Source organism: Chelmon rostratus, chromosome 18, assembly GCF_017976325.1.
Source record: "Chelmon rostratus isolate fCheRos1 chromosome 18, fCheRos1.pri, whole genome shotgun sequence".
NCBI lineage: Eukaryota > Metazoa > Chordata > Actinopteri > Chaetodontiformes > Chaetodontidae > Chelmon > Chelmon rostratus.
The window spans coordinates 5,556,670-5,698,945 of NC_055675.1; the positions used below are offsets into that span (position 1 = coordinate 5,556,670).

At 42.7% G+C, this 142,276-nt stretch overlaps 9 protein-coding genes, 1 non-coding gene and 1 pseudogene across 14 annotated transcripts; 8 read left to right on the forward strand and 3 right to left on the reverse strand.

Moving 5' to 3' along the window:
• The first annotated feature begins 21,910 nt into the window (after window positions 1–21,910).
• vsnl1a (visinin-like 1a) lies at window positions 21,911–50,041 on the forward strand. The gene is made up of 4 exons (XM_041958357.1): window positions 21,911–22,049; window positions 29,362–29,528; window positions 46,581–46,796; window positions 47,873–50,041. The coding sequence occupies exons 2-4, from the start codon at window positions 29,367–29,369 to the stop codon at window positions 48,068–48,070; spliced, it is 576 nt and encodes a 191-aa protein (XP_041814291.1). The 5' UTR covers window positions 21,911–22,049; window positions 29,362–29,366; the 3' UTR covers window positions 48,071–50,041.
• Window positions 50,042–51,461: 1,420 nt separating this feature from the next.
• sf3b6 (splicing factor 3b, subunit 6) lies at window positions 51,462–54,019 on the reverse strand. Its single transcript, XM_041958994.1, has 4 exons — window positions 53,891–54,019; window positions 53,043–53,161; window positions 52,446–52,584; window positions 51,462–52,102 (listed from the first exon to the last, which is right to left on the reverse strand). Exons 1-4 carry the CDS (start codon window positions 53,918–53,920, stop codon window positions 52,013–52,015), a joined length of 378 nt encoding a protein of 125 aa, XP_041814928.1. The 5' UTR covers window positions 53,921–54,019; the 3' UTR covers window positions 51,462–52,012.
• Window positions 54,020–59,682: 5,663 nt separating this feature from the next.
• On the forward strand, window positions 59,683–70,338 carry tdrd6 (tudor domain containing 6). Its single transcript, XM_041959236.1, has 16 exons — window positions 59,683–65,030; window positions 65,088–65,392; window positions 65,674–65,741; window positions 65,847–65,924; window positions 66,171–66,210; window positions 67,259–67,326; window positions 67,531–67,571; window positions 67,725–67,809; window positions 67,899–67,962; window positions 68,060–68,139; window positions 68,705–68,759; window positions 69,027–69,079; window positions 69,157–69,220; window positions 69,353–69,420; window positions 69,938–69,995; window positions 70,247–70,338. The coding sequence occupies exons 1-16, from the start codon at window positions 59,710–59,712 to the stop codon at window positions 70,336–70,338; spliced, it is 6,540 nt and encodes a 2,179-aa protein (XP_041815170.1). The 5' UTR covers window positions 59,683–59,709.
• Window positions 70,339–71,118: 780 nt separating this feature from the next.
• pla2g7 (phospholipase A2, group VII (platelet-activating factor acetylhydrolase, plasma)) lies at window positions 71,119–77,615 on the reverse strand. Of its 4 annotated transcripts, none has more exons than XM_041958477.1 (11): window positions 77,496–77,615; window positions 76,717–76,844; window positions 76,404–76,554; window positions 75,789–75,882; window positions 75,627–75,695; window positions 74,272–74,443; window positions 73,737–73,850; window positions 72,753–72,844; window positions 72,332–72,502; window positions 72,080–72,228; window positions 71,119–71,986 (listed from the first exon to the last, which is right to left on the reverse strand). In XM_041958477.1, the coding sequence occupies exons 2-11, from the start codon at window positions 76,810–76,812 to the stop codon at window positions 71,886–71,888; spliced, it is 1,209 nt and encodes a 402-aa protein (XP_041814411.1). In that variant the 5' UTR covers window positions 76,813–76,844; window positions 77,496–77,615; the 3' UTR covers window positions 71,119–71,885. The 4 variants fall into 4 exon arrangements, with proteins under 4 accessions (XP_041814411.1, XP_041814409.1, XP_041814412.1 ...); XM_041958475.1 differs by lacking the exon at window positions 77,496–77,615 and adding an exon at window positions 77,264–77,485; XM_041958478.1 differs by lacking the exon at window positions 77,496–77,615 and adding an exon at window positions 77,337–77,450.
• A 489-nt stretch (window positions 77,616–78,104) lies between these two features.
• Window positions 78,105–88,670, forward strand: ints9 (integrator complex subunit 9). Its single transcript, XM_041959210.1, has 17 exons — window positions 78,105–78,209; window positions 78,653–78,780; window positions 78,908–78,968; window positions 79,143–79,205; window positions 79,414–79,553; window positions 79,706–79,792; window positions 80,094–80,214; window positions 80,374–80,508; window positions 81,531–81,642; window positions 81,872–82,052; window positions 82,605–82,665; window positions 84,554–84,725; window positions 84,821–84,945; window positions 86,669–86,836; window positions 87,112–87,210; window positions 87,333–87,470; window positions 87,911–88,670. Exons 1-17 carry the CDS (start codon window positions 78,201–78,203, stop codon window positions 88,085–88,087), a joined length of 1,977 nt encoding a protein of 658 aa, XP_041815144.1. The 5' UTR covers window positions 78,105–78,200; the 3' UTR covers window positions 88,088–88,670.
• A 472-nt stretch (window positions 88,671–89,142) lies between these two features.
• On the reverse strand, window positions 89,143–93,073 carry glrx5 (glutaredoxin 5 homolog (S. cerevisiae)). The gene is made up of 2 exons (XM_041959211.1): window positions 92,675–93,073; window positions 89,143–91,121 (listed from the first exon to the last, which is right to left on the reverse strand). The coding sequence occupies exons 1-2, from the start codon at window positions 92,970–92,972 to the stop codon at window positions 90,949–90,951; spliced, it is 471 nt and encodes a 156-aa protein (XP_041815145.1). The 5' UTR covers window positions 92,973–93,073; the 3' UTR covers window positions 89,143–90,948.
• A 324-nt stretch (window positions 93,074–93,397) lies between these two features.
• prkrip1 (PRKR interacting protein 1) lies at window positions 93,398–95,783 on the forward strand. The gene has a single exon (XM_041959018.1). It carries the CDS (start codon window positions 93,409–93,411, stop codon window positions 93,976–93,978), a length of 570 nt encoding a protein of 189 aa, XP_041814952.1. The 5' UTR covers window positions 93,398–93,408; the 3' UTR covers window positions 93,979–95,783.
• On the forward strand, window positions 94,618–94,893 carry LOC121622545. Its single transcript, XR_006007733.1, has one exon.
• A 1,043-nt stretch (window positions 95,784–96,826) lies between the features above and the next one.
• clmnb (calmin b) lies at window positions 96,827–103,722 on the forward strand. Of its 2 annotated transcripts, none has more exons than XM_041958667.1 (10): window positions 96,827–97,015; window positions 97,472–97,533; window positions 97,634–97,729; window positions 98,077–98,160; window positions 98,254–98,346; window positions 98,466–98,692; window positions 98,853–99,046; window positions 99,429–99,511; window positions 99,991–101,555; window positions 102,923–103,722. In XM_041958667.1, exons 1-10 carry the CDS (start codon window positions 96,940–96,942, stop codon window positions 103,050–103,052), a joined length of 2,610 nt encoding a protein of 869 aa, XP_041814601.1. In that variant the 5' UTR covers window positions 96,827–96,939; the 3' UTR covers window positions 103,053–103,722. The 2 variants fall into 2 exon arrangements, with proteins under 2 accessions (XP_041814601.1, XP_041814602.1); XM_041958668.1 differs by having other exon boundaries at window positions 102,926–103,722.
• A 4,439-nt stretch (window positions 103,723–108,161) lies between these two features.
• On the forward strand, window positions 108,162–113,974 carry LOC121622004 (alpha-1-antitrypsin homolog). Its single transcript, XM_041958770.1, has 5 exons — window positions 108,162–108,181; window positions 112,313–112,955; window positions 113,094–113,364; window positions 113,493–113,640; window positions 113,783–113,974. Exons 2-5 carry the CDS (start codon window positions 112,322–112,324, stop codon window positions 113,972–113,974), a joined length of 1,245 nt encoding a protein of 414 aa, XP_041814704.1. The 5' UTR covers window positions 108,162–108,181; window positions 112,313–112,321.
• A 1,884-nt stretch (window positions 113,975–115,858) lies between these two features.
• Window positions 115,859–118,839, forward strand: LOC121622395 (annotated as a pseudogene).
• Window positions 118,840–142,276: the final 23,437 nt, after the last annotated feature.

Genomic DNA, 142,276 nt, shown 5'->3' on the forward strand with positions numbered 1-142,276 from the left:
TCTCAGAAGTTGGTGGAGACCAAAATAGAGCTAGAAGCATTGAATATTGGGCGTCAATTTGTCCAGACACATGACTCAAAATAAAAGTTAGTGTGGTAACACTTTATTCGAAGGGATGTGCAAAGGACTGGCATGACACCTGTCATGAACATGAAAGAGTCCTGAATGTTTTTGACACTGTCATTAAGTTTAATTTGGGCAACTGTGTCATTTTTAATGCAAAGTAGCCTTTGTTTGAGACAACAACTTGACATTAACCGAGAAAACATAACTTGTCACGTTATTTTTACTTTGTTTTGGAGTTCTGCCCGTAAGTGTCCAAAAAACAACAACAAAAAAAAGAAATGAATGCAGCTTTAAGACTGTGCTTCCTCCAAGGCATGCTGCTGTTTTAGGGCTGTACTTACATTGACTTAAGTCAGGGAACCTAAATCTCCTCTGAGCACAGACTACAATAAATATTGTAAAATTATTGGCTGTGGAAGACAGACACTGACACAGGCACAGTATAGCTATTTTACAGTAAGTATGGAGGAAATCTCCCTGGTCAGAGGTGGGTAAACCCTGTATACATCTGGGTGCTTCCCACCGCTGATTTCCTTCACCTTGTGGACTCCTGCCATAGCAAGCACTTAGCAGGAGAGAGATACTGACTATCTCTGTGCAGCACATGTAGGCGCAGCAGCCTCAGCTGACTGACGCTAAGGAAAGAGCAACTGATTTTTACATTAAGCCTAATTTTCTCTGCTGGAGATTTCAACCCAGCTCGGGAGGAGTAAGTTGTTTGGAGTCGTTAGCAAGCCAAAATGTGTACAGATTGAGGTCTGAGGGGCAGAGCGAGGTTTTGACTATCTCATAGTCAACGTGTTTGTAGATTATATTATTTTATAAAACGGACATACAGTAGAATAGCGTAGGCGGAAAGTAAGGCACTGAGGGAGGTATGCTTTCTACTCAGTGATCATCATGAGACAAACCACAGATAGCACAAGTAAAAGTCTGCTAGTTATTCAGTAAAGAACATCATTTCCACATCTAAATCCGCTTTATGCTTCTTATCATGACATAACTTATGGTAAGAGGTTTGTCATGAGCATTTTAGTTTGGCCTGTGGATAAAGGAAACTACTCTGCTCTTTATTTTCTTCAGCTTCTCTTTCCTGTAGGTCAGAGCTTTCTTTGACTGAGCAACGTATGAAAGAGTATTTTAGTTTCTTGTGAAAGCAAAGGAGAACATAGATCTATACTACAGTTGAGGCTGTCTGAGCTGTCCAGGTTTATTTTTCACTAAAGGCCTTTTAAAGTTGATTTTCTATGAAGTATTAAATTAATTACAATCTACAGGTCCCTCATCCTCAAAACACACATTATTTAGCGTGAATGTTCGTTTTTTTTAAAAGCCTGACCACAGAGAGCCAACCGGAGAGGGAGCAATTTGAAAATGAGAAACAAGGGAGAGGCTCACGTCCACAAACACTTAATAGAGTCTTGCGATTTGTTTTGCTGCATTGCAGCAGTGGCTCCCTCATGGCCGTCTCTCTGGAAAGGAGGGAGAATTTAAAAAAAAAAAGAAAAGAAAACATGGCAGTCTAAATATCAGCTCAACTCCTAGCATTAAAACATTCAACTCAAGCACTGTGGACTCAAAGATGGACTGATCTGTCGTGCTCTTTCCGAAGAAACACAAATGCTGAGAATATTCAAGTTATTTTTCTATTATTTCTCAGAAAACAGGCTTTTTCTGCTCATCTATCAGCTCTCATCCATCTTTTTTTTTCTCCCATATTCCGAATCCATAATATTTTCATTTATATAATCCCCCCAATTCACCATATTATTTGATCAGTAGTGCTAATACCCCTATCTTCCCTGGCATTTCATTTCTCTGACCAGATCAAAGCAATTTATTAGCCTCTGTGCCAACACAGACATCAATTCCAAAAACATCAATATCATTCTGTGGAAGGTGTTGCCTGGTCCTTGATGATTTAGACAGATTTGCCAGTCCTCTATTTGTTTCTGTGACAAATCAGCTAATCCCTGCAGGGATGTGTGAGACGGGTGATTGAGGAGGCGTGATCCTGGGTCAGAGTATCGACAAAACCTCCTGCAGAGGTCAAAGCTTTTCACACTTGTGCAGTCCTTATGACAGGACGCCCTGCAGGGGACCACGGGGACAGAAACTAATAGAGAAAAACTAAGGAGAAAAGGTTTACTCTTTTTTTCCTGCACCTATGGAACAAAATTAGAGCCTGTATTAATAACAGCAGCACTTGTTCTTCAGTGTGTGCACATGTAGGCAGATTAGTTGCAATAGCCAAGATTGAAATACTCTTACATAGTTCCATAGTTTTATGCTATATAAACACTAATGTTTGTACAGTATTATTAAACAGCAACAGTTTGATGTTTTGGGAAATGTGCTGATTTGCTTTCTTGCCAGGAGTTAAATGATAAGATGATACAACTATCATGTATGTGCATATGTACAGAGCTAGAGCAGTTCACCTAGCTTAGCATAGAGACTGAGAAATAGGGGAAAACAGCTAACTTAGCTCTGTTCAAAGTTCAAACCTACGCCTAATAGCTTTTTTGAAGTTAGCTAATCCATACGTTTCAACGCGTAAAATCACAAATGTAGCACAAATGTAAAAACAACACTTTAGGGGGAGTTAATATCTTTTGACAAGCAACTCCTTATCAATCCCTCTGCCCACTGCTTCTGAGCAGCGTCTCACTAGATGTCTGCCAACCTTACAGTGATGACAAGATTCAGGGAAGGCAGTGTGCCCAGCAGCTGTTCGCCAAGTAGTAGTTACAGCATTAAACAGACTAGACACACGAGCTTTGGGGGTGTTGGCAGAAGGATGTCTGAACTTTGGGTAGAACCAGATCAGCTGTTTTCCCCTGTCGGCGGTCTTTATGGTAAGCTAGACTAACTGCCTCCTGACTCCAGCTTCACACTTAGCTGAGAGCAAATTGTTGTTTTTATGGTTTATTTTTGATATAAAGTGTTTGGAGGATTTGAGAACTTTGGGCAGAGCCAGGCTAACTGTTTCTCACTTCTGTCAGTCATAATGCTAAGCTAAGCTCAGCGACGAGTGGTATTGATCTTCTCATCCAACTCTCAACAGAGTGAATGAGTAAGTGCGAAACTTATGACTGTGACATTATGGACAAACGTGACGTTCCATCTCATCCAACTTTTTACTTTTCTGCATATTGCTTCCTTTATGGTCATTAATATGTACCATTAAATACTGCACAGAGGTCAATATAGATCAAACAGCACATTCACTCGATCCAGTTGCAGAAATAATGATCCAAACTGAACAGTGAAGCTGACAGCCTCAGTCTGGGAATGACGGGTCCAGACGTCTTGATGCTGGTTCACATACGCTGTGATTGGAATTTGATCGGCTCTGCCCGACCACATCTGGAGGCAGCCTGGCTCACATTGTGTTCAGATCTTAAGTAGGTGTAAAGACAATCCATACAACCTGCTGACATCCATACACAACAGAAACAGAATATTTGTTTTTAGCAAGCAGAAAACATAAAATACAGGACTCTAATTACTGATTATGTTTATCCTGTGCCATGAAAGAGTCAAAAGATGTGTTGTTCAACAGAACCGCCTGTAAATGAAACCAGTATGTGAAATGAATGTTATAGAGTAAGAAATAGCTGTGCGTGTGACGGTGTACGCAGCAGATCAGCTACACTTATCTGTGCAGCTGATCTGCTGTTAACACAGCATGTCATCTAGCCCCTAACTTGAAAACCCAAAACAATTTTAATAATTCTAAGGGAGCCTGGGGCTGATTTGCCACCACCTCAAATTAGTCACACAGGTTTTGCTCTGGAGGACAGAGATCTGATCTCAGTGAGGACAATGACAACCCATTAAAAATACCAGGTGTACGTCGGATCGCTTATTATCTGGATAACGGACTCGGATACAGATCCCGTCTTAACACCAGGTGTAAATAGGGTGTAAGAGGCAAGAGTCAGACTGGCCATTCAGAACGTCAGAAATGTGTTTACCTACAAACACCCAGTGCTGCCTACAAATTAAAGGCTACAGTACAACAGTCTCTGCAGCAGCCAGAGATCACAGCTCAGTTACAGTATAAATTCTGAAGTACAAATGTTAAATTATCCACTCAGGGTGTAGATTTATTCTTGGTGTCCAGTGAAAAGATCTCAGCAGCAATAGATTACCCAGACTGATGCAATAACACAGCAGCAATGTTCCTATTCTTGCATGCAATCAGTCATTTCCACCTCTCCACTCTATCTCATCTGTCTCCGCTTGCCACCACCAATCACCTGGCAGCTTACAGGAAGCACTTCAATATATATCCATCATTTCTGTGTGCTATCATCGCATGTATAAAAAAGAAGCCAGCAGCAAGCAGCAACTGCAGCGGTGTCCGGAGCCGTTTTGTGAACAGCCCCCTGGAGACCAACGATGGAACCAGCGTCACGTGGGGAATCAGGGGAGGTTCGTGTGGAATGAGAATTAGTCTGGAGGATCAATGCACTATAAACAATTTCACTGACAACTCCCCTCGCCCCCTCTCTCACACTGCTAAAATAAATACACCTAATTAAGCACCGGAGGGAATGCTGACTCCAAGACCAGTCGCACTGAAGCAGAGCAACAGATACTGCATAGAGTAGCTCTGAACAAATCAAACATCATCGATCAGGATCAACACTGCTGCGCTGCCTCGCACCTCAGCGCTGGCGTTACAGAAAATCAGAGAAGGTAACTTTTCTTTGATGTGACTCATGCAGAGACGCTGAAGGCAGTCAGGAATCTATTCGGCTTCTACTGTTAGGCACAAGCAGCATGTCCTGTCAGCCTATCAGCAGAGGCCTCATCTAGAACTATTATGAAACACTTTTATAGTCAATCACCCATCCAAAACCTATTAAATGTCAGGCCCTTGAGGTTTAGATTTCCTATTTATACACTTGATGTTGTCATATATACATCATAACTCTGAATACAGAACTTTCTAGCTTGTATATTGACAGAAACATCCTGTTTCTACCTGCGATTGGCTGGATATAGGCCTATTTCACAGCCTTTTGTCTTGTCGTAGGAGGAAAAGCACAGGTGTTGCTATTAACATTAACGATGTCTCTTTTGTATTCAAGCGTCATGACAGTGTGAGCCACCATGCACAATGCCAGCACCCTGAAACTGAAGCAACTCAATACAATTCAGTCATCATTAATGTTGTTATTCACACTTTTTTTTTTCCTTTTTAAGGAATATGAAAATGCCTATTGTGTGGATTTTGGATTTGCATTAAACCACCAAAGCAAGCTGTTTGATCATACAATAGTCGTCATTTAATCTACCATTCAGTCCACACTCCTGCCTCATATTCCCATCAAATCAATGTAAGATGCATATTTCTAAACAAAAAAGAGCCCACAGCCATGCTACTGGCTCTATGTGGAGGTTGGACAGGGCAAAGGCAGAGTGGTACGTTGAGCTCAAAATGATAAATGGGATTGATGGTAGAGTTGGAAAGATTCCCATGTAAACGACCTGTATGGCTTGGTCATGTGAGGATGAAAGACAGACCTTTGCATTGACCATATTCATCACATTTGGGTTCAGTTACATTGAGCGACAGTCTTCGGCTGATGTGAGACACTCAGACTTGTTTGGTTTTCAGTCACGTCCTCTTTAGTGGAAGCTGACATGAAGTCAACATCTTGTAAATATGATAAGGCCGCTTTGACTTGAATACATTACGTGCTGAGGTATTGCCGACCATGTTCACACCGTCTCAGTGTAGAGCATTGGCACTGCAGCTGAGGCTGATGGGAATATCATTACTCTTTGATGTGATGATGCCGCTAAGTTAAGGAATCAGTTATCACAATTTATCGATGAGGAACCAAAAATTTCACTCCTATTGTGGCACTCGATGAAGTGAGAGGATGAACAAAATCATTAGGATTCATTCTCTGGGAACCATAAATATTTGTACAAACTTTCATGGCAATATATCCAAAAATTGTGAAGATAGTTGACTCTGGCACCCGACCACAAGCAGGGCTAAAGATCACACAACAGATTTTCTTGCTTTATCTATTTTTTACATTTTGAGAACTTCTGTATGTATTATTGTTACCACGTGTTGCTGCAATGACCTAATGTCCCCAAAAAGAGTTTGAATTCAGACCAAATACTGTAATTTCCTCCACCACAGAGGCTACAGCACGCAGAGTTAAGTGCTGCTGGGGTCACAAACAAAGACTCCCAGCAGCATTCACCAGAAATGAGGAGCGTGCCTGACATATTTAGGAGGACAGCGCCGCGCCATTTCAAAGGGCGTCTGCTCGGACAAATAATGCTTCACAGTGTCTGAGGAGATAAATCAGAAATCTGATTAAATGCTGAAAGAGAATAACACATCTTCTGTCTTTGCTTCTGCTTTGCACCATTTCTTCACTGGTGAACCAAGTCAGAGAACCACAACAAACAGATTAAGAGTCATTTGACTGGTGCAGTGGAATGACACGTGATAATGCTGTGCAGGAAATGTTTATAGCTCCAGCGCATGAGGTTCAGAAAGCTGGCATATCTGCTTAGAAAAAGCACCAATTCTCTGTTCGGTGCAGTTATGCTGAACGTTCAAGGTTTGCCAAGCAGTTTCTCCAGAAGAAGAAAAGCTCATTCCATTTAAAACATTATCAATTTTCTCTGGCTGTCGGCCCAAACAGGCTGTTCGAAACCGGATTGACTCTCCAGGATGTGCCCCTTATTTATTGTAGGTGACTTCCTTCTTTAATATCATATAATATTAGCAGCTCATTAAAGTAGCTGCTATTTTTAAATAGGTTAACATCACAAAGTGCAGTTATCTGAGGGATGAAGGAACAAATTCCCCGGCTAGTCCTCTGCAGATTAATGCCCTCTCCCATCATGCCTGTGGGGTTAGCTGAGAGGCAGACAGCGATTAGTCACTGGGTGCGGTGAATTTATGACAGCCCCTCATTTTCATGTCAGCTCAGTGACTGTGCTTCAGCACTAACACACACTTTGAATATCTTCTTGTTTAATCAGCCCAGTGTGAACGTGTTATACAATCTGTATTGCATTTACAGACCTTATATGCCAGTCAAAGTCATGAATTCCTTCTGCAATCCTCACAAATTCTAATGTATAACAGCATGATTATTTTTACATTTTACATATCTGAGTAGCAATGTACAGTATTTAGCTTCAAACCTGAACTCTGGAGACAGCTGGGATACAAAAGGCCAGTGTTCAGAGTGTGGGTGGATTAAAATGGTAGTGCAGTATGTACGTAATGAAGTACCATAATGGAATTATAAGAGACTTTGGCACTTGTTAATTCAGGCCATTACTAAATGGCCCCACCTACGTTCTTTTAGCTGATAGGCCCTGGCCGTGACCAGGCTCCACACACTCATCTGGACTTCGCCTCACTAAAATAACTATCCGCCTCATCGCTCTGCAGCAGATTTACTGATGCCCACAACAGCATTTGATGTTAAGGACCCTAATGATGATTTATTGTATGGCAGAAGTACTCTCACCTACATAGCTAAAAGACAGTATCTGTGAGATATAATTTAACTTGATCCTTCCATGACTCTATGCTTTGTGACTTGATAGCAGTTAAAACTTTAATTTTAGCTGTACAGGAGGAAATTTTAACATGACCGTGGACATTTAAACCACTTAAGCAGTTAGTTGCCAGAGAGAGCACTATACTGTAGGTGCTGCACAAAAGGAGTTTTGGCAGATGTGTCGAGGTTTTTCAGGACTATTGCATTGCGCTCAGATGCAGCCTCTGGTAAAACTAGCTGAACTGTTCTCCTCTGCAACTGCTCATATGATCTCCAGAGAAATACAATGCCATGCTTCTACTTTTCATGAGCAAAAAGCAGATTTATCTAATTTAATTTAAAGGAAAAATAATACATGTGAAGAAAAATAATGAATGGAGATGCTTCTATACACAGAGAGAGAGAGCTCCCTGAATGGTTTGATGAGTATCAAAGTGACATGAATTACACGTGGCCTTAAATTCACCTCAAAGCAGAGCTAGTATTATTTCCAGTTTCCAACTTGTTAATAGCGTTTGGGTCAAAATCCAATTTGTAATCGATTAATCACTATGGAATCTTTTCTCAAAGCTCCATATATGCATCTTGAAGTTTAGTTTTAATGCATGTAGGGGATTTTGGAGCAATGTGCAGCATGTGAGGAACTTTTAGGATTGTTGCCCAGTCTAAAATAATGTGTGTTTTCACCCATATGTTTCGGTAAAAATACACTATTTGTTCTTCATGTTTCAGACAGAATACTAGCCTTGGCTCCCATGTTCTTTTTTGTGATACACTATAGTGATATACTATATAGTGCCCTCAAAAATCCACCACAATGGAATGAGTATGCCTTCTGCTAACAATCCCGCTATGCAATGCATCCCATTTTAGAATTGAGCAGATTTCCGTTGCGGGTCTTAACAGCTGTGCGTTTCACCATAGAGTGAAGTATTCCATGGCTTTTCCATAGGGGACTCATGTACAGGGAGATCTGCCACAGTACACTAAGAGTTACAGTAATCTCTTAAATCTTCAGCCACCATATGTTGAGAAGTGTAAGAAATGATCTGCACTGGCATGTCACGCTTTATCAAACACACTTGTACAGCAGTGTTGTTGATCATTCTGTGTGCAGAGCTTTAATAATCCCCCCCACACCCCCCACCCGTGACTCTTTACTTGATCTTGCCTTGAGTCAGTGAGGATCCTGTGTATTCAACCAACGCCGCTGTTTGTTGCACTCAGACAGGTCTCCTGTCCAGTCTGCGCCAATTTAATTAAAGCTTTTCAGGAGCAGGCAAAACAATAATGCAAAGTTGTGTCATAACACTCGACTGTGAAATCCTCTTATTGTCCTTTCTCTGGGCCCGCTTCCTGTCACTCTGCCCTGTACCAAAGTAGAGATTACTGTGCGGGCCGACCTGAGTGAAACAGCAGCGGGATATATTTCGAGTGCTCGCAAATGGTCCTCTCTTGACACTATTTAGATGTTGGACAGGATAAATCAAGTGTGATTCAACAACTTTAAATTTCTGAAAGCTCCACTAAACACTATTTTTGTCCTGGTCCACTAGGAGGCTCTCTGCCAAAGCTGCTTTTCAGTGACATCCCATCTGATTAAAAATGAAGTGCATCATGCACTCATTATAAAAGAATCCCTCAGAAGTTTCATTCTGGTCACTTTCATGGCATCACTGTTGAGCAGTAATGACTCAGTAGTGTACAAAGGCGATACATATTCCAGTGTATTTTTAGTGTCCAAGTCGATCATCTGGCTCTGCTAGTGTGGCCTGGTGATTGCTATTGATCTGAAAAAGCCAGCAAATACATGCAGGCTTAGTTTGTGTGTGTGTGTGTGTGTGAGCGAGTATGCATACAGTGCTGTAAACTGTGTGAAAGGCAGACTCTTAGCATAAGCCCTGCTTGTTTGCTTTGGAAAGATGCCGTAGTGTGCTGCAGACAGTTTGACACCACAGCCTCTCCTTTGATAATAACGCAAAGATGCATCAGTTACTGTACTGAAACACTGTAAACAACCTTTTGATACACATACCTTAAGGCCCCAGTGTGTATTCACAGTGGAAAGAAGGAGATAAAACTGCTGTGTTTTCCTGGCACAGGAGAAACAAGACGTTGTTTTCATATTTGATACATTTTTTTGCTTAATAATCTTTGCTTTGCTAATGTTGTCTCTTTATGCACAACCTGCAAAACCCCTGGGTCAAAGAAGAAGTAGCAATTCAAAGCCATATAATACCACTGTTGAAATACTGAAGGCATATTGGCTGATGCCCATTAATTATCCTCTAGCTTTCCAGTAACAAGCTTTCTAAGTATAGACCTCTGTGGTTCTTCCTACACAGAAGAACCATGCAAATGATTCAAGGGGCATAAAAGGAGGAGGAAGTGTGCGTATTCTGCATCTTCAAGGTCTCTCCACGAGCATAATAACATTACTTGGACTCTCATGCTGGGATAATGCCCATCTTCCATTCCGCCTAATGAAAATAAACAAATGTGTGCATGCCTAATCCCTTTAATTTTGGTGGTGGGGAGGAAATTAAAAACACGGGAATGCAAATCACTGCCAGGTTTAATTTCTGGTATTTTTTTACACGTTGGTTCCCCGGGTTATGCTAGGAGATCATAATTTGTGGTAAGTGAATTATACAGTGAAGCTTTTGTTAGAGGAGGGAGGAGTGATTTTGTAAGAACTTAAAAGATAAAAGAGAACTTCTAGCTCGACGGGAGCCTTTGAAGCCTCCCCGCTGTTCCTAAAGCTTTCATGGTACATAGAGAGGCTGCAGATACAAGTTTAAGGAATCCTAATATCACATCTTAACATAAAGGCAAAAAGAAAATTAACCCTCTCTACGTCTTCTTGATGGCAGACAGATGTGACAAGAGCCACACTGATGAAATTTATGAAATAAAATTAATTTTATGTATTGCATACACCACAATCATTGTGTTTCTTTTCCCTAATTTCCAGACAGTTGACTTCATGAACAAAAACAGTGGGTGGTGGGTTTTGACTTGCATGTGTTTTACTCTGTGACACTGAATGTAGTATACTGGAGGCCGCGCCACTCCACTGTTTCGAATTGTTTCCATCATTGCCAGTGAGTATTAGCATTCCTGTATTTGTTATGATAGCAATGTCGGTCTGTTGGATGGATGGCCTGTAGGTCCACCACTTTGGTCCAGTATCAACAATTATTGGATTGAATATCATGAACATATCACAATACATATACATATATGTTATGAATTGTATTACAGACAAACATTTAATCTGCTAGCTGCTGCAGTTGGTGTATTTCCAAATTAAAAGTCTACTTTCAAACGTACCTACAGTATGTAGGCCAAATACACTTTTAGAATAGAACAGACCTCCTAATAATCAAAACAGCCTAGTTTATTAACTGTAAAACTGTCTGGAAATAATTCCCCACCCTCATTACAATGCAGGTGACAATGCCTCATCATGCTTTAATCTTGAAATGTGCCAATTAGGTTAGAACAGTGCAGATGTAACACACCCCACTGCTCTTCAAGCGAAGTGCAACTAAAACGAGAAGATTAGTGGCCTGTGTGTAGTCAATAAGGAACAACAATAGATGAAATACTGTTCAAGCAACTGCAGATGGAAATGTGATCTCATTAAAGACAGTGAATGGAACATTGAGTTATTGGACTAATAGAAATTGATATATTAACAATGTATTAAGAAGTTTGTAGAAATAGCAACTGAGTAGAGATGTTCAGCTAAAGGAAGAAAAAAAAAAATCCATATCCATGTGAGGAATAAACCCTGCAACAAATCAGCACACAAACTTGGCAAATGTGGTTCAGAGTGACTACCACTGACAGAGTCATTATCAATCGAAAAAAAATCTAATTCAACTTCCCCAGCCTTCACAGACTGTGCCTGATTAAAAAGGCAGATTGAATGTGTAGCGTCTGAATCCAATTATTTTTGGAAAGCCATACCGTGGCATTGTTTCTTTTTGATTTGCACTTGCCTGTCTGCCAGCTGAGGCACCTTGCTCACTGAAACAAAATGCTCCCCCAAAAACTCTAACATTTACTGAAAAAAAATCCTACTATTTTGATTCAGAGATGTGATCAAGACATGAAAAAAAATATTATTCCAAAGTGCTGAAAAACATCAGTAAATACAGCATTGGTCAAATTGCTTTGATAAAATACACTGAGGGGACTCCTGCTAACACCAAAGGAATGATTGGAGCTGGAGAAAAATCCTATTACACTTTATAAAACAAAATGTGCCATGTCATTTTTCACATAACTTTTCCATTCTGCTCCTCCACAAAGAGAACTTAAGGCAATCAAAGTATCAAGCTAAGTGTCAGATTTCAAATAAATGCCAGGTTTAGCAAGCATGCCACTCCCAGGCTCCTTAATTCTGTTATAACTTCTGTTTTGGAATTTGCTGCATTGAATAGTACAAAGTGAAGAAAAGTCTGGCAATATGGCTATTGCATTAATGTTAAATGGTGAAGCTGTTATTGTTTCCCTCACCTCTGCCCTCTTGATCTGTCTCCAACATGCACTCCATGTTCGAGAAAACACAGCTGACTTAAGAAAAAAAACAAACCTATTGACTTCAAATTTAGGGAGCTGTGGATGGCAGGGAAACAAACCCAAACAACACTCTTGATACCGTCGTTATAACTTGAGCTGTGGTGTTTCTTCCACTGCCTACAGCCACTACAGGAAGTGCTGAGTCCATGTTAAAATCAATTCAGTATGTCTCTGCCGGTTGTATCTGGAAATCTCTTAAGCATTTAATGAGGTAAACTGCATTTCTATGACACAAGCAGCTTTTCAGCAACCACTCTGATATAGCCACAATCTTATCAGAGAGTTAAGATATGGAGGAATGAATTTGTTATCAGCTCATTACTATTTATTGTTATGTTGTGCTCCCGTAGTAGCAGGATGTTAGTAAAATTGTAATTGTATGCTAGAAAACAGTACATTCAGATGATCACGATGCTGAAAAAGAGTGCATGTGATTATGGGATAAAAGTATATCTTTATTAATTAAGTTTTGCTGAGGAAATCATCAGGCCACAGCTGACAAAGAGCTTAGACAAAGACCACCACTAGCACCAGTTTTTCTTCAGTGATGGTGAGCTATGTGTCACATAGATACTGCACATGAAAAACACCTTCTATATGCAATCATATGATTTAATTCAATGGTGAACAGGTCATTTTGAAATTCAGCTCCAGCTAACCTCCCACAGAACTGCTCAAGGATATGTTGCATACAGTACACGTGAACACATTTCATGGTAAAAGCAGAACACAACAGTAAGAGAAGATACTCAGCTCATTTACTCTAACTGAATACACCCACACATAACAGGAACAAGTTGAGCATGCTGTATCAACACACCTACGATCGAACATTTAAGAGCCAATTATATGTAACAAACCTGACTGAAAAGTGAATGTATTTAAGACAATGCACTACTTTAGTTATATTACTATGTAGTTATATTACTATGTAGTTATATTTATATATTACTGTATGACTAGTTTGCATAAACATTAACTTCTAAGTTGTAAAACCAACCAGGATGTGTGTGTCTCTGTGTGTATATATATATGTATATTCAAAACAATAATCAGGGTTGGAAAGAAAGAAAGAAAGAAAGAAGGCTTAGAGAAAGTATTTTTAAAAACAGATTATTTTTCCCGCAGGGCAAATGTGGCGACGGAGCAGGTTTTCTTTTATCAACAATATCAGGGTGTCCTTGGGCAAGGCACTTACTACCCAGCTGCTGCAGCAGCAGACTGTGATTATACGTAAACCTCCCGTGAGAGGATGGAAGTAAATGTGTATATGTGACATTTTGTGGATTCAAACTTCCCTGGAGGCAGGTAAAATGTACAGGGACCAGGAGGAGGAAAAGAAAGAGTAAAAGGAAAAAACAACCATGAACAAAAGACTGTAAGTCAGAAAATAAAGCTTCATTAACACTCACGCACATCACCTGGATTGTGTTTCTGATGTTCATTTGTAAGGATGGGGATGATGTAGGTGTTTGGTCTTGGCTCTCTTTGAAAGTCCAACCCTGATTGGCCGTGTGCACGTTCTCAGAGGCTCCAGTCTCCTGGGCTGCTCTGGTCCTGCACACAAAAACACAAACATATAACAACACAGTATGCATCGGTCCTGCATGCCTGGCAGCCGGGAAGCCTTCACTCCACATTGCACATTGGGTGTGAATTTGTTTCAGACCGAAGCCCCACGGATCATTCTGCTGTCTGTTTTCTGTTAATGGTTACACAGAAGCCACAGTGAGCAAAATAATGGACATACTGCCTTTCTTAATGCTTTCTGAGTCATTACAAAAGCTGACAAGATAAACATATTGATTGTCAGTGTGCCAAGAGAGTAGCAATGTTGTTAGGCTGATTTTTTCCCCTCAAACTGACAAGGTGAACACATCGCGCCTCCACTTAGGTTGTTAGACTGACTCTCCTCTTAAATATTCAGAGGCCAGCCCACTTAACTCCCAGCAGACACGCTTGGGTTTATAATGCAGTGGAAACTAGCATCTGTACCATACTGCACCAGGCATGACAGTATGTAAAGACATTAAAACCTTTCAAATGATTCAAATGGACAACTGAGTGCCTTTTCTTGCTCTCATCTTGAAACAAGCATGACTCTTACCCAAAAAGAACCCAGCATTTTATCAATAAAAGCTCTGGAGCTTTTCAGTCTTTTGTTTGCCATTACAATACAAAACTCACTGTGGCTCAGTTGTTCAAAGAATGGTCGACACATGAAGGACGGAGACCACGTTTTCCTTGTCTGCTCCATCTCCTGGGGCTCTGAAAGGGACATATCAACAGTCAGTCAGCCAGGAGGTACTGGCTAATTCTGTCTTTTTTGCTCCTCTGTTTAGCCTTCAACAATATTTTGCATTTATGGTGGTGTTATTGTTTCCCTGTAGCTTCATGAAGGAGGGAAATGAATATTTGAACATTCATGAGAGGAAGCTCTGTCAATTGGAAAAGACAGATCAATAAAAGTTATTGTATTTTTTCACTGAATTAACCAAGCTGACCTTTTAAAGCCACCAACACTCCGAAAAAACAGCGTTAACCATGCAACACTGCAAACAACAGAATAAAAGAACATTTAGTTCTAATTAAACTATTTCCAGGTGATGTTTTTCATTTGACTTGTCAGACTTTTGAGAGGTTTTCTGGTTGAGCGAATCATTATTTTACTCTAAATTTAGTTTCACCGTTATCAGCACTGATTCCTGGGCCACTTCGTTGATATTTAGTTGTTTTGTTTCTGAAGATAAAATTAGCTTTTTTAAAATAAATACTACCACTAAAACCACAAACCTCTGTGTTTGTCTGCAGTGCACATGGATGTTTCCTGGAACAGGCGGCTGCCGAGGGGCACCTCCTGCTCGCCATCACCGCTGACGGAGGTACAAGAAACCATTCGATGGTCTTCACACACATCCAGGCTGCGGTCTTCATCAGCATCACCTAAACAATAGACATGCAACACACACACAGAGCAGTGTTGGGTCCTTCTGATTTTTCTGCCATCATTGCTGGAACATCAACAATGATAACGATGACTAAAAAATGAATTTCTTAAGCCTCATGGTTAGTTTTAATGTGAATTTATTCCATATTATACAAGGCTGAGTCAAGCGGATCTAACTTTAGCTTATCAGTGCTTTGACAATGACACATTGAATCTAACTGCCAGGCTTCGCTTTTCATTTCACTAGGGAAAACTGAAGAAAAATCCTATACTGAATTTATAGTGCATTTCTTTTCTCAGCAGCATGCTGTACAGATACAGTAGTTTACAGAGGTCAGATGGTGTGAAGAATAGTTTGACATTTTGGGAAATACCCTTATCCACTTTATTGCCAAGAGTTAGCTGAGAAGATCAATACATTATGTGGTTGCTAAATGTGAGGCTATAGCCAGCAGCAGATTAATAGCACTGACCCTGGAAGCAGGGAGAAACAGCTAGCCTGGGTTTGCCCACAGTGGAAAAAAAATCAGCATGCAAAGACCTCTAAAGCTCACTAACTACTGTATTGTAGATTGTTTCATTTGAACAAAACCGAAGTGTGAAAACAAAAACGTGTGGTTTTATGGGTGTTATTTGCTGGAAAATTTCTAGGCCAGGGGCAGTCCTTTCCTGGAATCACGTCGTGACCGTGAGGTTGCCGAGCAACCAGAGGAGACAAGAAAGTGCTTTTGCCTATATGATGAATGTTTCCATTCTGACATACATTCAGTTGAAAACAGACAACAACAAAAACAATATATTAATGTTGATTTTTGCTTATTCTGAATTTGAATCAGCTACACGTTTAAAACAAATTGGCACAGGAGCCACAAAAGACTGGGAAAGTTGTGGAACGCTCCAAAAACACCTGTTTGGATCATTCCACAGGTAAACAGCTTCATTGGTATCAGGTGATTGTATCATGATTGGGTATGAAAGGGGCATCCTGGAAAGGGTCACTCACTCATGGGCAAGGATGGAGTTAGATTCACTGCTATGTGAAACACGATTGTATGAAGGAGATTACTACACAGGCTTAGGAACACTTCATTCAACTGTTGTCTGTAAACATAGTTCATTTGCAAATGCATTTTGTTTGTATTTATAATTTACACAGTAACTGTACCCAGCGTTTTTCGAATCAGGGTTGTAATTAAGTTTTCATTATGCATTGCACTGTGAAATTGGACAAGCACACAAAGATACATATAAACACCTCACCCCAAGTGATTATTGTTTGGATGGCAATACAAGAGAGGAATCCTTTTAAATGCTCTCCATACTGTACAGAAAGGTTTTTGTAGTGTAAATACTCTGCCTAATAATAACATATAAAGTACATAATAATTCTAACACTAACTTTCTAATGGTGCTGAGTCTATACCTCATGGCTTCTGTCTATACAACTGAAACCACTCTTTTACCAACAGCACTGCACAGTAAAAACGGAGTTGTATTGTTTGTAGTTACCTGATGGTGTATCTCTATTGCATCCTAGTTCTGGGCTGCTGAGCCGTTTGCAGTTTGAAGTGTCATCCTTCAAGGCTTCAGCTCCATTACTACACAGCTCAGGAGACGATGCTCTACTGTCGCACGTGAAATCATTCATACTGATATCAAAATACAAGTTCAGCTCTTTCATGACCATGTCAAATTGTTTTTTCATCTCAAACTTAGTGCTGTCGGTCACGGCCCAGGCTGGACTGTTGCTCTCAGAGGAAACAGCGGAGGACATTGACTGTGGGTTTAAGTCATCCTGGACACACTCAGAGGAATTACAACCTGATTCACTGTTAGGCTGTTGCTCCAGCCACCCGAGAGCAGTAACATCTGCTGCTGAGAGAAAGTTTGGGAGTTTATTACAACCGTAATCACTACTTAAAAATCCATTTGCCATGTTCTCAGAGTGGCACTCGAATCTTTCCACTTCCTCCTCAAACTCACCCTCCCCCTCCTCTTCTGGTACCTCCTCATGCTTATTGCTCTCTGCCTCCGGTATGGAGTGGAAAAGTTGTAGATGAGGTGTTTTCAACAGCTGCCCTGGCAGGCTGGTGAGGAGAGGGCTATTGCTCAGGCCAGCATCATCATCATCATCATCTAGTGAGAGCTGGATCTTTTCGAAAGTGTCACCCCCCGCCAGCACATGGTCACAGACAGTGAAGGCAGATGGCACTGGGGAAAATCTGTCACTACATTTCAAGGCAGTGGGGCTGTTGTCAGCATTTTGTGTACAGATTAATTCATGAGGACCTGGCACAACTGCATCACTTGTTGCAGGAAGAGTAAAAGCCAAAAGGTCATCTTTATTTTCAACCATAAATGTCTCAGCTTTGAGTTGGTAATCAGAGAAACAATTAAGATTGTTTCCTTGATCATGTTGACCAACTAGGCTTAATTTGTTGCCACATTTACTCATGTTGCCCTCTGTCCATTCACTAATACAGTCACCAGATGCCTCAGTCATGTCTCCCTTGTGTTGATGTTGCTGCTGATGACCATCCTCTGATGTCACTAATATCTCTGAGTTACCCTGCACAACACTTGCCTCTTCTTTTCTTTCATTTTCCTCTGTCTTCCCTTCCATTATTGGAATTACAGCACTGTAACAGTGATCAGACAAGCATTCAAAGTTATTTTCCAATTCTTCTTCAATGTGTGTTAATTCGTTGTCATATGTACTTATTGCGCCCTCTGATCTGCCATTGTTGCAATCACCAGTTGATATTTCAGTTATGTCACCCTTGTGTTTTTCATTTTGCTGTAGACGTCTTTCCTCTAAGTCCACTGAGTTTTCTGATTTCCCATGTTCATCAGCTTTTCTTTGTACTTCAAAACCTGTTGTTTCTTGTCTTTCTTTTATCTCAGTTGCCCCACTCATTCTGGCAGTTTTAGTCTGTAAATATTCAACCTCCGGTGTCTTCACGTGGTCAGGGCTGAGAGGAAAACGGCTGGACTGATGCTGCTCTTTTAACTGATGTCCCACAGTATTGTGGCTTTCTTGTCTTCTATCCCCAGCTGGAGGAAGCTTTGGACTGCTGCTGGGACTGGATTTCCTATGACAGCTGCGTTCATTGTCAGTCTTGTTGTGTGTTTCGTTTATGGTGATGGAACAAGCCTGTGGGTCTGTGTATGACTGACACAAGTCCTCTTTTTCATCTTTGCACTGCTGTGTTCTGCTTTGGTAATTAAACAGCCTGGTCTGGTTGTTAGCTGAAACCTCCTGCAACGGCCCGACATCAGAACAGAGTGGAAGAGACATTTCCATCTTGCTGACTTTTACTGATGGAGATAATTCTGCACCTGCAGTGCTCTCTGAGTTACAGCGCGTCTCTTCAGCCTCCCTGTCAGTTTCGCTCCAGATTGCAGGGTCAATTACACTGAAAGGGCCTGTATCATTATCTCCTTCAGCAGGCCCTTGACTGATTCTTGCCGGCATTGGCGTCTCTGTTGTGTGATCAACCGTTTCAGTCCGAGCTTTGGCTATCATCTTTCCAGCAGCATGCTCTTCTTTGGCCCCACAGAAGTCATCAGCTTCAAGACTCACATTCTCAGTTGCAATATTTCTGGCTAATACCACATCGTAAGAAACAATTGATCCCTCAGCACATTCAGCAGCAGAGGGGATGGAGTTTTTGCTTGAGCCATTCTCATCAACTTGGCCTTTTGTTCCCCCATCACAGGCAGCAACATTTTCATTTTCAAAAATCTGCAATTCTAATAATTTTTCCACATTTTTTTCACCTTCTGCCAAGTTCCCAGAGGGGTCCTCTTCTGGGTTTGAGTAGAATGACTTCATGTCTGCATAATCACTGGACCATATGGGACTGATACCCCCTTTCCTTTCCTTGCTGAAAAGTATGTTCTCACAAAATCCATGCTCGTCTCTCCTCTGATTAGTCTCCTTGACTTCACTAGCTTTGCTCCATGTGTTACAGAAAACTGTGTCATGCAGCATAGTGCAATCAGACCAACATCTAACCACTGCATTACTTGAATTATGCGTGAATGCATGGATGTGACTGACACCATTTAGCACCTGTCTCCCATCTTCATCATTTCCAGTGGGAAGACTGTAACCACCAGGGGGCTCGTCTTCAAGTGATTCCCCCATATGTTTGCAATCAGGATGACTGGACGTGTCGGCGGCAGCACTGGCATCTTCTGAAGTGTGAGATTCAGCTAATACCCCGCCTGCATCATATACGGGGTATGAGCTGAACTTGTCACTTTCAGTAACCGTGGACTGCTCATTTTCCACCAGAAGTAGGAAGCGTCTCTCATCAGTGAAAAAACAGGCTTTAGAGGATCCTATGTGAGCATCATCAGTGTGTGAAGAAGTTAATTCAGTAATAGGGTTGAGAATTAATTCGGTCTGTTGCTCATGAGGTTTTTCATCTTCAGTATCTTCTGCTGTGCACACTAGGACCACATTCTTCTGAAACGTACTTGTTGATGATGGAAAGTCAGTGGTTTTCTGAAATGTCAAAAGCTCTGGACAGTCAAACTTGCTTTTCCCACTGTGGTCGATTATCATGGTACAATCCATCCTTGGTCGTTTGGGGGAGAGTGGCAAAGTAAGCTCTCGCTCTTCTTGTGTAAATTTATCCATTTTCTTCTATCTAAACCTAAAATAGAAACAGCTTGAGTGTGAACACTGCATCGCAAAGCCACACTGCTCAGATCAATAAATGTCACTCTATCAAAAAATGCAATCATGTGAAGAATGTTTCTAATGCATAGTGTATTTTGGTAGATAACATGTCTAGAAAAACCTATTCCCATTAAAGAAAGACTATTCAGACTGGAATACAGACTCGTGTGATTCAAAACAATTTGGTAAATAGTAATATTGTAAACCTCAACCTGTACTATAGTCCGCATTTCAATCAGTATTACCGTAATAGTCCATATGCTCTGTTGTCTAATTGCTCCAGCAACTTACCTCACACCATACGTGCAGTTAAAAAAACATGGAAGTAAACACACAGTAAACCTGTGAAGAAAATACAAGAGACAACAATAGTGAGTGGATTTCCCATACCAGACTAGATTGTTACACAGTACTGTGTGATGCTGATTCACTGCACAGAAAACGGAGATGACACTATAGCACTGTCACTGTACTGTTGCTTCCCTACTTTAACACCCCAATCAGGAAGTGCTGTGCATCAGTTCCTGACAATGCTGGCTTTGGTACAATGAATACAACAGGCCAAAGTCACATTAGACATACTGCCTTGTCATAGTAGCAAAAGAGCAGGTGTTACTAATAACATTAACAACAGCTCTGTTTTATTCAAGTGACCCAGTAAGCCACGATAGTGTTACAGTGATCCAGCATACACAATATCTAAAACCAAAGCAGCTAAATGGAATTCAGTCATCATTTATTTTCATTATACATGTCTTTTCCATGACACTGAATATCTTCTGTAAAAAAATAAAATAAAAAAAGGCCTGTCTTACGCTCATGCTCTCTATACATATTAACCTAAAGTTAGAAGGAAGAATTTCACACAACTCTGTCACACACAGACATGTCTTCTCTTTACAGTATTTGGGTTAGCAGAAACATATTTGAAATATCAAGCACTCTACAATATAATATTACAAAAATAATACACCAAATAATATCATTATGATCCAGCTGTCATGTCTATGCTTTGAAGCAGATAGGATTCAAACCACTAGACAAAATAGTGATATTTCTACAAACATACAAGTTATCCCTCTGTATTTTATGTAACATGTTAATGCTGTATGTGGACTGGTTTGTGTCACCCATGTCATTGTGACCACTTTATGCCTCTTTGAACTAAGGTTTGACAGAAAAAAAATGCGTAGAAGCTAATTGCTGCCATTAGCTTTGTTGTGTGCATGACAATGAGTGTGCTAAGAGTACAGGCGGCTTAACGCACACTGGCTAGCTAAAACACCTGAATTTACTGTTTTGGATTACTGTTTTCATAACTAAACCCAACCCAATGACATTATGTTAAAAATAACCATCTTTGTGTCATGATTAACCTTATAACGGCTAATGTTAGCAAATTCAGCTAGCTATCTTATTTAGCTATATTTACAATATTCTATGTTGGTCATTGCCATTGGGCATTAGCTGACATTTCAAGTTGTAATACGCTCACATCTTTATCTAACTATTAGTTACTCCCCAGTCACTCACCTTTTAAATTAGTTTAACATGACACCTGGCATATCTAGCCAGGTTGTCGGGTAAGTTAGCTAGCTAATGTTACGTTTTTCCTATTGTACCCTGTGTGGCGCGAAACTAGCGGCGCTGGATTAGTTTTGCTACTGGTTTAGCTAGCTAGCTCACATACATCCTGTGGATTTCCCTCTCATTTTTACCAGATTATAAATACTCATCTTGTCCCGTTTCTAGCTCTGGAAGACACAGTAAGGTCAGTTGGGAAATAGCCGGAGTTTACCTTCGTTTCAACTGTGAAAACTCGTGTTTGTTTGTCTTGCTGCCGTTATTTGTCTTTTTTCTTCAGCATCATATTAAACTATCCAGCCACACAGTGGCACGTCTCTCTCTCTCCCGCTCTCTCTCTCTCTCGGTCAGTATCTGTCTCCGCCTCTCAGTACATCAGCAGCAGTGTGTGTTCAGCAGCATCATCCCACGGACCCGCACCGCTCACTTTCGGTTGATGCTGACTTTTCTCCCGCAAAAAAAGAAACAAGATAAAACACGGCAGAAATCCTGAGCTAGCGGCTCGACAGAAGAGCAGCTTCAGACGTTTGAATCGCCTCTTTTTTTTCCGCCTTGCAGGTTTTTTGGACCTCTCCAGACATCAGACCGGACTTCTCCCGTTCACTCTCCTAAGGTAGGATGGATGCTCCGTGCCATTTGTTGACGGGCTCGTTGTGTGCATGGAGATAAAACTACATTTAAAACATTGAGCTGCATGATGCGACCTGGCGGTGCGTCATCCTTTTGCTTTCACGAGACTAATTTATGGATTTATTGTCGTCCATATTAAAGAGGAGCAAACTACAATAATGAGACATATCGTTTCTCAGCATTGGCCGCACAGCTGTTTCATCAATGCCTGATGCTTTTGGCACGTTTTGCACGCAAACCCGCGACTTGTCAGCATTAGAAAGACATGGTTGCGCCTTGCTTGGGTTTACTCTGGCTGCCTATACACACGCGCGCGCGCACGCACGCACGAGGCTTTCGATTCAACAGCAAAAGTGTAAAGACAGACAAATCAACAACTGGTTCACGCAATCTCTCTGATCAATGCAGACTGTGTGAATTTGGTCGATTACAATTAGGACTTTGCGTGGGATGTCTGCGCCTGGCACGACATGGCACGATGTGCCGTGATGTCCTGGTGTAATTTGGCTCTGGTGCTGATGTTGTGAGGGTGTGTGTGTGTGTGTGTGTGTGTGCGCGCCTGCAGGAGGAAGGTGGGGGTGTGGTGGGTCTCCTTAACCCACGGTATCACCATGAGGCTACTTTTGCAAATCAGTGCATACATTACCACATCTCATCTTACTGCGCCCCTGTGCTTATTGTACCCCCACCTCTCCTGCACACACACACACACACACACACACACACACACACACACACACACACATTTCTAGACAATAAGGGCTTACATTACACTGAAATCTACAAGATTTCCCTGAATCAAAGCCTTAAAGTGCATTGCTCCTGTCTAATGTTACCTCCCTTGGCTGGGGCTCTGCCTGACTCTCAAGGTCATCCCCTGTTGGCAAATGATGGTAAAGGGACAGAGTTATGTAATAGCCTCCCGCCTGGCTCAGGGGCAGGTCTGCTGCTTGTTAAAGGACTGTAAAATTACTCATTTGACAATATATCAGTCCACACCTGTCTGTTGATGTGTAAGTACAGCTAGCTTTTTTTTTTTTCTTTTTGGCTCTGACGAGGCCCCGGTGGACTACGAGACAAAGGGCTATGACTCAGGTTTGGAGTCAGCATGGTGCTCTGCTCTGCAATGCACTGCAGACTGACCCAGAGTGTGGGTCCCAGACTCGATCCCTCTCGGTCCCCTGGCTAAATTATAGCTGACATTTGCTGATTATGCACCATGCTGTCTGTTTTTTTTCCTGTGGATGTGAGGAACGGGTGAAAAACATTACCATGCATGAAATTAAGAGCTAACAGGGAAGCGGGTGTGTTCAGTGTTTTGTGCTAACAAGCATGTCATGCCTCTGCAGCCATCTAAATCACACCCTGATTACACTCACATCGTTTTCCTTGCAATTACCCTTTGCACTGTGACTTCTGCCTCCTTTCTTCGTTCATCTTTCCCTGATGATGCCCATTTCTCCCATTTGTCTTGAGAATGTAGAAGGAATTTCATCATTATCGCGTTTGCGGGCTTCTGATTACTGAGCGGCTGCTGAGCGGAGAGATTTTGTTCAGTCATCTAACATCTGAAGATACTTTACGTTCTATTCCTAATTTATTGCAGTGCAAGGTTGAGAGTGAACATTAGCACACTGAGAGGATGGCGAGGCTCTCGCACAGTTCTGAAAAAGCCTGTGAAGTACATCGAGAGCAATGAAAAACTGGAGTCTAACTCCTTGAACGTGTACACATGCTCGGCCAATTCTAATCCTGATTCTGAAAAATGTCACTAAGTGGAGGCGTTGATGTGAGAACAAAAAGCATGGGAGACAAATGCACTCATGAATTCCTGGTATGTGGCAAGCCCTGGATGTGTATTTTCTCATGGCCAAACTGACCATCAAATAACCCAGATCTGTGAAAACAGGCCTTTGAAAAGTATATGTAAAAAATGTGGAGGAAGATGATGTTTTGAAATTGCTCCAACACACCATGCTGCCACTTGCGTCACTGTAAAGGTTGTGCAGTTGCGGGTTTTATATAAAGTGAGCTGCGGGGGATGTGTGATTTATTTAAGTGTTGCCTTGTTGGACACCATGAATTAAACACCCAAGAAGAATTATTTCACAAAGAGTAAATGTTATTACATCTTATTATAAAAGCTATTTATTGGCACTATAATAATGCCTAGATATACAGTATTTCTGTCCAATATGCATAAATGGCTCAACTTGTGGCCTAAAGCTAGGCTACCGGCAACACACCGACACAATACAGATGCAGATTCAGCTGCTTGTTGCACGAACGAAAGTCCATGAATTACGAGTAACACTTGCATTATGATGTAGCGTGAGTTAAAGCACACTGCGAACACATCAGAAGTGAATGAACATTTAGTCTTTATTCATTCCTCAGAGGTTTTCTCTGTTGTGTGTGCTGCAGCATGGTGTACGCTGACAGCTTGCTCATCATATGCTTTTAATGCCTTGAAATGCAGCACTGAAGCTTAATTCTTAATGATTTGTGGGATACAAAGTGCACACAGATTCCCAAACGTTCCTTAAGCAAATGTAACAGGCATGCAGTCGTAAACACATGGTGCGCACACTTGCATTCACGACTGGTGGGAGGTAAATTATACATACTGTAAGCATGAACACATGTGTTCATTCACACACAGAACATACGTGCTGTATAGATACAAATGTATTTACTGTCTGGTACACAAGTGCCCACACACACACAATGGTGACATAATGCCGAGGAGCTCGTGCGTCTTGTGCTCACATCTCTGCGGGGACACATCTGTCTCCTGCTGCAGCTGCCATCTTCAGGCTCAGCCCATCACGTCTGACAGCCTGTGTGCTGTAACAGAGAAGCGTTCACAAGTTGCCGTCGGAGTGCACTGCCTCCTCAGCTTCACTGCAGCACTGACAGACCTTTGCACGGATGTTTCTGATAGCTAACGAAAAAGAAGAGGCTGGTCGTCAGTTGTCATATTGAGACAGGGCTGTTTAACCCATAACCACGCGTCTATAGCGATCGCTGCAGATGTCAGCTTCTAAAATACTGGGGGGTAATTTCTTTTTTAGTAAATATGCAGTCACAGCAGCGCTCTATTGTAGGCAGAGCAGACCGCCACTGAGCAAGACAGCAGCTTCTGCACAACACAAGAGCCACAGACTGTGCACAATAACCCACATTAACTGTCCTGCTAAAGTCTGCTTATTATCTAACTTGCAAACATGAGCGCACGTCTTTTCCTGCACCATAACTTGTTGAACGCGCACCAAAGTAACATTCACCAGCAGCACATTAAACAGCATGTAAACATACCTGCAAGTCACTTTGGTCCGGTTAGATGCTTTAGATTGCTCCTCAGTACCAGTACTGTCTGCCCATGACTGCATTGTCCCTCGTCCCCACGGTGTAACACTGGCTTTCTGGCAGCCTGTCAGCTGCTGTCAGTCAAACACAGACAGGAACACGCCTCCCCTGCCGCCTCGAGAATGAGCGTTTCTGATATTTCCCCAAAGACCTTTTTCTTCCATTTAAGAATAAAACAGCTATTACCAATACATTAAAAAGAAACACCTTGACATTATTTTTGACTGCAAAAAGAGATGACTAAATGGGATTTCAGTTGGACTTTAAAAATGGAACTCCACATGCATAAAACTGCATGTAGATTGGTTCACTAGTCGCATTGAGTGCTGCTCTTTTTGTAAAAAGAGTTATGTAATGTTCTCTATAGCTCTGGAGCAGCTTTGTCAAGTCTAGGAAAATAACCCAGATGATGTAAAAGGATGTCATCAGGGTTATCTCAGCTCGGGCATGGAAACTACAAATTTGCAGTGCAAAAGATGTGGGTGTTTACCAGGTAAGGATGTTCTTAGCAAACGATTGCATTATGGGAAATGTAGGTTCCAGTGTTTTTGGCTCATACTGGGGACTAAAAGTCAGAGTATCTCAGCCTGTGCTGGGTTACCAAATACAAATCCAAAATGCAACTCTACTAATAACTGACATCACGTAGAACCAAAAAGAACAAAAAAAATTCCAAAAGCCAGTGTTTTGGTCCGGTGTGGTGAAAGAGTCAGACTGCCATATATTTGACTTTACAGCACAGTGGGCTGAGCCGCTGCTGATAAATGATTATAGTCGCTTTTCAGAATGTCAGAACACCAATTTAGTTGATTTTCACTTTGAAGCTGAAGTTGAAGGATCGCAGGGTCGGTTATGAATCAGAAAATGGGTAAAAAAAAAAAACAAGAAAACAACAGAAGCAGCTGAACGGGTCACATTAACACAAGGCTGTTTCTGAAAAGCTCCTATTTGAGAGATTTTTGTCTGAACATGCTCATATTGCGTCATCTGTGTCATAACTACCACAGAAAGCACTGCCTCCACACAGACGATGGTCCTAGATGGCCGGCCGGTCCAGGGCTCCCATGATATCCACACTATTTAACGTAAGTTTTGCAAGTCACAAATCCAAGCGAATCAGGCCTTGGCTGGCACAAACGCAGGTGATAAAATAGCCTTTTGGGAACTAATGTTGAGTAGTTGAGATGACATTCAGCCATTCGCCAACATGGATCCAAAATGCTGCTTATCCCCAATTATTTCACCACATTTTTTGGTGAGCTTCAGCCATGTGTCTCCCTCCATCCCTCGCTCTTTCAGTCAGCCTGTCTCTCTGCCATTTTTGGGTTATGGAAATCTGGATTCTCATCTCCACCTCCCAAAATAAACTTAATAGGACTGCTTCTTCTTTTGAACAAATTGTTGCATTATTACACTGATTAAATTAAATTTTCTGTTTACCGTTATCTGATGAACTGACTTCATGTCCTGCTAGCATAGGGACACTGTAGCCTTTGTGACACATAGCTTGAATTTCAGTTTTGCACATTATGAATCCTCAGTTTTTTGGTGAAGTTGCATCACACAGAGCCTGGCTAAACACATTTTTCAAAACTGGATTTCAGGCCAGTGCATATCTATCTCTCTTTGACAGATGGTTTCCAAATTGCGGTGCACGGACTGTCTGAGGCACTTGGGACGGTTCTGAGTGGTCTCTGTGAAACGAGGAATTGTTTCTTTTCTTTTTTTTTCTCTCAGTTCACTAAGAATAACTTCTCTGATCGATGTGTCTCTCTCTCTCCACTTTTCTCCCTCTCCATCAACAATGTCAACAACCAAATTAGATCAACTAACTGAGCTGCTGTCTACACCCTCGACACACACACACAGATATACACAGACCTTCAATCCTCCATTTCACAGCTTTGTAAAATAATTTGACCCCTGGAGCCTGCACGAAAGAAGACATGCACACCTCTCAAACCCTACTCCCCGACCAGTTCAATCCAGAAAAGGGCTCAAAGAAATTGTTCTGCTGAGTGTCACAAAAGATTGATGCCACCCTGATGTCTCTACATTAAATACCAAGCCAGCAGCCAGTGAGCTTAGCCCTCTGTAAAACCACCAGGTGCTGTTCCCCCCTGTTTCCAGCCTTTATGCTAAGCTAACATAAAGACAGCAGATTGCTTTCATGTTGCTTACAGACATGAGCATGGTATCGATTTTTTCATCAAACATGAAACGAATAAATGTCGAATCATTCATTTAAAGCACCATCTCAGTGGTACTGCATGTTTTAGCTAATTAATGATGACTCACAAATACTTTCCACATTAATTACCAACGTGCAAAGCATACAGTACATTTTATTCTTGATTCTATGTTTATGTCATACCTCACCCCCCCCAGTGAACTATTGATTTCCAATTTTTTTCACTTCAGTATGAACATAAACTTGCAGAGACCCCCCTAACAAAATCCATCGCTGATGACCTTTCTACTGTATTTTTATGGGGCAGTTACGTCATCGAACAGTACTAATGTAGTTGCGAGCAGGGAGCATTTGGAAGCATGCCTTGGTGGTGCGTTCAACACAATCTGGCATGTAGGGTGTGACAGTTGGCTGCTGAAATGTGGTACATTCCCGAGCTGTGTTGTGACACAGTCAAGCCCTGAAAGTGAACAATCAGAAAACACGAGTGCTTTGAAAGAAGAAACAACAAAAAAAAACGGGACTTCAGTCGTTCCTTGCAGTAAAAAGGTTGGTGTTCGTCAGCCAGCGTCAGAGCTGAAGAGAAAAAAAGGCAGCAAAGTGATGCATTATATCCAAAGTGAGCTTCCAGTCACTGCATTGTTGATTTTCACAGCATATTAAAATGTATGGAAGGCAGGAGCAGCCTGGAAGGTACAAAACCAATCTATGGCATGCTTTTGAAAAATGGTCACTTTGAAGACTCACACTTAAATAGAGCTTTGGAAAATCCATTGCAGCACAGCACGCCTCAGTATACTGTACTGTATATGACTGCAGCACCTCTTGGATGCTTGCCCGAGTCTCCTTTCCTCACCACTTGGCACTCAGAGGCAGACTGGCACTGATGCTGCCTCGGGTCTCTCTTGGTCTTTTCAAGCTAAGGAGGTCTAATGAAACATCTCAGCAGAGAGTATGAGTTGAAATGTTCCAAAACTCTAACCATCTTCTGCAAATTAGGATAATTATGGGTTGGTTAATGGACTAATCAAGGCCATAAAGTGGCAGCATCAGCACTGTGCAGATACATCAGCAGAGGCAGCTGTGTGCGAGCTGCTCCAGTGGAGAAATGAAGGGGCATTAAGCACCAAAACACACTTGAGTTTCTCTAGAAAGTCACAGTGGACCAGCTACTTTAAGATCTCATTATTACCCTTTCCAAAATCCAAAGAGTCTCAGTGAGATCCTCATCGTGTGGATAGTAAATAGCTAAAATCCTTTTGAAAAAATAACATTTAAATAGGCTGAGGTTAAGGAAGAGCAGGAAAATAAGTTGTTTATGGAGAAAGCAGGGTTTTTCTGAATCAACAGGGTAGGATGAAAACCTACTATAGTGATTGTCATCAATCCCTCAAAAGAAAAAACTCTGCAGCTGCTCAAACTGACCCTACTATTCAAGAAGAGTTCAGGACTCATTTCCAACATGTGACACTATTCCAGTGCTTCTTATCGCTCTCCATTTGTTTTAAAGCTTCTTTTTCGATGGAGCTTTGGTTTGCACTTCAACAGTTCTGTAGAAATCTCTGTGTTCAGCCTTGATAAATCTCTCCTTCAGACGCCCTCCAGGCTTCTAGGTTCATAACACATGCTCTATAAAGGGCACTTCTTTGTGTTCTGTATTAAGTGAAAGGTGTTCAAGATAATTCATTTGTGTTTGTGTGAATGCATGTGTGTGTGTGCGCGCGTCTTTTTGCAGGCAAAATGGGGAAACAGAACAGCAAGCTGACCCCTGAAGTGATGGAGGACCTGGTGAAGAACACAGAGTTTAACGAGCACGAGCTGAAGCAGTGGTACAAGGGTTTCCTGAAGGACTGCCCCACCGGCCGGCTCAACCTGGAGGAGTTCCAGCAGCTCTACGTCAAGGTGAGGCTCCACTGACTCACTTTCAGTTGATGGATCACACGCGTGCCACACATGCTGTATGCTTCAGCGCTCACACTCGTTTGTTTGTGCTCGCCACAGGCAAACACACACACACACACACACACACGACCACAGCACAGAGTTGATCTGACCAGAGTTCAATGAAGCAGTAAATGTTTAACAACTCTCAGTGGAGTTTTATAGGTTAATAGTGGAAGAAAAAAATGTACAGTATGAATAGATTATACTAGTTTGCATATTCATGCATTCATGACAACATTTCTATAAAAAACTTCTATAAAATTGCGCATTGCAAAAAGTAAGGGTATTTTAGGCTATTGAGGTAAATATGTTTAAAGCTGCATTCATGAAGTTTTTTATCAACTAGTTTTGGGTATCTCTCTTTTAGCTCTGTTTTGGTCTCCACCAACTCGTAAGGGAAAAATCTGGCTCTTTAGTGGCTAAATTAGTACGTCTGCTGTTTGCTGCTGGGCAGGCAGCGCACAGATGACCATAGGTGGCCTGACCATATTTTTCACAGTTCAGGTACACCATCACTAATATTTTAGCATAAACATAACCAATGACGCGCTAACCTGCATTTAAAACCACACAAATCAGAGCTTTTATATTGAGAGTTGATCACATGGCCGCGCCCAAAGTGTAGCATCACTAGCAGAGGCATGGTGTAAACGACCAACAAAATGCATTCGGAATGGGTTTTACTACAGTGGCTATCAACAGGGTTGCTTTGTGGTCACGTGAACACGTTCTGAATCACCACCAAACCAGCGAGCGAAAGTGCATTCCCATTATAAACCCTGCGAGATTTTAGCAGGCATCTTGCCATGTTCCCATTCGCCGCTCCTGTATCTGGGCAGAAAACCAACAGAGGGGCCGATATCAGAGGCCCTCAGATGATTATCTTCTCATGTTAATATGTAGCCTACCGTATCTCATTACGTCCGACCGAAGAGTGTGAATTTATTCCATGATTAATTCATTTAGTCTTATGAAACAGAACACATTCATAGAAACAGTAATGAGAGAGCAATTGTGCTAAAATGGCACAATAAGTGGCTATAAATGGTATACTTCAACAAATATTCACTATTAATATGAGTGCTATCACTACTATAACTGATACTACTGTCTGCTGCTCATATGAAAATATGAGGGTTCAAAACGAGGCTGACATTATACCTCAGCTGTGACCTACTGAACCGCAACATATTTATTTTGCATAGAAAAATAAATCTGCTTACAGGAAGCCCAGACTGTGACTTTGATAGTTTAAAGCCATAATTAAATGAATATTAAACCTGGACTGGTCTGGTTTTGGTGGAAGGGGAATGGAATTTGAGGCAGTCGCCATTAAATACATAAAAGGAAAATATATGTCATTCACACATTAATAAACCTGCAAAACAAAGTTGAACCATGCACTACTACACTTTTAGGTATACATAATGATACTGCATGTCTCTGCTTTGCTGTTGCTTCAGGCTTTCATGGAGTTTTCATGGAGAAAGCAACTAGTGTTAGAATAGGCCTTAATCTGTTATCACTGATGCCAGGAAATGCCTCACAACCAGAGGGGACCGCCGTTACATAAGACACGGCTGGGCGCTAAGGTCATGGGTGCACTTCCTCTAAATGCCGTCGGAGCTAAAGCATCAGCTGAGACGAGGAGAGAAAGTAAAAAAAAAAACATGTGAAAACATTAGACGTGAGTGAAGGTATGACTGCCAGGTTTTCAAAAAAATCACAACAACGCACATCCGTCACCACCGGGAATGCCTTTTTTCCATTTGGACCAATTTGTCCCGTTAAAACCTACTGAAAAGCATCAAAATCCTTTTAAAATTGAACCACAACAATAACCGTGGACTCCTGGGAGAAAAGAGAGAGCTGGCAGCTCTGATAGAGGGATAAACACACAAAAGAAATGAGATGGAATATCCCTTAAAATCTCGTAATGGCGAAATACGACGGCTCACAAGCAACAGTGGCAGGAAAATCTGCAGCTGCACAAAGGGGGCAACACCGCTCAGATCTAAAGGGGTCTTGTAGGCTTCTGGGTAAATCCTATTATTGATGCATCCTATTGTGTTTCTAGGCAACAGTGTATCAGTGATAAGGCTTTATTTAAATCCAGAGGGCTGATAAGTGGAAAAACGGTCTGCTGTGACCTCACATTAACGGGACAGATTGTTCCTGTGAAGAGTGACTCTGCGTGTGTGTCTGTAAGTGTGTGTGTGTGTGTGTGTGGTGGGGGGGTCATATGTTTAGTGGGAGGGAGAGTGAGACAGTACAGTGTGTTTTTGCGTCGGTTGAAAGCGAGAAACAGAGACGGGCAGAGATGAGAAAAGTAAGCAAGTGAAGGAAAGTGTGTATACATTATTTATTAGTCATTAGCTCCAGTGGAGTCACGAGAAATGTATGAATGTGTGTGTGTGTGTGTGTGTGAGAGTCTGTGCCCTCGCTGTGCACGCATGCATGAGATAGACTGGGTTCGACTTACACCTGTGCACCGAGATCTTTACTTCTGTGCACTCCTGCGCTCGCCCCCCCTCCGTTCAGATCTCCCCACGTTTGCACGGATCTGCACCTGTGACAGCAGGCGAGAAGCCCCCTCCCCGATCACCACCACCGGGGTGCTAAATGCAGTGATACCTCCACTCGGCTGCCTGGCAGGACTGAATGCACTGTTTAGGTTGGAAGTTGACTCGCCTGCTAATTCCCAGTGTCTTTGTGGAGTTAACCATCTTTTCGTCTGAGAAAAGGGAAAAGGATGGGATGAGGATGAAGTGATAAGAAATGAAAGAACAGGAAGAGAGGAAGAAAGAGGCAAAGGGAGAGAAAGCAGGTGTAGCGTGTCGGCTGGAAATAATAGGTGTGTGTATCTCAGGGCGGTCTGTGATATTCAGAGTTGATGCTGTGGTGGAGCGTAGAGTCCACAGTGTCTCTGTGTACCTCACCGGTATTATCGCTCCTTACAGTTCCATTCGATCAGGACCGGGGGGGTCATGAATTACTCTGCATATCATTGTAAAAGAACTCATTAAAAGTAATGAATCTCAATTCTTTCAAATGGTCAGAATGCTTCAGGTTTTAGAATTCATCTCGATCAATCGCTGGGTTCAAAAGAATGACTAAACGGATACAGACATTAAGACTGTGAAATTAGCAGCAGTTTAAATGGTTTCCAGGACATAATAGGACGAAATAGCTTATTTAAATGCATATTTAGCATTTAAGTAATTAGTTATCTCTCACTGTGGTGATGAGGCTGAATAGATAGATCCAGCTTTCTTTGAGTAGAAAAAACTGTCTGCCATTTTTCTTGATAAATGGATTAGACCAATACTCAGTTATCAAATTTATAGTTAATTTTCTTCCAATTGACTGACTGATTAATGGACTAATTGCTTTTCACCAATCTGCAATGCAATAAAGAAACTGCATCTCCACTGACAGTGAGCTGAGCTGTGAGACTCTGCGTTCGTTTGAGTTTTTGTGCAGGTGTTGATGCCGCTGCAGTAGAAGACGTCCAATCACTTCACACTCTCTGCACCCACCTGCAAGTGCAGCGCGACGCCACCTTTGTGCGTCTCGTCTTTCGCTTTCCGACGAGAGCGTCGCTGCTCATGAATCCCGGTCAAACCACGCCGGATCATTAAAGTGACCTCCCGCGGGTTTTTCGTTTCCCAGTGCGTTTTCACTCTTCGCAGCATCGCCGATGCCAGACGACGATATAAAAATGGAAGAGAGGCCTCTGTGACAATTCACACTCAAGCGCCCGCATGCCACGCCGTGTGAAATTTCTCATCCCCGACACGCCAGCCGCTGTGGGAGCCATTTGTAACAGGATAACGACACTCCCTGAGATGTTAAGGTGATAGATTTTGTCACTCGAGTTTTTTTATTTTTTTATTTTTTAGCGCGTGATGCATGGAGAGGCAGCGGCGGAGATATCCAGAAACACACAGGCATGCATTTAACAGTGATCTATATGCATGTTTAGAGCAGGAAAACACTGTTGCAGTTGAAGCCCCGTTAGCCCTGATGCATATGTCGTGTGTCTGCCTGTACAGCATGTTAGTGTGTCGGTCGACTGTCACATGAAGGGAGCATCAGTGCTGTTGGTCTCCTGCCAGCTGCTGTTCTGTTGATGTTGTGTGATGAGATACGGTGGATGTCAGCATAATGGACTTCATTACGGTTTCTGCCACACAGCGTCTTTCCATCTCTTCGACTCATGTTACTCTGTTGGTGTTTCTGTGGGGAACACCTGCACGCAAATACAGGAAAACAGAAACAAAGAGGCAGCAGTTTGATATCTCAGCTTTGTATTTAGAGCTTGCTGCTGCTCTCATGTTACTGTGCAGGTCAGAAAGGTGCAAAAATGCTCAAGAATTGGATTTTGTTGCCTCTTAGAATTCAGTTATGGCAGGTTAGCATCCTGATACATGAAGTTGAGAAAAATATGACATTTGGAAATGAAAAATGTGAACAGTGAACTCCTGGTTTGTCGCTTTAGATGAGAAGCGATGTGAAGGGGAGAAAAGGCCTTGTTGTAGATTGGAAGCATTGTTTTGATGCTGGCCCGCACACACAGAGACTCACACGCACTCTACACACCCGTCAACAGCGAAAGCCTCGAGGCTATGCAAGCGAGACGCAACAGAGCGGAATCCATCCATACAGTACATCTACATTCAGGTCAGCATCTGTGTGTGTGTGTGTGTGTGTGTGTGTGTGTGTGTGTGTGCACCACTGACCATTCAGCAGCGCTGGCTGTGAGAGTCCCCATCGCCTCCCCAGACAGACAGACAGCTCGCTGGGCAGAATGATGGGAAGGTAAATGGAGCGACAGACGGACGCTGACATCATCTGGCCAACAGCCTGCTTCTGTGAGGAAACATATGTCGCCTGATCACAGGAGACAAAAGACACGCAGAAGAGATGGAGGTGCAGCGTTAGATTGACGTGGAAGATCAGCTGTACAAGAACACCTTTTTCCAGGAGGTGTAATAATTTGGATAGATGAGATATGCAGCCTCTGCAGTGGCTGCCACAAGATATAGAGACATGGACTCCAATATATTGACTCCAATACAACCGCAGTTTAGACAATAGGCAATAATAATGATATTTAATATTTTCCCCAAAGTCAAAGAGGAAGTAATCCAGCTGTGTTCCACTGTTATTCATAAGTCCGGCCAGCACTTGATGTTTGATGTTAGTTCAGTTTCTGTTTCTAAATTCACTTACACACACACACACCCACACACACACACACACACACACACACACACACCTGTGCTACACTTCTGCTGGCTGATAGTTTTGGCCTGACCAGTGTACCAATGTTTGGACTCCAAATAAAGTACTGAGGAACTGGTGAAATACAGTGTGCTAATACTAATATGGCTAATTTTGTAAGAGAATGCTTGATATAATGACACCATAATGGTCATTTTGCTCTAGTCTGCATATATGAGGCTACTTAGACAGGGAAAAGTTTTCATGGTTTAAAGACGCGGATCACTTAAGTCTTTACAGGTGGTTTTCATCTGAGAGCTTCACAGACTCAATGCTTCAGTCCCATTAGCAGTACACAGTATAAACAAGTTCAAGTTTGTTTGGATCCACATTTGCAGGCCTGTCCACATCCCATCAGCAACACATTGTTCCTTAACTTTCATACACATGTGCCATAAGCTGCCTCATAACACTTTCACCTGTTATAAATGATAGATAAACAGATGTACATGTATTTTAGCATTAAAAAAAGAGTAATGGCAATTAAAAACCTTAGCTCACCCATAATGTACCTTACTTGAAAAATCTAAATGTAACCCTTGTATTAACTTCTATATATCTGTATATAACATGTAAACATATACAAATATGTGCTTAAGTTACAGTCATGATATAATTTTATTGAAAGTCAATAAACACTAATAATTCCAACAGCTTGATTAAAAGCTTCAACTGGAAAAACGCATTAAAAGAATAATGCGGCGTCCCTTCACGCCAGAGAGTGGCGTGTATTTCCTCGTCTACAGGAGCACAGGGCAGCTGGCGGTGCACCGCAAAGCTTGTACGGTGCCCTCATCATAATAACGCATAACATGACGTATCCCTCTCCCTCGTCTGTCTCGCTATATGTTCCTCTTCCTCGCTCTTTTGCTCCATCTCTCTCTTTACCCACTTCCTCTGTCTCCTCCCTTCCCCTGTCTCCAAGTGGGCTCGTGGCTGCCATACACTAAAAATAGCCTTTGTCATCTCAGAAGCTCTCACGCCATTCTCCATCGCTGTCACCGCACACACACACACACACACACACACACACACACAGAAAGTCTGTGTGTGGGGTTTAGCAGCATGAAACAGTTTGTGTTCACTTGAAAAGACTTCTTTTCATGAGCTGCACTCCGCTCAAATATAGAATCTTTGTTTAGAGCTCAGAAAATTTGAGTCACACAAATGGTAATGATAAACTCTGGACAAACTGACTCACTCGTTATGATAGTGAGTCCCTTACAATGTTTGGAAAGCGCAGAGGGAGGGGAATCTGACACTGAATTAGCAGACTGTAATTTTCACAAAGACAAACACTGTTTTTTGCACTGTGAATTTTTTCTCCGGTCTTTCAGAACAGAAAATTGGTGTTAATTGCTGAGAGTGTGTGTGTGTGTGTGTGTGTTTGCAGACGAGATGCATCCGAAATGAGCTGTAATGGAGACAGCTGACACATAAATACACTCAGAGAGGCAAGAGGGGAAGACACATAGATGCACAGAGACAGACAGAGGGAAACAACATGGTGGGATTTATAAGGATGAATTGCTTTTGACCCGCCGGCCGCTCTCTGGCCTCTTTGCAGTGCCTCGCGTCGAACCTTGAAGATTGAGCTGTGTATAACCATTAGCACATCCTCTGTAAGAGTAAATCTCTCATCATGGTTGAATGGTGAAGGCAAAAGGCCGCAAAGCTATTAGTCTCAGCGTGCAGATTTAAAATCCTGTAGCAGTGAGAATGACCTTCATCTAGTTAACAAGGGTTCAAGCCACCACGTCAGCAAACATCCACCCATCGGACAGATGCCGAACCCCTATCAGGCTGACCTCTGACCTTCATGTGGAGGCAGACAAGCAAGGAGAGCAAGACTCTGATTACTAGTCATATATAATTTCCATTTGTAGTAGAAAGATTATGACAAATAATAGTCTATTATTAGCAACACAAGCTACAAAATCACTCAGAATAGTATAAGGCGTATATTAATACCTCAATTGTGTTGGCATATGCTGTAATGGAAATTAAAGAGTACATGAAGAAATTCTGCCAGTATCTTTGTGTGAGTTTAAATGTGCACTCAAGGTCAAGTCAGGCCATCTTTTGGTGAAGCACTCTGTAAATAAAATGGGCCTTGTTAATCAGTGGAGTGGCCCTCCTCTTCCCAGCTTGCAGTGCTTTGGAGTAGGGCATTATTAGGTTAGGAGCCTGGCTTTCCCTTTCTTTCCGCCCTGCCCTCCTTATCTTTTTTGTCTCATTTTTACTCTCTGTCTTGACTCGTAATCACTCTTATTCGTTGTTGTCAGCTTTTGTTTTGTCCGTTAACTCCTTGTCTCCCTGTCTTTCTCCAGCCAGCTAAGATTTTGTTGTATTTTTAACCAACGGGCCAGTTTGACATGCTGGGGAAGACACTTATCGCCTTTCTTCTTCCTTCTCGAGTTAGATGAGAATCTCAATACCAATTTCATGTCTGTACACTAAATAAGAATATAAAGCCAGGAGACGGTTAGCTTAGCTTAGCATAAAAACTGGAAACAGGGGAAAAAAGCTTGCCTGCTTCTCTCCAAAGCTAGTATTACTTTGTCACTAAATATTACTAATTAACAAGTTAAATCTTGTTGTTTAATCTTTACACAAACAGAAATGTGAAATTGCCACCTGAGGGGGGCTGAGTTGTGGTTTTATGAGGATTTACCAGCTAGAACTGGTTCTTGGCCAGCCAGGGACTTGTAGACTCCAATTAAGATCAAAGAAATGAAATATAACTTATTAAGTAGCAAAGCTGAGAGGTACTGCCAGGCAGATTTTCTAAACTTTAGACAGAGCCAGGCTAGCTGTTTTACCCCTGCTCCTCATTGTAGCTTCACATTTGGCAGTGATATCAATCCATTCTTTTTACGCTCAGCAGGAATGAAAATAAAAGTATTTTCTGAACTGTATAATTACGTTCATCAGAAGCACCCATCAGCCCTTACAGCATTAGTTTTCACTTCTTTTATATAAAGGCATTATATGTAGTTACACATCTGACTCTTATATTTAGGTGTTCCTCAGGGTTCAGCATTGGGTCCACTCTTATTTTCACCTTCATGCTCTTGGAGTGTAAAAATATCTGCGCTTCTGATCCTGTCTCATGTTACAATAAGTACTACAGAAAGTCTGGATACGTTTCAATTCTCTTGGCATAATCACTCCCACAAAACCATGTGACTGGACTTCAACCCCTCCAAAACGAGAAATCTAATGTGAGGTGCAGGAAAAGAAAACCCCCCCCCAGGTAAACTCAGCTCACCCAGTGGGCAGGCAAAGTGTTGATACCTGTGAGAAGCGGTCAGAGAGGAAGGTTTTTGCTGTTCATTTTAATGCAACACATGAATACACTGCACAATAAACTCATTACTCTGCTCATTACTTAGAGCAGGTGCTCTCAAATTGGGTCACAGGCCTGTCAGTTACCTCTGAGTCCCCGTGCCATAAGAATACACCTCAATCTATACAAATTTGCATTGAACTCAGGGTTAGAATAAATGCACATTGAATTTAGTTTAGACTTTAATAAATGGACTCAGATATGGGGGAGATGAGATAAACCCTTTAGACATCTTGCGGGTGCTCTAGCTCAGTCAGGTGGAAATAGTGTTGAGGCAGCGGGGAGTACAAACACTTTTGCATGCAGATTTAGAAGTGTGAGGTTTTTGCATACACACACACACATTCAGACATGACTGAGCAGCTATGAATGATCAATATATGCTTGAGGAAGGAGGTTGGATGAGTCATGTAGAATGGAGGCACAATATAAACTGTAGACATCTAGAGGGAATGGGAAAGGGGGAGGCTGTGTGTTGCTCACTTTTCCCTTTATTCCCTCGCCCCTCTCTTCTTCCCTTTCCTCTGTGGTGCCGTCTTTTGGCCCGGCTCAGTCGGAGAAGCTTGCAGACCGATTATGCGCTTTTTAAAAGGTGGCTTCGAAACTGCACAAGCTGCCGTGGATTTATCTCGCCGAGCACTTTAGAGACGAGCCGTTCTGGACACACCGCTGGCAAGTGCAGATAAAGCGAGCAAGTCCTCACTTCTTCTCTGATATTGTGCCTCGCTTTGAATTGCGTCACAAAGAGCAGAGGGTAGCCCTCAGGTCTACCTGCCAGACCTGGCAGCGAGTCACCTCGCTTCCTGCCCTGCCTGGCTGCTTTTCTCTATCTGATTTAGATCAGAGTCGGTATAAAAAAAGGCAGAAAAATGGTGCTGGTGGACATTTTTATGTGCTTATTTTGTGTGATAAATAACTTTTTAAAGCCTATTTCAGCACCACAATGGACAGTCACTAATCTGGGTTATTGATAGGGGATGCTGCTATGCATGTGGTTTGATGAGTCTACCTCTCATTGCAGCCTTTCCACTCTCCCTCCTCTAGCCATTCTTCCCTCAGTGCCAATACCTATTCTCCTCACCGTCCCCTGAGGCATGAAATACACTTCCACACTCAATAGTGCCATCTGCTGTTGTGCTGTCATTTACACTCCTGATGCAGAGTTAGTGCTGCCAGATGGGTGTTTTGTAACCGCAGATAAACCAGGGTCAGAGACAGGTCTGCTCCAAATTCCTCTTAAATCACAAGCTTAATGACAGCGTGCAGTCCAGGAATCAGGCTGATTCCTGGACTGCTCCCCACCTCCAAAACACACACACAACCGGTACATCGGTGGTTTATGTTTTAATCACGTGGCCCGTCTTCTTGACAGCCTGTTCTCTCTCTGAATCAAAGGCTCATCCCTCAAGACCAAAGCAATCTTAGAGACCTTGACCATAAACAAAGGTCACACGTGTGTTAATGCAGCCTGGCTATGGCTAAGGAGCCAGATAGATACCTGCCACGGTCGGCTCATTGTAGCACCTTTGGGTCTTCAGTCATGCTTCTATGTGGTTTCACTTGGTATCCAGCAGTAGCTGCTTCAGGCTATTTATCTGCTTCCTAACAAGTCCTGTTCTTCCCATTCTGCAGACGTTGCATCCTTGAGCTGTTGTTTTTGTCATATGAGGTAATCAGCGACAAATCTCACCAAGAAAATTCAAACAGAAGCTGAACGCCCTATTTTAGCTTGAACACACCCCCCTCACACCTCAAAAAATGCTTTTGTATCCACTGACTGTCCACACTGCTCACAGTTGACTGTTTTGTTTACAGTGCGTGTTGGGCTGAGGTGCGTGTGTGACGTAAACATGGCGATGTCATGATTTTGCTTTTGGTTGGGGGGGGTCTAAATGACAGAATTACTGGATCTTACCTAGAAAAAGGAAAACACTACAAACTGGGACTATCAATTGATAGTCACCAACTCAAAAAAAACTGGATTACACGTTGAGCTGATTTTTACGATTTCGGTCCTGATTGATTTTGCGACATCTGTGGTTACCGTGGTAACAGCGGGCGCTATTTAATAGTCCATCCAAAGCTCCCTGAGCAGCTGCTTTGTCAGTAATACAACAGAAAAGCATCTGGTGTATCTGTTTACAGTGCGACCAAACACATTCATGTTGTTTTAATAAAGAAAGTCAGTCTCTAATCTTTTCCATGAGCCACCACGGTCTGATTTAGATGGAAGTCAAGTGCTTATTTCAGCAGTTATTGTTGAAAATAAATAAATATATTCTCAGGGATGAATTACTGCTAGCTTGTTTACCTTTGATGGCACTGATATCACAGCAGACACCCATCTGAGAGTAACAAGAGGACTATTAAAAATGCATTTTACAGTACAGAGGGAGTGTGTGTGCTAGCGTGTTTGTGTGTGTGTGTGTGTGTGTGTGTGTGTGTGTTTTCTATCTGCGCAGACCCTGGAGGCTTGGAAGCAGTAGCGGCTACAGCAGTGCGCTGGCTAAGTTTCTGTTGCTGCCTGGCATGTCACTGAGGGTTTATGTAAGAGCACACACAGGCTCCATCTCTCTCTCTCACACACACACACACACACACACACACTGTAAATACCCCAGCAATGGATTATGCATGTATCTCCGCTCTCTCTCAATTCTGCTCAGTGAAGAAGCATCTAAGCGATGCTTCGCAATGCAAACAGCCATATGCAGCGACAGCCAGCGCTGTCAAGCCAAGGTTCTGCTAGTGTGTTTCTCCAAATAGGCTTGACTGCATCTGACAATGTTAGCAAAGGGATGCATGAAACATGCATTATTTACACAGCCCTCTGGTGCCACAGTGGAATGACAGAAACCGTAAGAAACAAGTCAAAGCTAAAGCCTCACTTTTGAGTGTATCGCTAACGGGGAAATACAGACCTCAAATGCTTTGAAGGGCAAATTACAGTCTCAGTGTGACCTCTAAAACCTGTGTTTGTATGCTGGGGAGATGAATAGCCAACCAGCCAACCCGCCACATTTTGTTGATAACATTAGAGGCAGTGTCTGTAGGACACTTAAGCGAGGAGAGATGACCTTGTGGGCTTCTCGAAAGCTAAGTGGAAATATCAATGAGCTTTAGACCATAAAGTCTTGATATATTGTATTCTGCTGCAGTCTGTTCTCTGACCGTTGAGCGTTGGTGGTCAGTGTAACTGAGCACTCACATGGGCAGTGAGGGACTCATTTTTCTTTTGGCACTAGTCCTGCAGGTAATGATAACATTCATCCATGGGCAAAAATGATATTTTACGTTGGACGAATGAGCTCTGAGGCTCTCAAAAGTGTGCACATGTATGTGTGTGTGTATATATCTGTACTATGGAATCAGACACTATCAGTGGAAAATAGAGGTGCCCGTACAGAGCACGTTATCGCCGTGGCGGCGGTCCAGCGCGGGCGTCATGGGACAGTGAGCGCATGAATGATCAGCCACTGGGTCATCCTCTGGGATTGGGTGTTTTGGCAGGTCTGCAGCTTGTTTCCTCTCCTGTCTGTCGGCTTTGTCAGATGTGATTAATTACAGCAGGTGCAGAAGGAACTGGCTCTTAATTGTATTATTTGATCAAGACAGAATCAATGGATCAAAACTTAAAAGGTGCAAAGCAGCACTTAAGATTTTAATTGTATCAAGCCCCATTTTTGAAACTATTTATGCCATTTTTGTCAGCAGTAGCTTAAATATATTTACATTTACAAATGCCTCTCGGTGTAGTAGTTTGCCAATAAGTAGCCTACAATCCTCCTTCTAATGAACAGATTATTGGAAAGACCTCAGAAGAAGAAGTTAGACAACTCTAGAGCTTTCAGCTGTATCTTGCAGCTCCCCTTGGTGACACAGTTTGCTCAGTTGTCATCAGGAAGACTGTGAGATGTGGTTGAAAGCTCAGGAAATAGTAAGTGGACCTCGATGTAAGACGAGGCTGCTTTCGGCTGCCGATCAAAACGGCAGTGACAGTAAATCGTGTCCAAATAGCATAAGAATCTGATTCATGTTGCTTTATGACAGCAGGGTGTCTCAGTGGGCGGATGGACGGGCAGATTACTGTAGGCGGCCTCAGATCAGTTACCTTTGTTTTGTTTGTTTGTTTGTTTTTTACCATTTTTTGCTATTTTGTAAGTACGCAGAAAACTGTAATCCGGTTACACTCAGTCTGCATTTCCCCAAACTGCAACAGAATGTGCATATAGTAAATAAATCTTCATCGCATTTAAATCCTGACCCTTGCGAGCTCTTCACTGGAAGCTTTTAAGCTACAAGATGTCTGTCCAGCTTAGCTGTTATCTGCAGAGCTGGCAGCGCGGGCCGGCCAACTGGATGCGACGCTGCTGTTACCTAACTGCGAAGTTATTTTCAAACCGAACACCAGCCGCTTGTCGCTTGTTGCTGATGAGCCTCTCGTTCGAGGATTGATGTTGAATCACTGCTCTGTGTTTTGAGCTGTGTTATTCATCTGTTCTGTGATCTCGCAGTCAGTCGCCGTTCTGTTAGTGTGATGTGGCCGTCATTTAAGTGAAGCGTCTTTCTATTTCTCTCCCTCTTTCTCTCTGTGTTTCTAGTCCATCTTCGTCATCCCTTCCCCTCTTTCCTCCCTCCTCTCTGTCTTCGCGTTTTTTGGATCAGCACCAGTGCCAGCTTGCAGGCTGATTATGAAGGCTTTAATGTTCCATTTAACAGCAGCATGTTTCAGGTCGTGTGTGTGTGTGTGTGAGTGTGTGAGTGGAGGTTGGGTGTTGGGGTAGGGTATCTGTTTGACAGAATAGGCCTCGCCACACGCTCATTGACACACACAGACACGGCAACATTAGCCTTTATTAAGCCAGCTGTGCCTGTCCGCCTGCCTCGTCCCTGAGTGGACAGAAACGTCTGGCATTCAGCCGGTCCTTTGATGGCCGACTCCGAACAGCCATATCAAACAGCCGGAACGGCGAATGGGAGCCAAATCGGAAGAAGAATAAGACTTAATGGAAATGTTAACAACCTAATATCCGTAGCTGTAAAAGCGAGGAGGCGGCGGCTTCAGGTCCTGACTGGGGCGTGGTTAAGCGGTGATCGTGTGCCATCTAGTGAAGGTTTTGTTTTTCAGCCTCCACAGTCGCTGTCTGTTGCTCTGACATCTGACGATGCTTTTACATGTGACAGAGGCAGACAAAAGGAACCAAAGAAACTCAGATGGAGGAATTTCACAGTCTCATCACCCTGCCCCACTTTCTGCCTTTCTTCTCTCCGTTTTTACATAACAAAGTGTTTCATAACTTGGCAGATTGTGGAGGAGCCGCAGTGGCTCGCTCTCCCCCCTCCCTCTCATCATCGACGTCTCTCCCGCATCACTTCCCCGACACCTTTCCTCCTCCCTCTCCCTCCCTCCCTCGCCTCCGAACTCTTCCTTCCCACGTCGGCCAGTCCGTCCACGTGCCTCCTCTCGTCCCCCCCCCGGGGGGCTCGGGCAGACGAGGCGGGGCGGGGCCGTACGGGGGCAGGAAGCAGCGCTCGTGGGAAGGAAGCCACGTCGCATTTGTGCAGAAAGCGTCAGTCGGCGCCCTGCTTCTCTACACCCCCACCTCCCCACCTGTCCTGAGGGGGCTTCCTTACTCAAATTAGTTTGGCTTCTCCAGAGAGGGGGCAGATAGGGACCTGGATCAGGGCGGGGGCAAACTCTACTGCTGTCACGCTCCCTCTAACACTTTCCCTGTCACACTCATTTGAGTCTGCTCCATCTTTCCTGTTTTCATTCGCCTCCTCACCTCATTGCTCGCTCACTTCTCTCTCTGCCCCCCCCCCCCCCCCCCTTTTCTTCTCTCTGTTAACTTCTCACTGCAGTCTGATCGGTTTGCTACTGCAGCAGGATTTACATGGGTGGGACCTTATTGCAGATGGGCAGCTCTGCAACCCGAACTGAGTGTCTAACCCCGTCTTATTTATCCTCCCTCCCTCCCCTCGCTTTTTATCTCCCATCCACTGCACTCTCTCCCCTCCCATTAGGATTCATGGCCTCGACTTCCCCCCCGTCGTGACTGCAGACGGTTTGTTCGTGCCGGGGCGGTTACTCTTAGGGGAGGCTAAGGCAACGTCCTCGCCTTTTTGCCCGCCTGCGTATGACGGGACGATCTGCTCGGCACACGGGCAAGGACACGGTGTAGAACAGTCCCGTTCCGCCTGAAACAAAAGTACACGTGCAGCTTCGCCTGCTGCGTGAAACTGCAGCAGATTTCCTCCCAGCTGCTTTCAAAGCTCTGGCTTCTGTTTTTTTGGAGTTTAAAGCTGCTGTAGGACTGGTTAAGTGTTACTTGAGAGGGGTCACTCTTAGTGATGACACCACAGATGATAATCACCTGAATTTAACGTTTGGATGCACTCACCGCCACCGTCAGCATTGTTTCTAGATGCAGCAGGCAGCAAACAAAGCTCTAAAAACTCACTGCTGGCTACCTGTGGAGCACCACACAGCAGACAGAAACTAGCCGGTGAATATAATGAAGCATTTGGATGCTAAAGAGTATGATATTTCACTCTGGAGCTGGTGGAGACCAAAAGCAGAGCTGAAAAAGTTACATACATCAGGTGGTCCAATCAGCTTAAATGATGATGTTATGTTCAGAACTTGCTGCCCTTTCCTTTTCACGGGTTCGTTAAACCTTTTCTTACTCATAGAAATTGGCTTCCTCATGACAACGTACATTAATTCTCATCATTTAGTCCAAATGTAAGGATCTGATGACGTTTGCTGCGAGACTAAATATTAAAATGACGACGGTACTTCATTTCCTCTGAGCTGATTCAACTTGACATAATAGATTCACGCTCGAACCATTCGCCGACTTTCTTCAGTGATTATGCAAGGATGTTAAATTTCTCGTTTATATGCATGCAAAATAAAGTACAGGGAGAGTGGAATATCTCTTCCAGCTTGCTGCAGCTCCTTGATGAAGGATAGAACTGCAACACAAGTCCTCAGAGAGCAGCCTTGCTCAGCTTAGATTACCCATCGGCTCCGAGAGCGTTTACCAGAGAGGTCAAGTGGAAGGTTATATCTAATGAATCGCTCGGCTTCTCGCGGCTGTCCACAGGGTTCGCGGTCTACAGTAGATGACGAGCAGAGCAGGGGCTCAGCATGACCACAGAGTTGCTGCATTAACCCCTGACCTCGTGTGCATGTAGTGCAGTTATGCAGTGATGACACGGATGACTTGGACTGCTGACACGCAGAGGGGCTTTAAGTTGTAGCCGCCGCAGAGGACGGAGCTGATCCATAGCATTTTATAAGTTGTGCAGTAGAGTCATGGGGCTGTACACTTTGGCATCAATATCTGTCTCAGGTGGCCATGATCTCCCAAAGAATCCACCTGAAGTTCACAGCCTTATTGAGATCTGTGCTTTTTAACTTTGAGTGATCCAGAAACTTTCACATCGAACTCCGTGAATGAAGAGCTTACTTTGACCAAACCAGAGTTATTGTTCATTGGAACAGTGGGAAGGCGGGTTTTATTTTGTTTCTGTCGAGTTCGAATGAAGCGTGTAAATGGAGCCTGGTGGCTTTGGCGAGAGCGAGAGCGGCTGATGCTTCTTAAACAAGAGTCGTCGTAGCTTCCGCTCGTCTGTTACCTGGTCGCCACCCTTTTAAAAAGTCCTGACCTCACCTGTGCGCTGTTATTGGTTGGAGGTGACACACCCACTGCCCAAAGGTTACACCCCAGAAAGCCCCAAACACTGCAAAAGAAGAAAATGCAGGCAGAGGGCAGAGTCTCAGGTACAGACACCGCCACATAGTTCTAGTGGGTCATAAGTGATGATTCTTTTGGTATGAGTCTATATGCCGTATATGTTTAATGGAAAGTCCTGCAGAGTGTACCTTTAAAAGCACTGGATGAGAATAGGAAATCAAAGTTCATTTAATTACTGCAGGTAATGAATGTCTATTGATTTTAAATGCAAAGGTTTTGCATCCTTATATTCCCAAATAACACCATCTGTTTTCATTAATCTGCCTGTTTTTTCATTTTCAAACATGATCTGCATCACTTTGCCGCTCCAGAAATCTGAGGCTCTAATCCCCGATGAATCACTCTGGGGCCACAGCTCATCACATGCATATTTTTGCAGGTGCAATGGCAGATGTGGTGCATTTTGACACCAGTTTCTTCCTGAATATTGATTTTCCCTTTTGGGTGGTGTTTGCATCACAGAGAGAACAAGCTTATGTCTCTGAGTCAAAGCTTCCTACACCCAAAACTACTGGCATCAACATGCAAGGCATCACTGTTGGAGGGATTATTAAGAAAAGCTAACTTTGACAGACTTTTGTTTCTGATCCGCTTCCTCTTTTCTCATTCCAGTTCTTCCCTTACGGCGACGCGTCCAAGTTCGCCCAGCACGCCTTCAGGACCTTCGACAAGAACGGCGACGGCACCATCGACTTCAGAGAGTTCATCTGCGCGCTGTCCATCACATCACGAGGCAGCTTCGAGCAGAAGCTCAACTGGGCCTTCAACATGTACGACCTGGACGGAGACGGCAAGATCACGCGGGTGGAGATGCTGGAGATCATCGAGGTATCACAGCAAGGAAAAAGCTCTTTGATGCATCATCACGTATCATCAGTGCATTTATTGGCAATACTGATTTAATCATTTTTAAAGGGATAGTCTGACATTCAGGGAAGTTACGTAACGCACCTAGCAGCATATTTAGTGTACAGACGTGAGAGTGCTATCGATCTTCTCATCTAACTCTCAGCGGGAAAGCGAATATATTTCCCAAAATGCCGAGCATCACCTTCAAGGTTCTCCTGCCTTGTTGCGTAGCTGCGGTTGGCGAGCTTTTGATCCGCCGCCACATGTCTCGTGTGCTTTTTAACCTGCTGAGTCACAAAGATGCAGCACTTTGGATTTCTTTTTCTAATTAGTTAAAGGTTAGACAGCAGAGGACTGAGCCTGCAGGTCCTGACGAGACCCTAATTATTCATACACAGGACAAATATGAAACATGTTTTTAGAGCAGGCTCATCTGGAATTCGGGGCGCTTAGTCTCGTAGATGATATTGTGCTCAGGCAGAGGAGGACATTTCTCTGTTTTTTAGCAATAAACACATGTGATATCTTTATGTGACATATATCAATGTGAGATAATTTCCCTAAAATACTCAGAGGGCTGGCTCATTCAGCATCTGAGCACTAACAAACTGCCGTTCCACTGATCTGTACACGGCAGGAATATGAGAGTGAAATTATTCATGCGTGTGTGGATGCGTGCAGAGACTAATCTTTCACATTCTGTTCTGTCATGCGGAGGACATCAGTAAAAAAAAAAAAACACTAATAGCACAGACTGGAGTTGCTGTGCGTGCTTATTATTTTTTGAACAGCACATCGTGTTTTCTGTGAAAGAACAAACTCCAAGGCACCAAAAGACGCCGCAGAGAGGCTGAAGCCGAGCGGCGAGTGATCCAGCTGTGCTCCGTCTGTGCTGCCATCAGATGGCAGTTTGGAGGAAAGGAAACCTCGATTCCTTGCTTCCTTGCTTCCTCTCTCCTTGTGTCTTTCCCCTTGCATCGCTCAGGAAAAGACACAAGCGAGGGAAACGTGGGTGCATCAGGAGACTTGAGCCTGCTCTCTCTCTCCCCCTGCAGGCGATCTACAAGATGGTGGGCACTGTGATCATGATGAAAATGAACGAGGACGGCCTGACGCCCGAGCAGCGGGTGGACAAGATCTTCTCCAAGATGGATAAGAACAACGACGACCAGATCTCGCTGGAGGAGTTCAAAGAGGCGGCCAAGAGCGACCCGTCCATCGTATTACTGCTGCAGTGCGACCTCCAGAAATAGGCCGGAGGGCGAGCGCAGCGCTCCACCAGCCGCCACGGACTGCACAGAAAGAATTCCATGTTCCATTCAGTTTGCAGCTATTTCCACTGAAAAAAATAATAATAATATATGCTTGGACTACCTTTCAATGGATCTGCTTCTTGTGTTTGAAACACTCGTGTGCATGAGAATGTTATTTGCTATAAAAAGATCTACACACAAACATGTAACAGCGTGCGGGTGCGAGGGCGCGGGTGCACACTCGCGCCGCAAACACACAAACACACTCACAGGACATACACACACTACATACGAACACCTCGCACAAATAATATATATATAGATATATATATATAAATATGAATATATATTTAAATTATTCAAAGATCAACTGCCAAAATGTGAAGTGTGCAAAATATTTTCCATACAGTTTCATTCTACTGGAGCTTGGGCATCAGTGATGTGCCGCGTTGAATTTGCCGCTACTCTATTTATCGTTGCGCGTTTACTGACGCTAGCTGTATGTGTTTCATAATACTGAGTAATGTCGACTGAACCAAATTCCTATGATAATGTATCTGCCTCCAATAAGACACTCTATCCATCGTCTCCAATATTAGCTCTAGAGGAGATGGATTAACGTTTGTCCAACTTTTCCTTCCAAAACATGCTTGTACTGTCAGTAAAGAAAATGTAAGCGTAGTTAATTTGCATGCCTTTAGGTTCTGCCTTAACAATCTCCTCATTTTGCATCCTGTGATTGCAGACAGAAAGCCTTATCGGAGCAGTGATACTCGGGAGAAACCGCGAGAAAAGGTTTTTGCCGGGTTGGGAGTAAAAAAAATCACGTTGCAGTAGGTCCCTCTACAAGTATCGTCGTATGGGATGTAATTTTTGTGACCTGTCGAGAAGTTTTCTTTTGACTGCTTTAACTGTGGGAGCATGTTTCCTCGTAGATTAGACGTAGTATATGTTGCTAAGAACTAAATCCCTGCCCCTGCGCGTTTAAACACACTATCCCATGACAAGTGAGCAGATGATGAATGTGGAGGAATCCATCATTTTGAACCAGGACGTAAAAAGAGACAAACTGATTTGAAGCAAACGGAGGCAACAGAGATCAAGCATTTACATCCGGATTCCCTGGAGGACGAGTGACGCCGCCCTTAGCTGGAGTCACACTAGATTAGAAGGAAGAACTAAGTATTCATCTATAGGTGGAGAGCATTGTTATCAAACTTAGTTACGTGCCACCATCACATCCACTAGTTTCCAATTAGCCTGCGGGTTGCATATCAATATGTTGAATTTAGAGGGGTTTTTTTAGACTCTTTGAGCATTGGAGGGGAGAAGAGATGAGGTCTGTGCAGCATTTGAAGCTTTTCGTTTGTGTTTTTCAGTGGAAGTAAATGAGTGCTACGTGGTGAGAGGAGCAGTGAATGGCGTTTCATTATACACTGTAACTAGTAGAGGACAGCCCTTACTGTTAAGCCATGTTTTTAGTAGGTTGGACAATTTGCCCTCCCTGACCCTCGAACTATTTCTCTCTTACCAATCAGTCAATCTTTTTGTACTTTTTTACTCCCCTCTCTCACACATTGTACACGTACTGATGCATACTAAATGTAGAGAAGTTCAGTGTGACACCTCTTACAAACGATTCGGAAATAAGACGTAAATAGGTTTACCTGGCCCGGTCTGAAAGCACCGCAGACCCTTTCCAACCTGCATTAACGCGAGCAAGGAGGTCAAAGGAGATGAGATATGTCACAACACGCAGTGCTGCAATAAAGATCCAGCGCACCAGTCCATCGTCATCTCTCAGCAGTGTGGCTTGTTTCTAATCTGAACTTCTTTACATGAACATCTTTGGCCAGACAATGTTTCTAATTCCAACTCCGTTGTTACTATTATTGCTATCAGGATACCAAATGTAAGCAAAGGCAAACGTGTACAAGGATTCTTTTGTAGCATGTATTGTGTCCCTGACGACATGGCTGCACTACTCCCTGTGTTGTGATTTAATCTAATAAAAGGAACTCTATGGGCTCCCGTCTGGTCTGCTAACTCAACAAACCATCCCTTCAAGCAGCATCTATATACAGCAGATCTGCGCCAAGACCAGTGGTCTATTGTTATTTGTGTACTTCACTACATTTTAGAGGGAATTATACATTTTACTGTATCACTTATTTGGCAGCTATTGTTCCTTGGCAGATGTAGAGAAATAAAACATGATCACAGCATAAAATATAACACTAATATTACCCCTTATTACAGATTAACCTACCCAACAGAGTATAAATCAGTTTAATTATCCCAAGCTTACAACATGAAAATGCTGCTTAAACATTATGCATCAGCTATATTAATCCAATAATAATAATAACATAGCACTCACAGGGTCACTTTTCTGCATGATGAGTACAAAAAATGATGACATTTTTACAATTTCCTAACAAATTCTAAACATGGCTTCGCTGAGGTCCTCAGATGTTCTATCTATGCCAGCACACATTCAGTTTACCACCATACAAGACAAAGAAAATCAATCAAAATCAATATTGTGGAACTCTGAACTAGGTAAGAATAGGTCGTTTTTGTTTTATCTTTGATATTACGTAACACTTTGAATGCAGTACTATAATAGTTGATTTATGCTTTTAACATATATTGTGATATTACTACACTACTAAAGGTTCTTCTTCCTTCATCTGCGGTGGTTCCCTTCTAGTGTTGTTAGTCTCTTTCGTTTAGTTGTGGTCCAAACAGCTACTGCCCTAACATGAACACAAGGAAACCTGTTTCCTCCTTTGATTTTTCAGTGCATGAGATAAACCTAATGAGTGTCTCTAATACTTACAGCCAGTACTGGAAGGTTGCACTGATGCACTGCTTGGTGGAAGATTCCTGAAATACCCTTGTTCAACCACCAGATGTCACTTTTGAGACAAAGTTGTTTTTAAGAAGTGGTATCGTTACTGTACATGGAGTGACTTTCATTTTCTCTGGAGACAATATTTGCTGTTTATTTCATGTGTGGATTTGCATTGGCAGTGATAATACCAAGTGGAACTTCTCTCTTTCTTTTCTCTATACAGAAAAAACAGTGGTAATGACTGAGAAAGCCTGCTGTTTACCCATGACTCTTTGGCACAATATCACTCATTACACAGGGTTCACTTGGAGGCTTGTGGCCTCACTCATAGACAGCACACACCGCACTGAAACCCCAGAGACTGCACCGTCACAAGCTCTTTGAAGCTTCAGGCAAACCAAGAATCAGCAACCCCCTAACTCCTGTGCAAATGTGGAAAATGCATACGGCCTATTGATCTAAATGGGTTCATGCAGAGGACAGCGCTTCCACTACATTAAATCTACCCGCAGGAAAAAGGCAGGAGACAAGAGCTTTTAGAAAAGGAACGTTTATTTTACAGAAACCATTTATTTTACAGAGTCAGTACTGATAAACTCAATTTCATATCACGCACTGTATATTCATGGTAGGCTTTAAATTAAAAGATTGTAGAAGTCTGAAGTAGGAGTGGCAACAATCTGCTCTGGCAGATTTTAACATCTGTCCCAGGGTGAACACTATGACCACCATGGCATCACCATCTAGATCCCGCTGCTGAAGAGTTTATCCCACCTGTCAATCACTTTGACAGGAACAACAACAAAAATTTGAAGACCTATTCTGAAAATCAAACTGAATTTCAAGAATCAATATTCCATCATCAAGTATTTGATGATGGAAATTATAACACAAAATATATTTCCTGACTCCTCAATTCAAAAAAATCATTTAAAAATAACATTTTGAACAACTGTATCAGTAAATCAATACCAGCATAAAAAAGCAACATGTGATTTTTGTAAAGGTACAAGAGGAAAGCTTCTGGGCATGGAGGTGAAAGGGAGTCGTGGGGTGCGGGGGTGGTGGATGGGGTTTCCAGAAAACTACTTTGGAGGGTCTGTGTTGATGCCGTATTTCTCTTTTAGAAGCTTCAACTGTTCCTCTTTCTTCTTTGTGTCCATCTTTTGGAAAGCCTGCGAACAGAGTCGATAAAACAGGGAAAGTTAAACTAAACTCAATAACTGCAAGAGGATATATGATCATATTGTCTAAAGATTCAAAACTGATATTTTTTGACATTTACTAAAGCATAATCCTCAAGATTTCTTTATTGTCATTGAGCATGACATGTCAATGAAATTTGCATTGCAACCCCCACGTTAGAAACAAGATAATAAGAGAGATGAGAAAGATTATAAAATAAAATTAAGATACTAGAATAAAATAAACCAACATGCAATAAAAATATACCAATATACCATCCTGACTGCTCTTTGACCTAATGAAGCAGACAGACGCTGTAATGCTCATACATACTCTGTTTGCATTGTAGTAGAGGACCACCAGGTAACGGTTGCAGACATTAAAGCCTGACAGATGGTCACAGGCGTTCTTGGCATCAAAGATGTCTTCGTAAACCACATAGGCTGTTCCTCTTGTTTCAGGCGTGTTCCCTCTGAGAAGCACAGAACAGCAAAACACACAGGAGGTGACTACAAGACCAATATCGACAGAGTCCCAAATGTGTTAAGAGAAAAGTAAAATCCAAAATGAAAAGATGTTTCAATGGAACCAAAACAGTTTAGACTCCATACTACGTGAGATATGAAAATGTATATAAGGGCAATGCTGTTGTTTCCTTCTTGCTAGTTTCCTACTTGCTAGTTTTATATCCATTTAACTTTCAGAATGGCACTGAAAAAGCCTCATTGATCAACAGAGCTCTTGTGTGTGCTAAAATACCATTACATGTTATAATAACAGTCTATACTGACCAGGCTCAATTTAATGTGGTCCTTGATCTGATGCGTGTCTTTACATTGCCACACGTCTCTGATGAAAACTATTAAAACACAGATTTTTGCGAAGTATTTCTTTTGGCTCTCCAGAAATCTACAGCGTATAAACACTTACGTTCTGATCTGACGTATTGGTCCGTACTTTCCAAAGATATCGTACATTTCCTCAGCTGTGATCTTGTAAGGAAGGTTCCTGACGTACAAGATTCTGTTCACCTCAGGAGGTAATCGTATCTGCAGCACACAGCAAGACAAGCATTAAACATCTTTTGTTTAGCAGCATATTTTTATGGCAATTGTTTTATAGTTCTTTTGAATAAAATGTACATATACATAGTCAACTTTTATTTCGAATTTTCTATTCTGTTGTTATTCCGACTGATATTCCCTACTGCCTGTAACACCCGAATTTCCCCGGCAGGACATTAAGAAAATGTTTTCTTATCTTGTTGGACAACAGGTTAAACCACAGAGAAGTCAAAAAAGATGCAATCTGTGTCTTAATAAGGGACACAACATCACGACCAATGCTGAGGCAATAAACAACTTGACATTAACGACGTTATCTCCTGGCCAGTCCAAAGTTCTCCAGGGGTCATATCACCACCCCTACATTTCATTAATTAATGCTAGTCTGTTCAAGAGCCATTAACAAGATTTAGCTAAAACATTATCAAGCGATGTTTAGCTAAGTGCTGAACGTCGATACAAGTGTATATGCTGTTCGGTTTAATCCGAAGATGGTCCCACATTAGTCACCTAAATAACTCGACGTTTTGTGTTGTCTCAATAAAAAGCAAGAATGCGGTAAATTGTAACATTACGCGATTGTTTTCAATTCGTTAGCACGCTAACCGGCTAGCCGTATGCTACAGCTAGCTGACGTTAACTTCAAGCCGAGCCAAGCTAATATTATTCGTTATATACATCACAGAATACACAAGTTAACTCGCTCACACTTACATTAGCGCGTTTTGCTGCTTGCATAGCCATGGTGAAATCTTTTTATGCGTAAATAAGACTGCCGAACAACAAACACGCAGTTTCCCAGCTCCTCACTCTTCCCGTCAAAATGGCAGCTGTAGGGAACTAGTGGCGGACTTCCGGTTTCCGGCTGAGCGAGTAGACCCAACTACGACGTACTGCTGCCCCCTGCAGAACATCTTTGATAAACGCACCCGATGTTTGACTGAGAAATGGAAGAGTAGCCACATAACAATTTGTTGTTGTTTGTATTTTATTTTTGTAACGAGGGGTTGGAAATATGACTGTACTTTTTTGCTAATATTCATTCCAAAATATATCACTGGAATACTTTCATCTTTAAGTGGAAAAATTATGCATTTTTTAATGTATAGTTAGCCTTGGTACCTTAGTTAATGCATTAATTAAGACAGTTTATATACTTTCTATCTGTTTTTCATTCTTTAGAGAGATAGCTGTATTATCAGCTGGCTGACAACGCGCTGCTTTGATTCCTTGAAAGGAACCAGTATATATGTATATATATACTGGTCTGCATGATTAAAAGGAAAAAACTGGAGGTGCACGGTCTCCCTGTTTTATACCTGGGGAGATTTAAAAAATAAAAAGATTTGACTATAGTGTTCCACTTATCCACCAGTGATTCTCAAGGATGCAGCTAAGTCCAGTACTGATGCTAAAACCACCATCATGAACAAACCATTTTCACATAGCCTATTTTGACATTTCCCAGTAAGAATAGCACAGGTGTAAATAATCAAATGAATGATGACTGAATTTCATTTATCTGTGTTGGTTCCAGGTAATGTGCATTCTGGCACGCTGCCACAGTTTACTGGGACACTGAAATAGAACAGAGAGATTGTTAATGTTATTAGTAGCACCTCTGCTTTTCCTGCTAAGACAAGGCATTGTATGTGCTGTGAGAAAGCCCTGTTGTAACAGTCAGTCCCTAAAGAAAACTACGCAAGAAGGGAAGAAAAGATGATTAAAACATTTTTGCATTTACAGATTTTGAGTGGACACGATTCCCAGCAGCCTCAAAACATGCATCAGCATGCATACAGTCCCAGCAGGCTGAGCACCTGCCCCCAGTGCACCAACAGTCACAGCGCCTGTATCCAATGCAGTTAAAGTCAGGGCACGATCAAGCACAGGACCTGTAGCCATGCAACCTGCAGCCTCAGCACCTGCAGCTACATCCAAGGCAGATGCACCACCTGCGGCTATGGCCCCAGCACCTGTATCCCCAGGAGCACTAAGTGCCACATGAACTGAAATATTTCTTCTTATCCATACTTCTTATTGTACTTAAAGTTATCAAAGAGGCTTCATTAAATGGACAGGTATATCCAGACATCGGTTTAGTTTTGTCTTCGGTGATTACTGAGTAAAATAATTTAATTGAGCTAAATCATTGGGCAGTATAGTAACAGATTCATTACTACTTCTCACTCATGGCGATGTGGATGAGTTGTGGGCTGGGAAACACTCGCCACGACAATGTAAGGATATCCAAAATGTGTTTTTTGTCAACCTATACATTCAATTCAAGTTCACCTGATTCAATGGACATTTTTGGCTGATAGATGCCTTCCAGAATTCCAGTAAGATTAATTACACGTTGTCCAATCCGCATGATTTCTGTGTGTGCAATCAGCAGGTTCTCGTTGAGAAGTGCTCGACTTAAAGCCATTTTCCCAGCAGTTTCTGGACCAGTGAGGGTTTCCACAAGGTGTCCAGGTGTTTTTGTTCTCCAGTCTTTCTTCAGTTAACAACCTCTATAGTATATACTATTGTTATTTTTCATTTAAAATGTGCGAAAGTAGCTCAGCATAGCATTTTGTACGCAATGTTTAATGCTGATTTCAAATCCAGCCTTAACAATAAGCAATTTTCTCTTCAAAGAAATAATTAAAAAAAGGCGTCCCTGGCTTCACTGTTTCAGGAATTCAATATTTTCACTCAAGTTATTTAATATGTTTTTAATTATTATATATCTTTTAATGTTTTTTTGCATGCTAATGTACCCAGGTAGTCTGAACAGTAATCAAGTACAAAAGCCAACAAACAGGTACCTCATGACACTATTAGAATACCTGCACTCTTAGTCCATTATGGTGCGTTGGCTCCCCCTAGTGGTGTACTTTAGCCAGGGAAAAGGTAAGTGTTTTTATCATATGTTCCTGAGCCACATACTGACTGTCCATGTTATGTGGAAATGGGATGGTACTGAGTTGTTACTGATTACTGAATGCATCACATGAGATATTGACACAAAAAGATTTTTTTGCTATTATTACTTTTATTATAGTACTCCTTCAGCGGCTGGGGTAGCAATGGAAAGAGAAAAAAGACACACTGATTCTTGTGGCTGTGGACAAAACTGCAGAATGGTTTGTGTGGCAGGTCTCAAGCACATGATGAAATGATCAGTGCAAGACAGAGGGCTAGTTGTGTATTCTTCACGCACAATTTCAAACACAAATATTTACAACAAAATGTTCTGTTGTGACACTAAATCATGCTGCTCCTCTTGGCCATGAACTATGACTCATCAGATGATTATACATACTTTGAGCGATGTTTCTGCTATATTCATCTCGACAGTGACCAGCTTCTTCTGCTTTCATCCTGTCTGTGGAGAGGAACGTGCTGGTGAAATGTCCCCTGAGGCAACGCTGTCCTCATCGCTCCTTCAAAAGTGGTACTTTGAACCACAACATAGTCTTGAGCAATTCATTTGACATTCATTCATTTCAAGACATTAGAGTTACAGCAATCAGAATGTGTGTTAAAATGAATATCTCTTTTCTGATGTGGCATTAAGCAGCTTTATTCTGAAAGCTGGAAATGAAAATAAGATCCATCTGGACAGACACTTGCATGGTCAAAGTATTGATCTGCACAGTCATGTGCCAAGTTCTCTGACTGAGTTACATAAATGCTTTCATAGTCAGCTTGGCCATTGCAATCATTCACATACACTATATACAGTAGGCTTACATGCCATTTGGAGATAAATTAGACGCTTCTTTTTTGTAATTTTTCTACAAAACTAACTATTGTTTTTTGTGAGTAATTCTTTAAAGCAGCATTAACCGAGATGAGCAGATTATAAGAAAAATAAGGCTAGATTTAGCTGAATTTGTGCATTGACTCGTCTGACAGGGCACAACAGCGACAGCTCCGGGTCAGCGGTGAAAAAAACAAACAAAAAAAACGTGCGCATTTTCAGCACGCGGGTGATTTTGCGCTCTCTGACTTTAGCAACCGACCAACAGTTACTAACGTCGGTCTGCCGCGCTGTTAGGTGAATTTGTGGTTACGGTGAAATATTTTCCGAAGCAGCTACACGGATCATCTGTCACAACAGTGTACGTCAGAAGTGAAACACTGGAACGGGACAGCAGGGTGTAGCTACATCTGACAGGTTTAGGCGGTTGGAGTAAGTTTAGCTACGCCGTGGCTGCGCGTGGATTCGCTCGGCAAACGATAATTTGCTAAACCTTTGCAACTACCTGACTTCAAGAGGAGTCGGCAGGTTCCCCTGGAATAAAACGGGTGAGTTATTGTGTGCCAGCTCCTTTTCACTTACTGCGCACATGTGCATCTAAAGTGCAGTACAGTCACCATGCTAATGTGCCCACAATTAATTTAACGTTAGCACCTGTATGTTAATGTCAAAGGCAGTTGCCAACGTCGGCAATGCTAGCGAATGTATGCTAACTACGTCTGGACGTAGCGTTAGCCACGGCATTAACCCACGTTTTAGTTGTGATTAATTTAGCTGTGGAGTTTGTTGATTGTTTTGATTTAAAAAAAACTGTGAATTGAATCACTCTTATTTATGATTTGTAAAAGTAAATTAAGCCGATTTGTGATCATAACTTTACCGTTTATTCACAGTAACAGCGCAAACCAAAATGTGTAGCTTGCTAGCTTTCACAGTTAAGTTAGCTAACGTTATTTGACAGTTCAGTTCATCTGTTTACCCTTAATTGCATACCTCTGGTCTTCAGAGACTCCCGTTCCACCCAGTGACATCATTTTATTCACTGAGCATATGAGGATTGTGGTGGGCTGACTTTCACTCTCTTCTCCTCTAATTGCTTGTTTTTAACAAAGGAAATGTGAGCATTTTGTGTTTTCTTGTATGGCTAATTTTGTGTCACTGGACAAGGATGAAAGATACAGAAGTTTGTTTGTGTTAGCCTACTGTGATAAAAAATGCTGTTGCAGTAGTATAATGATTCTTCAGAGGAGGGTTCTGGTGACAACTCTGAAAATGAAGACAGATATTTTTGTGCTGTGGTCTTTTAAAATAATTTAGAAGCAGAAATGGAGCATATGTAAGTGACTGAAAATGTGAATACTATGTTGTGAAAAGTTTGAGACCAGAGGTATGTAGGATGTTAATACATGCATTTAAGATTCAACTGGCAATTTGTTTTAATAAAAATGTTCATCATTTATTGTTATCACTCAGTAATTATTCCCAGTGACTGTAAAAATTTGACCAAAGCTGTCTGGTGATTTTGCCAGAGGCAGAAATATCTGACCAAGTGAGCCAGTGGTTGTTGAGGGTATTCAGGGGGTTCTGCGTCTTTTTTTCAATGGTGTTCAATGGCTTGGTCGTGTCTGCGTGCCTCTCTACCAAGCAGCAGTCTGGTAGAGAGGTAACTGTTTTGTTTGAATTAAGTGTGTTTTATGATGATAAAATTACTGTTTTTGTAAATGCAGTCTGGTGGCTTTGGTGGGAGCGATATTGCAGCTATACTGTTTAAAAAGAAAAAGACCTTACTCTTTAACTAAAAGAGATTTTACATATATATACACACACTCACCGGCCACTTTATTAGGTACACCTTGCTAGTACCGGGTTGGACCCCCTTTTGCCGGAACTGCCTTAATCCTTCGTGGCATAGATTCAACAAGGTACTGGAAACATTCCTCAGAGAGTTTGGTCCATATTGACATGATAGCATCACGCAGTTGCTGCAGATTTGTCGGCTGCACATTCATGATGCGAATCTCCCGATCCACCACATCCACATTGAGACTCATCAGACCAGGCAACGTTTTTCCAATCTTCTATTGTCCAGTTTTGGTGAGCCTGTGCGAATTGTAGCCTCAGTTTCCTGTTCTTAGCTGAAAGGAGTGGCACGCGGTGTGGTCTTCTGCTGCTGTAGCCCATTTGCCTCAAGGTTCGACTTGTTGTGCGTTCAGAGATGCTCTTTTGCATACCTCGGTTGTAAGGGGTGGTTCTTTGAGTTACTGCAGCAGATCATCTTAACCATGTCTACATGCCTAAATGCATTGAGTTGCTGCCATTGGCTGATTATTGTATGTATGATGATATAAATTTTGACATTTTCAAGCATAGATAATGGATATTTTGTGTTGCTGCAGTTTTCCATTATGGACAGAAAATGTTTGTCTGAAAACATCTCTTGTTAAGGTTTGGACGGTGCCCTGTATACAACATTTATGTCCTTTGCCAGTCACCTGACTGTTTAAGTGATGAACTGCACTAGATGTGGTTGTTTTTAGAGATGGTAACAGACGGTTTATATGCTGTAATTTTGTGGCTTTTGCTATAGAACTGTCAACCTCTTTAGCGCCAGTGCTATGTACCAGAAAAGTTATCGTACAAGCCTGTTATGTTTAATACCTGTTTTTGTGTGTGTGCGCCTGTTGTGTGTGTCTTTTATGTTTTCCAGATACGATCCAGTGCTTAGACTCTGTGTTAGTGAAAGGTGATATCATGGGTAGCTGGAATTCATGAAACTGGCAAAATGTCTTCAATCCAAGGACTCCCTACACGAGGATCGGATATAACAGTTTGCATAAGCAAGGTCCACTTGCATCCTCTTTGTATGCTTGTGGAGTTCTGGGGAAAATTGTGTCAGGATAGGGCAAGAGATTATGACTGCCTGGCTAAAGACATTCAGTCTCCTGGAAACAAATTTCAAGAGTTTGAAGGAAATCCTGGAGACCAGTGCTTGGCTCAGATAGATGGTACTTGGTACAGGTCTCGCATAGTCTCAAGAAATGGCTTGAACTACAGCGTGTTTCTCTTTGACAAAGGGATGACATATAGCACCACCACAAGTAAGCTGGCATGGGGTAAGAAGAAGCACTTCCACCTGCCACCTGAAGTGGAATTTTGTGTGCTAGCTAATGTGTTACCGCTCTCGCCTGAGAACAAATGGTCTCCAGTGGCACTCGAATTTCTGAAATCTCTCTTTGGAAAGTCTGTGAATGCACATGTGCAAGATGTACTGGTACCACACAGAACATTTCTCCTGCACATCCCTTGCATATCCAAACAAATGTATGAGATGGGAATTGCCAAGAAGCTGTCTCCAGACATGTTCCAGGACTTCGTTCTGATGTCACTGCAGACCCATAGTCGTGCTGAAGTGTCTGCAGTGACACAAGAGGTCTCCATAGGAGCAGGTGAGCGATTACACAAGCAAGAGCTCTTCATGTACCCAGAGCTGCCAGCAGGAACTGTGGAGGCTGTCATAGTCACAGATGTGACAAGTCCGCAGCGGATTTTTTGCCGGTTGAAGGTGTTCTCACACGAGTTGAAGAAACTCTCAGAGCAAATCACACAGTGCTGTGAAGGCAGGATGACCAATTGTGTTGTAGGTCCAGAAATGATTGGGTTTTCGTGTGCTGCCAGAGGAAGTGATGGCAGGTGGTACCGCTCTATTCTACAACAGGTATTCCCAACCAACCAAGTGGTTGAAGTGTTGAATGTTGACTATGGAACAAAACAGTTTGTTCACATGGAGAATGTAAGACCACTGGCTGCAGAGTTCTTCAGGATGCCTGTTGTGACTTACATCTGCTCCCTCCATGGAATCATTGACAAAGGGGTTGGATGGACAACCAGGCAGATTGACTACCTCAGGACCCTTCTTCTGCACAAGACAGTGTTTGCCAAATTTGAGTACCAAAGCATTTCTGAGGGTGTTCACTATGTCACGCTCTATGGGGATGAAAACACAAACATTAACAACTTGTTTGGTTCCAAGGAGAGGTGTTTGCTGGAATGTGAAAAAACACTGGGAGATTATGCCATTCGTAGCAGTGCATGCAAGATATTAACTCCTGGACAGGCTGTAGAGGAAAAAGAAGGGAAAGCAATAGTAGAGAAGTTGCCAGCTGAAGACCTCTCTCTCAACTCCTCTCATGTTGCTGTTGTTCAGAACGTATCTGACCCATCAGAGTTTTGGATCCAAACACATAACTATGCAAATGAGTTTGACCAACTGATGCATAGTATTAACCATCTGTACAAAGACTCAGTGGATAAAGATGTGGTAAAAAATCCAACTGTTGGACTCTACTGTGCTGCCAAGGCAAAAGATGGAGATTTCTACAGAGCAACTGTAGCTGAAGTTGGTGAGACACAAATCAAGGTGTTCTTTGTTGATTACGGTAACACTGAAGTGGTTGACAGGAGCAACATCAGGATCCTTTCTGATGACTTCAAAAAGCTGCCATGTCTTGCATTGAAATGCACCCTGGCTGGTGTCAGGCCGAAAGATGGGAGATGGAATCAAAGTGCCTGTGAGTTTTTCACCAAAGCAGTCACAGATAAAACATTAAATGTACATGTGAACGCAAAATATAATGGTGGCTATGTTGTCCAACTAACAGATCCTAAAGCAAGGGGAGAAAGAGATCTTACTACGTTGATGTGTAGTTCTGGCCTCGCTGAAAGGGTTGACTCACAGAAACAACCTAAAACTAAAATGACCACACAACCTGCTATCCTGCCTTCCACACAATTTCCAGATGCCAGTTTCTCAAATGTACAGCGGAACAATGGAATATCTTTCCAGACCCTAAACACAGTTGGCCGTGCCAGTAGTGAAAGATTTCCTACATTCAAGGAGCACATGTTTACCATCGGAAGTGTCCTTGATGTCAGTGTGTCCCACATCGAAAGCCCAAATGACTTCTGGTGCCAACTAACACAAAGTGCAGGGCACTTGAAATTACTCATGCATGACATACAGGCTCATTATGCAGGCAGTGAGTTTCAGCCTCTTGTAGAAACAGCTTGTGTTGCACGCCACCCTGAAAATCGAATGTGGTACAGGGCCCTTGTAATTCACAAACATGAAACGCCTCATGTAGATGTGTTGTTTGTTGACTACGGCCAGACGGAGACCATCTCTCTCTATGACCTGAGGAGGATCTGCCCAGAGTTCCTCACTCTGCATGGCCAAGCTTTTCGATGCAGTCTGTTAAACCCTGTTGACCGCATGTCTGCCACAAATGAGTGGAATGAAAAAGCAATAGCAAGGTTCCACAGCTTTGTGGAAACTTCAGCATCAAACTTTGTGATATTGAAGTGCACCATATATGCTGTCATGTACAGCGAGCAGAAGATTGTTTTCAACATTGTGGATCTAGAAACTCCTTTTGAGAGTGTCTCCACCAGTATGGTCAATCTAGTCAAAAATGCACCTCTCAGGAAAGGCACTGGGCCATCATTCCGTCTGGACACATACTACTACTCAACGCACAATGTCAAAACTGGAACAGAGGAACAGGTGACAGTGACATGTGTGAACAGTGTCAACCAGTTCTACTGCCAGCTCGAGAAGAACGCTGATGTGATAAAAGATCTCACGATCAAAGTGAGCAATCTCTGTCATCAGCTTGAGTATGTCGACCTCCCAACAGTCTTTGGAACTTTGTGTTTTGCAAGGTACACTGATGGTCAGTGGTACAGGGGACAGATAAAGGCCACAAAGCCAGCAATTCTGGTTCACTTTGTTGATTATGGTGACACTATTGAAGTGGAAAAGTCTGACTTGCTTCCAGTTCCCAGAGAGGCTAATCACATAATGTCTGTGCCTGTGCAAGCAATTGTGTGTAGTCTCTCTGATGTCCCTGCTCCCTCCCATGTTTCCAGTGAAGTCAACAGCTGGTTTGAGGCAAGAGCAACGGAATGTAAATTTAGAGCACTAGTAGTGGCCCGAGAACCTGATGGGAAACTGCTGGTCGAGCTGTATCATGGAAACACTCAGATCAATTCAAAGGTCAAGAGGATGTTTCAGATTGAGATGCACACAGAAGATCAGGTTGCCTGCCGGGGTCGGAGAGAACATGAGACCTCAGCAAATCACGCACAAAAGATTCCAAAAGTTGTCCCAAAGCAGGCTGCAGAAGTGAAAGATCACACTCAAACCACCACGACAAATTTCTCCACCCAAAAACCTGCACGTCAAATGAGGGATGCCAACATGAATCTGCAGTCTGCACCAAAGCCTTCGTGCCACGTTTGTGAAAATGGTCATAAGGTCAAAGCTGCTCCATTAGAGCTGTACAGACCTCCACACCAGAGGCAGCCATGTGGAAAGACACCATGTAATACGAAAACTGGTTCTGTGCAAGCAGGTGCCAATATCAAACCCAAACAAGAAAATCTTCCAACAGAAACTAAACAGCTCATCAAGTCCAAATCACCTGGCACAGAATCTTTGAAGGAAGGCAGTGTTGAACAACTCTCTAAACTTGCCGACCTGCCCTCAAAATCTATCACATCAGGTATGGAAGCAGATGTTTATGTCTCACACTGCAACAGCCCATTCAGTTTCTATGTGCAGCTTGTCAGAGATGAGGATGAAATAATCACCCTTGTTGAAAAGCTCAATGATCCACAATTAATCCCCCAAACTGACGACATCAAAGACGTGCATCCAGGTGACCTTGTTAAAGCAGAGTTCACAGATGATTCCTCGTGGTACCGAGCAGTTGTGAGAGAAATCCGCAGTAGCAAGATGGCTCTTGTTGAGTTTGTTGATTTTGGAAATACAGCAGTGACGCCAATTTCCAAGATGGGCAGACTCCCTAAGTATTTCTTGCAACTTCCCAAGTACAGCACACACTGTATGGTGAGTGACAATGCAGCTCTTGGAAAAGAGGACGCGCTGGATCCAGAAGTGATGTCAGCTTTCAAAGAAGCCGTCAGTTGTAATGGAGAAAAGATGTTCAAGTGCCAGTTTATCAAGCAGTCAGGATCCATGTGGGAAGTCAGTCTCAAAGACAGTAGTGTGAATGTCATGTGTAAATTACCTACTAGATATTCAAGTGATGGTTCTGAAATTGAGTCAGAGAAACTTGAACAAGCTAAGGAAAACCCTGCACAGATCTCTGACATCAGGCAAGTTTCAGAGAACTCACAGAAATCGCTACTGAACTCCTGTTCTCTATGTTACCACCAACAAGAGTTTTTAGAGGGACAGAAGATCGAGGTCTTCATCACAACTATAAATGATACTCAGACATTTTGGTGTCAGTCTGTGGACTCAGAAGAGCTTGATAAGATAACCTCTCGTGTCTCAGAAATCGGGGATGGTCACAAACACATTGACCCAGGCTCTCTCTCCCCTGGCAGCCCATGCGTTGCTCTCTTTTCTGATGACCGTCTTTGGTACCGTGCAGAGATCATCAACAAAGTTGGAGAGGAGCTGTCTGTTTTCTTTGTGGACTATGGAAACATGTCCCAAGTCAGTGTTACAGATGTTAGGGAAATGCCCACTGACCTGATGAAAACCCCTCCACAGGCATTTTTGTGTGAACTTGAAGGCTTTGATGCTTCACACGGATCCTGGCGCAGTGGTGCAGTAGATGAGTTGTCAGTGCTTACAACAGACAAAGCGTTACAGCTGACTGTTACTAGAGTAACAAGAGAAGAAGGAAAAATCAAATGCCTTGTGCAGATGGAATGTGAGGGCCAGGTGATAAATGAGGCACTGAAAACATGGTGGAAGAGCGCCATGACAGAAAACAAACCTGGTGCAGATGGACTGACCACTTCATGGAAAACACCACTGCAATGTGACTCAACTGTGAAAGAGACAACACTGCCTGAGGATCAACTCAAGCATCCCGAACGTCAACAAATGGATATCGCTGCTGCTTGCTTTTGTCCTCAGAGAGACCACAGCGAAGAGCAAAGCGTTGGGAAAGTTGTTGACCCTCAAACTGCAGATGAGGTCCAAAAACTAGCAAGCTATTCAAAACCAGGTAAAAGCTCTGATGATTATCTTCATTCTGAGTCCCCAGAGGAAGTGAGGGATCAGATTTTGTCAGAATGCAATACGACCACCGAACCTCAAATACTGAGAACGACAGCGAGTCTGAGAGAAACTGTTTCCAATGAAGGGGTGAACACAATCCCCACTATGGTGGTCTCTGAAACCAAACTCAAAGACATTGTGCCATGTGATAGTGGCAGAGATGAAATCACATTACCTCCACTCAGTAACAAAGGTGACCAAGGTAGTTTGACCGACAAGAGTGCCGCTGAAACTGACAAAGGCACTGAAGAGGAGGGTGCTTCGGTGGTGGACACTATTGGGCCAGGTGACTTAAACCTGACAGAGGCCATAAAAGAAGAGGTGAATATCGACTGCATGGAGAGCTGCTTTGACATCGTACATGCTTCTGGTAAGCAATGCATTTATTCTCCTTTTATCTTTGTTTCTGATTAGTAAACAATAGGATGTATTTCCTGTTCATCAAATAAGCAGCTAAAAGTAAAGGAATTCTTAGAATTTGTGAACATGGAAAGTTACTGTGTAACAAGATTTTGTATTCTGTTCATCCTATTTGCTTTTAAAGTAATTCACAACTGATGGTCACCTGTTGTCAAGCCGTGCTCAGTGATTGTGTGAAGTTAATTATTTTGATAATCAATAATAATTGATGCCTTTTCTTTGCATTTCCAGATCCAAATAAGCAGAGTGTTACCATTGCAAAGGATAGTCCACGTAGAAGTATGACAACAGTGAAAATGGTAAATGTGTGACAGTGACTTTATTCAGAAAATACACCCAATCACACCACCACTGACGTAGATAGACTTAATGGAAGTCTGATTGGGTGTTGTGTTCTTCTCAAGGTTCCCCGTGAAGCTGTTCGTTCCAGGGAGAGGGAGGATTTGGAAACAGCTGATAGGATTCCTAATGACTTAAAGCAGGTGCATGAAGTTGTTTGTGTGGCTATTTCCCATTGTACATAAAAAAAACTAGCTCAATACATGTTCTCAGAGGTTGGGAGTGATTTTATCAGTATTTAGTTGCATGTACATATGTAGTGACATTCCGTTGTTTGGTGCTCCACATTTCAAAAAAGACATTTGGGAAAAACAAGCAAGATAGCTGCTGGGACATGATTTTTGTAACTCCTCGGTTTTACTTGTGTGTCTGTCGTCTTGTAGGTGCAGACTGAATTGGTGCTGCCCTCCTCTGTGCCTCCTGCGTTTGGTGAGGGATTCCTAATTCTAAACTCACAACACTCTTACATTGAAAGCGTTGGCAATGAAATTATCTGAAAAAGGGCATAAGTTTTAAGGCACTATCATACTAGCCTACGTCACACTGTAGCTTTAGGTAACTAAAAAGAAGAGACAGAAAATTGCAGAGCATCTTTGCCTTATAGACAACATGGTTAAAAAGTCTCATTTAGCAAATGTTTAGTACCAGTCACACATTTTGACACACCTTCTCATCCAGTGGTTTTTCTTTATTTTTACTATTTTCTGTGTTGGAGAATACATATATATTTTTGAAAATCCACTAATTAATTGGCCTAGAGGTTGGAGAAGCGGCTTGTGACCGGAGGGTCGCCGGTTCGATTCCCCCCACCGGACTGGCAGAGAAACTTGGGTGTGGTGGAGTATCCACCCCCCCCCCCTTCATTAGCTGGCTGATGTGCCCTTGAGCAAGGTACTTAACCCCCCAATATGCTCCCCGGGCGACTGATGCGGCAGCCCACTGCTCCTGTGTGTCTCGCTGCATGTTGCATGTGCATGTGTGTGTTTCAGTGGATCAGTGATGGGTGAAATGCAGAGAATAATTTCCCAGTTTGGGATTAATAAAGTGAATAAAATTTAAAAAAATTAACAAGGCACACCTTTTAACTGAAAACCATTCCAGGTGACTACCTTATGATGCTGGTTAAGAGCAAATAGTATAGACAGATAGACAATTTGGTTTAATGCTTATTACATAATTAGGGACACGGGGCAACGGCGAAGCCCCGAGTCACTATTGTTATACTGCGCGTTTCTTATTATTGTTATTATTCCACATGTTCTTCTGTAGTTTTGATGTCTTCGGTATTTATCTACAATGCAGAAAATAATGAAATAAAAGAAAAACCATTGGCTGAGAAGATGTGTCCAAACGTTTGGCTGGTACTGTTGGTAAAATTGAGTAGCTGAAATAAGTGTTAAGTGTAATTCTGTGTGTTCTGGGATGATTGTATTTTTATGGAGTATGACTGTGGTTGTCTTCATAGATGCTCCGACAGAGCAGGGAATGGAAGCTGGAGATGGTGCCCCTGAGGAGGAAGTGCCATGTGTTACCACACATGTTGAGGTAATGTTATGGAAACTCAGTATTTTGGAAGGTGGTTTTGCCAGTACTTCCTGTTCTTCTTCTGGAGAGTAAATAGTCAATTTAGTGTATTTAATGTACAGATATTTTGAGTGTCTGTGTATGACAGTTTTATAAGGCATCATTGATACAGTCTGCATTAGCTGAAGCCCTGAGGTCAGTGATGGGTAATTTGTTCTGTTTTAGAATGACTCGATGGCTGAGGAGGAGACCTTGGCTCGTCATGAGGATACATATTCAGGTTTGATGATCATCTCAGAGTCTTCGTTTGCCAAATTGAGTTTTTGGTTTAAGCACCCTTGACAGTGTATGCACAATTTTTTCATAAGGAAGCACTTGGAGGCCTTTAGGCAACGCATAAGTTGTGTCTCTAGATCATCTGTCTTTGTATCTGCAGCCCTGCTAGCTGACACGAACACAGCAGCCAGTGAGCCGCACACCTGCACCGCTCCATCTCAAGATTCGGTAATGGATTTGAATCCACGAGAAATCTGAACTCAAACTGCAAAACTTGTCCCATCTGACATGTGAATTCTGTCTTGTTTGCTGTTCAGGGTGACGAGGTTGAAGAGGGGACCTGCTCTGTTCAAGAGGCCTGTTTGACAGATGTCTGCACAGGTATCACACTTCGTGCCTCCTGGAAAAAGGCAAAACAGCAGTCTTAGTCTCAGTATTATCTATGATTTTATGTTTTTTTTTCCCCTATGCACTGCAGACCCAAATGAACAAAGTGATGACAGCAAAGTCGCCACTGCAAGAGATAATCGTCTCAGCAGTAGGACAGCAGAGGAAATGGTAAATTGCACCACAGTGAGTTTCTACATGTGAGGTATATGCATCTGCAGTGTTTTTGGACTGGCTTGCAGGCTTTGTGGTGTAGTTGCGGCTCAGGGTGGGTAAAGCACAGACTTAATGTAGAATTATGAGGCTGTTCAGAGGTGAATGCTGTGAATTCTCATAAAAAGTAGCACATGTAGCCAACAACAAGGGCTCACACAGTAAATACATTTCCACAGAACTAATTCCTTCAGTACAACAGGGCCATGATATACTCACCGCTTTGCTGCTCTGAGTTTGTATTTTTAAACCTGTATCATGCACCTCTTGATTCCAGATTTCCACTTTTCCCAACTGATGTTGAACTCAGTGCAACTCAGGACTCCCTGTAGATGTTTGACATTTAAAAACTTGTCAGTAACGGAAGGCTAGAATACGTTTAAAATGAAAAATCTGCCTGAAGTGGTTTTATTGTTTATTGTGTTGCTGATCTATGTAAAGTCATACACATACAGTACTCCTATTTTGATTGTTTAAAATTGTCTTTCTTTAAATTAAAATGGTGCAATTACTTCTATTTTAGGTCCAAAATGAATCACAGCTGCCTTGTGGGGAGCTTCTTCATGAACAACTAATTGGTGAGTTGTCTCTGACACAACACACATAGTACACCATAAGATGTTCAATAATAAATACTGCAGGCTTAGGTTACAAAGTTAATGCTAAAGTATGAGGTTAAAGTAGTTTGACGTACAGTGTGCTGACGTGCAGCAGGTGTGGAGGATTGTTGAATTGAACAATCCTCCACATTCCTTTCAGAACTGTTTCCATTCTTTATAGCGTATTTTATTTAAGCTGGTAATTGCGACATGTAATATTTATGTCACCTGCTTCTTTATTTGCAGCTCTACCATCCGACAATGAGCCACGAACCGACACAGTTCCCTGTCCAGATTTGGTAATAGAGATCAACGCACTTCTAAAATGAAACACCAAAACGTCCCATCACTGACAGTGCTGTCTGCTGATTTTTAGAGAAACTTAATTGAAGAGATGACCTGTCTCGTTGGAGAGATCTGTCTGTCAGACGTCTGCAGAGGTATCAGACTTGACTCCATTAACACTGATCTTGATTTTAATGAGGACATACATGTTTGAGTAGACTGCACGAACAGACCAGATTCTGCTTGTGTGTAAGCCTTTCTATACTGATTCCTCCTTGTTCTTTTAGACCCAGAGCAAGAAGCTGAAATGGAGGACAATGAGCAGCTGGTGCACACCCCACCTAAACATAAAGAGGTAACTGTGTGATAATGGTGCCTTTTGATTCTAATATCACACAGGGTTGATGTCCAAATGTGTATCTATGACTTTAATACTTATAATATTAAATGGACAGAGGGTGGCTAGAATTAAGACACATATGTAGCTGTAGACTCTGACATCACACAGTGTTAATTAGGGATACAATGTGGGATATCAAGTGCCTCACACAATGGCTGTATATGAAGATGGACACATGACAGCTCCTTCAAACTGATGCTAAAACATCTTGATCGCCCCCCTGGTGACAGGATGCGGTATAGATCATAAATCTTGTCACCTCCATGTTAGTGGATGGGCCAAACTAACAAATCAAAGTGCACAGTAAAGTGAAAAACCTGGATATAGCTACCTGGAGTGCTAATAGAAACCTTATACAGAACATAGTGGCTGCAGACCTGGTTATGAATTACCAGGTTTCTCATGTTCCATGTAAACATCATGATACCCAACAAGATCCAAACCAGGATACTGGTTTTCTGATGATTTCCAGGATTTCACTGATGGTGTGCTTGAGGAAGAAATGTCTTCTTCTGCTGATGATACTTTTGGTAAGTGATATTAAGAATTGAATCATCAGTTTGGTGAAATGGAACAATTTTGGCATGAAGGGGGTGTGTGGGGTGCATCAAATAATTTGATCAGGGAGTTCCTGTCTTCTGTTCTCTAGTGGCTTTAAAGCACTGCTTCATTCTAATCTTCACTACTGGCAAGTTTCTTTTGCAGGATTTTATGGGCAGTCAGTTGTGTGTTGCATGAAACGCCACATAACCAAACAAGGATATGTTTTTCTTTTTTTTAGAGGCCCAGCTGAAAAGGATAACTCATCTCTCTCTGATCATCAACGATGGTTCTGCTGATGTTCTGGCTGCTGAGCAACAGCCAGAGGAGTAACCACCTTCTGTTCCCTTCACGTGCCTTCATCAGACATCTCAAATGAAATGTCTCAAGTGCACATTTTAAGTTGCATCAAACAGGTTCAAGTTGTTTTTCTTTGTTGTGTTCCGTCTCTAAGTTTTGGCATTCTTGATTTATTGGACTGACCTCATGGTTCATCTTCATTTTTTGGCCGATGTGTTACAGATGTGTTACAGATGTGTTACGGGTGATCAGTTCTGATAAAACTGCTGCATAATTCTTTGGAAAGTACTGAAAGTTTTGTTGAATATCGTACTTAAGTGGTTGTCAGTGAAATGCAGCAGTTTCAATAAAGTTTTCTGTATTGTGTGTTAATGCATGCATGTGTTGGAAAAATATTTAAGTTTGCAAAATAAATATTTGAGATCTATGGAGATGAGTCATGGTTTTCCTTGTTAGGCCCTCAGGATGCACTAGCTTAACCCAGTTGTTTCTCTCACAATTTGCATTCAAGCAGTTTGCAGAATTTGAAAATCTACACTCTGTCACTCAGAGCCTCCGAGTGTCTTATGATGAGGTCTTCATGTACTGTTCATGAAACACTGTCAAGGCAATGGCAGCACTTTCATACGGTTTGTAAAAATGATGACAAACAACTGTTAGTAGTGCGCCTCTGGAGTTTACACATGCATGTTCAAAAGCTTTAGCTGTAGCCATTTCTAAGCTCCTAGCATTAACGGCTCTTAAAAGTGAGCAGGCAGACCAGGAAAAATCAAGCCACTTAAAGAAACTGGCACAAAATAGATTTGTATACAAACCAGATTTATTGTGTTTCAGTTGTGTATAAATGGCAGGTATTTCAGACAGTAAGTGTATAAAGGTAGAAGGCTGTTACATGTTACTGACTCTGGATGAACAGTACTGTGAGCTGTGCCACATGGTAGCTTAATGCCACCTTGTAGTGTTTGTATTCTTTTAATGATGCTGACTTGCTTATGTGGCCGTCTCCTGTTGAATCAGCATGGATACATTTAGTTTACTCTCTTGGCTAATAATTAAAATCATACTTCAGTCTTCCTTTTTCAACAATGCCCATCTCGAGCCCACTGGTTGGATCCCATTCTCGTCATAGGCCTCGTCACATAATCACACTGCAATCATAGTGTAGCTCGCCTCTGCTTGAAAGTCATCCAATGAGACGTTCCGTATTAGTGCGAGATAACGTTATCTCTGTTGGCTTTATGTACACTCAAAGATGAAAATGGTTCAAACAATTTCTCTGAGAAATGTCCTGGTGATGGTGAAGATTTCACTAACAGTAAAAAGAGGAAGTGTTCAGCTGCTCGTACGCAACATTCAGGCCTCATGAAACAAACGCTGGTCCGCTGAGTGAGTGTTTTATCGGTCGAGAAAAACAAATCTTTCCTGCGGGTGAGGTAGAGATGATCTTTCCTATCCATTGCTACTCCAGAATGTTATTCTGAAAGGCCACGCAGGCCTGGCGTGACATTTCGGGTCCTGTGCTCCGGGTGGATCATTCATCTGACGGTCTCTGGTGTTTATTCTGTGGTATATTAAGCAGTTCAGATGGCAGACTGAAGCACAGTGACATTAGTTCCTTGAATGAGGTTTTCATCTTGGCCATCAATCAGAGGGTCCCACTGATTAAAGTTCCTCTCTAGACCTGCAAAATCCAACAAGCTTTTTAGCATCTTTCAGAAGTGCCGCAGAACTCAGAATTTAAAGATTAAGGAGGGCGAACGCTTTGTGCTCTTACCGAGATGGCGTTGCAGGAAGGCTAGTGTTGCTTTGTTGGAGAGGTCTATGGCGAGCTCTGGGTCGATCTCTCCCTTCAGCTTCATCAGCTTCCCGATCCAGTTGCCCGTCAGGAAGGTGAAGTCGGGGAAGCTCTGGTGGACTGTACCTCTGATGAAGGAATGCAGTTGAAAGAAAACACCTCAGGAAACTGACTTTTACAGAATTGATGAGACTAAACATGTCATCCCTTCATCAGCTCCGTCCATGATACCTGATCGTTATCATCCTCCTCTGTATGACGGCAGAGTCCAGCTTCCTCATGCGGCTGATGTTCCCCGCCCACTGGAACTTCTCTGAGTTGATGAAGAAGATCGGCTGCTTCACCCGAGGAAAGACCTCATCATCTAAAGGGAACATCCAGGCGTCCAGCGCGATGCCACACCTGATTGAAGAGTGAAGAGTTTCCCGGAGGAGTAATTTCAGAACACAAATATCAATACCTAGATCGAAGATCAGTATTGGTTGAAATTCTGATACTACTATCATATGATATTCTACTAGATTTCGTACTAAATTCTGTGCTTCTGTCAATTTATAATCTTAAAAAACAAGTCATATGTTGTATCATAGTCCTGCTTCTCCAAAACGAGGAGACATGCTGATGGATGGATGTACGTTGTAAATCCACATACTTGAACTTAACCTCTTTGCACAGAGCTTCAATCACTGTTGCTCCTCCAAAGGAATGCCCCATGGCTGCTATCCTACACAGATCCATGGAGTTCTGTCAGCCAGGAAACAAGAGGACAGATTAAAGGAGGGGGGAAAAAATTAGGGAATGAGAGAAGAGTGACACTACATCTAACCATCGGTTGTCTATCGAGGATTTTTGTATAACTGCTACATTTGTTCCATGAAGTCACTGTGAAAGGACCAATATGGCGTCCTGACATTAAACATTTTAACATGTGTATGCCATGTTGACAAATACCTCTCAAAGTCAGTGACGTGACTATGATGTATTTATCAAAGCGACGGGGGCACCTCAAGAACAGCATAACTTTAAACTACTCTACATAAACTAGTCTACATAAGTATGTGAAAATAGAGCACAGGTGTGAGTTTATACTCAAAAATATCTAAAAAGTGACTTAATTACTGTTAAAAAAGGTACTTCAGATACTTCAGTCCTTGCTTTTTCAGTTGTACAGTCTTTATCTGAGTGATATTTGGTTACTGCAATGGAAAGTGATGACTGGACCATTTTTTTCCATTTAAATGATTCATGAATGGCCAGACAAGATTTTTTCAGCCTTGGAATGCCACCTGAGGTCAGTGGTGTTAGATTACACTCATTTATTAGAAGTTGTTCCAGTTTTCTTGAGTTTCACTTGCTCTTTTCCCTGTGGATTTCTTGGAAACTTACAAAAAGCTACAACATATAAACTTTAACTTGGTGATCTACTGTAATCCAGGACATGTAAAGAGCCCGGTATTGCCTGCAGACATGCTCCACCTTGCATTATCATACATGTAATTCATGTCATATTGTAAACTCTGTACTTTCATTGTTTTGTTACTACATGTCGCGTTCTGGCTGTTTTTTTTTTATCATTTACAGCTCATGAGCTCTGTAAAACTAGACCACAAATCTCAAACGGTCATGCAAAGGTTACCTCCAGCGTCGTCCAGTCAAACTGTGTTTGCAAAACATTTTGCACTGGTATCCCTGAGTTAATTTCAGTGAGTCTATCCAGAGCCAGAATGCATTCATCTGCTCTCTGTTTCACCTGGGAACGAAGCCAAAGATTCACACAGGTCAGGAGAAAAGGAGAAAGCAAACACTGAATACTGCTGCTATTTCAAACACACACTCAATATACTGTAATGAAGTATAGGAAACAATAAAAATAGCATAGATAAACACCAAGATAAAAAAGCTATAATGTGAGAGTGTGAATCATATCTCGTAAAGATCTGACTGAAGAAACCAGGATGTGGTTTGATGTGCACGACATCAGTCATGCAGCATGTTGTTCAGTGGGTGTAAAGTTCAGATGTTGTGCAATCCATCTGCTGTCAATTCCAAACCCGCATTGGATAAAAGCGGAAAATGTCTCCACCTCTACCTTTAACACAGTGACTGTCGTCTTGTCGAGACACGCGGCGCGTGGACTTTACCTCCCAGACTACAGCAGAAACACTCGTTACCTGTTTGTTTCTGAGGGGGAACTCTGTCTCTCCGTGCTGCAGAGATCTGTAGTACATCCACTCGCTGACCAAGCTGTCCTGGGCTGAGCCAGATGTTTTAGGCTTGTTCTCATTCGCCCTCTCTGACTCCGTCTTCTCACGAAAATAATACGTAGCTGAGGCTGACTGGTCTCTGCAGACACAGACACAGACAATGGTGCACAGTTATGAGTAGAAAGCTAACTGCTGCAAAAATTGACCTAAGTTTAAACGATTATTTGGATGTGTTCAGAAGTTTCCCCTGAAACAGATATGGTACCAAAGCACTTCATTATTTCTGACTACTAAGACACAGTCATAGCTACTTAACAACAGGCAGCTGGACACACTTCATACCTTTTTGGTTGAAGAGTCTGATAGATAAAAACACATTTCTCTACAGTACGATCTGAAACAAAGTGTTTCACACAGCACATTTAAAGTGGCCTTACAGAAATAAGAAATTCATTCAGTCCGGAGTAAAAACCAAAATAAAAGATGAATAACGTCATCCTGTTTCAAGTGAATTTAAAAAAAAAGGGCAGTTTCTCGGGTCAATAATCTAATAAATGAATGGTGATGAATTGATCAGACTTTCTTCCAAAGTGAGTGAGTTTTGGTTGCAGCTCAAACTAAACCCTGTTAAAAGGGAACTTCTTTGTGTTCAGGTTTTGTTTTGGTGACAGGGTAAGCAAAGTAATTTGGCCGTGTGACAAAAGCACCACTGGCTGAGCGGCTGGATCGACCCGCGGCCACGAACGCAGGCATGTGAAACAAAGTCTGTCTCCTGTCACAGCTATAAACCATGTCACAACACCGGCACATGATTTTTTTTTTCCCTGTGGCTTCAGCCGTGAACCAGCTGCTAAATTTCAGCGGAATACCACCTCAGTCCACACGAGTGACACGCTAACTGTGGCCATTATGTTCATCTCCATATGGTCCCCTTGTCTCTATCTACACTGAAAAGAAATGTGATGACCTGGTTCGTACTATTGTCTGCACACCCTTTCCACTCCTACTCCACAGATAAACAGACAGCCGCTTGCAGAAGAGACTGTTATTGTTGGCTTGGCTAACGTTCAACTAGAATTTCCTCCAACTGACACACAGCCTTAGTTTCACATTGTCAGCGCGCGTACCGCCAGCCCGCAGTTTGAATACAGTTCAGATACATAAAGATTTTATCCAGAGCTTGAACGAAAGAAGCCCTGGCATCAACATGAGGACTGCACATCAGCTAAAAGTGTCGAAAAAATGTCAGAAAATGGTGAAAAATCAGTGTTTTTCAAAGCCAAAGATGACGTCTACTAATGTTTTAAATCTCATACACATACCTGTGTTCCACGGACACCACGATGAAGCCCTGTGAGGCCAATTCTGCACATATAGCTGAATACAAAGTCCTAGGAAACACCACAGAGATTAATAGAGGCTGGAGAGTGAGCACAACTCCCAGTTCGTGATGAGTAAACACTGTGGCAGTGTTCTGTGTATACCTGAAGGCTCCAAGGCCATGGGAGAAGATAACTACAGGACATTTTCCAGTTGATTTAAATGGAGCATCCAAGTAGGCTGGGATCTTAAAGGACCCTGAAATGAACAAACAGAAGCTTTTACAGAACTCTTTGAAGCCTTTTTTAAAGAGCTTTTGTACATTTTAGCTACTTACACGACCCATGAGCATGCTGTCATGTTGCTTTCCCACAGTGCTTCCCACGCATTTTTACAGCGTGAACATTAACTTGCAGATTTGAAACTTATAAGAGTAAGATACACACTTCCTGTTTCACTGTTATCACAGCTATTATTTGATTTTGGTAATGACGTTCAAAGTGCAAATTGATTTCGAGTCCTTCCTGGATTATAGTGGAACAATAACACTACTCTGATGAAAGTGAGTCTAATTGAGTGAAAAACAATCTAAAACACTACGGCACACCTGGAAACACTTTCAGCAGTAATATAAACTATGTTACATTTGTCAGAAATGACCAAAAAACATGCAAAAAACCACCCCCACTGGTATAGTCCTGGAAAGACTAGCTGAAGCAGCATGAGCTTGTACAAATCACGTGAAATATTTTTCATATTACTAGCTGAAGTGAAATTACCAAAGAGGTAGTTGAAAATCCTTTCACTGAGAGTCCTGTTGATTTTCATGAAGTCTGCCAGGCCGTTGAAATACTCCCTGCAGGGGACCCAGTCAGGTTTCTCCGCTTTTTCAGTCTCTTGGCAAGGATAGTAAAGCCGGAAGAAGCTGCCCTGTAAATGACACAGAGGGAGAAGCTCACACAATGTAGCACACAAACACTGCTGCCGACTTTTACCTAACTTCTTTTGGGGATGAAAATCAGCTGTTATGCTACCTCTGTCTTTTCCTCCACAAGATCGCCTCTGCGATTAGGTGTGTGGTTCTGCTTTTACCTGTGCAGTGTGGTCCATCATGAAGTCAGTGCATCCCACAGCATTGGGGCCCTTAGCAGGTGGGATCCCAAGATGATTACTGCAGGCGTTCCCCATGGCGAAGAAAGCGAGCGTGTGCCTCCTCTGGTCTGTCCAACACAAGAGACACTCAACTGGTAAAACACTAGGTCAGCTTGACAGGAAGCAACGACGCTGACCTCACAAGGATGACAGTCATGACAGAGATAACATGACCCATCAGACTTTCTATACAAAGCTTCACTGATTAATGTCAGCAGAGTATGATTTATTCTACCATCATTAATGTAGCAGAAATTACTTAACTTACTGGTGACTAATAAGACTTTTTGACTCCTAATTTGACTGTTTAAGAAAGAACAACAGTTATTATACTATAACTTCGCCAGACGGACCTGTGCGCGTGCCGAGCCTCGCGTTTTGAGTTAACAACCACGCGCAGCCTTACAGGTGTTTTCACCTTGTTGTCGCTGTGGAGGACATCAGTGTATTTCCTCTATCGATAAATACGTAGCGTCTCAACCCCTACCTGTCCGAGCCCACTCGTAAATCCTCTTGACTACTAACTGTACAAATCCTCCATGAGAAAACATCGACCTCACCGCTTTCAAACGCGAGCTAGCCCCAATATCTTCTGGTTAGCTGCTAGCCTTCAAAAACACGCATCGTCTAGTAGAGAAAAACGAGGTCTGCCGAGGGTACAGAAGTAGTTGTGCGCAGATGTTACTACATCAGTTTCGCAACATTGCCACGTAACTCACGTCACTTTCTCGACATTGGTGTACCGGTGTGAGGCACTTGAGGTCGGTTTGACAGGTCGCGGATGTTAGAGTTAGCTAGCCGCCGCTAGCGTGGGAGGGGGCTAAACCAGAGCAGTGGATGCCAAGTTTTACTTCACCGCCCTGTGACAGTCGCCCCGCGCTATGGCTGCCGAAAAACTTCCCTCAACTTCAATTTAACACAACCTCATATAATATGTACAACAAATGGGTTAGGTTTCGCCCCCTAACTCATATTATCATCACACTTTAAGTGTAAATATCTCTCTGTCTATCCTCCGTCTGTCCCTTTTAAAACCAGCTGAACTGATCTATGTATGGCTCTGGTGAGAGCCGGCGGATCTGATTGACAGCCTTGCAGGCTATAGGCACGTGCATTTGTTGACAACAATTATTGACGCTTTGATTGATATTTCACAGTAATATTTTGTGAGACACGGAGTTTTTGTTCAGGGCAGTCACAAACAAACAAAAACGCATTGTTTTGTTCGGCGTTTGCAGCGTTTGACTTGCCTGTAGAAGATATTTACTGTGACTTAAGAAACACTCCAGCTCTGTAGAGGGCAGCAGAGGGAGAAAGTGGTGGAGACAGTGCGAGCAGTGTCCTGAAAAAGCTCTGTAGAAGGATGCAGTGTTAGCAAATCCGAGTATCTAAAACTAATTTATCAGTCGTGGCTGGTGTTGAAAATGAAATTGGTCAGTAACTATAACATCATGAATATAGCCAAGTCAGCCGTTAGCTGTCTATGATAGTGCGTTACTAAGTGTTTCAGGGTATATGTAGATATAGCTACTCTGTTAGCTTAGCAGCTAATAGCCAATTGCTAGTATAGCTAATTGTGTCATCCACTGTGGTTAACGTGAACTCTGCAGCTAAAAGCTAGGTTATGTATGTAAAACACAGTCAGTTGGTTTATGTGATGCCGGTAAATGGAGCACTCAGTTCTTACAGTGAGGCTAACTATACAGCTATGTGTGCGCGTTATTACATAGACTTACAGACAGTATCTCCTGACTGAACTAAATATAATGTGCTGTTAACTTTCAGCTGTATCTGTCATGCATTGTGTTGCTGGCACACAGTGTTGTTTTTTTGTCCACGTCTGTCTAATGAGTGACTTTCCTTCCATATCTCTCAGTATTGTCTGTCTGGTCATCCTACATTGCCTTGCAATGTCCTCAAATTCAAATCCACCACCATCATGCTGGACTGTGGGCTGGACACCACATCTGCCCTCAATTTCCTGCCCCTTCCTCTGGTACACAGGTGAGCCACTGGACTCAGAGGCACTGCCTTCATTCATTCACTCATTTATCCATTCATTCATTTATGTATGGTAGAGTAGCCATTGCTCTGAGTCATGATGAGTTTTTCTGCTCTTGTTCTTCTTCAGCCCTCGACTCTCCAAGCTACCTGGTTGGATCTCTAAGGATGGAACATTAAACTTAGAAAAGGTATGAGAAACACATTTGTTGTATTTAACTCACTGAGCTTTCAACCTACATCTCAACTTCAACATTTGTGTGGTTGTTGCTTTGTTTCTCTTTCGTTCTACTTCTGTAAATTGTAAGCCTAATAAGATTTGTCTGGGACAAAGGTAAACAGACTCTTTCTGACCATCTTTCCAGGAGCTGAAGGAATGTGCAGGACGAGTGTTTGTCGACTCACAGCCAGAGTTCTGTCTCCCTGAGGTAAACCAAACCGCCCCAGCCACCACACACACAGTATATTTAAGATGAAGTGCATTTCTTTTCTCTTGCTGAAGATGTGAGTCTGATGCTTCAAATGAATGATTTTGCTAAAGGAACTTATAATGCTGATTATAACAAATGCTCTACTTACAGTAGGCACTGGCATATTTGATCTAAATATACTATTTCCCATATTTATTGGCCCCAGAGAGAACTGCTGGATCTATCTACCATCGATGTCATCCTGATCTCCAACTACCACTGTATGATGGCCCTGCCCTACATCACTGAACACACAGGCTTCACTGGGACAGTGTACGCTACAGAGCCCACCCTGCAGATTGGCAGGTAATCGTATTGTTTTTATATTCATATACAGGAAAATATGCATGTTATTTTAACACTGCTTTTCTCATTTTTTTCATGGTTTTGTAAAAAGAGACTGTAGATTTTTAAGTTAATATATCATCTCAGGAACAAAATAATATTATTTTCCTCAGACTTTTGATGGAGGAACTGGTGAACTTCATGGAGCGAGTTCCCAAAGCCCAGTCTGCCACCTGCTGGAAAAATAAAGAAATACAGAGGTACATAAACTACAGAGAAAACAGTGATGGTACAAAGAGAAGAGTATCTATGGGTGGTTGTGGAAAAACAGAAGAATTCACATTGGAAAATATATATTTTTTATTTTAAGATATAAAATGTAATAAAACAATATTTTTACCTGTATTTTCTCTCTTTTTTTGTTTATCTTGCTTGCTGTGGTTTTAATTTGCCTTGCCCTACCTTTTGATTGTGCAGTTTCATTTTACCTTCAGTTACCTTTTAGCAACATTTAACACGATCCAAAATTATATGAATGAAATCATAATTTTATTATAACAGGATGCTCCCTGGGCCGATGAAGGATGCAGTAGACGTGTGGACGTGGAAGCGATGCTACAGCATGCAGGAGGTCAACTCTGCCCTCAGCAAAGTGCAGCTTGTGGGCTACTCACAGAAAGTGGTAAGAACCATACATACATAATCCTGACTCTGAGACATCAGCCTTCACCATACACTGTGACTGTATGATTCATTATTGTATTAGTACGTACTACAAAAATATCTGTCCTCTTTCTGCTCTGTTTTTGAGTTCTCATGAGAACTTTCATCCTTTCTCCAGGAGTTGTTTGGAGCTGTACAAATCTCCCCCTTAAGCTCCGGCTACTCATTGGGCAGCTCCAACTGGATCATCCAGTCTCATCATGAGAAAGTTTCCTATGTGTCTGGTTCATCCCTCCTCACCACACATCCACAGGTAAGTCAACAGTTCTTAAGCTAGAGAAAATTACACATGGGGCCTGAGGAAGACCTGCAATGATCAAGATTGTGGTACAAATGTTTGACTTGACTTCAGGTGTATGTTTGTAAAATGCATTTAAATTAACATAGCACATTAGCAAGAGTCTTAAATGCTCTCCAAACAGAAAAGCAATCTTTCTTACTGCATTTTAGTTTTCAGTCATCAGTTTTTGTCAGCTATGATTGTAGGAAATGGGAAAAAACAAGCTCTTTAGTTTATTCCAGGATACACTGTATAGCACACAAGGGATAAATTGACAGTGTTGTTTACTGGTAACTTGGTTCAGTCATTTAAAAAGTGAAAGTTGGAAGTGACTGAGGGTTATCGGATGATGCAAGTTCAACATAGCCAGGCTTTCTGCGTGAGCTTGCTCGACCAAACCTTAAACCCCAGTAAGAGATAAGGTATGATGACGGTGGTTATCAACTGTCTTTTTTAATCTAGGTTTTCTTCATCAGGCTCTGTGCGTGTTCCTATAAAAAGGATCTTTTGAGGAGATACATTTTTTGATTAAATATTAATCGGTGATAATACCATTAGACTAATCAATATTTCAGTTGGTGTTGTACCAGCAGTGTAAAAAGGACTTGGCAGGAAATCAGAATCAAGCATAAAGAGTTTGCATGTCTAAGATATTCCTTCATCTTAGAATCTGTATCTCTCATAGAGAATATCATCAGGAAAGGAATTGGTGAAAGGGTGGTGCTTTTTATATTTAAATCCAAAACTCTGAACATAATCTCCTCTGGAGCAGGTTAGGTGTGCAGCATTTGTTACCATGGCTATCTAGCCAGGTTAAAATAGAGTCACCTTTGTGACATTGAAAACTTTGGCTTTAGGCTCAACATAGGTCGCTAACCCATAAATACAGCTTTGTAGTACGCCCGTCACGGGTGTGTTGAAATATAATAAAACTCACCAGAGCGTTCTCACAGAGCTCGTGATAATTTAAAGTATCTCCTCCTCTCTTCTCTCAGCCCATGGACCAAAGCTCCCTTAAGAACAGCGATGTTCTGATTCTGACAGGCCTCACCCAGATGCCCACCGCCAACCCAGACGGCATGCTGGGAGAATTCTGCAGCAACCTTGGTCGGTTCAAATGTAGCAGATAATCTTAAAAGTCTGTTGGGTTAAAGTTTCCAAAATTTTGAAATAATTTTTGTTGTGTAAATATGTTTAAAAGCTTTAGTAAGTAAATACTTGTCATTAAATTGGTCTTACTTCCCTCAGGCTTTGTTTAAAGTGATCCAGGAATCTTACTGTCTCTGTCTTTGTTGGTCCGGTAATGTCAGTATTTATTATTCACGTGTGCCTGCAGCCATGACAATTCGAGCAGGAGGCAATGTTCTAGTGCCGTGCTACTCCTCAGGAGTGATATATGACCTGCTGGAGTGTCTGTACCAGTTCATCGAGAGCGCCAACCTGGGGACCACGCCCTTCTACTTCATCTCACCTGTCGCCAACAGCTCGCTGGAGTTCTCTCAGATCTTTGCTGAGTGGTGAGGAGCTGTTCATCCAAATTCCTGTACCTAGAAGGAAATGAAAAAAAAGAAAATGATGAAAATAAGACAATGGATTAAGATAAAGCCAAATACAGGGAGAGATGTTCTGTGTATCAACGTAGGGAATAAACACCAACATGCGCATAAAAATCCTTTGATATGTGACTTAACACATTATTGTTTGCTTCAGTTTACACAATGTTGCTCAGGAGAGCTTAATGTTTGGCCTGTGACTCATTATACATTCAAAACAGCGCAGACGCAACAGCCAGTGTTAGTGTTGATGTCAAACATTTACTGTCGCTGACTGCAGCAGTGCAGTGTCTGCTGATTACATCTCCTGCCAGAATGGTGCATTGCGGCGAACAAAAGTCGTCTCTATGAAACAGCTGTATTTTACATGATTTTAATGTTTAAGACATGTAAATGTAAAATCAAAAACAAACTGTAAACAGTGCTTGTTAACAGCAGTGATAGTATACTTGTTCTCAGACACCTGCTGATTGCTTTGGGATATCCTCATTCGATTTGTTGATTTTCTCATTTTAGGCTTTGCCACAACAAGCAGTCGAAGGTGTATCTTCCAGAGCCTCCATTCCCTCATGCAGAGGTGAGTCCTGCTGCTGTGCCTCCGACTAGTGGAAAACAATGCTGCATTCTTGAGATAATGGATAGCTGTAAATTCTCATTATCTGCTCGCAAATGAGCACTGAGGCCAGTCAAAAGCTCGGAGAGGGTTTCTGAAACCTAATGCAGTTGTCTGACATCAGTCTGTGACAATGACTACGTTTACATGCACAAAATTTTATAACTATTTGCCCTTATTGCAAGATAGACAATATTCCTATTAAGCTGTACAAGGCTATGAAAATGAATATTCCACTATTCTTATTTACATTCACACCCTGATCAATGAACACACCACAGCCTCGCTGTCGTTTAACCACCCCCTTGAAAAGGTTGGCACTGTGATATTTGGCATATCCAAAAACCTGTTGATAACGTGCCATAATATTATAAGTAGGTGTGTTTCTGCTTCTGACCAGAAATGTGGGATGTTCTCATGTGCGTGCATCTCAAGCCCGGCCTTGTAAACTGTTGGCTAGTCGGTTTGTTTACAACACGCAGAGCTGAGCATAAACAGGCGAGAGGCCGTGTGTCACAAGCTGCAGTACAAACACCGACTGAGCTGCATATTGTGAATGTGCTGTACGTGTCCAAAGAATGCTCCTAAAGCCTGAATCACATTAACATATCCCACATATCCTCATTGGAAAATGCTCCATTTGGAGTAAGGTCTAACTTAAAACATTCAACTGAATAATGCTGTTTAGATGACCCGTATGAAATTTGGAATAATAGTAGAATATTAGTGTGCATGTAAATGCAGTCTGTCGAGGACATGTCTCAAAAATCTCTCTGGTCCTCTGGGTTCTTTTAATGAAGCAATAGATAAATCAGTTTAGCAAGGTTACAGAGCTCTGGGCCTCGACTTAACCTTTCCCTGATCCACAACAGAGTTGGGTCAGTTCATGAAGTCTGACACACTACCTCTCCCTGACCCAGTATTTTATAGACATGCTGAAACAGTCGTTGGCTCCTCCTTGTTGACGTCGGGCGCTCTCTCTCCTCTGCTTGCTCATCTCTGAGAATCCAACGTCACTGCAGCAACCTGTTTGCAAGGACAAATCTAGAGAGACAACTTTATCCCTGACGCCAACCTGTTCTATCTTAAGTTGAGGGCCCCAAGATGTCTCCCATACCAGGCCTCTATCTCAAAACCTCCTGTTCTAGGTCATACTGGCCTTAGATATATTTTGCACACAAAGAATCACTCGTCTAAATCACTTCTATGAATAATAAAGGAAAAAGAAGAATTTCTGTTCAGTCACACAATCCATCAGCAGAAAATATGAATAAGATCAACATATCAGGATCATCATTAATCATCATTTATCATTAATAAAAACATATGCATGTAATCTAACTATTAGCAGAATATATGTGTGTAATCAAACTCATCAAAGTATAGGAATATGACCCAAATATCCATCAAGTCACTGTTCGCTGTAAACGCTATTGATCCGCCCATGTAAAGAGAAAATATTTTACTTTAGAGAAACCCTTGAAATCAGGAAATCTGTAACCAGGAATCACCTGAAATATTTTTGTGCTCAAACAAGCTATTCTTATTTTTTTGGCCCAAAGTGACAATGAGCATCACTTGCTGAGTACTGTCTGTGTGTACAGCAGCAGAGGTTAGCTGTTTGGAAATAGAGGAGCCTTTCCTCCATCTACTCTGTGCGAGGAAGCAGTCCTCAGTAAATCACTGTGTACATGAATACTCTTCACAGCACAGACGGCCATGTTCACACACAGAGTGGTGCTCCTGGCCAGACCGGCCCTCGTGTTTTGAATGGTATTTTGAGCTGGTGAGCGAAAGTGCAGGACACAATAACGGCGACTGCTCTCTTACAATTCCTGCATCGTTGTTCCAGCTCATCCAGACCAACAAGCTGAAGCACTACCCCAGCATTCACGGAGACTTCAGCAGCGAGTTCCGTCAGCCGTGCGTGGTGTTCACCGGTCACCCGTCCCTGCGCTTCGGGGACGTGGTCCACTTCATGGAGCTGTGGGGCAAATCCAGCCTCAACACCATCATCTTTACTGGTAACTGTATTACAAGCACTCCTGTATCACGAATGACAACATGTCGTCCTGTAATCGTGTCTAAAGCCTGCAGGACTTTTCTTTCTCACCACCAGAGCCAGACTTTTCTTACCTGGATGCTCTGTCTCCCTACCAGCCACTGGCTATGAAGTGTGTTTACTGTCCCATTGACACACGGCTCAACTTCCATCAAGTATCAAAGCTGCTCAAGGAGGTCCAGGTATGGCCAACACTTACCATCCCATTCATAGATACAGTAAATGTACTATTAGCACAACCATTTAAAGGTGGACTTAAGAGAAGTAAGCAGTAAGTGGTTTGCACCTACATGGACTGATTTTATAACCTTGAGCTTGTAGAGAAGTTTCTTTTTTTCACATGCAACACTGGTAAGAGGGGAATTGTGCAACAAGCCGATAATCACTGAGTCAGTCGCAGTCCTGTCGGTGCACATCACCATGGAAATGATTTAAAAACTAAAAGGCAAGGCACAAACAAGATAACAGAGCAATGCTGGACCAGCATTCAGGGCAGAGCAGGAGGTAATACACAACAAGTCCATAAATGCTGCTGAGAGATCGAGTCAATGGTTTGATTGTAAGTGATTCAGTTAACTGTATAATTATTGTATGTCACAATCACATCACAATTTTAGTAATGATCAAACTGACCTCAGCTGCAGACGTCTTCCCTTGCATTTTAAGGCCTTAACCCTCTGTGAAATGATGTGTGCAGCAGGTTTAGATTAAAGCTCAGATATACAGGTGATTATTATTTTTTTTTATAGCCATGCTAATAGCTTGGCTCTAAGGATGGCAAGGCCAAGCATTCCAGCAATGCCAAATGTGAACAAAAACATGGCTGTCTGTGGCAAACTGATGTTTCTTTCACACGTGTACACACGGTTGAACTCCCAGCAGTGCAGCTTAAAGGAAACAGAGGAGTATAAAGGACACATTAGGGATCAGACGCCATTAAACATTTGAATATGTTAATATTCGGTTCACTAGCTTAATACAGATACTGTAGTCTACACATGCATCTAGTGATTTAAATGTGCAGAGGAGCAAATGGATTACATGGCAATGAAAACAAAATAAATGTAAAATAAAATAAATTATGAAGAAGTACTAACATATATAGACACATTTTAAGGCTTAGCATATTAAATGCAGTGTGTCTTCCATGGGTGCTGCCATTGTTGTGTGTTGGTAGACAGCTTCTTCATGAAGTTGGGGTAGATGGATCTGCAGCATTAGTCTTGTTCTTCATTACACAGCATCTGGTTGTGTCTTCTGAGGGAGCAGCAGAAACCTCAGAAGGCGAAACGAGTCTCCCATTGCTTTCCTGATGTGATTGAGGCTTTCAGGGTTATTTCCAAAAGAGTGATGATTGGTTTTAGAAAGAGGTACATGTCAAGTTTGAGCAGTGTCCAATTTTGGACTGTGTAGTCTGTTTAATAATATTTTAATAATAATAAAATATTGTTAAGACCTAATATGACATGGGCATGGAGATTTCCCTTTAAAGCCTGGCATGAGGTCCCTGATGGACAGGTTTTTATTTTCTGTTTCAAATTGAGTTTGATGCCACCGGGTGACCACAAACACCGTCCTGCCAAATATCATGTTATGGCTAAAATAAGGACTTATAAACACGTTTGATGTGTCTTTGCCAAATTTGCTGATAGGCTTCATTTTAAATGAGTCAAGGAAAAGACATTATCATTAAAAACACTCAAAATGCTTTGACCATATTTTACTGTCGTTAACCAACAACAGTTGAAATTAGCTGAATTCCATGTGCAGCCTTAATTTAAACCCTGCTTGTATGTTCAATAAAAGCAGGATCAGCCCAGAACATGGTACAGCACGTTAGTCACCTCAGTGGACTCTTTCAGCCATCAGGAGTCGAGCACTGACTCCTGTATTTGCCTCCTGCAGCCGCTCCATGTGGTGTGTCCAGAGCAGTACACCCAGCCTCCACTGACCCAGTCCCACCGCTCTGATCTGATGCTGGAGCTGCAGCCCCCTCCCATGCCCTACAGACGCTGCTCTGTACTCAACTTGCCCTTCAGACGCCGCTATGAACGCATCTACATACTGCCTGAGGTGAGTCACATGAATATATTCCTCTTCAACTCGTCTGGTTATAAGGAACCTAACAGACTCCGTCGACAATGTTGAATAAAGATAAAATCAGCTCCTTTGGAAACAGCTGGTGAGTGCATACTCTGAAGTCTCATGTGCGGTAGGAGACAGTGACATACGGCGTATAAAAAGCTGTCAGAATTAAAGAGAGGAATGTATTATGGAAATACTCCAGCTCCTGTCTGAGAACAGGTGGCCAGTTTTCAAGTCTAAAAGTCAGATCCTTCTGTTCCTAGCTGGCCAACTCCCTGGTGCCCTCTGAGATTAAACCTGGCATCTCCCTGGCAACAGTGTCTGCAGTGCTGCACTCCAAGGACAACAAACACACACTGCAGGTGAGTGTGTGTGTGTCTGTCTTGTGAATTTTTAACACAAACTAGGTGTATGAATGTGTATGGACATTATTAGCATAACTGAATTAACTTAAATGGGAGTTTTTCCTCTTCTGTGTTGCCAGTCGGTGCCCAAACCCCCTCCAGTGCCCCCCAGCAAGAAGAGGAAGCGGGTAATAGAGGAGCCTCCAGTGATGCTGGCCCCCAAACCTCTGCTGAGTGGAGCGGTGCCTCTGGAAGCTTTCCTGTCCACATTGCAAAAGGTGTGAAAGCTGCAGAAACCGTTTTCACATTAGCCTTTAGTTAAAATACATTTTTCCACTATCATTGCCTCCTCATTCGCTGTGGCTATAGTATTCCCAAATTAAATGATAGAATCTCATCTTATCTGACATTACAACCTCCTTATGTATAACATTTTTGGGATTAGTATTTCTTTATAGCCAAGGCAGGGATTTAAAATAATAAAATTAAACTAAGGCGTATTAGATGGAATTAATGGCATCAGCATATCCTTGTAATAACTATTAAATTAGTTCGGTTAAATTGCCATTTTCCCCTACCTTTTTATAAGATAGATGAGAAGATAGCATGTATGTTTTGCTTGACACTAATATTAATTTCACGCAGGCCTTACATCCAGTGCTGCACCATGCAGAAAAACTCATCTATAAAATCTGCATTTCTCTCCTCCCCACCGCAGCACGGCATTACAGAGGTCAAAGTGGAGGAGACGGCAGACGGACACATCCTGCACCTGCAGGCGGAGGACACTCTGATCCAGCTGGAGGAGGACGGGACGCACATCGTCTGCGACAACAACGAGCCGCTGCGTACCACGCTGCGAGACCTGGTGCTGCGCTTCCTGCAGAAACTCTGACCTGAATCCTGTCTGCGCCTCCTGATCGTTCGTTTTTCAACAGTATTTCTGCCTCACTGGACGGTGGATGGCTGCAGAGATGGTGGTGGAGCGAAAGGATATGATGAACAGTTGTGAAGTGGACCCTCTCCACCTCAGTCATATTGACACCAGTTTTACTGTCAAGTCTAGTTATATTTTGTATTATAGTATTTTGTATTAAAAGATTCTTCAGACATGTGACTCTCACCTCTACAGCCTCTTCAGTCAGGAAACTAATGTAGTGAAACATAAATGAAAAGCTGGGATCATCAGTCATAAGCTTGAGTTTTCCAAAGGAGGAAGTGAGAACAGAAGTTCAACAGAAAAATGTCAAAGCCATATATTTAAAAAATCTCTTTAAAACCCAATGTCTAAAGTGGCATTTGCAATCCCGACTCAAGTTTAATCCAGAATTTCTGTCATCCCATCGGCTGAAGGTGGCCCGAGTTTCCAGGTGTCATACTGGGAACAGAATGTTCAGCTATCTGAATGAAATGATCACAGGTTGTCCTTCCAAAGAGGGAACTGCTCTATATCCTGTACTCCTTTACTGAATCAGCCATAACAGCCTCTTTTTTTTTTTTTTACAGCAGATATTTTGATGTGTCACACACAAAAGCACAGTTGCAAATAATAGAATGAATGATGGCTGAATTATTTTTCATGGAGATGTTATTAGAATAAAACCTGCACTTTCCCTACTGTCAAGTCACAATGTCTGCTGTGGAAAGCTTGTGGATGGAGGTTTTATTATGGTAGCTTGGCAACTGTGCAGGACTCAATGGTTGCTACTGAAGCCTTAAAGCTTGACTTTGTATCCAAAGAAAGGCTTTTATTTCTATGCCTTGGTCATACGCAGTACTTAGGAATCACCTTGTACTGCTGATTGAGAGCAGTCATATTTAGAGGTGAAACAGCTTATCTGTGTTTCTTTACATGTCTTATGATCTTCTTTGGGTTTTGGACTGCTGGATTTGAAGATGGCACCTTGGGCTCTTAGAGTGACTCTGTCCCTGCACGCTGATGGTCAGAAAAGACTCTCCAGGTCGCTTGTTATTTGTGTCACAAAATATTTAATGGGTGCAGGGTTTACATGCAGCTAAAATATACTTAATAATATGCTTTCAATATACAATATCTTACAGTGTACTACGTGACCATCGCTTCGATAATACAACTGTGTGCAGCAGAAGAACACCCCCATCCCTCAAAAATATAATACACTTCCATCAGTGACAAATTAACAAAAGACAGACAGACTTTGACAGACACAACAAACTTAAATATAACTGCTCGGGTTCATCCAAATGTGCTGTAAATCAGTCGTCTTCATCAAGTTATGTTTTTGTTGCGTTTCAGCGGGTGTAGGCATTAAAACTGAGAGGACGCCACATGTGAAATGTGGTTCCTGGCAGGAAGAACAAAAGGGGGACAAAGGTGTCGGTTCAGCCAAAGTCACTGACAGTGCATGTGTGTAACGAGGTCAGAGAGGTGTGTGTGTCTGTAGACACCTCCGCTACACAAACATATTCAAAAAAGAGATGTTATTGGCCAGATATTAAACTAAAACATCTTTACATTATTATGAACCCACGTGAGCTTTATTAATCACTGCTGTGTGTCCCCTCTTTGTTCTTCCTTCTGGTAAGCTTTAGCTACAGGCAGTTCAGGTTTCTATCGTCTCTCTTCCTGGTGTGACCCAAGCAGCATTATAAAGATCCTGATTTAGTCTTGGTGCACCTTGAGGCTCGTTTGGTCTTGAACAGCCTGTGGTTTGGGATAACAGGTGGACAGTAGAGGTGGCAGGGCTTTTAGTGGGCTGATGATAGAGGCCGCCGGCATTCTTGTGTAAATTAAAACACGGGGAGGGAACCTGACCGTCTCCCTCTGGCAGTAGAAGTCCAACCTCGAATTGGTGAATCGAGACGTGCTAGAAAAGTACTGAAAAGGTAAGAACTAGAGGGCAAAGATTAAAGTTTTTCCTCCATGTGTTAAGTGATTGGTAGACATTAAAGCTAATATAATCAGATGACTGTGTGTAATATGAAAGAGGTCACCTTTAACAACACTGGACTCTGCAGCCATATGCAGCTTTGTTGCATCTTTCACCTCGTTTTGGTTTACTCGTTTTTGTCTACAGGAGGCAGCACAAAAAGCTCTGATACACACAGTGCATGCTACCGGCACAGCACCAAATGGCAGTCAGAGAAAGTTAGCAGCTAGCTGGTGAATATAGTAGCTCGTAGCTGAAGAGACAAGGAGCTGATGGAGACCAAAAGAGAGTAAATACTGTACTACATTCATCAGGTGGCCAAAAACTCCAAATGAATGCTGATGTTGCTACAGAGGTCACCGCATCGACTTTAAAGGAATAAATGTCAGTGTTGTGTTTGCAACTTGTTTCTGCTGCCCCTCAATGGCCAAAAATTGTAACTGCGGCTTTAAAGAGAAGATGAGAAATGTGGGAGAGGGTCAGGAAAATCGTTTTTTGGATCTTTGTTAAGGACACAGTCCACTTTTTTCTTCCTACATTAACTAATCTGTCAGATACATAATCTGAACAAACTTAGAGGACCTGAGTATAAGCAGCACAGCAGGAGCTCTGTATCGTACTCCAAGCTGTTTATAGGTATGGAACATAAATGCTCATAACCGAGGTTACAGTGCTGCCAACAAAACTGCTTACACTTGTCTTTCATCTGTTTTCTTGCTGTGCCTTGTTGGTCAATTTTGCCCATGGCTACCTAGGAGTTGATTTATCTGCGATCATCTGAGTGGGGGATTCAATCTGATAAATGTGTCCTTTGTCTTGTCAGCTGCTTGAAGTCCGTCCTCTTCCTCTACTTGGATTCTTTCTCAGCGTCCAGCAGTGCAGAGCTGATGCCCAGCTTCTTCAACTCCTCCACCAGATCTCCGTTCTGGTGCATCTGGAGCAGGATGTCACAGCCTCCCACAAACTCGCCGTTGAGGTACACCTGGGGGATTGTGGGCCAGTTGGAGAAGTCCTTGACTCCTGTGGAAGGCAGATGGCGTTGGTGTCAGAGTCAGATTTTAGATTAAAACACTACAGGTGGTTAAGAGAATCATGGGAGGCGTGCTAACTTATGACAATTTAATGCAAGTCACTTTCAGTTTAAATCCGCTTACATGTCACTTAAAAGTGACGCCTTTTGGTTCCACCCTTTGGCAACAGTAATTTGTATATTACAAACAGATGACCTGAGTAATTAGCATGAGCACTTTGTGGTAGCCTTAACTCATATATTAAGTTGGTCACTTTGGATCAGTATATGCAAACCCTCCTGTTTCATTCCTTTACGGGTCATTGTAACTGATCATAATAGTAACTGTGTAATACTGTATACTGTGTTATTTTCAGAGACGGTTGTAGTGCAGAAGGACCAAATGTTAATAATACAATGATGATAAAGGAGCACTCCACCGACTTCACACATTAAGATCAATTAACTTGTCATAAGGAGCACTTCTGACCCTGCTGAAAAGCTGTATAATTACTAGAACTCCAACTTAATGAACCCCGCTTTTACAGCCTAACACACTGCTGAAATGCTTTAAAGTGTGTCATACCACTGTATCGACAGCAGCGACAGCACTTGACTTTAAAAAGAAGCCATTTTCCACTCGGGGTCAGTAAATTCCAAGCTTTTGGCGCAATTGACATCCCGCCTCTTCAACCCCTCGGAAATAAAAAGGACAAAACGAGACTAAAGCGCTCACATCAGCCTCCAACTTGTGATTCAGAGTTAGAGATATCACGAGAACGAACAATTTCTCCCACTTTGAAGAGCAGAATCCAATTCTACCAAGAATGGTTTCGCTTTGTGTCAAACTGTGGCAAACACCCAACAAAAGTAGCTGGTTCGGGCTGTTGACTACAAGGGTAGCACTAGATCTAACCACAAAAGAGAAACGCTGCCAAGATGGACTAAGGTTTCCTGTTCTTCCCATTATGAAGACATTGCCTGGACGCAGCATAGGGGACACTACAATATTGCATTGTGAGACACTTAATTAAGTTTTTGGCTTTGCCTCATTCTCAGTTTGTCACCTTCAGCATGATGCATGTCACCACCCGGCATTACACGGATGTTGCAACAATGGACTCAATCCCACTAAAGGGCAGAGCTGATGTGACCACGACACGCATGACTTTGTTCCTTATGGGCAGCCAGTATTTAAACATCAGAAATGGCTCCAGGTGTGGCTGGACTAACTGAAAAAAATAGTGAAATAGTGAAACCCGTTTGACTGTGAGGACTACACCCTTTGGTCCTGCTGCAGGGCACAGATAAAAACTGAACGCTTGGAGATCTCTGAGACTAGCCGGAGAGGGCCGTTCACAAAGTGCAGATATGTCAAAGGTGCCAATTAAAGTCGCGCTAACGAGGAGCTAAAGGAGGCTACACATACAACACTGGTGATGTCGCTTACAAGCAAGTAGTTCGGTCACACTTCAGGCTGTCAAGTTTAACAATTTGGGCTGAAAATGAAACTAGAAGGCTACGACTTGTTGCCGTTATGTCAGCTTTTTTTTAGCTTCCTGACCTTGTCTGAGCTCCTGGTCCTCCAGCACGTTGTACGCAGCGTAGTCGTCCACCCCGTGCATCCGCAGGATCTGAACCACGGCGTTGCTGAAGCCGCACATGGGCTGTGCCGGCGTCCCCTTCATAAACACCACCACCTTGTCCTTCTTCACCATCTCACCAAGGTCTTTCTGGAGGTCCGCCGCCGCGCACAGGAACCGGGCCGTGGTAGACCTCACGAGTCCGCCGGCTTGTCTCGGTAGATAGACCGCTGCTCCCGACCGCAGACATCTTGACGTAGATCTAATTAAACTGTTCATGGTCTTCGGCAAGCTCTAGCTTAATGTGGTCAGAGAAACGTCGAAGTTAACTCGCCTGCTACTGTACAAGTCGCAATAACAGCAGTCCGTCAACACACTTATCTCACGCCAGGAGGGGCGGTACGTGAACGTTGATTGGACAGCTGCGCCAAAACAAATTCCAATCTGTTTTGCCATTGGTCAACGTTAGGCGTCAATTACATCACTTACACAAGAAATGCTATTCAAAATGAAATTCTATATATGTATATAATATATTACAAAGTATTATTAACACAGCATCTCTACATACTTACTCATCCTACTCGTTCTTTTGAGAAAGCAAATATATAGATGTATATAAAAAAGCCAAATAATCATTTCCGGGTTGCAGAAGCTCCTAAGAACTTCCGGGGCGACTTGCGCAGAGAGGAAAAAGACGGCGACAATTTGAAAGATGGCGGCGCACATGCAGAAGAACAACAAGACGGGGAAATCTGGAGGAAAAGAGGCTCAGCCTCTGATAATCGCCAAAACTCCGGCAGAAGAACAACGTCTGAAGTTGGAGAGGTTGATGCGGAATCCGGATAAGATCGCTCCCATCCCGGACCGGCCTAAAGAATGGAACCCGCGGGCTCCGCCGGAGTTTGTCCGAGATGTGATGGGCTCCAGCGCCGGGGCAGGCAGCGGGGAGTTCCATGTTTACCGGCACCTCCGACGCAGAGAGTACCAGCGGCAGGACTTTCTGGACAAGATGGCAGATAAGCAAAACCAGGACCTGGAATATCTGGATAAGGTGGAACAAAACAAACAGGCAGCCGAGGACAGAACGGCGAAGCGCAGGAAGAAGCGGGATAAGCTGAAGCAGAAAAAGTTGATGATAAAGAAGGCAAAGCTGGAGGCCAAAAACAAAAAAGAAGAAGACACCACCGGCAAGAGCTCGGAGAGCAGCGAAGAAGAAGAGGAGGAGGAAAGAGAGGCTGAAGACGATGCCGAGGCTCCCAGCTTCATAATGGGAAAGAAATGACTGGGAGGACTTGAAACTGGTTTTAATCCTCCTTGGTAGGGACATTGTAGGTGATTGATCATGAGGCCTTGGAGGACATGGACACTGAATCACATGAGAACCTCAGAGAGAAGATCTGGAACCACTTTGAGGCCCGCACAGGAAATTGTTATGACATTTTGTACTATTTAATACCAGAAAAACCTGGATGGACTGCCCAGTGTACTTGGCAGGAAGCCACATTGAGTGTATTGTTTTAAGATGACCACAGTGGTCAGTGGCCCAGTTGGAAAAGAGACATGCTGAGGCACCTCAGATTTCTTCTTTATGCTGTCCATAATATCACTGAAGTATTGCTTTGTCACATTTCAGATAGCTGGCCAGGCGTTGTCTTCAGGGACTTCTTGAGTTTGCAAAAATGTATGACCGATTTCTCAGAATATTGACTTGATTGAATCATTGGGAATCCTCTACATTTTAATGTAACGTTTCAAATGGAATAAAAACACGAACATATATGGACATTTCGGTGTTTTGCGGTTTGTTTGCATTTAAATTGCTAAATTCTCTTTTTGTTGCGGTCACTGTAATAAGTTGACATTGCATTAAATGCAAGCAAGGACTGTATCTTTGTATCTACTGCATCTACATCTTGATCAGTCTTTGCAGCCTTGTGAAGCTGCTCCTTGCAGGACAATTGCTTGCGGGCACAACAAGGTTGCAGAAAGCAACTCAAAGAATGAAAAGGCGTGACTTCTGGAGGCTCAGGAGTTTCACGTGCGATGTTCCTTGGACAGACCCCTGCTTTCCACGGCGGTGACGGTCTCGCTCTGTAGCCATCACCTTTCTTGAGGCAGGTAGAGTAAAACCTGGCAGCCAGATATTGTTTGAATCAGGGAAAGCTCTTCCTGTCAGACACTGTCAGCTGTCACAGTAACATCCGATTTCAAGGCACACACTGCTTCAAAAACTTTGGCTTCTGTAAGAAACTTTTAAATTGCAATAAGATTTCCACGCAGGGCTGTGTGCAGAACAAACGAGACCTCTGGTCCAGTTATTGGGTCTTTGAGTCTTCGCTCCTGTGCTGGTATTCCACATTTCTATTATTCATGATTCTCTTTAATGTGCACCTTCACAGTTTTTGGCTTTGTTAGAATGAGTTCAGCCGGTGCTGTTATGATTTATAAATGACACGTGTAATCCAAACTGCTAGTTTCTTCTAAGTGGATTCTGTGCTCTGATGGTAGATTTCACTCATTAAAGATGCATTGAAGTTCCCTGCTGAGGTCGGATGAGGAATATTACAGAACTGCAATAAAATGTGGGTCACTGCAGAAAGCGTGGACTGCTTTTCACAGCTTGTTTTATACAAATTTCATTGCATCACATTAAGATCCAAAATGAGGGTTTTAGGTTCCCACAGATATTCGTAAGTGATTAAAAACTTAATTGTGCACGTTCTTTGATAAATGCTGTACTTTATAAAGTGAGCCCATTACATGCCATGCATTTTTCAAACTGAAATGTAGGTTACTATGAGTGTAGGCAGATTCTGAAGCTGCAGAAGGAAATAAAAGCATGTTTGACCAGTTCAGCAGAGAAATATGGACACGCATCAAGTGGGCCCTGTCAAACAGGAATCAAACACAATGTCACAATTGAGAAATATTCATAGATACATTTGTTATTATTGTACTGCTGCATTATATAAATCCTACCCTCAGGCAAGGCGGAGCAAAGATATTTTGACATGTGCCTCTCCAGCAGCCAAAGGAGATTAAAGGATTGAATGGAAAATACATAATTTTAAATAGCCTTGAGTCAACAACCAGACAGTAGAAGTCTCATTTTCTGAATATATATATATATATATATATATATATATATATATATGCTTTAAATTAGTATTATCAGGGCCTTCGGCAGCATTCAGACTGCCTCTAGCTCTGCAGCCTTCTTATTCATTTGAATGGAGCTAGTCATGCGGCAGCGTGTGGGTGCCGATGCAAAGGATTCTGGGGGAAAAAAAAAAAGGTTGAACCAGGCTCGGCTTTTGCCACAGTGTGACATCATCCTGGTGGATTACTTTGTAACGTGAACACAATATTTCTGTTTAACTGTGTGGAGACTAAAGATAAAGTAACTGAGCTGTAAAATCCTGGCCATGAGTATGACAAATGGTTGCACCAACTGGTCTGCCTCTCACCAGTGCCTTAAAGAACAGCCGCACCAGCACTGCCCTCTGAACTGTTCTCATTCAGGGCTGGTTCGGGTCCGAGTGCCCGCTTCAGACGCTGACTGTGAGCCGCAGCATCCCTGCTTCATGTTTGGCAGGAGACCGCTGTTTTGTTATACCTTATCTTTCTGTCCTCTCATTTCCTGTCATTTCTCTGCTGTCACTATTTAATAAAAGCATAAAATCCTGAAAGGATGTAAGTCTAAGAAGAGTTTTTCTCTCAAACCATCTTTAGAGATAACCTTTTTTATATGCAAATACTATATTACAACCTAAGCAAAAACATTGCTACATCTGCTCATTCCTGCGAAAGGCAGACTGTCCATTCCTGAAGTCTGAGCCGAACGAGCTTCTCTCAGTGAATCATGTCAGATAGATTTATTACAGGCCTCTGCAGGAACACCATACAGCCTGTAACCTAACACAGTGATCCCTGCTGCTTCCTTCATTTTAACGGCTAAGGGCTTGCGACTGCCTCCACGGACAGAAGTTTATGAACCGCAGCCTGCCAATGGGATTCAGGTTGAGCTGTCTCAGGGGAGTGGAAACCCGAGTTGATCAACACCTCAGAGGGAGGTTTCAGCGTGTTCAGGCAGGACACGCTGCCTCACTCTGCCTTTTCTTCATCCGTATTCTGTAAGGAAACCTCCCAGCACCTCTAATTGCTACAAGTGCCTGACATTTTGAATTGTTCTCCCGTCTTATCTCCGCAATGGCTCTTAAGTGGGAGTGAGACTGAAGTGAGGATGCCGGACAAGGCCAGTGGGGATTCGCAAAAGAAATCAGTGGGAGAGATCAGCCATCAACACGAGCAGCCTCAAGGTACTGTGACAAGAAATCCTAATCTTTGGCTGATGGCTAATTCCAACCCACTGTGCGATAATGATCTTAAAACCCCGCGTATACAAGGAAAAGCTCACTGCTCTTGAAAAAAAAACTATTTGCAAGATGACATTTGTTAGGCTTGTCCTCCCCTTGGCATTGTGACATCTAATTGCTCAATCATACACGATTTCATCAGTTGCTGAATTGCTTCAAAGGCATTTTAGCGCTTGAGTGTGACATGTGTTGCATGTGAAATATATGATAGGAAGGAGATTAGAAGACAGAATATCTCATCTCAAATACCTTCATGTCACACTCTGCCTGCTTATCATATTCAATGCATTTTCTCCCACGTGCTTCACTCAAAGCAGGTTTTTGAAAATACTCCAGCAGTGTTAAATTATGAAGCTGCAGCATTTTCTGTGCCTGTTTTCCCTGTTTTCTCTCTCCCAGATGAGAGGCAGGCGGTGCAGACGAGAGCCTTCACCAGGTGGATGAATGTGTTTCTGCGGAGAGTAAGGCACAAATCAATACGGATTTACCGTAACACCAGCCGTTTATACTTCAGCTCATGAATGCAATCGCCTGTAAGGTTTCCTAATTTGTTATTTCCAGAGTGATCCTCCTGTTATAGTGCGCGACCTGTTCACAGACATTCAGGATGGCAGAATACTGATGGTGTTGCTGGAGCAGCTGTCTGGTTGCAAACTAGTAAGAGTCAAATTCTACTATTGAACCATTTGGTGTCTGCGCCACATCTGTAAGCCAATGGGATCTATAAAACAGATTCAGCACGGTCTGATGAGTGTCGAAGATTGATACCACTGTCATGCCTGCACAGCTAATATAAAGCCAATTAGCGTAGCTTAGCACAAAGACTGGGGGCAAAAGGAAACAGCTATCTCGGCTATGTTCAAAGGCAATAAAATCCACATAGCAGCACCTTTAAAGCTCTGCCAAGAAATAGGTAACCCCCTGTTTACCCCGATTCCTGTCTTTACACTAAAGCTATAAAGCATACCAGCCATAAACGCTCTTACTGCAATGTCTTATTTTAGCTTTACAGGTTTAGGTCGTCTCCCCACCGCATTTTCAGACTTAACAACATTTCTAAGGCCCTGGCTTTCCTGGATGATAGACATGTGAGTGCGTTTGCTTCAAACGATAGTCATGTTGTTTTCAAATCAGGAAAAACTTGAACTTGCCGACGACGCCTCCTCCCTGTTGTCCCTCAGGTGAAGCTGCTTGGCATCGATGCCTCTGGTATTGCTGATGGCGTCCCTTCTGTTGTTCTTAATCTCGTCTGGAACATCATCCTGTATTTTCAGGCAGGCTTTTTGCCCATCATCCATCACTCTAATATCTAAATATATTATTTCACTTCTTGCCCAGTTGTTTGTCTTTGTCACTGACCTTACATACACTCTGCTCTTTTACTCCAATACAGGTAAAAGAGGTGACGGGAGGCCTCCAGAGGCATTTGTCTTCCAGCCTCTCTTCCTTATCAATGAGCAGTTACTCCTCCTCCAGTGACCTCTCTCCCCAGCCAAATGACATTGGCAGCTACTCCTGCAAAACCCTGCCAGGCAAAGGTAGAAAGGCTGCCAGGGAGCCAAAGTACCATGGGAAAGCAATCAAGACTCTGCTGCAATGGATCCAAAGATGCACATCAAAGTGAGCCTGGAAAAGATCCAAACGCTTACGAAATAATTTTTTGTCAACAAGTCGTCACGAAACCAAACAAATACTTAAAAAAACCACAATCAGTGAAGCAAAATGTGTGAGCTGGCTGCGTTGAGATTATGTTTTCCATTATGGCATTTTAAATGTGCAGGTTTGGGGTGGAGGTGCATGATTTCGGGAAGAGCTGGAGGAGTGGGCTGGCATTCCTAGCTATGATTAAGTCCATAAACCCAGCCTTGGTTGACCTGAGGGAGAGTCTGTCCAGAGAGCCAAGAGAAAACATCCAGCTGGCTTTCATGATAGCCCATCACAGTTTGGACATACCACCTCTACTGGAGCCAGAAGGTAAAAGCTTACTGGATAGAAAGGGTCGTCCATTTTCATCCAAATAGACAAAATGTATTTCTGTATCAGCACATAAACAGCACAACCACCGCACCTACGCTAAATAGGTGCTAGAAGCTCACCACAGTGTAATGATGCCACTTATCAAAGGGCCGCAGGGTAAATGAGAAGCATTCGTATCACTGCAGACCAATTCAGAGGTTGACCTCTCTAGAAATGAACAGCAAAGGTCGGTGCTGTGTGCAGTGGCATCTTTATTGTATCTGCAGAATCACACTGAATTGGGCCTTGTTCCAACCTCCCGCCTCCAACAGAAAGATGCTCTCCTTAGCAACAGTCTCCCCTGCCAGTGTGTAAAAACGGCGTATTCTTCTCTCTGCAGACGTGTCGTGCACTTCACCAGACGAGCAGTCCATCATCACCTACGTGTCTATGTTCCTGAGGCACTGTTCAGGAATAGATGAGGTTGGCTTTGAAGAGTTTGCCATTGTTGCTCTTTTGCTTTCTCGCTGAAGGTTAGATGAAAAAATTGATACTGCTCTCACATCAGTCCGCTAAATATGACACTACCACAAGCTGTCGGTTAGCTTAGCTTATCGTAGCTTAAAGACTGGTAACAGGGGGAAACAACTAGCCTGGCTCTGTCCAAAAGCAACAATCTGCCAACCAGCATTTGTTAGGTGTAACAAGGTGTATATTTTACAGGAGGATATATGCAAGACTGTTTCTTGGCTGCGTGCAGCGAGGATGGAAGGTTTCTGTCCCAATTGAATAATTAGATGAGTCTTTATGCTAAGCTAAGGTAACTAGCTGCAGCTTAATATTTAATGCACAGGTATGAGAGTGGTTTTGATCTTCTCATCTCACTCCGCATTCAAAAACACTATGAATCAAAGATGCTTCTTTCTGGTCATTAAGTGCCACTCATAAACTATATCTTACAGCATCATACAACAGATATTGAAGTTCCTGAGATCCCAAATTTTGGATCACTTGAGTCAGTCAGCTTTGGGGAGACCCTCGCGGATGACCCAGAAGCGAAAGCTTTGCTCAAAGGCTTTGGGAGGAGCAGCGAGCAGCAACTGTGGAAACAGTGGGCCAGAAGACCCTCAGGGAGCCCCTGTGCCACCTCACTTCATGCGAGCGGAGCAGTTACTTCTGGCCTTTCCCCCAGCAGCGGTGACATCTTTTCATCCTGCCGTGGCCAAAGCGTCAGTGAGCAGCCTGTGGGCAGCGCTGCCGCCTCACCGTTCAACAAAAAGAAAAGCAGGCCTCGAAGCGGTTTAAAGCCACCCAGTCCGCTGGACGCAGCCGTAGTCAGCCAGGAGATCCGATCGTGGATGGAGAAAGTGTCTGCAGATCAGGGCTACAACAAACCAAGAGTGGATGAAAGTCACTTTTCTTTGAGCTCTGAGGAGGGAATCTTGTCAGCACTGGACTCAGATGAGGAGGAGGCTTACAACTACATCCTGGATCTGAATAAAGACGTTTTTCAACCATTTAATCCGCTGAAAAGACAAGTTCAGAGGGTCGAGGAGGAAACAGCGGAGGAAATGTTCCTGAATGGACAGCAGGCTGAAGAGACTAAACATCTGGGAGGGTGTGGGCTGCTCAACGGCGGTGGATGTAAACATCAAGAGGGCTCACTTGTGCAAAATGTTGGATCAGTCAGGGCTCAGTCAGCGGTTCACAGGAAGTTTGACTGGGACAAGAATGAAAGTAGTTCCAGAGAGATGACAAACAGCAGAGCTGTGTTTGACATGGAGCCAGAGGAAGAAAGCACAAGCAGAGAGGAACGCGAAGAAGAGAGAGCTGTCAGAAGGCAGAGTAATGATGATGCCGATTATTGTGAGGAAGGGAGGAAAAAGGAGATGACAGAAAATGCTAGACTGCATGGATTTGATAAAACTGAGGCTCTGGTAGATGAAACCAAGAAAACAAAGCCTTTTGAAGAGGCTAGGTGGAAGAAAGAGCTTGAGGAGAACACTGAAAGAGGGATTTTTGAGAAATGGGGAGAAGCGAGTGAGCAGAGAGTAGTAGACAAGGAGGAAGAGGAAGACAATTTGATGCCATTTGAGGAAGGGAAGGACATAACGTTAAGGAAAGAAAATGAGGGAGAGGATAATGTAAACGAGGAAGAGAGGCAGAGTCAGCAAAGTGTTGGTGAGGCTGTGTATGAAGTCAGAGGAGCCGGTGCAACTAGAATTAACACAGAAGAAGGAGATGGTGGGAAAGCCAGCGCCTTCACAATGGATGTAACTTGTAGAGGTGAAGTCAAGGAAGGATCCAGTGATGAAGTCGAGAATTCAGTGGATTTGGAGGCAGTTATGACGGCAGAGGAGAACGACAGGGAACGTAAGATCAAGAGACGCAAACTGACTGACAAGAAGGCAACAGCAGACCATCGTGGTGAAACTACCCCAGAAAATGACACTAATGGAGGTGTTAACGTCCACGGTGGTGATACTAGTTGGACTCCTGCCTGCAGTACAGCCTCTCAGTCATTCAGGTAGGTCATGACATTTGTGATTTACAGTTGACTTGTTGCCAAAAAGCTGCCCTCGTTTGTGATAAGTACAAGTCAAGCTTTCCAGTTGGCTCAACTCAAAATGTTTCAAAGTAGTTTAAACGTCCATCTCAAGTTGACCTTTTAATAATTCTACAACAAGAATCCTGTAAAAGGATCTTCGTTGTGCGCAGGATGGCCACATGATACAATGCCGAAGGACCGAGTCCAAAACTACATGCAAAGGCAAAAAGTCGGCATCCTCCATAGAAGACAGGGAAATAAAGGAACGGCATTGTTTTGTATCTTGGCTCGCACAGGTTGGGTGTTAACACCTATTTTTGCAACATAGCCTGTAACCTCACAAAATAGTCTAGTTAGCTTGTTAATTACATGCACCTTGCCTTGAAATTCCCAAAAAGTTTCCCAAAAAGTTAGGACGCCATGTAAAATGTAAATAGGAACCGAATGTGATGATTTGAAAAACACTGAAAGTCCATATTCAATTGAAAATAGCACAAAGACAACATATTAAAAATGTTAATGTGTAAATCATATCCTCATTTAGAATTTGATGCCAGCAACACATTTCAAAACAGCTGAGATGGTGGCAACAAAAGACAAACAAAGGTTGTGAAAAGGTAAAAAAAAAAAAACAAAAACAAAAAACAGCTGGTGGAGCATGTCACAGTTAATTAGGCAACTAATTAACTGGCAACAGGTGAGTGACATGACTGGGTATAAAAGGAGCCTACAGAGAGGCTGAGTGTTTCTGAAGTGAAGATGGGGAGGGGATCAACACTCTGTGACAGACAAAATGTTTCTCAACTTAAAACTGTAAAGAATTTGTTGATTTCATTGTCTGCAGAACATAATGTCATTAAAAGATTGAGAGAATCTGAAGAAACCTGTGTAGTCAAGGGACGAGACTGAACACCAACACCGGCTGGCTGCGGTCTTCAGGCCCTCAGACAACACTGAACTGAAACAAAGCTTTTTTTGGAATTGGGGCTGTTACAGGTTACTACTGTAGGTAGAATGCTAATTAGCCGGGCATGCTACTGTTTGCAGCCAACACTGGAGCAGATACACACTGGTTAATCTATTTCTTACGCTCACGTTTTTGGTTTTGAAAGCGATAAGAAAAGACGCCATCCTCAGAAAAGCTCACAAGTTCAACTTGATAAACATTTCTCATCAATCTATAATCAATTCATATTCATTTACAAAGACAAAATAATACAATTTTGTTTGTTTGGTTTTATTGCTTTAATCTACCTTGTATTTCCTCATGATAAATATGGATGAAGAGCCTTATTTCAGTCTGAATCTAACACTCTCGTGTTTCTTGTGTTTTATCTGCGTCTCAGCAGAGGGCGAGGATTCATTCTTCAATATTCAGCAGCCTCTTGTGACATCACCCCATTAGAGCTGGAAATGCTCTTGGTCCTGTGGATTCTGCTCTACTGCTGCTTCATGCTACCCCAGACGAACCTCTGAGTCCTCCTGCAGCACGCCCTTATCATTAATGTATGCTTATTAGCCCAAATTCCTTGAATGAGCCAAACGGGGACACTTAGCGGTAACTTGACTCTTTATCTGTGTCACTAAGTTTCCCTCAAGGCAGCATTTAACGATTGTGTTTGCTTTTTGCTGCCAGCAGAAATAATTTGTCATTTGGGCTGTGGTTTCAGATGAACGCACAGTGGTGTTATATCCACGACTAGACATTGTTTTAGTGACACACACATTATTACAGGGTGTTTTTGCTAAACGCGTGTCCAAAATGCTCCCTTTCTTTGATTTACTGTTCTGACAGAAACCCTCCTCTCAGCTTCAGTGGACTTTATCGGCCACATGGTGGCATCGCAGCATCATGGCAGCGACGGTCTCACATGACAGACTTTTTTTTTTACTGTGACTGCTGAGAATCACCTATGACCTGCTGTTCAATTAGAAGCTGTATTGACATGGCTGATAAGCTGATAATATCTAATGACAACTTTGAAATTTCGTAGACTCTCACTGTGCCACTTCTGGCTAAGAATGTATACAGTTTCATTGTTTTCATCTCAGATACTGGATGGTCGTTAAAGCTTATCAGCAATGCAAGCTTTTTTCAAGACTCTTTGGTGACTATGAGATATAAATAAAAAATCAGATACTTGTTCTGCAACATACTTCTTCTCGTCCTTTCCATGAGATAGAGTCAGCCATGTAAATACTGTATTTCTAGGTGCTGTGAACATTTTAGGCACATGTCTTTTTTGGAATACCAGTGTGTACAGAGCAAAATTTAAATCTGCATCAGTTGCATAAGTGTTCAAAATCCATGTTGACCAGAATGTGTATTAAAGGGAGGGGGGGTGAGAATGCACTGTCCTCACTGTCCACCAAATACACACACATTCATTGCTGCTGAAATTCTAAGAAACTAAACATGCCGCCATTGTTTGCTTGGAGCTCAACCCATGGGTCAAAAGCTCAGCCCTGGAGATCGATACGCTTTCAACACCATCGCCTCCCCCGCACAAAGCCACGAGAACAACACTTCCCCAAAGCCGGAGTTTGGCTGGTCTTATGAGAGATCAACCTGCGGCATCTCTGAATCAGGCCGGGCCAGGATGGTGAGAGAAGGAGCGATGGTGTCTGTTATGTGCAGTTTTACATGTCTAACAGTGCTGGCATTGCTAACAGGTTGTGCAGCAGATGGGTCGGTTCTACCAAAGCCTGAGAAACGCCTCAGCGGGCCTCTGCGCAAGGAGCTAGAGGTCAATCAGCAGCAGCTCAACACATCAGCCTTAAACAAAGCCTTGGCCTTTGAACCTTACCATGACCTGGTCACCAGAACCACTGCTAAGCCCGGGGTCCAGCAGCAGCAGCAGCAGCAGCAGCACAACATCTTGTTCTCGCCCTTGGGCCTGGCGTCAGCTCTGGCCCTCCTGTCCCGGGCCTCTCGGTCCGAGAGTCGGAGCCAGGCCCTGGAGGCGTTGGGGCTGGCGGCCAACTCTACAGAGCGGAGCGTGGAGGCCACCATATCTGCTCTCACAGATCTGCAGCGCAGCCTCACTCTACAGGAGGGAGGGGTTGGAGGTGGGGTTCAAAGGGCAGAGTCTGAGGCTGGAGCCGGAGCGGGAGCAGGCACCAGGGCCACGGCAGGGGTCGAAACTGGAGGTGCAGATGCTGGAAACAGAGCTGATGTGGATGATGGAGCGGAGGGTAGGACTGGACCTGAGGATGGGGCTCGTGCTGGGGGTCAGTTGAAAGTGTGGAGCGGCCTACATATTGATGGAAAACCCTCGCTGGACTATGATAGTTTTTTGTCCAGGCCTCAGCACACTGGACCCTCCGCCTTCAACGTCAGCTTTGAGACGCTGATGAAAGACTTGCAAGCCTCTGACAAACTTGAACTTAACAATTATGTTTATTTCAAAGGTAGCTTCTTGTTGTACGGCTGATGAAAGTTGCAGTTTTTGTGTATTTATATTCTCAATGCAAGGTTGGAAGACAAGTGTAGCACTTTCATTGCTTTGCAAGAAAGAAACGTGCACATTCAAAAACACATAAAAGCTTAAATGAAAATGCAGCTAAATTAGAAAAAGCAAAGTCAGTACGCTTCCAATATGTTCATTCACACAGTTGGTGCTTTTTGCAGGTGTGCAACCTCCATCTTTGCCATTCTTTAACCTGTTCCCTTTATTAATGACACACAAATCAGGTCGTCAACCATTTGAGCGGCGCCACACAGTGCCACGGAGCTTCCAGCTGAATGCCACGACCAGCGTGGAGGTCGCCATGATGTTCAGGGACGACTCCTCTGACGTGATGATGCTCTACGACACCAACTGCTCCGCCACAGTGGTGCGGCTGGCCCAGTCAGATCGCCTGGCCTCGCTGCTCCTCCTTCCCAAAGCTGAGCTGCAGCCCCTGGAGGACTGCCTCTCTGACAGCCGCATGAGCTTTTGGCTCAGCAACCTGAAGCCCGGGTAGGTAGGGAGTGCAAACGGCTGGGCACGAACGAGACGCGAGCCGGGCCAAGGATGAGCGAATGATTTCACGTTTTCATCCACGTTTGAATGACATCAAGTTCTTGTTGGAGTGAATTCAGAAAAGAAGCTTCACGATGAGGCCAGGCGGAGCTGTTTGGAAAACATAGTGGTTGTTAAGCTAGACAGGCAACATTTTAAGGGTTGGTTCACACTAAATACAAATATTCCACCTAATTTTCTCCTTTACCCCCGGTGGTATCTTGTGATGCAGATTGTTTTCATGTGTCCTGACTTCATGTGTGTCCCAGCTCACTATAATGGAGATGGATGGAGTTTCATTTGTGATGCCCACAGCATTGGACATTTTCACATTTTAAAAAATTCCACAGCATCGCGTCCTTCTGGAGGCAATAAGCGTGTTTCTATCCACTGGTTTGCATGAGTCACCTTCCTCAAATTCGTACAAGAAACAAACATGGACACCATACTTCCATCCTGTTTCCAACATTGTTTTCATTGATTCAAGGTTTGACAGGAGCTCTTTAAATCACAGGAGTTCTTCGAACTACGTCATTTCATCGTGCGCTCTTCTTCTGCTGTGGTTTAATGGCACCCGACTGGAGAATTAGCGGCACCAACTGTTTACTCCTGTGACAGTTGTGGATCCAAACATGCATTCATACGCAGTTTCCTTTTCCAATTTTCTGGAAATTCTGGACAAATTTGTGCTAAATTTGGATGGAAAGTTGACACGTGTCCCAGTTACTCTGGATAGTACTCAGAACACGCTGTGGACACTTATTTTCATTTCTAAATATTGTGACAATTATAAGCGGAACTCCATTCATCTCCATTGTATGGGGATGGAAACATAAAGTGGACTAAACTGGATAAATAAAGCATGACTAGATATCACAAGGGCAAGGGCAAATGAGAAAATAAGCTTTTAATATGCTTTTTTTTTGTAATTTGGGTGAACTGACCCAAATCAAATCATTTTTATTACAGGCCTGTTTCAACTATTGAGTAAGTTAGGGTGGAGTATATCTGCATATGTGCGAGTATGAGCATACTAACCCATACGGTACATGTACAGTATACGACCTCCATAAAGTCTGTTTGCTTTTCCCTGAGCGCACAGTATATTGATCCATGTCACGGCACAGACACCCTCTCACTGGTCCCCAGCAGTCGCTTGCTTTCTGCCGTTCAGTACCATGATGAATGATGCTGAGTAGAGTCTAAGTCAGCAGTAATTACCGCTCTCTGTACATCAGGGTGTGAAAGCCTGCAGTCCAGGTCCCACAAGTTGTAACAAGACAACTTAGAGCAAATCCATTCACACATTGATTGTTGTTTTCACAGGCGGGCAGAAATCCTTTTCCCTAAGTTCCAACTGAGGAAATCCTACAGTTTAGAAAGCCTCCTGAGGAGCTCTGGGGTGTCGTCCATTTTCTCAGACTCAGCAGACTTCTCAGGAATATCGCAGGAGAAGACGCTGAAACTCGTCAAGGTTAAAGTTTTTCTTTGTCAGAATGGAATACTGTGAAACCACAAGGCACCCTTGAGGAACAAATTAGAAATCTGCTTTCATTGACTTTAGACAATGGACACGCTAAGCTATGCTCTTTCCTCACCTCCCTTTCTTAAAAACGTACACTTCACTCAGTCTATTTCTTTACATCTGTTCCCTCACTGCTCCTGTTTCTGTGTCGTTACACTCAGGCTCCTCATGAAGTCATGCTGGAGATGGAAGAGACCAAGTCAGAAGACGGGGGGAGACCTGACATCATGCTGGACTTCTCTGTCCCTCCAAGAATCACCTTTAGCAGACCATTCATGCTCATAATCTATGACAGTGTCACAGGGCTCGTCCTGCTCATAGGGAGAATTATTGATCCTACAGAAGTCTAAGCTAGAGTGAACTTTACACTCTCCTTTTTGCCCTTTTTCCCTTTTGCTATAGATATAATACTGCATTCACTTATAGTACATTATATAACAGCACTGGTTTGGTTTTTCCATAGTATGGCATTTTATATTGGGGAAAAAATACATTTCCTGCAATTTCACTGAAGTTGCAGAGTGTGTTTTGCTTTACCTCCAATTTTCCAAACATTTCAGGATGATTTATAGTTCATTCCTCCATTTTCACAAGATGATGAAAAGACATTTAAACAGCAGTAATTTATTCCTGTGACTGAATCTTTGCTATTCCTGCAAGAAACATAAAACACTTTTCTTCCACCACAAAAGCATTTTCTCTTTTGTCATTTTTTCACTCTGCAACCCATTTCCTGCTGTAACATCTCTGTGTCGCCTTATGCAATTATCGGAAATGGCTTTGCAAGAACAACTAGGCTCATTCGCCAAGACAGAAATGAAAACGGCCATAAAACACTGTTACATTTTCACACGGCGGCGGGGTTTCGCGGCTCCTGGACATCAGCTCATTTTTCCCTCGGCATCAGACAGACCTGTAGAGATCTCACGATGAGTCCGTGTATATGCCATAATAAACTGGCATTTATAAAGGAGGAATAGGTGGTGCGAATGTGTGCACCTCACACATACATCACACCAGGGGCACACAAGGATTTCTATTGGTGACAGTCCCATGAGAAGGAGATTAAATATAAGGTGAGAGACATTAGAGTAAAACCTTGCAGAACTTGTTTTTTGCAGCCAAATGCGAATTTGTAAGCTAAATTTTAAATGTAGTGTAACTTCAATTCTGTTTCAATATGAGCACTACGTATATTACTCACTGATCAGCCGTCTGATGACTTAATGATGATCACAGCTGCTTATGGTTTCAGTTTTATGCATCTGGCCCCAGATGTGGGGAGGGGAGACAGCAATCCATCCTGGATTCTCCAAAAATTGTGTGCCCAGATTGTGTTATCCACATATTTATATGATTACTGCATTTGTCACGGTGTCCATTAATCTGTTCACCTGCCCAGCCGGTACTCTTCCAACCTGTCCACTCACCTGATCTTAATTTCCAATCAGCCCAGTGTTTAAGATGCTCTCCCACACTCACTCAGTGCCGGGTTGTTCTTTGCCTTCGTGCAAGACTCTGCAGCATTACCTTTAGGCCTGATCTCCTGTTATTGAACCAGTCTGCCTTGGGCTACGCCTTGTCTTCTGTTCCCCCGTAAACAGATCAGTCTTCTGTCTCTGACTACAAGTTTTGCCCTGCACTTCCTAGTTATCGTCTGCCTGTGCATGTTTGTTGTGTGCCTCACCAAACAACACAAAACGAGGAACAGTGTTGCTGCTTATCTGTCACCGCCGAGTTTGAAATAAAACTCTGCAAGCAGAGAGTGGTACTGCATTTGGCTCCTAACCCCACCCGTCACAGCGTTTTGCTCTACTATGATTGTTAGATTTTCACCTGTCTTGGTGAGTGGACTTTTGGAACAGCTATAAGCACTTTAGTATTACAGTGCATAAAATATTAGCATTTGTAGCACTGCCCTTTTCTTATTTACCTCTACTCCTTCCTTCCACCCCCTACACTTGGCAGCAATATGTTGTTTTAAATGGATTCTCATACTGTAGATTCTACTGTCAATTATAGCGAATTATTCCAGGAGTAATAAGCTAGGTGGAGTATTCGTCCTCGCTGTCTCTGGGTTTACTGCCTGTGAATTTCACTTGTTTTGTACATAAAAATATTACAAGTAATTTATATATTTATATTGTCAAGGTATCTATTTAAACATGCAAAACAGTGAAATTTATCTTAGCTTCCGACCACGCTGTTCCCTTCCCCGCTTGATACATTGCACCCCATCCTGCACCTCATTGGATGGTTTACGGGCATATCATAAGATATTGTCACATGCAGAAATGAAAAACATCATTTCCCATAAGCCTCAGACCATCATGGGTAAATGCTGCATGCACACAAATGCTGGCAGAATGCAAAGAGCAGGAAAACCTCTCATTATTCCAGCCTGAGAGTGTCTACACGTTTTCCAAGATGGCCGCTGGTCACCCCCACTGATGACCTTGTAGTTTAAATGATTGCCTTTATGAGCTGTTTTTTAATATTACTGCTGGATTTTATTTAGATCTAAGTGCCAACAATGCTGGTTTTTATAGCCATGCTGTCACAACTCCGCTGAACAGTTTTGCAGACCAAGCTGCTCATTATTATGGACTAAACTGCATTACGCCAGTGTGGCAGAAAGGTCATCAGCGGATGGAGTCAAGTGAGTCGGGTGGCTGAGGCTAGCTCACACACAGCTGTAATCACAGCAGGACAGAAGGGTGTAGACACGTTTCAGACAAGAATCTGGAAGCGCTACATCAGGAGGAAGCATTGGCAGACGTCATAAATATGGAAGAAGTTGTGATGACATAAGTCCTCGCACTTGTAAATTTTCACAGGAGCTGTATTTTTTTATTGGCTTTAAAATATTGTGTAGCTTGGATACTCAGTTATCTTACAATATGAATATTAATAATATAATATTGCCGCAGTATTTTTTTTGTTTCAAAAACAGCGATGGAATGAATTCTGAATTAGAAGACACAGAGTCTGGCTTGGAGGTAACATTAAGACAATTACATGCAGACAGAAAACAGTGAGGGAGAGAGGAGAATAGGACATGCTGCAAGGGCCTCCAGCTGGAACCAGACCGGGGACTTTGTCGCCTTAGCCGGGGCACCACGAAATCTGCCTAGACCGTTTTTAACTGAATAGAAGTCAAAAAGGATTAGTTAATGATCAGTCTGTTTTATTTACATGTTACACAGTGTGCCAAGCTTATTGAAATCTGTTATTGAAATAACACATCACTGTAAATGAATGTGACTCAAGTGTTAAAACAGATAAATAATTTTAAAAAAGCAGAAAAGCATTAAATTGTCGTCAGAAACACAGTCATTGAATACATTTGTAGCTGGTTAAGTTAGATAAACGCTGGGGGATAATGATGGTAAATGATAATGGAAGTGTTGTCGTTTCACTCTGAGTGAAACTTCTGCAGAGCGAGTTTCATGAATAGGATGGGTTAAAAACTCCCAATGAGCGCTCAGCTCGATCTACTGGCAAGTTGTTTCCCAGCAAGCATCATGCAGCTCCTGCAGCTCCTGGAGAGGAACTGCGGCGTCTCAGCCCTCATGACCGTGCACGACTTTGCGCCGCAGGATTTTCAGCCTCTGGAGCAAGTTGTACAAGATGACTAATTTCACACTGTGCAGAAACACTGTAGAGCGATGCCCCTTTGACCTCAAAAACAATCAGTGACAAAGTACAGACACCAGCTGCAGAGAGCACGCAAACCCCCGACAGCCAGGTTTAATTTTGCCCCGTCATCAGCTTACTCAGAGAATTAACATCCCTTATCTGCGGCTGATAGGTGATGTTTGATTTCAACTGCTGAAAGCCACTGGTGAAAATGAGAAGCTGCAACCTCAATGTGTTGTATGCTGCTCTTTGTTAATAAGAAAGAGAGGAGAGACGTCAGGCTGCTTGCCATCATGGCTTCGCAAATTTGTCAGAACAGAGTCAATCACCAGTGTGACCAAATCGTTTTTCCCATTCACGCACTCTCAAATGCAGTGTGAGCCTGGCTGCAGCTAACGAGAGCAGCGCTGCATCATCACCAGCGGGCTGAGGTGGGCGAGACACCGTACAGAAAGGATCACGATTCTGATTTATTTCTCATTTTAACTCATGCTGATCCATTAAAATGTGCCCGGATGTGCTCCTTAGGATTGTTGTGGGACATCTTTATTATCAACCTTTCAGCTATGAATCAGGGCGTTGAGTATTTGGCTCAAGTTGCTTGTGTCAGATTTATCAGGCTACAGCAGTTACTTCAATGGCTCAGATACATATTTAATCAACATTTAGGTAAACATAAGTATCAGATCGGTATATGTATATGGTGTCCAGCTGTGTTATGAAGTTTGTAGACAACTGTTTGCATTGCATTTATGTTTTATGGCTCAACATGAAGCAGAATAAAGCTTATTCAGCAGTACTTGCATGCTATTATCTTCTACTTTAAATCTACATTGTTATTAAAATGAGTCAACAGGGGATCAGTTACCCAGTTATAGTGATGAAAGGCTGAATGATTTAGAGTACCACTTCATGCTATTTCATGAAAAAAAAAGCAAACCAGTTGTTTCAGAATGGAAATGAGGTGAAAAAATCAGAGTGACTACACAGTCTGAGAGGATTTCGAAGTATGCGATGATGATATAAGCGTGAAGGTATGTGACGCAATACGTTATAAAACGTACGTGCACACGTTTTTTTTTTTTCCAGCAGCCCATCATCTCAGCAGTGGTTCTTTACCCAGGCTGTGGTCAGTGAGTTGAGTTGCATCAGTTAAGATATTTCAGGGCAGAGAATAGGGTCTGGTCTTGGTTAATTTTTGACCGAACTGTCAGCTGACTCTCAGCGCTCCTGTATATAATGGGGGAGTTTCTGGCAAACTGTCTGCGGCAAAGAGGAGGTTAAAGGTAAGTGCGGCACTTTACTAAAATATGGCAGCATTTTTTTTATATAACTTTAAACTTTAAATGTAAAAAATAAATCAATAAAAATCTGGTTTGAAAGTGAAGCTTTGAAAACATGGTGACATGATACATAATAATTTGGAAACGTAGAGCTGCTTAGAAGCTAAACCATATCAGTGTGTCCTGTTCAGACCTGTTTAGAAAGGTTCAGGGGTCTATATTGTCTAATAGTACTGTGACCCACTGTATTGAGCCCAACTAACCTCCTTTGGTTCCCCTGAACAGGCTGTAACGATGCGCGGGATCTTCGCTAGTTGTGCACTCACAGCACTACTGCTGGCTGCAGCCTGGGCAGACCACCACCACCACCACCACCACCACCACGGCCATGGCACTGACCACAGCCACGAGGGAGAAATGAGCTGCGAGAAGCTGTCCCCTCCCAACGCCGACTTTGCCTTTGCCCTCTATAGAAGTCTGAATGCCAAAGCTGCTGCCGGAAAGAACATCTTCTTCTCGCCGCTGGGCGTCTCCGCCGCCCTGGCCATGCTGTCTACAGGGGCCGGCGGTGCAACCCACAGTCAGCTGTTCTCCAGCTTGGGCTACAGCGCTCACACTCAGGCAGAGATCAATGAAGGGTACGAGCATCTTTTCCACATGCTTGGCCACAGCCAGGAGAATTCGCAGATGGCCGTCGGCAACATTGCCGCGGTGCGCACCGGCTTCAATCCGCTGGAGAAGTTCCTGAAGGATGTGCAGCAGTACTACTCCGGCGAGATCGTCAAGGTCGACTTTACCAAAACTGCTGAGGCCGCAGCTGAGATCAACAGACTGATTGCGGCTAAAACGCAGGGCAAGATCAAAGACCAGGTAAAGGACTTGGACTCTGACATGGCCATGGTGCTGATCAACTACGTCTACTTCAGAGGTAGGACACGTACGCAAACAGAGAAACTCTCAAATGAACTGACTGTGCATGTAGTCTGCTGCAACATTTTAAAACATGTTACCAGGATCGTTTGAGCTGACATGCAGTAACTACCTTCCCCCTCGCTGCATCATTCAGGACAGTGGGAGAAGCCCTTCAATGGTGACCAGACAGCTAAGGCAGACTTCCGCGTGGACGGAACCACCACGGTTCAGGTGGACATGATGAAGAGGTCCGGTCGCTACGACTTTTATCAGGATGCCGAGAACCACACCACCGTCATCATGCTGCCCTACAAGGGCAACACCTCCATGATGATCGTCCTGCCCGATGAAGGCAAGATGACCGAGGTGGAGGGCTTCATCACCAAGGACGTCATCAAGCACTGGCATGACTCACTCTCCAGGAAGTAAGTGATTCATCTGATTTTCTCTTGAACCTCTATGGTCGTAAAGTGTAGTTGAGTCGCCTGTAGTTGAATAAACAAGCTGGAAATCAGCTACATATCCTGACTGGTGGTGGTGTTCTGATTCTCAGCTCCGTGGATCTGTCCCTGCCAAAATTCTCCATCTCTGCTGATGCCTCCCTGGACAGCACTTTGAAAGAAATGGGCATAACTGATGCGTTTGCAGACACTGCTGATTTCTCTGGCATGTCTGACGAGGTCAAGCTCAAAGTCTCAAAGGTAGGAGAGGCAAACATGCTCGTTATGGACACTGAAAGCGTTAAAGGAAAGTGCCCATTTCATGACAATATACGGAGTGTGTTGCAGAGACCCATTGCTAGCTTGTTCGCTCACTCACTGCCTGGTCCTCGCTCCTCCACAGGTGTCCCAAAAAGCCGTGCTGAGCGTGGACGAAACAGGAACGGAGGCGGCAGCCGCCACCACCATCGAGGTCATGCCCATGAGCATGCCTGAAATCATGACGCTCGACAGACCCTTCCTGGCCTTCATCCTGGAGCACTCGACTAAGAGCATCCTCTTCATGGGCAAGATCAACAACCCCACAGCCATGTAAAGACGCCGAGGAAATAAATGTTACGTGTGCTGCATTTTCGCGCTGAAGTAAGCTTCAGTAGCTTCAGGACATTAGCTCATTCTTCCCCCAGCATCTGAAAGCCCTGTAGAGATCTCACAGTGATGTTAAGAGTATTGTGGGATGAATAGACGACAGTTTGATGAATCAAACAGCAGATCATCAGGTAACAGAAACGTCCTCTGAACCTGGCTAGGTGTCTAACATCACTATATTTTTCATCCAGCTGACTGTTGCATGTGATGCAAACACGAGTAAATGTCTATCACTTGAAGCATCTGCTAACACGCTGAGCCAACGTGTCATTGCTGTCTTAACACTGTTTATTATGAAGTGAAATAAAGACTGTCACGAACACCTGGCGTTTTATGTTACTTTAATCTTTCTGTCTCATCTTCTATCAAGCTCACAGGTCCAATCACTCAGAACAGGGGGGCTTTATGTTGCATGGCACGGAATAGCGAGAAACTACAGAGAGAGGGAACCAACTGTTTTTTAAGAAGTGGAAATGACAGTATTGAAAGCGTCTCTTCATATTTCCCTCCACGCCCACTGATTTCTGGTGCATCGTTTGATTTCTGTAATTGTGTGATGATTATTGTAAGCTCATGCACATTTAATGCACCACACCAGCGGTTCTTCACCAACGTTGCGCCGAGCGATGTGCTGCATTAGTGCAGATAACTTTGCCAGAGATCTCTTGGCACATGACACTGAAAGTGAATATTTAATAGAGCTGTCAGCTAACTCTCTTGGATCACTTGTACGTAGTGGTGAGGTTTCTGCCAATCCCAGCAAGGAGGACATGAATGATGAGCGTGGCTCTCATTAAAATATGCTGAATGCTTCATGTCATTTTTGAGAACTTGGATCTAAATTTCGTAAGTCGAATGAAGCTTTCAACATGCGGGGATCAAGTGTGTGATAGAATGGAAGTGTAATGCTGTTTAGAGGTAACGTGATCTCATTAGAGCATTCTGTGTCAAAGGTACTGAGCCATTAGCTGCTGTCTGCTTTATATCACATCATATCACATTAGATCAACACGTTATCAGATGAAACAGACTCGTTATTGAGGTCTTTTTTTTAGAATCATGATTATAAAATTGTTCATTCTCAAACACTGCAATGATTTACTGTGTTTAGTGATAATTAACACAGTAATAATCAGTAAAGGTGCACAGTATCTTCTCTCATTGTGCACTTGCAGCACCATTGCTGGCTGTAACCTGGGCAGACCACCACCATCACCAGCACAACCCTCCTGAACACAGCCAAGAGTGACAGTGACAGTGAGCTGTTCTCCAGCCTGAGCTGCAGTTCCTTCAACCAGATTCTGGTCAATGAAATGTAGAAGCATCTTTTTGACGTGCTTGTCACAGCCAAGAGAATCAGTAGTTGGATCCTGACAATGCCGCGCCCCTGCAGTCTGGTTTCACTTCTCCGGTGTCAGTTCCTGAAAGATGTCAGACATTACAACTCAATCTTCAACGTCAACTTTACCAAACTTGCTTGCAAGAGATGCGGTGGAGGACCCAGACCCTGCAAAGGTCCTGGTGCTGATCGAGTATGAGTTGAACAGGTTAGGACACTGCATGAAATGATTTAAATATTATGTCTAATGATTTAAATATTATGTATGATTATTGTAGCAGCATATTATAACATTTTAAAACATTACAGAACACTGGACACTGCGCGCTCCCCTTCCTCCCTTTCCAGATACAAAAGATGATGGTGATTGGTGATTGACACCACCACAGTTCTTGTGAGTGTTCATGATGACAAATGAGAATCACTACATTTTCTGCCAGGATGTTGAAAATCAGATCACCATCATTGTGCCGCCCTCAGGACAAAACCTCTATGGCGGTCGACACAAAAGAGGTGAAGGGCTGCATAAACCACGACTACATCAGGCACTGGCGAGACCGCCTCCTCCCGGTTCCTCCACAGGTGTCCCTCCGGGCTCTGCTGAGAGTGGATGAGATTGGAACAGAGGCAACAGCCATCACCACTGTCAGGGTCCTTGAGTATGCCTGAAACCATGACAACAACTCAATTTGTCTTCATCTCGGTGAACTTCATCAGGAGCATCCTCTTCACGGCCAGGATCAGCAACTGTGAAGAGGATGCTGATCCTGCCATGAAAAGGCACACAACAGGAAATGGATGCTACATTTTCACAGTGCAGTAGGTGTTAGTGACTTTGGGATTTGGGCGACAGCTGTTGCCTAAAAATGAGACATAAAAATAAAAAATGCATGAGACTAGAATGACTCCGACTAAAACTAGACTAAAATTATTATTATTTTTTTTTTTTACTAAAACTAGGCTGAAACTGGCAAAACATCAAATGGCTAAAACTGGAGTTAAACTAGTACACATTTACAGACAAAACATACAGACTCAGAGGGTTGTGATTTGATTATATACAAAAAAAAAAAAAAAAAATCCAATTGAACTGAACTGAAACTAAAACTGAAATGAAATGAAAATCGGGAGCCAAAATGAACCCTGTTGCCTTGAGGAAACTGCTCCGACAGCCTGACGGCCGGTGCAGGGAGGCTCAGACGGAGCTTCCTGTCTCAGGCTGCCAGGGTGTCGGGGCCGAGTGCCTAGAGCCGACATGATGCCCCTTCAACACCGCTGACAGCACTCTTGTGCATTGCAGCCCTCTTACATCCCCTGATCATGATCCATAATCATTAAACACATCATTGTACACTACACTACTGCCATTATATTTATTGAATCTACAGTATATGATTATGTAGTCTTTTACCATTATGCTCATTGTTACTACTAATTATTTATATACATATTATTACTGTTTCATTTTTACATTTGCTCCCTTTTAATGACTTAATCGTACTGGACAGGGTAACAAAGCATTTCACTGCACATGTTTGTGTGATTGAGTTTGTGACAAATTAAATTTAAGAACTATGTTACTATGTGTGCAACCGTCTGCATGTTGTTTTAGGTCTTGGGAATTTTGGCTCGTATGACCTCATACAGCCCTGCAGAGATGCCAAAGTGATATTAAGCCAGTCGGGGAGATGATGAATAGTGGACAGTTTGCTCAATGAGACAGACAGATCAATCAGGAATAAGTGAAATGTTATCATCAGTCATCTGAACCTGTCTAAAGGTGTCTAAAGGTCTAAATACATCATTATATATTGTATCCAGCTGACTTTTGTATAACATACCCTTCATAACATGTTGGAATGCTGACTGCTGAGCTGTTGTTAAGAAATTGTTTCAAACTGTTCAACGTGAAAGACTATTGTGTCATTAACGACTGACATGGTGCATGTTATTTTACTCATTCGACTTTAAATCAGATATTACTGTCAAGATCATTCCTGCTGCTACACGATTTACAGCACTATTATTGCTGTTTATTGAAAATAAATGACCATTTCTTTTTGCAGAAGGGATTCAAAGCGACTTGAAACGAGTGTTTGGAGTGAGATGCTTCATATTTCCATCAAAGGCTCATCATTTGTTTTTGTAATTATGCGATGATTACCGTCGGCTTGTGTGTGCACAACCTTTAGGAGAAAACTCAGCCAACCCGTGTTGTGCTGAGTGAGTTGTGCTGGAGTGAGGTGACGGTGGCCGTGCCAGAAATCTCTCTCAACACAGGCTGCTCCTTGTTAATTTTTAACAGATTCGTCAGCTGACTCTCATCGATCTGCTGAATATAATGGTGAAGTTTCTGCCAAACTGCGGCAAAGAGGACACTTACGGTAAGCACGGACCTCTGATGAAATGTGTGGAATGTTTTAAAAACAGTTTGAGGACTCGGACATAAAGTTACGAAGTAAGTGAGCAAAGATTAGACATGAAATTTGATAACGTGTGTTGCAATGGCAGTGTGAAGCTGTTAGGATTAGATCATCAGTGTGTTCTGCTTCAGTGTTTTGGGTCTTTAGATGCTGTCAACTTTAATGTTTTCTTTGTTATGTAATATACATGTTCTAAAACGGTCATTCAATGCTTTTTTTCCCCTTTGCTTGGCTTTAATATTACTTATGAGGTTGTTCGTCAGATACTACTGTGACCAAATATAGTTTAGCTCAGCTTCATCTTCCTCTGGTTTTTCCTGTCATACAGACAGGTTGTAAAGATGCGGGGGATCTTCACTAGTTGTACACTTGCAGCATTGCTATTGGCTGCAGCCCAGGCAGACCACCACCACCACCACCTCAGCTCAGAACACAGCCATGAGGGAGAAATTAGCTGCCACAAGCTTTTGCCCTCTACAAAAGTCTGAATGCCAAGGCTGCTGTGGGAGAGAACATCTACCTGCCTCTCCACTGTGCTGTCTGTGCTGTCTGCAGGTGAAGCCCACAGTCAGCTGTCCTCCAGCTTGGCCTTAAATATATAAAGTGTACAAGCACATTTTCAGCATGCATGGACGCAGCCGGGGGAACGAGCAGATGGATGGTGGTAGCGGCGTGGCCCTGCGTTCTGGCTCCAGTCCTCTGGAAAGGCTGGATATCAGGTACTGTGTTGACTTTAGTAAACGATTCATTCACTCATGATAAAACCCAGGACAAGACAAAAGATACGGTGAGGAATCTGGACCCTGATACGTGCATGGTGCTGATCAGCTATCTCTGCTTCAGAGGTAAGAAGCCAGTTCAATCCCGCAGATAAAGCAGTTTGTGATGAGGTGCGATGATTGTAGAGCAAACACCAACACAGTTTAAGACAAACTGCCTGTCATCTTTCCCCATCCACTCCCTCGTACGTGGGACGTTGACGACCACACCGCCATCAACATGCCGCCCTACGAAGGCAACACCTCCATGACGATCGTCCAGCCAAGGTGATGGAGACTCCATCAGGCGCCGGAGTGGAAGCTACATTTGAATCCTCCTATCTGGCTGTAGGTGAAGCGTGTCGTGGATGGAGCGAACAGTGTACAGTGGAAGGGAATGCCTCGATGAAACAGTGACTGGATGAATGGAGGATTTAAGTGAAATAACAAGTAATGTGTTCATGATTAGCACATTTTAACTGAATTAAACAGGCTGCGATTCAGCTGTACAGTCCAGTGACTGTGGCGACGTCCTGCTTCTCAGTTATGTGGATCTGTTCCTGCCAAAATTCTCCACCTCTGCTGATGCCTCCCTGGGTAAAACGCTGAAAGAAGTGGGCATAACGAATGCTTCTGAGGACAACACTGATTCCTTTAAGAAGATTTCTTTAAAGTCTCAAAGGAAGGAGAGGCAAACATTTCTCGTTAGGTTTGTTGTGGGAGTTGAAGTTTTTATGAACACGGGGATATGCCTACTCCACTGCATGAGCACTACTTCAGGAACAACTGCAGAGGAGTGACATACACCTCCAGAGAGCGCTGAAAAATACCCTTTCGCTTCTACATTTTTCAAACTAGACTCTTGACTGCCTCCTCCTTCTTCCTCCACAGATTTCCCAGAAGGCTGTGCTGAGTGGCACTGAGATGGGAGCAGAGGCAGCATCCACCACTGTCGTGCAGGTAGTATTCGCCATCAACCATCAAAACAGGCAGACCCTTCATGGCTTTCATCCTGAACTCCACCGGGAGCGTCCTCTTCAACCCCACAGCCATTTAAAGGCACACACACACATGATCACAAGTGCTGTCATGAGGATCCATCATGATTAAAATCACTGATTCTTCCCCATCATGCTGATCAGGTAGTGGGAAATGTACGGGTAGTTTGTACTGGTCTCAAAATAGAAGTAATTCTACAAAAGCATCATTAAAGAACATTTTGGTGACGCAAATGGAAAAGAGAGCCGATCAGTCAATTCATCGATCAACAGGAATGTAATTAATAATCATTAATCAGTTCAGTCATTTTGGGTTCTCAAATGGAAGAATTGCTTTTATTTGTACATTAAACTGAATATCTTTGGGTTTTTGGACATCACCATGAGCTGTGTTGGCCATTTTTCACTGTATTCAGATATTTTATAGATTAAGAGATTATTCAAAAAATGAAAATCTTATTTGCAGCCCTAATGAGAAGCAGTTTGATAGGTTTATCTATTACAGGGATGTTTGAAAAGAGTGACTTCGTTTTTCCATTCACTGTGCAACAAGACATCAAATCCACAATAAATGAAAATACTGAAATGTGGTGAAATGTTTTTATTTAATGTCACACATCGTTTCTCATCTCTCCGTGCTGTGAATCATCAGTGTTTCCTGACTGCTGCCATGTCTACATTTGGTCATACAGTGAATTATAAGTCTGTTGTGGTGTTTCATTAACATTCCTCTCAGTCAGCTGGAGGGAGACACTCAGTATCACCTGGTGGCTGTTTAACAGTCGAGTTACTCGGCCGATGATACAACAGAGAGGGGATGTGTAACCTGATGGCCATCAGCCTCCCGTGACTCCTCGCCCTTTGACCTGTCAACAGAAGAGCTGCTGCAGGAGCGTTTACACAATCGGTACACATACACTTTGTCTCCCCTGTCAGCCCCCCCACACGGCGACTTCTGCGAAGGACACGAGTAAGAAATGTCTGCATCAGAAAGCCGAGTGGGCTGCTCTTCAGACGTGTGGAAATGCTCCAGTCTGTCCAGGCTGCTGCACACACATCCACACGAGGACCGGGCGGCGCTGAAGTCTGTCAGAAGCTGCGCTGGGGTCACGGTTCATGGTCGCATAATACAGGATGCAACGTACGTGGATGAAAGTTTACAGGACTGAAGCAGTGTTAGAAAACTGGCAGGTTGCAAGTAAAAAAATCAACTGCTACAGTGAACATCAAGAATGATTTAAAAAGTGTTCATTACCACATAACAATAAGGTGATAATTATTGAAGAGACACTGTGATAGATGACTCAGTTGAAGCTAATGGAAAGAAATGGCGACCTGGATTGTAACAAAGCAAACAATCCAATATCTAAAAGACAACACTGTTTGCAAAACAGGTAGCAGCACTGCGAAGTATGTGTGATTTCTAGCAAATACATGCACAACTACTGGTGCAGCCCTTCAGCATGGACGTGTTGTGATGTTCTGAGTCTACTAGAGCTCATAATGTCCTGTAACACCTTATATACCTTCAATACCATATATGATATCTATTCTTAAGTATATCGTCAAGGTCTGAAAGCTCACATGAAAAATTCAACCTCAACTTAGAGCTTTTTGTGTGCCTTTGATTTTGTATTGATTTTTTTTTACAAAAAGAAAATTAATTACTGCAACTCTTATTATTATCTTTACATTGAACACACCTAAGTACAGTTTCTGGATTATGTGCCATTAAGTTCAGCACTGCTATTAATTGAATAACCAGTAACAGTTATTTAATAAAGAAAAATCAGTAGAGAGCAGATTTTACCTTTTGCAGAATCATAACTGCATCAAGTCAGCACTGCAAAGTCATCTGCACCAATCTTGCACACAACATCACTCACAGTTTAACCCCGGTTCCAGGTTATAGCTGAATGCATAAAGCAGATGGTGTGGAAACAGCAGGAACACAGCAGAACACAATGTATGACACAAAAGCCCTGAAGCATGCTGGGAGGCTTTGCCACACAACCACCTCCCAGGATGCTACAATATTTAGTGGTTAATTGTGTCGCTACGACGGATTGCGTGTCCTCACAAAGGTGGAGATGTTCTCATGCTGCGTGTGCGATGTTGCTCTTAGCACATATTTTCATTTCCTGTAGTTTTGAGCTGCGTGTGAAATACTGTAAATGCAACTTCTAAAAGTAATTTTTTTTATTGCAAAGTATCTCTTGGAGTTCAATTATATAGGCAAAGTTCAGTCTGCACTGTAGTGCCCCCCCACTGCCTCGCTCTGGAAAACATCACAAACTCAACATCATTTCTGAGCCTCTGCACATAGATGTGTTCATTAGTGTCGAGCTCCGCGGCTCGCCCTCTTCCACGAGCGAAAATCTCTCAGATCTCCCTGCTTTGGTTATTACTCCTGCCTGAAGAAGATCAAATGCGTGGTGCGCATGCAAATCAAGACATGATGTGACACACCGTGAAGTGGGCATCTATAATGCATACGCCATCAAGCCGAGGATGCGCGAGGCCTAACGCCTGTTATTTCAGTCTGCCGCTCTCACGCGCCTCGTTCCGCGGCGGGAGGAGAGGCAGCACGTCGCTGACACGCAGACACGCGGGGAAGAGACGGAAAAGACGAAGTTTTTGTCGTTGCACATCGAATGTTCTGGGGTTTAACAAATCCACGACGCTTGGAACAAACTGAAAGGCTGCTGAAGCAGGTGTGTTTGTTTGTATGGTGTGATCTCACTTGTGGTTGCACTCACATGGACACACAAGCAGTGAGTTCAGCAGACAACCTCGCAGGATGCTGCAGCCGTTCTGGGCCTCGAAACAAGTCTGAGTACAGTCCCTGTAACTATCAGCTGCTATAATCAATACCTTTGTATCAATGCGTCAAATGACTAGCTTCATGTGGAAAGGCTTGCTCAAAGTGAGGAACGGGTCATTATCACACGTCTCTGCAGTTCCCCTCAGCTCTACGGAGCGTTTTAGCACCTTTCAGCTCATTATTTTGGCTTTATGGCCTGAAATTTGACTGTTTCACTCTATTTTCCATTTCCAGCTGAAGGCAGTTGTTTTTAGCGGAGAAGGTCTGATTAACCCGCTCTGCTATACCTGCTCAGCACCAAGCTTAACACAGTGGAGCATTGAGCAGCTCCAGGTTTTTCTCAGAGGTTGGTGAAGACCAAACCAGAGCTAAAAGATCGGTGAATATTGGGCTTACATGCATCAGGTGGTCAGAGACATAACTTCACATTAATGCTACTGAATCTACGTCTATGTGTAAATAAGTAACAATTAACCATGTCTATGTTGTGTTTATAGCTTGTTTCAGCTGTCCCTAAGTGGCTAAACAATGAGTTAATGCAGGATTAAGGGTTTTAAATTGTGTGACCACATGAAGAAATAACTAAATATGAGCATCACTGGAGAGTAATTTTGGTCTTAGTAACTGCTAGCAAACAGATGTCAATATCACCCTAAAACTGGGCGTGCTGCGTGGTCATTCTGTGGGATGACCTTGTGCCCACATGTTATTCTAGCAAACAGCCCCCCCGTTTCATTTGGAGGAGGACCAGACATGAATTTACATAATGTCTCTGAACAGCTATTTGGTGCACCTGTGAATGATGTTATTCTCAATTGCACAAATGTGCTCAACAAAGACGTTACAGCAGTCAGTGAAGATATACAAGTCACTTCCCTGATGGCAACCACAGCACAGCTCTCTATGTTTTCAATCACTATATGAGAAGATACAGTGAGAGGACCTCCGGACGAGCAATTGCACTGAAAAGCATATCGAGAACAGCTGACTATCACTGTCACTGACTGTCCGACCAGAAACGTATCTCTTAGTATTCTCTCTTTATTCTGCCTTAGACTTCACAATTACAAATTAACTTACAAACAACAGGTTGTGAACATTCGGAGGTTTTCAGTGTAATCAGTACAAAAAGAAGCAAAGGTGGGCAGTAATGGATTACTTAGTAATGCCTTATAGTAATGTAGTTACTTTTTTCAGTAACAAGCAGTGTAAAGGATTACAATCTGAAATCTGGTAAATACATTACAGTTAATCATCCCAGTAACAAACATGGCTGAGAAATGTTGCATTTCCTGGGGCTGCTTTAAAGTCGCCTTCTGTTTCACAGGCTGGGTGTTCAATATGAAGCAGCAGTAGCAGGAAATGTGCCCTTTACACTAATTTGTTCATTATCAATCAGATAAAATTGCACAGGATTACATGCACCACTGTGAATCCCTTGTGTTTAAGCAGGTACAGTAATCTGAACAATAAAAACTACTGCATAAAGAGATAGTCACTGAATATAAATACAATATTATGTAAGTACAAAAAACGCAGTCAATAATTAATATCAACACACAGGATTTGATTTCTTGAGAATCTAAAAAGGATTAACGAGGTCTCCCTCCGCTCAAATATGTGTTTTGCTCATCGTGAATTGTCTTGGATGGCTGAGCTTCACTGTGCAGAGTTCGACTTTAGATGGAGGGTTTCACATTCATCTGTGCCTGAGTCTTATTTCATGACATCACATCGTAGTTTGGAAGCTGCTCGTGGTCCAATAAGCAGCTTACACAAGTGTGATGTGGAAATAAAACCTCAAGCTCAAATACACTGAGAGAGGGCTTTACAGAGAGGTAGGAGACAGCTTGCATCCAGTAGTGGACGCAGAGTCTGGAGTTTTCAGTGAGGAAGGAGAAGATGTGCTCTGAACTTTTTTTTTTTAAATAGTTTGTAGTCTTGAATTGTTTGTGGAAGAACATATCAGACACAAATTATTATTCAGAGCAGAGTATTTTAATATGATTTCAAACCATTCTGAAGGGGATCTTGTATATAGACACAGATAAACACACACACATGCACACACACACACACACACACACACACACACACCAGTAGGTGGCACTGTTGTGTCACGGGAACAGAGCGGGGGTCCTTGCACCTTGCCACCACTCACCTCGTGCTCTACTCATTTGAGTTTGTAATTTAGACCAAAATTAAAGCACAGCCGCTCCTCCATTCAATGCTCTACTTTACACATCAAAGTCAAATGAGTTGAACGCTCGGAAGGTCACGGGAAGGCTTTTTTCTCTGTCATCTGTTATCATCTGTGTGCGAGCTGCGCCACAGTCACAGCCAGGGAAAACACATTAAAGGGGCAAACTGCACTAAAAGAGCAGCTTTTTGTTTTTTCAATCAATTTGGACAGTGTAAACAGGCGCAAAAAAAAAAGCAAGAGCCAAAGCTTTAATCTATCTCCGTGGAGGAAAAAAGACATAGTCTCCTATCAGAGCTTAGCACCTAATTTATTTTTGCAATAACAGTGAGATTGGGTTGTTTATTTACACAGATCTAGAAGTTAACATCCAAGATCATTGCAGAGATAGTTTAAAATTCTGTTTTGGGGTGTACTTCTCATTAACATGCATGCTAAAACGCTTCTTCGCACTGGATTTGGCATTGTCATCATCCGTGAGGACACGTTAAGAAGGAAACCCGTCACATGAGCGGCGACGATAAAACCCACCGAGCACACAAGTGGGATAGACCTTACACACTGCGTACAACCTCGTTAAATGTGCATGAAAGCCAACAAAGAAGAGGCAGGAGCCGGGCTGACAGAAGGAGGCTGCTCCTGCATCAAACACAAACAATAAGGAAACTGATAATGTTCATTATTTATGCCCGGCTCGCCGCAGAAAGTCGAGATGCACGATGAGAAACCCGACAGCTTTCATGTGGAGGCGTCTGTGGCAGAGAGGAGATGAACTCACAAGAAAGTGAAGTAAAAATGTTTGTATGCACAGCACGCTCGGTTGTGATGTTTTATCACGGTAACTCGTGCTGACAGTCCAAAGCACGTCATTCACTAACTGAGCTGGCCTACCCGCCCGCGCCCCCACACACACAAACACGCGCCAACACACTGCGACTGTGTAAAGCCATCCTGAGCGCGTTTGAACGCGCTGTTTTTGACGCCACGACCCCAGAAATCCAAGCGTGTCTTCGCTGCTGACAAATGGGATTAGACGTAGGGCGTTCCGACGGAGAACCCGCTGTGTTGGAGGATTGACTGCCTCTGTATCTCAGTTGTACTATATCAGTCCAGGTCAGTGGTAAGACAGCAGCTGTGTTTCATTATTATTCCCCTGTCATATCTCATCAAGCCTACGGAATCGCGCCGCTCTCTCCGGGGTCTTGATGCATGTGTTGACTGTTTTTGCACACCTGCAGCTCTAAGGTGTGTGGCATTGTGTGGCCCGGTCTATCACACCTGATGCGTGGTGAGATTGCTGCTGGTCTGTTGGGGACATCCATGCATGCACACACACACACACACACACACACACGAGTAAGCACGGAAACACACACCCATACCACTCCACCACCTACGACCCGTCCGATAGAGGCAATCAGTAAAGATTTACAGCATCATAAAAGACACACTGCAGGTGTTGACAAAAGCCACACAAGTAAACTTTCCCTCTCTGCAGCGTGACTGTGGAGCTGAGACGTTCCTGTATCATCAGGTCCGGATGGAAACAGCAGCGCATTAGGAGCGTTGAACAGTGATGGGGTACAGTAAGCAAATGGCTGCCGTCCAATTGAAATCTGGTTAAAAACACACGAAACAGCGAGATTCACTGTGGAAGAAGATCAGTGTCGAGCTGTTGACCCAAGCGGGAACCAATCAAGAGCCAACTTCTAATTAACAGACAATTAACATGCATTTGCTTTGATTGAGGATCTATATAGTAAAGTTAATTTAGCACTAAAAATGTTAATGAACCAGTTTCTATTATTATCGTTTCTAGTATTAGATTATTGTCTTTTTATTAACATGCTGGCCATTTTCTTAATTGTCCGTTCCTGATTCACTAAAGAAAGGAGATAAATGGCACACAATTAATAATTGATATTTACTTCCTTATTATGCACACGCATTGGTACATAAAGTGGAGGTATTTCCAAACTATTAGTTTTTCACCATTAGGCAGTCCAGCATGCACGATTACCACATGAGTAACACAAGCCAGAGAAAAGGAAAGCACATTGATAATCAGTTCAGACCACGTTTCCATTAATATTCACATCCACATGCCATATTAGTGGCCATCATAGATGCCAGCCAACTGCTGAACTGATGTGTCTTCTTGTATTGAATTACAAATTTCTCATCAATCAATAATGGCATGCTATGGGACTGCTGGCATGCTATGCTATTAGTTAATGTCATTGTTCATTCACAAAAGCTGTTTCTAACAAATATAGTGACCAATATGACATATGGATAATGACTGAAATGTGATTTTAAGACATCTGCTGTCTCTGGTCTGAGTTATTCATGAGTGAAAAAGTTTGGTAGCATGATGTTCTGCTTTACTTGAACGGAGGATAAAAATGGTAATTAATGGTAAGTTAATCATGAAGTAATGAAGCATCAAACACTTTACCGCAGGAGACAACAAAATATAACAACTAATATGAATGTAATCATGATTAATAATTTCACACCTGATTTACACTTAAATATTAGCGAGGTCTTAACATGCAGTCACTTAATGGGACCTTCTGCATGTCAAATGTCATTAGTCTTAGTGGTCTGTTTTAAGTTACTTATTATCATTTAATATATTGTATACTCACTGTGATCATGATTTTTTAAACATGACTTTTGATTATTTGATTCATCATTTGTTTTGTGTTTTTGGTGCTTCACACTTTTCTCACTCATAATGTGTCCAAACATGATGTTACAGAAGTAATTTGTGATGTTTCAAACTTACTTTTAATGGTAATTTCTTGAAAGGAGTAGTCTGACATTTTGGCAAATGCAAAAAATGATCCCATGCTTGTTGCTTTCTATTATTGATGAAGCTACAGCTGGCTTCCGGTTAGCTTAGCTTAGCATAAAGACTGAAAACGGGGGGAAATTGTTAGCCTGGTTCTGTCTAAAGGTCGCAAAATCTTCTTGTCAGCTCTAAAGCTCACTGATTAACGTGTTATGTCTTGTTTATTTTGAACCAGTATGAACTGAAGGGAGCAATAAAGTAGTTTAGCATGTTACTTAGTGAGCTTTAGAGATACTTGCTTCACTCTGCACCTGCAGTAAAATGCATGTGTCCTGAGGCACAACACGCCGACATGCAGCGCTGCAAAAGGCTGCTGACCCTCAACACTCTGATGGCGACCGAGCTCGACTTTAACCCTGCAGTGCATCCAGAAATGAGCTCAGGTGTGCCTTGAGATCCAGCTGAAAAGCAGAGTAAGCCGGCGTCACTGACAAACCGCTTCAGGGCTAAACCTCATCATCCCTCCTCCTTCACCCCTCACCTCTCTGTCCTCACCCGAAGCCGGTGGACTTCTTTCCTGAAGACACAACGGCAATCGTGCGTTTTGAAAAGAGCGGCGAGCTGCTGCCTCGTCCGCCGCTGCAGCTGAGCCCGGCTCCCGCCGAGCGAGGCGGCGACATGACGGATAGACAAAAACGATCCCGCTCCGGTGGCTTAGAGTGGACTATAATCAAGATGAATGTTTGCTCTTGATTGCTGCCGACTGTCGAAAAGTCTGAGACGTAGCTGATTTTTTGACATCGGGGAAAGCCTGGCAGACAGAGTGACACAGAGACGGAGGGAGAGAATCAATGCATCATCTATTATGTCCAGTGCTTAATGAAAAGGCTCTGCTGCAGATGAATAAAGTGCTGCCAAAGGGAAGTCTACAGAGGCGCTCTCTGCCTTTAGCTTGATGTCATGATCAGTTTAATACTCAGGCTGCTTGTCCTCCGCTATCGATCCGCTGCTTAATGGCTTTTCTTACACAAACATCATTCAAACTGCACTTTATTGCTGTTGTTTTTCTTCTCTTAAATTCTTTCTCCCACCACGTTTCTGTTAAGGAAGCGAATTATCTATCTGTGAAAAGTTATAACCAAATGCAGCTAAATGGTTTCATTTTTTTTCTGTGATTATGTTTTTCATTTCCCAGAAGGTATAGACAGGCAGTCGCGGCGGATGGCGGGTGATCACTGAAAAAGTAAACATGTTCAGTCTTGTGCTTGAAAGGCTCTGAGAAGCAATTTGCAACTTCCACTGAGCGACGGGCTCCTACATGAACACACAATTTTCTGCCAAAAGCTGTGCCACAGTGTTGGTTAGTTCTCCTCACGGATTCCTCTGTCGCTTGTGTCTCGGCTGTTTTCATGTCATACATGCTTTCATGCGCCAATCAAGGTTGCGCCGCATTTTAGTTGAATATTTTCACATATATGGAAATTTAATCAAACTTTAAGGACCATGCTGCCGGCCCTGTCAATCAAACCTGATCAAACCACGCCTACACAGTGTGAAATTATGTCTAAAGATGTTTAGCTCCCAAGTGTAACTTTGATTGTTGCTTATCTGGTCATGAATATTTAATATAATCAGGATTGAAATAGTTTTTTTTAAAACTAAGAAGAGATCGTTACCCAAATCACCTAAACAAAGCCATAAAAATGGTAGTCATACTCTATTATATGATTATTAATCTACTCATCTACAAAATAGTCACAATCTTCCTAATCTTTCTGCAAAACATTCACTGACCATGACTATTTTATGTTTTTTAAAGAAAATCTAAATGTAATTCTTGGGAAGTAGGGTTTTCTGCAGTTTTAATCAAGGGAAATTGTTCATCTGCAGCATGCAATGATAGTTTGAACAATACTTCCAACTTTCTGGCACCAGTCTGAGAAAGGCCCTTTGTGGATGAACTTGATTGAGAGCTTTGACCTCAGACCCCCCTCCCCTGTTATCAGAGGATATGGTGTAAATGCCGTGGATTCGATGAAATATTCAGTCACATCTTTTCCATGCACTCTTCAGTCAGATTTATACATTGATGTCATACAGCATGTACAGTAAATGCATATGTCTGTGACCTGCAGCATGAGCCCATAACTCAGTCGTGTAGCAGTCATCCTCGCTGGATGTCAGACGTCTGTGTGGCGGCAGAATGCAGCGCTCTCTGCATCCCAGCCGTGGCCCTGGGATTTATAACACCTCGTTACGGAGCCATCATAAAACCCTCATGTTTATAAATGTTAATGCTCGTGATTTATGCCCAGATGTCGTCTATATGTCGCTGAAAGGTGTGTTAATGAGGGGGGGGGGCTGGAGCGACTGACGGACAGACAAACGGAGGGGAACATCGTGAGGGAGTGAAGAATGAATTTCCCCGCGATCACTTTTATTCCTCCGTCTTTTTGTTCTTCATTTTATGCGTGGCGATTTGTCACGAAAGCTGCTCGTCCCATGTGGCGTATCTGCAGTCAATTAATTATGGATATCTCTCCTTTGGCCACAGTCAGAACTGCTACTTTCTTTTGTGCCAGTTTGTGGGCACTGCTGACGACTCTTTGTTATGCTGATTAATGATTTGATGTACAGAACAGGGCGAGTGTGAGAGCGCGTGTATCTCGCTTCAGATGACATCTCACACGTTCGCTGATAATATCGGGCCTGTTCAGTTGATAAAAAGGACCCGGGGAGAGAGAGGCAGAGAGAAGGAGAGTCCCTCGCTCTGCTCCTCTCCTCAGGAGGTGACACACTTCCACATCAAAGCCAGAATTGCAGCTTATTAGTGTGGCGGAGTGAGACCGGTGCTACGGTTCAAACGCCCGTGCTCACTTTCAATTACACTTTTGGAGACAGTTTCATATATTTCTATCTGGGAGAAATGTGATCATCAAAGCAAACAAAGCACTGCACGCTCACCCCTCTCTCCCGCCTCCAGTTAGAGCTCCTGATTTGAGCCAAACGATTGAATTTCATCACCGCACGTAGAAGCGCGATTCTTATCCACTTACACTAGATAAATCTGATCCTCTCGCATCACTCCGCATGAGCAGGAACCTGGTTTTAATGATGAGGCCTTTGATGGTTTCCATGACGAACTCAAGGTTGCTGAAAGTTGGGATCAGATGGACATGATAGCCAGGAACCGGAGCGGAAACCTATCTATGGCTGAAACAAGCTGATTTCCTGAAGCAGAACAGCTAATGCGTTCCAGATACCTGGTAATAGATGTCATTTCAACAGTTTCAACAAAGATACGACCTTCTGGGTTGCCTGCTTTTAACTCTCCCCAAATCTGGCTTGACCGACAGGAACTGCAGTCCCGGTTTTGGCTCGGAATCACACCGCTCTGACTGATTTCCATCACTCCCGCCTCTGCCACATCTTGCTGTTTGTATCACCCATCCAACATTCAAATTTGGGCAGCAGAGCAGAGGCTGGGTTGAGATGAGGCGAGGTGAGCAGGCAGAAGCCACCACAGCAGAGACGCCTGTCAACTGAGGCAAACGCAAGCCGAAATATCCTTCCCTTTAAAGCCGCACCAATCAACGTATTTATATTAAAAATGGATCAAACGGCTGTCAGATGTGTGATGGGAAAGTGGTCGTGTGTAGTGACAAATCCACAGAGTATCGTTACCTGACTCTGCTCTTTATAGTGTCTTTCAGATCATTGTTCTGGTATCACGACCGGTTTTGGTTTAAATTCACCATCGAGCCTCATCAAGCCGGTTTCTAGCAGCAGCAGCAGAAAGAAGCTTTGATAAAAACCCACTGCACGCTACCTGTTCAGCACCAAACAGCAAACAGAACAGGCGACTAGCAGCTGAAGAGCCAGATATTTCCCCCAGGAAGTGGTGGAGACCAAAAACAGAGGTGAAAGCAGCATGAATATGACTTACATTCATCATGCAGACAGAGGCGTGGCTCCAAATAAATGCTAATGTTGCTTTGCGTCTGCTGGATGTGTAAATGGCCAGTTTGCTGATGCATTAACCAAGGTGATAAATATGGTAGTGCTGTGTTTACAGCTTGCTACCAGCAAGCAGACAAATAAATGAAGATTTAAGCCTTAATATCTCCTCATTTGAACAATTATTTTGAAAGCTGACACCAATAATGCATACAATGAATGAATGAAAGTAAATAATAATGATTTTTATTTTTTATTTTGCGACCAGCATGCCCAAGTTTTAAAGTGGTATTCATTGATTTTCTGGCCACTTGGAGGCAGAGGAACTCAACTTAAAGCTGTTGTAGGCAGTCTACTTTTGGAGTTATTGGGAAAAAGTCCATAATAACCTTTGAGCATATTGTAATTCAAGTGGTCTGAGAGAATACTAGATTTCTACAGCTCCTCTTGAGTCTCCAGGCTTTAGAAATCTAGGCTGTCTCCTCACATCCAAGAAACACAGAGCAACTTCAGCATCAGTTTGGAGTTTCTGTCCACTTCGAGGATGCAAGTCTAAAATTCCCTCTCCTTTAGCTCCGCTTGGTCTCCACCAACTCCTGCTAAAAGCTGCATTATGCTCACCAGCTAGTTTCACTTTTTGTTGTTCTGTCTCGAGCAGGTAGTGTGCGCTGGACTCATCTGAGCCATTTTTACTCAGAACACATGTTTGCTACATGAGGCAGAGTGGACCACGTCGCTTTAAGTGGCACCTTCCATAGTCATTTGATCCACTGTTTATGTGAAAGCATTTTGATTAGCGTAGCTTTAAGTTATTCTCACACTTGGCCTCAACACTCAGCTGTGGCGGTTGCCACTTGGATGAACCTGCCGGGTCTTTCACTCAAACTTATTTCTCCTCTCACTCTTGCGTTGAGATCCAAAAATCTCCCACAGCGACTGACTGCATCCCCGCATATACATTCCTATCTTTCCAACGGCTTATCAACTTTAGATGGAGATGAGACGGAAACGCCTCGAGTTTCACCCTTTACCTCTGCAATACTTCCAAAAAAATAACTAATAACCCAAGTTTGCCAAACAGTATGTTTTCACAAATTGTGTGTGTGTGTGTGTGTGTGTGTGTGTGTGTTTTAGGAAGACAGAAACAGACCAAACATTCCCTTAACCGTCTCCCTCTCACACGCTGTCTTCATCTGCTTTTCATTAAGAATCCGGTAAGCCCCAGTCGACGTTTATTTGCTAAAACAGTGAAATCCAGACAGACCTCGGTGATGAGCTGACTGTTCAGTAATGAGAGCGCAGTGTGTTTGCAAGTGCCGCTCCATGTGTTTGTTGCTGAACCTCAGCAGAGTGTGTCTGTTTACTCCCGGGATGATGCGGCCCTTTGTTTGTCCCCCAGAGGAAGCGGCCCTGCGTGTGGCTGTTGTTTCGGCCCTGCGAGGCGTCTGTGTTTTCGCGTGTCTCAGCGATAAAGCGGCCCTACCTGGTGGTCCTGTCGCGCGGTGTTGGCCGAACGGCTGAACGGCCGCGGCATGAATGGGCTGTGAAGTCCTTGTGTCAGCACAGACAACCGCCAGCAGGCTCCAGAGGGGCTCCTTACGTGAATGCCGCCGGCGTTATTGTGTTCCCTTTGATGCAAAACATTTGTCACCTGTCGGCAGTTTGCCTCTCCACCTCTTTTTTCTTGAGGAATATCTTGATTCAAACAGGGAAGCAGATTTAGTTGCACGGCTTTTGTAGAACTGGATTATTTTGGAAAAGCTGATTTTTTTTTGTGAAGTGGTAAATCATGAATTTAAGATGAGGCTGGAGTTTTTCTATCGCAGTGTGGTGCTGGCGCTGAATAACAAAAAGCTGGATCACTTCAGATTTACACAGATGCCATTCACATCTCACCCCGCTGCATTGTACAAAAGCACAACTTATTTGTGGCCTGTGTTTATATCGTTGAGTGCCCGAAAACCTTAAAATCCCCCTGCCGGTATAAACAGAACAATGGGGCCAATCCATACCATGAAAGGCAAACTTCCCACCAGTGGCTGGTATCCCTGCTGTTGTCATGGCGACCGTGACCAGTGGCACACCAATCTGCTCTGTAGAAGGAGAGGGAATCAGACCAATAACAGCCAACAAACAAGTCACCATCAGCTGGCTAATTAAAGACAAAAATGACAAACAAGGCGAAAATGAAATCGGCCTCACACACACACCCTTTGCAGTGTTTTTTCCCCCCTCGCATCCCCTGATCTTCATGCGCAGATGAAAAGCACAACCAGAGAGTCATTCGCAGCATAATGCGTCATCAGAGGACGCGTGTGGGAGAATATTTCATGGATAATTGAGTCAGTGTGATGCCGGGCAGTGTCATCGTCGGGGGAGAGAGAGGTGAAGGGCTCCGGAGGAGAACAATCAGAGAGGCTTAACAAGTTCTCACTGACTTCTCACATCAATGTAATTAAACCAAGTTGGTGGAACAGGCAGCCCTTCTGAACCTGTCAGGGAAAGACGAGAGCAGTAGAGCTTCACGTGGCTGCACTTTTGATTTAATTTCTAAATCCTGGAGCATGCTCATATCAGACTTTTATCAGCGCGGCGCGAGGCCACTCAAACGACAATATAAAAATTGTGTGTATCATGTTGAAATTGAGTCTACGGCTGCTTAGGAGCCCGGCCGAAATCGTGGATACACCAGAAAGCTCCAAAAATTAATCTGCACGCTTTCAGGAAACATGCAGCTCGAGATACTTAGTGACAATTTGCAGGACCAGATGGTAAAATACTGTAGCTGGTGTGCCAACCGCCATGGGGACTACCCATTGTTCAGACAGGCCATTATTCCGAAACTCATATTATTTGAAAAATGTCCAGAAACACCTGGCCAAAGTCCCTCTGATTGGCTAGTGCTCATTGTTTGGTTAGGGTTAGGATTAGATGGCTGGTTAGAGGGTGAGGGTGAGAAAAAAAAGTCAGGGTCAGAGCCAATCAGAGGCAGATTAAACTTCAACCGGCGAGCTGAACTTCACACAAAAGATGTGTGCAGTGAATCTACCGTGTGCAGCAGCTCCAGCGAAATGAACTGATTTACTGTGAAATCTTGCCCTTTTAAATGTGTGGGGTGAAGCATGAGCAGCCCATAATTGTGAGCACCCGAGAGAGGTCATGCTGTCGGGTCCACTGGAGATGAAAGGATGATTGGACTGGTGTCAAAGCAAAGAGTCAAGTTTTAACTGCGTGCTAAACAGGGGCCATCGCTGTACTGCGTTCAACTTCCTTGGTTTTGTCCGACCGCCCCTCCAGTTTTCCAGCCATCATGAACATGAAGGAGTGTGAGCAATACTTTCCAAACTGAGGAAAAGTCAGCAACAAAGCGCCGCTCTCATGCATGTGTGTGTAGCTTTGCTGTATCTCAATATGTGCACTGATTGCTTTGTTCAGTACGGGTGACAAAGTGAACGATTAAAAACAACCTATTATTGTCGGCATTTAACATTTGAGACAGATGACTTGATATATAAAATATAACACATAATAAACAAGAAAGACAAGACAAGAGCAAACAAGAGAAGAAATATGACTGAATACACATGTTTTAGTCGACTGTTTGGGTAGACAAAGCCAATAAATCCATCTTTGAACACAAGCGAAGAACAATAATCACAAAGCAAGCATTTTGAAATTCTAGTCGAGTTTACTTTGTCGCCTCCTCTGGGGAGTAGGTTTATTTTGTGAAAATCAGAAGTTTTGCTTGTTTGAAGAGGCACAGACGCTGCACATTGCTCAAGAGAACACTTCTGGAAAGACCGTTGATAATGTGTTAGTGTTTGTTACAGGCCTAATAACTATCGACGGTGACTCATGTTCTGTATGTCTGCAGACACCGTGAAACACACCTCTTTCTGCAGAGCTGCAGCCTGTGAGGCCCAACATCCAGAGGGGGGGATCCAGCATGGAGGCAGTGGTCAAAACAATGAGTGAGGAGATGAGAAATGCTGATGTTTTTAAGCGCAGACAATATCTGATGCGCTTTGGGAGGGAATCAATACCAACTCCCTGATTTGCTTACAAGGATTTGTTTCCACTGGATGCCTCATACACTTAAATGTCTTGGGACGTGTTTTTAAAGGGGATCCTTGACATTTTGATTTTTTTAGTTGGCTCCAGGCTGCAGACTTTCCCCATTGTGAGAAACAGTTTCTCTGTTATGTGTTCTTGGACCACATTATTTATTTCCTACAGCCTGAGCGTCCACTGAGAATCGGCCGATATGTGAGCGGTCAACGAGCTGAGAGGGAGTTGGCCACGGCTGAAATTTTCATGCTTTTCGTCCATCAGCAGTCAGTTGAATTTCTGTACTTCCATGTTTCCCTTGAGATGTGATTTTCATGGACAGTAGTTTTGCCTGGCGGGTGCAAAATAAATGACAGTTTGATTACAACCATTCAAAAGGTCCCAGTTTTCTGTAAATCTTAATGAAAGACTGCAGGGTTTTAACCTCTAACAAAAAAAAAAAAAAAAAAAAAAAAAATAGAGAAGAACTGCATTAATCACTGGGGTCAATGGTGAGCTCGGCCTTAAATATTCTTTTCATTTCCTGTGAGTGTGACCTGTTATTGATGCCTGCCTGCGAGCTAAAAATACCTTCAACACAAATGGTACAAGAAATATGTGATATGATTGTCATGACTGTGTGGGATACGACCCTTTAAAGTAATAGTTCAAACTTTTGGGAAATTAACTTTCTTTAGTTAGATGAGAGGATCAGAAGAGCGGGAGACAGTTAGCCTAGCTTAGCATGAAGACTGAAAGCAGGGAAACAGCTAGCTTGGTTGTGTTCAGAAGTAAAAAACATTCCACCTACCAGCACATCTTAAGCTCATTAACTGACGCGTTGCATCGTGTTTGTTAAAAAAGTACAAAAACGTTGTTTAATAATGAGAAGTTGCTCTTTTACGTTTTATATGCAGGTTTTTTGTTTTTGCAAATTCACCTTTTTAATACTTCAGTTTCTACGGACTAAACCAACAAAACTGATTGTGCTACATTGTAGTTAATGAGCTGCATGCTGGTGAGCTAGCTATTTCATTCTGCTTTCAGTATTTATGCTAAGCTAAGCTAAGCGTCTCCTGGCTCCAGCTTCATATATAATGGACAGACATGAGCATGGTATCAGTCTTCTCATCTAACTCTCAATGAAGCAAATAAGCGTGATTACCATTTCAAAAAATTAATGGTTAAAATGAGCAAAACAACATGACAAATATTGCCCTTTCTGTCCACCACAGGATGAGATAGAAGAGAAGAAATGGAAGAAAGAGACTAATGTGGTGTCACTTCAATCTAACGTGTATCTGAAGCAACATGCAATTGATCCACGCTGCAGGAAATCACCCAGAATAGCTGGGGGAGCCTTCAGTGTGAATGCTGCCGTCGTTTTTGTCAGCCAGTCCCTGATAACGCGTTGGATTGAGGCAAGGACTGGAGGGGTGACTTTCTCCTTTTCAGAATTCAAAAGGAAAGGTCTTGGACCCTCACCACCTGAGATGCTCCCCTTCAAAGAAACTCAATTTTCACTTTAAAAGGCGGACTTATCTGCCACCCTCTCTCTCGCTGCCTTTCTCCTCTGCTCTCCTCCTGTGTCCACTGAGTTGTTCCCCCAGCCTGGACGAAGGACGATTACACAAATCTGTCACCCAGGAAATCCCGACACTTTATTTCCTCTCAGACAAAGAGCCGGTGATGGGTGATGAGTTTGTAGCTGCTGGGGGATTTGACAGACTCTGGGGGAATAATAAAGCAATTTCAGCCTGCCAGGAAAGTCGGAGGAAGGAGAGGGAAAAACACACACGAGGAAGATATAAATCACTTGTGTGATGGCTGCAGTTTTTTGGTGGAGAAATGAGACAGTTAAATTGTACAGAGAGATGAGTGGCTGGACCAGAATGTAGCTGGGGTGTAGAAATTACATGGTGGCCAAATAAATGTGTATTGTAAAGGGTGAACATTAAAAAATACAGGTATTATGTGATTGGTGGGTCAGGGGGCTTTAAAAATCTGACAGTATTATTTTTATGTCAACTTACTGACACATCATAAAGTGACAGAGGTTCTTAGACAGAACATAAAACATAATGAAACCTATAAAGATGTAATACATACTATTTATATAAGGCACCAAAAGTTGTTAAGTTAAATACATATATTGTACACCATATGTATAAATATATTTCAATATATAAACCTTATAATATGTTTAATACAATTTAGAAAAATAGTTGTATGGCTGTGATGACTGATGTTATTCTAGTATTATTTGTATGTCTGCCTACACCATGTAACACAAAGCTTAATGTGCCTGTATGTGTTTAAAAATATCTATATGTCTATATGTATGTATGTGTGTATGAGTGTGTGTATAGATATATACTGCTGGTGGTATATACACGTATACACACACACACACAAAATTTCAAAGAGGGGAATTCAGACCACATAAAAAGAAAAACATTAAATTCACATTAAAATATTTCAGTTCTATAAAGTGGTATTGAAATTCAGTCATGATTAAATGACACAGTTAATAATAAGCCAGGTTTTGCTTTCACACATGTGCCCATACAGGGTTGGTGAAAATAACAAGTTCAGTGGGATGACACTGACCCAGGAAGTGAAGTAAATACCCATATAACTTTGAGAGATCAGTGTCAGTGTGATTTGTATTCGAAATAAAAACATATCATCAATAATTGATTTATTTCAGTGATGCTGTTATTACTCAAAAAGTAAAGAAATTAAATCCTAATAGTTTAATTAGCTTTGAATTGCAGTATATTGTCTCCTTACAAATTGTACTATTGTATCATGGACTTTGTATTAAGAGGTACTGAGTCATCTGAAAAGGAAAGATACTCAAACACAATTAATATATGTTGCTGATATTTAAAAAAAAAATTTATTGTAGGTAAATATATATTCCACATAAAACTTTTTCAATTCACAATCAGTCATGTGCTGCACTAAAAGTGTGCGTTTCCTGGAAGTGAGGGTATTAAAATGTGGACAGAAAAATATGAGAAGTGCCACACTATTTTAAGCTATTGCTCACTCTGGAATTGCCTCTCGGCATATGCTGTGTGCAGTGAAGGCAGCAGCTGCTGCACTGCTTAGCTGAATAAAACAAGTGATTCATTATGTATTTTTGCAGTTGAGCCAGTGAAAGAAAATATTACCAAAACAACATTTCTGACTCCACAAAACAAAACATGGTGTGATTATCATATGTCACTGTAGACACAACAAACAACATATCTCATTATAGCGCAGCTCTCACCACAGTCTGGCTCTCTGCTATAGGGACCATCCAGCAAATGCAAATTTCTCAGTCAGAGTAGACGCCAGACAACTTTCTCTCTTCATATAGTAAATCCACCGATACAGAGGTTTCTGTAGATTCGCAGTCTCACAGTGATGTTTCACAATGACAGCAGCAGCTACTATCACCCGCCTCTCAGCTTTCCGCGTCGTTTTTTTTCCGCCTGACATCCAATCCATCATTAACTGTCACGTTATGAAGTTCCAGCAGAAGAAAAGAATGTTTTTCTTTACCGCCCATCAATTGACATTACAGAATTTTCAAGTTCAGCTCAAACTGCACAAATTATCTGCTGCGTAGTATGAGGGTCTGCGTGAATACAGCAGCCTTGTTTGATTACAGAAATTGTTTGCTCTTTATTATGGTAATGGCTGCCTTTCAAAACCAGCACCTTGTAACCTGTGTAATCCAAGTGCATTAAATTCTTTTGAGATGCTGCTTTAATGGAAAAGCAGACTGCATAATCAACTGCAGGTTGACATTTAAAACATGAAAATTGCAAATTGGAGTGCAGTGTGTGTCCACTGGGTAAATGGTGGAAGTGGTGTTTGGTGGTGGCGGATGGGGCCCATCATCTGCTGAAAAATGATCACAAGCTGCATCCCGGAGGCAGGATGCTGAAAGTGGCTGTCCCTTTTTTTAGACAGAGCCACTTTTGCTTTATCTGACAGTTCACAGCGTGGAGAGGCAGAAAATGGTGAGAGAATAGGGAGAGTTCAACCTCCTCTCATAATTACATAAAGTGATGCAGCTTCATGGATTACGAACGGGCTGTATCCTGATTTCTATGCAATGCAGGTTCGTACTTACAAATTGGAGGACGCAAGGGGATAGAGCTGGTTTGATTAAGAGTGGTGCAGTCAGTAAGACTCACACGCACACACATACACACACAAACAAACCCAGCCTACAATCCCCTTCACACGAATAGTCTCACTCTTACGATTCCACTCTGCTGCGCCTCACCACACAGTGCGGCGCTCTGGTTCAACAACTCCCTCTGTGGGGAGCGAGGGAGGCTGCTTCAGCCCAGCCAACCATTGGAAACTCATTATTACAGTACTAAGCGATGGATCATTTCCAAATGATCTCCACGTACACCTCAACAATTAAGCCACCAGCAAGGCAATTACAGATCGGCAATATAGCAATGGGACACTGATATATTGCTGGGCTTTAACCTTTGGGCGAGCGGACAGATTACACTTATTAAGCCACAGCGTTATTGGACCAATAAAAATCGTTACGTGGCCATATCAGCCCACATAACTGCAGAGTGGACATTCTTCTTCTTGCTGGAGGACTGTGCTGGTAGAGGCGCCGGTGAGGGCGGTGTTTGAGAGGAGGGCAGAGAATAGGGAAGAAGAGGTCAGGCAAATCTCTGCTGGCTGATAACTCTGAACACATCCTTTTCGATCTGGCAACATTTTGTTCTCATACATTTTGTGTTATAAGCTCCAGCACATAAACTCACTATAAGGATTATTCTCTGGGAATACTCTTCCACCATTTTGTACCCTGAAATATCTCAACGACTATTGGATGGATTGCCATGGAGTTTATGTATGTTGGTGTCAGGATGGATTGTAGATAGATGGATGGTGATCCGCTTTTATCATCAGGACAAAATTTGTCCAATACTTTTGTTTATGAACAAAACTAATAACATTCCTATCAGCCTTAGCTGTACTTGTTTAAAATGCTAACACACCCACTCGAGTAACAATCAGACTAAAATGCCTATCCAAGGCAAACCCAGAATAATGTATGGTTCTGCTCTATTTTGAAAGCTCTAAACATTTATCCCCAGCAGTCACAATCACTGTTTCCACCTGAATATATATATATATATATTTGCAAATAGATACTTCGAGATGACTGTATCTGGGACCTGTTAACTGGAAAACACAATAGTTCACAAGTTCAACATAACTGATGAACAATGAACAATACTACAGAAACTGAAAATTTTGTTTAGGTATATGTCCAAAAAAGGGGCTTTATTATATTTATCTACATAATTATCTATATTTATTTTAATGAAATCTACATTTTGGCCATCACATTCTATACATCTATACCTATATTTTGGCATATATATTTATTATATATTAATATTTAGGCCAATTACTATGTTTACCACTTCAAATTGTGTGTAATATCCCTATTAGCGCCGAATACCTTGATTTTGAAGTGATTTGAGCTGTAAATAATAAACGGCATAATGGCATGTTCAGAATTTCATTGGCTATATGGTTGAGGACCGCACAGGAAAAGACATTAACTTGCCTCCGAGGTCTGACCAAGAGTTGAAACTTTCTTTTCTCTTTCTTTTGTCCTGAGCCATCCAGCATTTTTTCCATGGTGGCTTTTCTATCTCGCTTCCAGTAGCCAACCAGTGTGTGAAATAGCCTATTTAAAGTGAAAGCATTGAAATGGACTGCAGGTGATTAAAATGTAATGCACTGATTTCGTGTCAGGCTCAGGGGCTGCACAAAATGTTAAAAAAGGCCAACCATTGGCCCACTTGAATCAGCTCAGTTTTCTATTTTGTGTAAAAAAAAAATATGTTTTTCTTCAAAATTAGCTTGTATATGCCAGCACACTAAAAAATACATGGCTAAACTTGACCCAGTGTGCGGTCAATGTAGCAATGAAGCAGTACCAAAGAGTAGAAACCCCCCACCAGAAGGGATGTTTTGATTAAGTAACCCAACAGTGATTAAGCATTAACACTGGGTCAAAACACCTTATTGGTACTGGGTAAAGTTAACCCAATAGTGTGTTGGTGGCATATTGATTCCACAATGGGTCAATTCTCAACCCAATGTTTCTTAGTGTGGGCTTGCATTTGAATGTTTGGTTCAATGAATTCTCTGGCCCCTCTCTGCTGTGACAAAATAGGTAAGGTGAGGTGTATGACACACATTGACTCTTAGTGTTGTGGAACAAATAGGACACCATGAATCATTGGGCTTTGGGCTTTGAAATAGACTCTGCAAACTGTTTACTTTCCTCTTTTTCTAAGAATAATCTTGTAAACAATCAGAATTCAGTTCCATTTTACTTCTGCACAGACACAAACATATGCTGCCAAACCATAAGTTACAGTTTATCTGCTGTGACATTAACTTGTAGGCTAAGTCACATAAAGCTATCAGCTGAAACCGAAGGTGACAGGAGGACGGGAGAGAAATCAGTTTAAATTGGGCGGATGAGCAACGAATCCATGCACACGGTGGAAAGAGCCCCACAAGAATGGCGACTGAGCGAGTTGCACGCCGATGAAAAAACGAAGAGAAACAGATTGAAAGAGATAAAACAGAAATAAACTAGCACGTTTTTCCACAGTAATGAGGACAGATTAATTCAAAGCCACGTGCTGCCACCGAGGTCCTTAATTAACTACGTCTGTGTAGAGGAGAAGTTATGAGTTTGACAGCAGCTCCTCTCTCTTCTTTGTCGCCCTCCTTCTTCCTACTGATATTTCATTAAAACACCCACATATGCTCTGTTACGTGAAACATCTAAGAATATATGAAGAATGTAATATTTAAGATATCTAGGGAACAGGTGGGAATGTC

What these genes read in the sequence shown, in the direction of transcription:
- vsnl1a (XM_041958357.1), top strand. Translation starts at nt 29,367, where the DNA reads ATGGGGAAACAGAACAGCAAGCTGACCCCTGAAGTGATGGAGGACCTG. An exon ending in TCCAGCAGCTCTACGTCAAG is followed by an intron (nt 29,529 to 46,580) that starts GTGAGGCTCCAC and finishes TTCTCATTCCAG; the next exon opens with TTCTTCCCTTACGGCGACGC. An exon ending in AGATGCTGGAGATCATCGAG is followed by an intron (nt 46,797 to 47,872) that starts GTATCACAGCAA and finishes CTCCCCCTGCAG; the next exon opens with GCGATCTACAAGATGGTGGG.
- sf3b6 (XM_041958994.1), bottom strand. Translation starts at nt 53,920, where the DNA reads ATGGCTATGCAAGCAGCAAAACGCGCTAAT. An exon ending in AAGCAGCAAAACGCGCTAAT is followed by an intron (nt 53,162 to 53,890) that starts GTAAGTGTGAGC and finishes TGTGTGCTGCAG; the next exon opens with ATACGATTACCTCCTGAGGT. An exon ending in CCAATACGTCAGATCAGAAC is followed by an intron (nt 52,585 to 53,042) that starts GTAAGTGTTTAT and finishes TGTGCTTCTCAG; the next exon opens with AGGGAACACGCCTGAAACAA.
- tdrd6 (XM_041959236.1), top strand. Translation starts at nt 59,710, where the DNA reads ATGTCTTCAATCCAAGGACTCCCTACACGAGGATCGGATATAACAGTT. An exon ending in TTCCTAATGACTTAAAGCAG is followed by an intron (nt 65,925 to 66,170) that starts GTGCATGAAGTT and finishes TTGTAGGTGCAG; the next exon opens with ACTGAATTGGTGCTGCCCTC. An exon ending in GTAGGACAGCAGAGGAAATG is followed by an intron (nt 68,140 to 68,704) that starts GTAAATTGCACC and finishes CTTCTATTTTAG; the next exon opens with GTCCAAAATGAATCACAGCT.
- pla2g7 (XM_041958475.1), bottom strand. Translation starts at nt 77,327, where the DNA reads ATGTTTTCTCATGGAGGATTTGTACAGTTAGTAGTCAAGAGGATTTAC. An exon ending in TGATGGACCACACTGCACAG is followed by an intron (nt 76,555 to 76,716) that starts GTAAAAGCAGAA and finishes TGTCATTTACAG; the next exon opens with GGCAGCTTCTTCCGGCTTTA. An exon ending in CTTCCTGCAACGCCATCTCG is followed by an intron (nt 71,987 to 72,079) that starts GTAAGAGCACAA and finishes TGGATTTTGCAG; the next exon opens with GTCTAGAGAGGAACTTTAAT.
- ints9 (XM_041959210.1), top strand. An exon ending in AGAATTCTGCAGCAACCTTG is followed by an intron (nt 81,643 to 81,871) that starts GTCGGTTCAAAT and finishes GTGTGCCTGCAG; the next exon opens with CCATGACAATTCGAGCAGGA. An exon ending in AGCTGCTCAAGGAGGTCCAG is followed by an intron (nt 84,946 to 86,668) that starts GTATGGCCAACA and finishes TGCCTCCTGCAG; the next exon opens with CCGCTCCATGTGGTGTGTCC.
- glrx5 (XM_041959211.1), bottom strand. Translation starts at nt 92,972, where the DNA reads ATGAACAGTTTAATTAGATCTACGTCAAGATGTCTGCGGTCGGGAGCA. An exon ending in GGACCAGGAGCTCAGACAAG is followed by an intron (nt 91,122 to 92,674) that starts GTCAGGAAGCTA and finishes TGCCTTCCACAG; the next exon opens with GAGTCAAGGACTTCTCCAAC.
- prkrip1 (XM_041959018.1), top strand. Translation starts at nt 93,409, where the DNA reads ATGGCGGCGCACATGCAGAAGAACAACAAGACGGGGAAATCTGGAGGA.
- clmnb (XM_041958667.1), top strand. Translation starts at nt 96,940, where the DNA reads ATGCCGGACAAGGCCAGTGGGGATTCGCAAAAGAAATCAGTGGGAGAG. An exon ending in TCAACACGAGCAGCCTCAAG is followed by an intron (nt 97,016 to 97,471) that starts GTACTGTGACAA and finishes TCTCTCTCCCAG; the next exon opens with ATGAGAGGCAGGCGGTGCAG. An exon ending in ACATCATCCTGTATTTTCAG is followed by an intron (nt 98,347 to 98,465) that starts GCAGGCTTTTTG and finishes ACTCCAATACAG; the next exon opens with GTAAAAGAGGTGACGGGAGG.
- LOC121622004 (XM_041958770.1), top strand. Translation starts at nt 112,322, where the DNA reads ATGCGCGGGATCTTCGCTAGTTGTGCACTCACAGCACTACTGCTGGCT. An exon ending in CATGACTCACTCTCCAGGAA is followed by an intron (nt 113,365 to 113,492) that starts GTAAGTGATTCA and finishes TCTGATTCTCAG; the next exon opens with CTCCGTGGATCTGTCCCTGC. An exon ending in TCAAGCTCAAAGTCTCAAAG is followed by an intron (nt 113,641 to 113,782) that starts GTAGGAGAGGCA and finishes GCTCCTCCACAG; the next exon opens with GTGTCCCAAAAAGCCGTGCT.